Consider the following 144,179-nt stretch of genomic DNA (forward strand, 5'->3'; position numbering starts at 1 on the left):
TTTCGGGTGGATGTTTAATACAGCTGTCAGTAAGTTACAAGCAACTTTACAAATTACTAGTGATCCTAAATCAACATCAATGACATTTTTTTATGTAAATCATTTACCACAAAAAAAAAGGATCACTAGTCGTTTGTAACTTACAAACAGCTTTATGAAACACCAACCAGATGTATTTCTTTGATACATAAGTACTGTAGCTCTATACCTTGTTTATTGACTTTGTACACAGACTAGATCACTGTTCAAGTACAAGGATGGACACTGCAACACAGCATGCAAAGAATATAACTTCATTGTGGAGGACCACAATTGACATGTAAAATGAACTTGCAGTGTGTGTTCATGTTTTCATTACACACAACAAACTGAATTAATATAAACAGTGACTTTAGTCATGGAATATAATCATTTTGCTGTTTGAAGTTTCTCATTTTTTCCCAAAGTGATTAAAGTTTCTCCAGGTGTGGGGCTGAGCTATTTGTTTCAGATGTGCTGTGATAATATCCACTCCTAGTAATTTACAAAAAGAATAAATACATTTTGAAAAACTTGTGTGCAGTTCCTTTCCTGTCTTGTAGATTCCTTTTAAAATCTAGAATAATAATTTTAGTTAGATTGTAAAGGGACACTATTGACTTGCATGAGTACGTGCACAAAACTTCAGATACAAATACTGGTCATCTGCAAATACACTCTTGTGCCTTGAACAGAGGTTGTATACTATTGACAGAGTATTCACTGAAACTATCAAAACTGTTGATATTCTCTCTCAATCTTTGTGAAGATTTTGTTTTTTTAATGCATGAAACATGTTTCTCCTTATTTCCTGGTCTAGATGATATGGTGGTTGGTCACTTGGTCTACACCCACTTTGTGTTTGCTCTCATCCCACATGGTCGGCCCTATTTAATCTAACCATTGGTCCTATGGCTATTTAGCTCATTCACCATTTTACTTAATTTCCAGTTAGACTGTATAACCCATTTCTTCTAATATCCAATTGGTATAACACCATGTAGTCTGTAATGGTTAGATAAACTGTTGACAAAGTGCAAAAAAAATGATAAGCAGACGAATTGGAAAGTAGAACATCTGGGCATAAGACCAAATGACAACTAGTCTAAATGGGTATGTATAAAGACCAAGTATAGTGTTAGACCAAATGGGTTTAGACCATGTGGGATTAACCTTAAATAGAAGGAGACCAAGTGAATATAGACTGATTTAGCATGCTAGAATGGATTTTGGGAGACTTTTCAAAATGTTAGAATTCTATTGTGGTGGTTACGTTGATTTCAGTATAGGGATAATTTCAGTGTATTCATTGCTTTACAGGGTGAAAGAAAGACTTTGTGAAAGTTTCAGTAAAGACCGATCTTTTGGTCCAAGGGACTTGAATGAGGTAAGATCCACGTTCTTTTTACTTTTCACTTCATTTTAGATTCAATAGAACTCCTTGCACTACATTTTGATTCTTTAACAGTGCTTCACAGCTGTCACTTTGTTCATTTTCCACCCATTCATTGTCCTACACCATTGTTATATTCAACTGTATAATGATGCTTTCTGTTTGTCTTTATTTTTCAAATATTATCTGGAATGGAATACAATATTCTGATGGGGGCTACCCAGTTAAATGAAACATAAAATATATAGTAAATAAAAGACTGATTAGATTGGACAATATTTTTTTCACACTTTCTCAACCAGCTTGCTCCTACTGGAAGTAAGTCTTTACTAGACTCGTTGAGTTACATCAAGAATCCTGTACGTATGTGTGAGAAGGTTCATCGGGTCATCAAGAACCACACCAAGATGATCAAAGACACCATGGAAAACCCTGAAAACAAAGGTAAATAATATCAACCAAAGGAATGTGCATAGGGTTGTCTATCTAGAAACAATCCATTTTAGTTGCACAGGTACCTCTCCTTAGCCTTTAATGTCAGTCCAAGGATTCACCTGATATTTGCTCTACTGCCATCTGTGCCAGAATCTTATTTCAATTCAGGTTTTGAAGGAGTTTTATTTAGTGCATTGTTATTAAAAAGTAAGGATTTTTTTTCTTAAGGAAATTGTTGGAATAACGTGGATCTTATTATGATCCAAATTTATGAAGATGGGTTGTCTTTAGCACAGTAGGCTTAATGTAGCACCTGGTGGGTGTTTCATAAAGCTGCTTCTAAAGTTATGCGTGATTGGAACATGTTCTCAGATGGAAAGTGAGCTTCATAGTGATACACATTTACCTCAAGGAAGGGTCACCAGTCGTGTGCAAAAAAGTTTGTAACTTACACATAACATAATGGAACACGTACCTGGGTGTTGTCTGATTTTCTTTAAGGGAGATCTATTGTGATGCAGTGATTCACCGTGCTTTAAAGACTCTCATCGTTGTCCACTGTGATTACTCAAGTTTGGCTTGAATTATACAATTATTTTTAATGGCAGAATTGGTATTATATCATCACGAGAACTTGGAGCTGATGCTGAGACGGTGGGTGAAACTGGAGAAAGACTTCAAGCTTAAGACTGGCCGCTATGATATCACCAAGGTGCCTGACATCTATGATTGCATCAAGTATGATATGCAGCATAATTTCATCCTTAAAACATTTGGATTCACCCACATGGATGATCTCTACAACTCAGCAGAAATGTTGGCTGATTTTGTGATACCACAGGTAGGGAATTTCTCAGGATATTAGCAAGACTTATATGCATGTGTGTGGATATTTCAGCTAGGAAACCATTACTTGATTTGAGATTGCCAGGCGTTCTACAAGATGTTTGTAATGATAGGCTATTATGTAGGAGAAAGTCATTTTTGGGATGAGCAAAATCCTGTAACGTTGGGAGTCCGATTTGCCTAATGTGCGTGTCTGTCAATTCTGTTAATGAATGTCTTAGTTTCCTCCGTTTCTTATCCTGTACAGGAGTATGGCATAACAACCAGTGAGAAGCTTGAAATTGGGAAGGGTATCTGTACCCCTCTTCTGAAGAAGATCCGCTCGGACCTTCACCGCATCAATAGCAATGAAGAAACTACCTACCGTCTCAATCCTCTCTACTCTAAGGGTGTGATGTCACCTGATAGACAAGTCCGCACCAGACTATACTTCACCAGTGAGAGCCATATTCACTCCCTTCTATCCTGTCTCCGCTATGGTGGACTTTGTGATGTAAGTATGTAGAGGGTTCGTCCCAGTTGCTCAGTCCAGCATATTTCTTTTCATGTATAAGATTTGATCACATAAATCTATGAACAGATTTATTCCATCATTTTTGTCTCGCCTGCATAGCAGAGCGAGACTAGGCGCCGCTATTTCGACAGTGGCCGTCGTCAGCATGAAATCTTAACCAAGGTTAAGTTTTTAGACCGGAATTAAAGCCTAACTTTTGTCCTATGCAGGAATCTGACCCTAACTGGCAGAACTCTTGTGAGTACCTTGGTGGGATCCGAGAGCTCAACTACATGACCCAAATAGTGTTGATGCTGTATGAAGATCCTAGCAAGGATCCCTTTTCTGATGATCGGTTCCGGGTGGAGATTCACTTTAGTCCTGGAGCCAAAGACTGTGAGGATGATGAGAACCATCCAGGATGCTGCCCATTTAGATCCGTCCATAACTCGGTGAGTTGTTGAAATGGATGTTCTGGTATGAATACAGTCAACCTTGCCTAAGTCAAAGCAGAGGCTGCGAAACATCAGGCTCGGACAAAGAAAGTGGAGGTGCACATTTTGTCTGCCAAATAATAGGTGCCCCTCCACTTTCATTTTATGAGCCTGACGTTCCGCCACCTCTGAGTCAACATCTTTTGAAGCTCATCTTCTCTTTAGATTCTATTGTTTAACCTTTAGTAAGTCAAAGCTTTTTCTTCAGTGGTGTCTGCTGTTTCACAGCCAACAAGACAGTGGCTTGGAAACAGTCACTCTGTTTGATAAGCCTTAACCAAAAATAAAGAAAGATATTTCATATAAAAGAAGAAGTCCCAACCAATTTTACTTACGAAAGGTTGACTGTACTTTCCTAATGGAGAGTAATTGGAGAAAAGTCAATCACAAGACTTTGATTCATCAGTAATCCTATTTTTTTACTATTGCAATGATTATATATTTCATTGAAATAATTGTTCAGAGGTTTTACACTGCATTCCAAAACAGATGAAAACCTTGTTAAAGGGAAATCATTAGATTATTCACTATGCCTGTGGAGATTTTAGTATAGTCACTTTAGTATCTAATTTCCTTGGAATGATTGGTTATACCGACATTTAGCAGAGAATTTCTATTTTGTAACATAGTATGGGTGAGGTGGGGTAACATAGCGAGAGACATGCACTCTTCATGGCACGATGCGTTCGAAACCCTGATGAAGTATACAGTGCTTTCTTTTCCAAAAGTGGCTCATTCTGCTGCACGCGACAAGAATATACTTGTCCAAACTTCAAGTTTAGGTGGTCTTTCAGGACAATAGAAGACATGCTGTCCCTCGAAGCCTGTACATTGTGTGAAGTTATTCTAAACTTCTTTGCTATAAATTGTCAAAGTGAGGTCACAATGAAACCAAACAAGAAATCTATATTCTAGGCATATGTCAATTTGCTAGATCTGAGAACTTTATATTGTTATCAACATTTGCAATCATAAAAAAACTGTTCAGAGCCAGTCGTCTTTTGAGATAGATGCAATGATGTCAAACTTCCATACTGAAACATTAACCTTGCAATCTGAAGGTAAACCTACCCAGAGTAGATGACATTCTTTGATTGTATTATTACTAGGGAAACGCTTCACCCTATGAAAACAACTCTGATGAAGATGAACCTTCAAGCTGCATCGATTCATCAGAAGATGATTGCTTTGATCATAAATCAAAGAAAGGTGAAGGAAAGGACAAGGTCACACCTCTTATCAAGGTTGCAGGCAAAGATAAAAAGGTATATTATATGATGAGTCAGTTCTTCTTCATGCCATTGCCATCACAGCCTTTTCTCAACAATATATGGCCATTGTAAAAATAAGTGATGCTGTTAATTGTGTACATTGTTCATCAATATTTTGTATAACAGTTAGTGACCAGTGCTCCTCATTTAAAACAAAGGATTTTCGCAGTGAATGACTTTTACCGAGTTTATGTTTTTAAACTTAAAACTGAAGGCTTTTTGATCATAATAATGTGTGATTTTTAAATGATTCAGTCTTTTGAATTACATTATCTTTTTCCTCTCATTGTTGTTATTATTACAGATTGGTGGAGGGGCTTCTTTAGCGTCAGGAGTTACTGTTTTTGGAAAACCCTTCCTTCGACTCCCCCAAATGATGATCCCCAGTGATGCTAAAGCAGCCGATCAGAGCAAGCCAGTAGGAACCCCACCATCATCCTTTCTCTCTGCTGGTTTTGATGACTTGGTGGGAGGAATTGCTATGACAAGTAATACAGGTAAATTGTGCTTTTTAATCTTACCAGTGGAATGCCACTGCCATAGCAGGTAAAGAAGCTGAGTGGAATTCCTGCGGAGTTGTTTTGGTGCCTTAGCTTTTTGCATTTACTGAATTTCTTGTTTGATCACAAATGGGATGTTTGCAGGAGAGTTGCATGAATGTTGTTATGTTATACAAAGCACCTGAGACACAATGCGATCAAGTGGCTTGCTTGATTTCCTAACTCCCTCTCACTGGTATGTGATTACATATAGAGCGCACAGGTCCACCTTTCGGTGCTCATGGTGCTTCAAGAAAGTAAATACAATTCTATTTCCCATGTTGTTTCTCTATATTGGGTTTCACATTTGATGATAATTCAAATCCTTCCTATAACGACGGGGGGGGGGGGGGGGGGGGGATGCCGATGAATGGCCCGATTAGGGTTTCAATGCTGGTCTAGTGCACACAAATTGGATCATAAGTGATTTGCTTTAACATGACACCCTGTGTACAAAAAAATAGTTAATTGTAAATGATTTTCATCATCTCATATTACAGGGCCAAGGCCTTATTTCAGAAAAAAAATGTTGTTATGGATTTTTTACTGAAATACATGTAGTGCTATGTGCCATCAGTTGAGATTATATTCATTGCTTTGTTTTTAGATGATGATCATTTGAAAGTAACTATCCCTGATAGACCTAATCTTCCTAATGTAAGAAGCGCCCCTGAGCTCCATGATCCAAATTGGTATTTCAATGATGATATTCTTATGAGACGAGCTTCAACATACTCTGCTGCACATCAAGGTATGTACTTCTATTTTACTTTGGTATTTATTTATTCATGCATTTGTATGCTATACTTTTATCTTATAAAGGATAGTCCTGTTAGTATGCCTCTTAAATACCGCATGTGGTTGCTGGAGGCATTATGCAATCTGTCCATCCTGTTTTCATTCTCGTGACAACTAGAGAACCGTTTGACAGACCAACTTTAAAATTGCTTTAAGTATACATATAGGAGTGATAATGATCTGATTAGATTTTGGGGTCACAAGATCAAAGGACACATATGTCATGTACCAGAAAATATTTTGTTTTCACCTGAGAGTAGTTTGAGGGTTCATACTTCAAATTTGGCTAATAAATGTTAATTGGGTGATGATTAGATTTTGCAATCATGAGATCGAAGATGACAGAAATCATTATTAATTTTTAGAAGTAAGTACATTCTTGATCTTGCACTTGCCTAAGCATAAATTTCGACTATGTGCAATCAAGAATCCTCATTTTTGGAGTAATGAAATTTATATTTTACAGCATGATATGTATCAAGTACTCTGCAAGAAAACAAGACATTTGTATCTTTTCCCAAACTAGAAAATTGATTTGCTGGCAGGTGCAATACTTGCCTTACACAAATGATGTTATGTGAATTTGACATTGAACTTGCAGGTCTAGAGCATCATATACAAGTCACATCGATAAGACCCCTAGAGACTTTGCACAACTCGTTATCTCTCCGTCAAGTTGATGAATTCCTGGCACGAATCACTCGTGATGGTGCTGCCACTCCGGATTGCCATACACCTCGCAGCAGCATGAATCTCAACACCTACACACCGCAGCGTGTCAAACCACTCCATCTGTCCAATCGCGAATCTGACGGCTCCTCCTACTACAGTCGATCGGCCAGTAATAGTAACCCATCATCTAATGTCTCCAGTGCATTGCCATCCCCAACTGAGAATTCTGGAAAGAACTTCGATTTCTCACTCTTCCTTGAGAGCATCAAATCACAGCGTGTGTGTCGTGAATCAGAATCCGGACAGGAAGACTACTTCGCCAGCGATGAAGGACACCATGAAGAAAGCACCAAAGATGACATCCAACTAATGGCAATGCCCACCTTTGATGATGACCTCGTTACACCAATCTCATGCTGCTGTAAGTCACAAACTTACTCTAGCAGTGTGGCCTCCAGCGTCAAAGAGACAACTTCAAAGTGGAAAGGTTCAGAGATACCAATCACTCAGAAGTCTGAAGAGGACGAAGGTTCTTCTGTAGATCCTCAGGAGGAAACGTTGTGCAGTGGAGGTGATGGGAGTGGAGAAGTTGTCACAGAGGAAGAGGTATCAACACCATGTGCTAGTACATCTAGCAATGCTAGTCAGCCTGGTACAACAGCATTTGAGTTCCCTCCAGAGACATCCATAGATCACCAAAGTGATGACTTGCAATAGTGTCTTAAGCCATGTTTTGCTTCCATGAGAATGGGTAATTTTATTATATGTAAATAAAGGCTTGATCAACCATTCAGCAACAAAGCTCAGCAACATTTGGTGTACAAAATTAAATAAATCCAACTTACGAGGTGCGCAAAATGTGCAAAACGAGATTTATTCGAGTTGCCTGGATCCAGTTAAGTGCCAAATAATCCAAAGTTGCAAAGACATAATCAAGACGTCCCGACGAGTGCCAATTTTAGATTTCATGTGTGTTATTGAGTGTTTACATAAAAGTTGGCCAATTTGTCTTGCACCATCGTAACATTGAAAGTGTTCCTGAGCTTTGTTGTGCCATGCTTGAGCCAGTGTTGTAGTGCCTTGATGCTCGGCCTTGGCCTTAAGGCGCCTTAAGGCCTACTTTTTCAAAGCCTTGGCCTTGAACATTCAAGCCTTGGCCTTGAGAGGGCCTTGGCCTTGGCCTTGAGGATTTTGAGCCTTGAAATTTCAAGGCATTTTCAAGGCATTTTCAAGGCTTTTTCAAGGCATTTTTTTTTTGGTACTTTCATTTGTTTTTAAATAAGTAATTATAAATGTTACTATGATATTAGTAATTGTTCTGTATATTCAATGGCACTACTTCCAGTCAGCAGTAGTAAGTGTACTATAGCAGTGCCATAAATTGTGATTATCACCATCATCAAGAAGTATCATCATATTCATGTATGTGACAAAGAAAACAGTAATGATGAAAAAGAGCATTATTTACTAATGATGATAATGATAGTAATAATCATTATGATAAAGATTACAGTGATTTGATGACAGGAATAATTCTGACAGATCTGACAGCAAATTTCGACAACAATTTTCATAAAGAATAATAACAAGGACTTTCATTGTATTATTTCCTTTGGCCAAGAAGAATGTTTTAAGTATTAATGATATTCTGAAAAGATTTGGTAAACTTGAACACAATCTTCAATTTTGTCATATCCAAATGGGTTATGTCAATGGCATGATGAACCAAAAGTTTTGAGAGGCCAAGCATGGCATATATATATATAGAGCAAAATTTCTGCCAAAAAAAAGTTGAAAGCAATTGAAGTGAGCGAGCAAAATTTTTTACCCTCTTACTATAAGAAAAGCTAATTTTTGTGATAGATTGTGACAATATGTTAAGAAAATAATATCACATTTACTCCTTTAATCCATATTTTATTGTTCGAAATAGACACCAGATATGAAATACTCCTAAAATTTGTTTTGCTCAATTGATCGTGGGCCCGGCAGCCGCTGTGCAGCGCCAGATCGACGAGGCTCTATCTCTTTAATTATTGAACGCCAAACAGGGTAGCAGCAACTCCCATCTTTAAACGTCTTTTGGTCTGACGCGGCCGGGGTTTGAACCCCCGACCTCGCGGTTGTGAGACGGACGCTCTACCAACTGAGCCAACACACCGGTTACCTTTCCTTTTTTCCTTTTCTAAATTTATTCTTGGTGGTGGAACTTCTCTCTCTTTTTTGAGGGGGGAGAGGGGGTTCTCATATTTGTAAAGAGGTGAGAAAGGGGAATATAACTTTATTTTGTTAGTATTCTTTATTCCGGTTTTTGAGGTAAAATAAGTGTAGAAGATACAAGAAATGAAAATTGAATTTTAAAAAGGGGTTGTGAGCAGGAAAAAAACATGAAAACGGACACGAGTCCTAAAAGTGACTCATTTTCAGGTCAGCATTTGAAAATTTCAACTTGTGCTCTCTTGCCCCCCCCCCCCAAAAAAAAAAAAAAAAATCCTTGTAGGAAAAAATGCCCCTTTTCCAAAATCGGAAATACTCTTTTTTCCAAATAATAATAATAATAATAATAAAACATTGCTTATATAGCGCATATAACGACGATAAAATCATGTCTCTATGCGCTTTAGAAAGAAGAATAGAAAGAATGGAGAAGAAAGAAAAGCCTGTTCACAGAGGAGCAAATATATAATATCAATTAATAGGTACATGTATATCTTATTTTACAAAAAGGAATGTCTTCAAAAGGGACTTAAAGGATTCTACAGTATTAGCTTGTTTAACAATATCAGGTAATTTATTCCAAAGTTCAGCAGAGGACATTTTGAATGAACGAGCGCCGTAGAATTGAGTGTTAATTTTGGGAACTACAAGGAGAGATTTGTTGTTTGACCTTAATTTTCTTTGGGGTACATACAGTTCAATGAGTTCTTTAAGATAGAATGACGATTGACCTTGTAAGCATTGGTATGTTAGGAGTAATATCTTGTATTCAATACGGGATTTTACAGGAAGCCAGTGTAATTCTTGTAGTATGGGTGTTATGTGTTCGCTGCGCCTCGTTCTTGTTATGAGTCTCGCTGCCGAGTTTTGGATCCTTTGAAGTTTATGAATTTGATTATCAGGGAGGCGATACAAAATGCTATTACAAAAATCAATGCGTGATATTACAAGAGCGTGAACCAATTTCTTTGTGGCTTCTGTTGTTAAAAACTTGCGAATTTTCCCAATGTTATACAAGGCAAATGAACTAGTTTTACATACATTGTTTATTTGAGCTTTCATACTAAGTTTTCTATCCAGTTGTACACCAAGATTTCTTACAGTTTCTACACATTTAACATAGGTATTATCAAGTTTTATTCCTTCTATCTGTCTACTATTTCTAAATTTACTAGTGAGATGAAGCACTGCAGTTTTATTACAATTAAGTTTCAGTCCATTATCAGTTGACCAATTAATTACATCTCGGACACACCTCTCAAGTCTGGCAGTGGCATCTTGCTGCTCACTGTTTTTTAGGACTATGTACATTTGCGTATCATCAGCATACATCATGCAGCTTATCTTATGGTGGGTGATGACATCCTGAAGAGGAGCAGCATATAAATTAAAGGCCAAAGGTCCGACAACCGAGCCTTGAGGTACTCCATGACTGGTATAGCAGGTACGTGAATTTGATTCTCCAATCAAAACAGAATGAAATGTGCCCTTTTAAAATAAAATACCTTTTTTTTTAATAGTAAATTATAATACATTTTAGGTTCGAAAATCGCCAAATTTTGGATCGCGCTTGCATCATTTATTGTTTAGTACAGTATTAATCCTATTCATGGTTACAAAAATGTTTAGAATTTTCAGGTTAGAATTTCACAAATTTTGGGTTCGCGTTCTGCACTTGCATCAATTATTGTTAGGTACATGTAAGGTACTCAATATGTTCCTGTTTACAAAAAAATGTTTAGAATATCCAATTTTCAGGTTGGAATATCACAAATTTTTGAGCTCGCGCTCTGCGCTCACATTATTTGATCGGTGAGTTATGTATCATATTTATGAGTCACTAAACATGCTAAATGCAGTCCTTAACAGTTTACTTTGCGGACCTGTCAGTATATTAAAAATTTCAGCTCGCGCTTAATTATTAGTTAGATGCACATCTTTTTCATGATTACAAAAACAGCCCGGAATATTTGATTTTTATGTCTCAATGTCAAAAAGTTTTTGCTTATGATTCGCGCTGGCAACATCTCGCAAGGATGTCCTTTTAAAAGTGATTAGCCCTGTAATTGACCAAACATCAAGTTTTTCAACTTCAAAATTGAATTTTTTTAAACCAATAAATCCAAATATCTGTCTTATCAATGAGAAATCACTAAAAAGGCTTTGGTCAACTTAATTTCCACAAAATACACAACTACTTCACGTAGTTGATAATCTCATTTTGAAAACATCTGTTTGCACCAAATGCCAATTTTAAAATATAAGTACCCTTTTTGGTTTTGACCCCCCCCCCCAAACAAAATACGTTCTGCCGCCCCTGTCCCAGGGAGTGGAGAAAGACATACGTTGAGAACGGGCATGCCAGGATCAGATGACCGTGGTAATAATAATTATTGCAATGTAAATCACATAAAAAAATAATAAATTATAATAATAATTTAATAATAAAATAATAATTATATGTACAAAGGTAACTATATTATTATTTTAAATTAATGTCTAAATCTACCATGAAATTATTTTTATTTTTCATGTACAAATGTCAAAATTTTTGCTCGCTCAGTTCGCTCGCTCTCACCTATTAAAATTTGAAATGCCTTGGCCTTGAGGTTTTCAGGCCTTGGCCTTGGCCTTGGGTTTCCATGCCTTGGCCTCAGCCTTGGGTATTGAAGCCTTGGCCTTGGGTATTAAAGCCTTGGCCTTGGCCTTGGCCTTGGAGGTTTATGCCTTGACTACAACACTGGCTTGAGCGAGTCTTAAAACCACCTAACGTTAATCAGAGCTGCCAACTATTAGGAAAAAGGAGTAATTTTTAAGGATTTTCACACCTAATTACGCCATTACGCTTTTCAGCGCCAATAGCTTTGTACACAGATAATACATTGCACAGTTGCAAACTCATCCGAAGGCAGCAAATACTGCCATTGCATGCATGATTGCGTCGCTTTGTTTACATTGCTGCGCATGTGATGATTGTCTAGGCCATTGCCGGGCAGCGGCGAATGTTCGTACCGTAGATTGCGTGCATTTCCTATGGAAAATTATTGCATGAATCCATATCCATGCACGTGCGCACAAATAGGAAGTTATCTATCCATGTTCCCAATGCAACAAAAAAATCACCGTACCGGGATATGAGGATTGTTACAATAGGCGCTGATCAGTTTTTCTTTTAAAGAGAAATTCCAGTAGTTGCAGTAAACACTGATTTCATGAGAAAGTCTGTAAAACCAGGCCTAATTGTCAGTATATCATCGAGGATCTAGATCTGGTACAGTTACATAAACTGAACTTTGTGAAATCTTGAAATCTTCGCTGAAAAATGTTCAGACTGAACTTCCCCAACACAGATAAGCGCACGTGGGACAGTGTATAATTATTGCTTTGAGCGTTGGGCCCGACGCTCTACCCGAATCCTGTACTTATTTGCTGATTTCTCAGCAATTACACAATTTCTTCCAGAATCCTTTGGCACATGCGTTTTATTTATACAAACAGACACTTTGGTGGTCATTTCATTGGATTCTGTACGAACTCATTTTGATATCGTTACCAAAACTAGCATTTACCTTTAACCTTTCATGCATCATGGATTAGAATTTGTGTCACTTCTTTGGATTGTTCAAATGGATTATTTGATGTGATATACTGCAAAAGGATCAACTATTAGCGATTTAACTGTTCAAGGATCTCGTGCCTGCTTATCCAGTTCAGCGAACTCTCCAAACTTGCTACGCCGCTGTAACAGGCGGCATTTGAACATTGTCTCTGTTGGTCTACCAGTGGGAATGTTGTGTATTGTTACTTAAAAATTCTGCATCAGATATGATTTGATTGAACTGATTTTCGACATGGCCTCGGGTTCAAAGATGAAACAGATTTTCAGGCATCCATGTGATTAATGTCAGTCATGTTGAAGAATAGATAGACTTTTTGAGGTAAGAAATGATTTGAATACCTTGGCTTTTTTATGTAGAGGCCCACCCTTGCCTTAGACCTACACATTTAGTAGTTCTAAAAACTTCTTTTGAAATTAAATATCTGTTCATTTACCTCCCTTTGTGCACCATTTGTAAATTACATGTATTTGCAAATATGCCCCATTGTGTATCTGATCTATACCACTTCAAAGAAATTCATAATACTGCACGGCGTGTAAAAAATTACCATTTTATCTCAAAGAAGTTCATGATAGTGCACAGCGGATATGAAATTACTCTTTTTATCCCATAATTATGACTTTTTAGCTTCTGGATTACTCCTTTTTACTTTCCAAGGTTGGCAGCTCTGGTCAATTAAGATACTGTTAAGAGTGCAACTAATGCAAACTTCTTTTACAGTACACAAGCCTGGTATTCATATTATTTAAAGATCCTCTACCTCCCTATTTATCTTGTATAATTTCACATTTTGTTTTTCACCACCTATCTGGCTTAGTTATCTTGTTTTTTAATGTAACGCGATTGTGAAAGTATTCATTTTCAATACAAACTGAGATTCGAGCAAGTTGTGTCGTTCAGATAGAGAAGGGCAATGCCATAGAGTATATACATCAAACTTGTATGGGTAGTATTCTTGAGAAGCCATGGTTTAGTTAACCTTCTCTTATCTTGGAGCAAAAAGTTATAAACCCCTGCATTCTACAATTTCTGGGTTAATTATCAGAATACCACACTACATGTGGGACCTTCCCGGTGGGTGTTTCATAAAGCTGTCTTTAAAGGAGAATGAAACTCTTGGAGCAAGTTAACTTTTGTGAAAGCAGAAAAATCAAAGAATAAGATCAACAAAAGTTTGAGTAAAATAGGACTAGCAATAGAAGAGTAATGAGCATTTGAATGTCGAGATCACTAATGCTATGGAGATCCTTCCATTGGCAATGCGACCAAGATCTATGATGTCACAGATAAACAACTCTCCCCTTTTGGACACTGAAAATAAACCCCAAAACATCTCTTTTTGCTCATTCTAATCATATGACAAACGATTCATCAATGATATAATATTGTGAGACCTCTGTACTTGTCCTCTCATAAAGAGAACACCTCACCTTGTGATAGACCCTATAAAAGTGAGAATATAAATGAAATAAGTACTAAAGTAATGAGGGAGTTGTACGTGTGTGACATCACAGATCTTGGTCGCATTGCCAATGGGAGGATCTACATGGCATTAGTGATCTCAATATTCAAATGCTCATGACTTTCTTATTATTCATTCAATCTTCCTCAAACTTTCAACAATATGTTTCTTTGATTTTTCTCTTTGATATGGATTCAACTGGTTTCAAGGGTTTCATTCTCCTTTAAGTTACAAGCATCTTTACGAATGACTGGTAACCCTTCTTAGGAACAAAAAAAAACGCCAATAGAAATCCAGCGTGTATTACTTCATTCGGTAGTTGCTCATAACTTATGAAAAGCTTTCTGAAACACCAACCTGGAATTATTTTTCCATGATGTATAAAATGTTGTAATGCTCTCAAATGATAATGGTTTCAAAAGTGTGAAATTATTAGGGGTTGGACATTCAGAAAGTAAATTGCCCCGATGTTGAAGTTCAGCCCTCAGGGGCCCGCTTCTCAACACAGTCATAACTTCTTGACTGGAGTGAGCTACTTGTCTGCTAAACGTTTCATGAAGCCCGCTTTACCCAGATCAGGACAACCTGACTAAATATTTACGACATCTGAACCTGTCATAACCTTTTTCGTAATGATGTAGTGGCATCACATTGGTAGAATATTTACATGCAAACATGCCTTGAAAGAATCGCTAGAGGGTATTCATTTGTCTCGCAATCTACTATGGTCAACAAGGAAATTCGTGATCACTCTCGCAAAAAGTGTTCACTGGCTTTCTAGGAAATTCGTGATCACTCTCGCAAAAAGTGTTCACTAGCTTACAAGTTCACGAGCTTTCGAGTGCCGCTGCAACTCTTTATCAAGTGACGAAAATTATCTGATGACGTACTCTATTTATACTAATCTCCAGGACCGTACGCACGAACGCGAGAACAATAGGTGGGTATTGATCCGTTGCGTCGGTATGCGGCGCGGCCGGTAATCCGTATATGCAAATAAGCCGGGGGTATATGCAAATACGCCATGGGTCGGCGATATGCAAATTAGACAAAATTGGCGGGCTCGCTAGTTTCCCGTGGGCGGGGGCTGACTAGCTGAGCGGTCCCTCGTTCGGGGCCGGGAACGATCGGGTCGGCGTGCACTGCCAGGCAAGGGGGTATTGTGCTGTCTGATGGTTCGCATCCAGAAGTCGGGGATGTCGATCCCGCTGTCTCTGTTGAAGTTGTTAGGACAAAGACGTATACTAATAGCCTCCTTAATCCTGCGTGTATACCAATGTCTCTCTTTGGCAATGCAATGTACACCCTCCCAATCTGGGTGGTGTTGTTTCTCCCAAGCATGTTCTGCCACCGCGGATGTGTCGGTTCGCTGTAACCGAACATCGCGCTTGTGTTCAGAAATGCGTTCAACTATCGGTCGGGCTGTTTCTCCGATGTAAGACCCGTCACATCCCTGGCAAGGAATGTTGTATACTACGCCATCACGTCTGTGATCAGGGATCGGGTCTTTGGGGTGTACAAGCTGTTTGTGTAAGGTGGTGTCCGAGCGGAAAACCGTTCGGATACCGTGACCTTCTAATCGGCGTTTAAGTTGTTGTGAGAGGCCATCTATGTATGGCAAGACTGTGCAAGTCTTGAAAACCTTCTGATCCCTTGGTGGTAGCACTCGAAAGCTCGTGAACTTGTAAGCTAGTGAACACTTTTTGCGAGAGTGATCACGAATTTCCTAGAAAGCCAGTGAACACTTTTTGCGAGAGTGATCACGAATTTCCTTGTTGACCATAGTAGATTGCGAGACAAATGAATACCCTCTAGCGATTATTTCAATCCGCAATAATGAACCTATTTAGTATGCCTTGAAAGTTTGATATTTCCAATTGTAATGTTACATAATCAATCGCAAAAGGTGACATTGCATTGCAAGTAGTAAGTGGGCTAGATCATTCAATATTGTAATGCACGGAAAATATAAAATTTGTTATGGTAAAATGGCACAAAACATTATTTTGAAATTGTAAAATGAATCGATAAAGATTCTGCCATGTCAGGGGACTTGTATTCTTTTATCAACAATTTAATGAATTTTGTCTCTAGTTTTACGCATAGGATTTGTATTAACATGTTTCGATTATGAAGCTTTAAATATGTTACACTATTCTGAATGTGTTTTTATAGTCTACTTCCATGAATAAAAAAATGTGAGATCCCGGGGGTACCCACCTAATGTCCACACGAAAGTTTCGAAATTCATAATTTCATTTTCTCAGCAACTGAATGCCCATTTTTGTGGTTAAACTTATGTATGATGAATATTTTGCCTCTCCTATTATTTCTTTTTTCATATGGATCTCCTTATTCATCACTTTTCATGGTTTTGCATTTTGTGACTAAGGCTATGTCTCGTCTGCTCTTTCTGCCGATAGTATCCATATCAAGGGATTCTAGTTAGGAAGCCTTTCGTGGAACAGGTTTTGGTGCTAACTCCATGGTTGGATGATAAAGATATATTAATAATAAGCTATTATTTGTACAAATATATGCCTTCTGGTACTTCTGATTTCAGGTTATTCAAGAATTTTGAAGAATTCATCCTGGCTAAGTAATTGTTACCATGCAGGCACACGTTCACTTAATGCGTACAAAATCATGCGCATGGGTTTGATCAGGGGAATACAGATGTAATGAACTGCAAATCATTGTAAATAAGAAAATTATTCTTTTGGCAGAGAGGGGTGTGTAAATATTATGGTCCTCGTCATTCAGCTGATCCCTTATATGTTACGTATCAATGATGTATGCTTCTCTCAGGTAATAATATACAGATATTGCCTACCTAGAGTTTGTCGAGTTGAAATGACCAGGCAATATCTATTATATTACATAGACTATGTAGATTCACCATCAGTCTTCATTAATGAAAAACTTGAAATGCTTGCTGCAGCTCTGATTTGTCTACATCATTAAAATAGGAAAAATACAGCATCAATGTGTGTATCATGTAAAATGCGTGCTTACACAGCTTATAATGTTATCTTAGTGAATATAAAAATTAGATCTTTGCAGCTATGATCATATGGCGTATTGACTTTACATACTGATTCAAATCTACATAACCTATGTAATATATCAAAGTGAGTGATTAGAGCACTGTATTTTCACTCACCAAATCCTGACATTGAATTCAATTCTCTGCATTATTAATGTAGTTTAACCCTAAAAGGACAGGGGGCGGGGCATAAGAGTAAAATCAAATTCTCACACGACATCAAGTGAAAAATATGCAAATTTTGTTTCGTTTTGTATACTTTAAAATGAATGTGCGTGCCATATTTCAGCGGCACCCCCCCCCATACATCTCAAATAACCCAGTCCTTTTAAGGGTAAAACCAGATTTGTTTTATTCAATCACGTTTTCTGTAATTGTGTGTGAATTCTAATTATATATTTGCACAATGAAAGAAATAATTTTGTTTTGACCGAACAAAATATTGAACTTGCCGTTAAATGTTTTTAATGTAGATTGAAGATGTGCAAATAAAATAATTTACTTTTAAATATATCTTGTCTCAAGAGCACAAAATACTGTTTTAAAGACATATAGTTAGGAACATGCTTCCTAAGGAATTTATTAGATACATTCAATGGATCAAATTCACACTAAAGGTGTTTTTTTTTAAGGGATTGTCCGGGCTGCAAATATTTATATCTTAATTAGAGTAAAATTCACAGAGCAAGATGGTGAAAATTTCATCAAAATGAGTAAATCAAATAACGAAGTTATTCAATTTTAAAGTTCATCAATATTTTGTGAAAAGAGTTATATGCACATCGTCATGAATATTCATTAGGTGGGCTGATGATGTCACATCCCCACTTTTTTTCTTATGTTATTACATGAAATCATGATTGTTTCATACATGTGTAAATGATGTGTCTCCATTGTGATGAAATAAGTTGCGGCAATAAATAACTGATGCACTTAATAAGTTTTCAATCCAATTGTTTTAAGTTCTTGGTAGAAAAATGTTGAATAAACCTAATTTCATAAGTAAAATACAAAAGAACAAGTGGGGATATGACATGCCTAGAACTGTCACCAGAATAATGCACATCTTTAAAATTCAATAACTTTGTTATATATCAAATTTTCAGCATTTTGCTCTGTGAATTTTACTCTATTTATTGAGATATAAATATGTCTAGCCTGGACCATCCCTTTAATGCTGTTTCATATGGTTTGTAAACATTGTTCCCCCTTCCCTTCCAGGTAACATGGGTAAGTTTCAAGTACGGTGTTGGTGTTTTCATTTACGGTATTCTGTTTGATTCTTGCAGTAATTTTCGCCTTGGCATTCTATACGATGATATTTTACTGCATTTTTCCATGATTTCACATAAGTTGCATAATGCAATCAGTATCATACTTATGAGCCCAGCCTTTTTCATGTCCTCAACACCAGACTTGAAATAACCCATTGTATCCAAGCAAGGGAGGAAAGATGGAATACAATTTTTGTTGTTGACATTTATCATGATACATAGACTATTCAAGGTCATCCAGCTGGCAATAATCGTATCCCAAAATATCGGGGGGGGGGGGGGGGAGGGGAGATAGCACTGTCATTACAAGTTTGACACAATGCTCAATATATAAAGCAAATAAAAACACTATTCATGGGCGATGTACACGTAAAAAAAGGGCATTATTTGGGTGGAGGAAAACATGACAAATACTTGTTCAGGGTTCTCTGGGAGTGAAGGGTGATTGGGCCATATTAATGGTCCATGTTGTATGAGCATGGAGTCCACCTTTTAACAGTGCCCTCCCCCCATACAATAAATTGGGGTTGAATGTACGAAGAGGCTGATTCTTTCATGGAACTGCCATAATGTCCACATCAGACCTTTGAAGCATTTCATGAAAAGTTGAACTTGTCGGATATCTGACAGTATCTAATGCAGCATATCCAAGTCAATTCTTCTTACAGCAACTGCGAAAATGCCCATAGATAATTATCTGACATGGTATGTGAGTGTCTCATTTTCAATGGTAATCGTGACCAACAGAGATCGCATCTCCTTCCTGTCTTTCCTGCATGAGATTTTACCAGAGAGGGTGTCTCCTGGGGAGAAAAAGAAAACAAAAATGGTGGAACATTAAAAAATCCACATTGTAAATTGTATTGTATTGATGTAGTAACATGAATTGTGGGATAAGTGACCACACTGAATTCATCACCAAATGTGTGCTCATAGTGATATGGGGAAAATCTTGAAATTCAATCTTAAAGATATATGTGCAGGGGGGTGTTTCACAAAGATAGTCGCACTTAAATGCCGACGAGTACATGATCTTTATATTGATACGCATTAGTGCGCGTCCTCATGACATGATCTGACCAATGCAGTCAAGCCTTTCATAATACCGTACGCAACTCAGTATTTAAGTGCGACTTTAAGTCATACTTCTTTGTAAATCTTTGTGAAACACCCCCCAGATGTCTTTATCACATCTCGCTACTTTTTAAACAAACTTCAGTTCTGGTCATTAAGATTAGAGTACGAAGCGATGCTATAGGATATACATCCATAACCCAAATTTGGTGCAATGTGAAATACTGGTGGCATGACATTTGCTCCTGCAACATTTGTGCTCCAGGCTTTAATTTGTCCAAGATATTGGGTTAGGGGTAGGGGGATATAGTGTTAAATCCAGGGTTAAAGTTGGTGATTCCATTAGTGTATGAATTCAGCAGAAAAATCATGGAACCGAAATACTTCCGTAATTCAAATTTTGGTTGCCCAAGAAGTAGCAGAGGTATGAATACAGAAGTATGAATACTTACCAATTGCCCATATGAATACACATAGCCCAAATTCCAATCAATTATTTTTATGATGAAGTTAAAACAGGCGAAGACTAAAGTATAGAGAGATACAATCTAATTAAGTTTTACCTTTCTTCAAATGGAATGGCTTCCTCAGAGGAAAGATGGTCTGTTTCCAATGAGTCTTGGGAGCTGATGGACCTGTAGAGAACATCACCTACATGAAAGAAAAAATAAATTGTTAAAAGTAACCTCCCTTAATAGAGTAATGGTTACTGATAGAATCCCACAAAATAATGAACCTATTTCCAGGACACATATCAACAAAATTAAATATGTTTTTGGTCTCAAATTTGTTGCCAATAGAAAGAATGATTTTTCTCTTTGATTAAGTAAGTTGATCATGCACAGCAGATTAGAACTAATGAGAAATGATTTGCATTTGAATTTGCAGATTTAGTGGAACACAAAACAAACCTACAGGTAGTCACATCCTTTATCTCTAGTAGTTTTTCTGCATAACTTTATTTCTTGCTCATCAATAAGAGGACAAAGTGAACTATTTTAAATCATTTGACAATGCACTAGCATTCTCTGGGATGTACTGTATACATGTACAAAGTACCCACAACATGAGAGTGCATATATTTCATCCCTTCCCCTACTGTTATATTTGACAGAAAAGTTTAAACAAGTCTAATGCCACTGGCAGTCTAATCTGCATTAAAATAATTCAATATTCACTAGCACCAGTGTTGACCTTGAGAAATTAAAATATCAAAAATGTCCCCTTTTATTTGCCCTATAAATGTAAATATATATTTCAATAATCCAAGACTGACACCATTGCCTATCTCCGTGACCTTGGGTAATTTTGGTACTCTTTAATATTCCCCTTTTGTTGTATAATAAGGGAACTACCCCTGCACTAAAAATGCGGAAATCTTGGGCCTGAAGTTTAATATGAGTTATTTTATTATCTCTTCAATAACAAAATATAAATTTTCATCCAAGTTTTTGACATAAAATGACCATTGATCTTGAAACATGCATTGTTGACTGGGTAAAACAATAGAAGCTCAATGGCCAAAGAGATCAAAAGAAAGATTCCCGTAATAGCCAGGTCAAGTTTGCTATTCACTTGACAGACATGGCAACACCATCAAGAATGGATTGAATTTATTATCCTTGGTTACAGAACAATCACTAGAGCACTTGTTCAGGTGCAGACCTCAACAGTAAGCATGCAACAGCACGACTCAATGAGATGCACGCAGATGTAAAAGAATGCTGAGGTTTTCAAATCCATGAAAGATTGGTATCAATGGTTACTAGGAAGGGAAAGCTTTAATTGTCATCAAGAACTGGAATTTTTCCTGCATTCAATCTGAATATAATGAGTAAACTTGAAATTGCCTGACCTTTCATTGGTCGAGGTCCTGATGTTTATTCATTATTTCAGTCAGGGTGTTAGATTCTCCTAACTGTGACCAAAATCATTTATATTTGAGGACAGGTATATAAGGGAGGTTCACCTCGGTCTATGTTGTGAGCAGTCGAGCGAGCAAGGTCAGGATGCAGTGACACATGTAACAAATATACACCATATCATCACCTACATGAACCTTGTACTATACAACATGCCTAACCCTCAACCTTTTCACTGTTTCCTGGCCTTGTTATTATCTATTTATGCTGGCTTTTTTCGCCAGCATGGACCTGGTAATGCTAGTGGGGCTGCGTTTTCGACTCTATTTCAATTTATGTTAATTAGCTACCGGTAATAACAATTCTAGGCGAAATGGGGACAATAGAGTACCAAAGCAATGACGTCAGTTGCCAGGGTGTAATTGCAGCCTGGTTCTAAACAAATGAACCCGGGGCCGTTTTATAAAGCTGTTCACAAGTTAGGAGCAACTTTAAGAACGACTGGTGATCCTTTCTTACGCGCTAAACCATCGCCAATTTATTATACCATTTACCACAAGAAAAGATCATCAGTCCCTCTTAACTTACGAACAGCTTTATGAAACAACGCCCTGTTATGACTCTCAGAATGATGGTAACAACCAGGGACAAAATTAAACAATTTTTGCAAATACAAATGTGTATGAAAATCATGCAACTGCGATTCAGTTTAGAACCAGCCGGTTCATTGTCATGACATTGTGACATCACACTTCAGTACTCTATTCATGGAGCAGCATTGCCAAGTGAGACAAAGATTGAGTTTCATATGTATTGAAATGGACAATATTGTAAGCCCCGTTACCATCACTTCCAAAAAGCACAAGTGATGATTTGTACAATACCTGAATATAACAACTACTATCAACTTTATCAAAAAATGGTAACAGGACAGCTAACTGAATGTGACTTTGACCATTTTTCGGCCTAAAACAGATTTAAAAACGTTTTTATAGAAATAAAGGGATACACTGGGCTGAACATCATATGATATAAACAGACTTTGTTACAGAATTTAACAAAGTTATGTCTTTCCGAAGTCTTCCATTTCATTACAGTAAAACAGATATGTGCATTTTCTTCACATACATGGAATGAGCGAGGTGAGTCATATTCCCACTTATTCTTTTATATTTTTTTATATGAAATTATGTTTCTTCAAATTTCTTACTTCAGAATGTAAAAATAGGATTGACATCTGATAATCATTCCTGACACTTGTCCAATTTTCAAGAAAAAGGCCCTTCCACTTTCAAAGTTGAGGCATAAATTTAACAAACCTCAGTTAAAATTTGATATTAATGCTACTGCCACCCTGTTGGAAAAGCACCACTATGTCTCGCTTCTGGTACAACCGAGACAAAAATGTTAGTTCTTTATATTTTATTAATTTTAGTTTTATTCAATTTCTGAATACTTGAGTCATTCTATTAAAGAGACATTTCCTCTCACCTTACATTACTTGTTTTCATATAATATGGATTACACAGGAGCAGGAGTGGGGGTTGTAGTTAAAGTATGTATACATCACCACATAAGAGTAAATTCTTAAACATCAACATTTCAGAGACAAATTAAAGGAGAATGAAACTCTTAGAGCAAGTTAGCTTTTGTGAAAGCAGAAAAATCAAAGAATAAGATCAACAAAAGTTTGAGTAAAATAGGACTAGCAATAGAACAGTTATGAGCATTTGAATGTCGAGATCACTAATGCTATGGAGATCCTCCAATTGGCAATGCGACCAAGATCAATGATGTCACAGATGAACAACTCTCCCCTTTTGGACGCTGAAAATATACCCCAAAACATCTCTTTTTGCTCATTCTAATCATTTGACAAACGATTCATCAATTATATAATGTTGTGAAACCTCTGTACTTGTCCTCTCATAAAGAGAACACCTCACCTTGTGACAGACTCTATAAAAGTGAGAATATAAGTGAAATAAGTACTAAAGTAATGAGGGAGTTGTACGTGTGTGACATCACAGATCTTGGTCGCATTGCCAATAGGAGGATCTACATGGCATTAGTGATCTCAATATTCAAATGCTCATAACTTTCTTATTATACATTCAATCTTCCTCAAACTTTCAACAATATGTTTCTTTGATTTTTCTCTTTGATATGGATTCAGCTGGTTTCAAGGGTTTCATTCTCCTTTAACAGTGCTTACCGCCTTGTGACAATTCTTTTCAAAAATGACATCAAAGAATCCAACCAGACCCTGAATTTGAATAAACACACAAATAAAAATTATAAGAAATGCTGGGAATAAAATACAGAAATACATATCAAATTGACAAATGACATTGATGACAAAAATAACACATCCTGACTTATTTCAAGATATCACTCCCATTGATTCAAATCTAGCCATGGCATTACATATCTTTGATAAGAAAATTACCCACACTACGCTCAATTAAGTGAATTGTACCCAACAGGAAATAGCAGCTCAAGCTAAAACTAGAGAAACAATACTATTGTACCTTCAATTAAATCATTTTGCAAGAGGTACATTATTGTATATGAACGACAATTACTCTTATTATTATCATCACAACTGTCCTTGGCTTACTAGGTTTATCATGACCATATAGTTACCGTATACTTTATGCTACAAAGGCATAAACTGGATTTTTAAATAGAGGGTATGCAAAGAGCAAATTTGAAAATAAAGGGGGCGCAGATGACAATTTTCTGAGATTAAGGTATATTGGGCAATTTCCAAATTCATATGGAGCATGCCCCTGACTGGATTCACCACTGATCTATAACAGGGAACAATTTTCCTGGTATCGCATCGCAATTCGCTCCACACTTTTGAAAGACTGCTATGCATAAAGTCTTTTGTATAGCATATTTTTACATAGGACTGTACATTACTTAGTTGAGAGCTTTTCTCTTATGACCAAAAATGCTATTCAAATTAGTAAAGAAAAATTATTCCCTGTATAAAGCATAAATCATGTATTAACAGCATATAATGCCACTATAACTAAAGGAAAATTTCAAATTCATCTTGATCGTTATGCTACCTACTGTGCACAGGCCATCACAAAGTACTTCCATCTGAAAATCTGTAATGAAGTCCAAATCACGCACTTGAACTGTGGAAATGTCCAAACACTGAGAAAAATAAAACACAATTGAAAGAGTTAAAGCTGTACTTGTGATTGCATTTATATTCATTAAGACCATAGAATGTGATGACTGTAATAGCAATAATAAATAGCATGCACGGTTGATGAAAATAATATTATAAAAATTATGTATTGTAAACAGGTAATGTAAAATAAGTGCTTGCAGAGGGGACTTGCGGAAGTTGTACTGTAGTTTGTTGCACAGTAATTTCAGCGTTTCCTAAAACAGTAATGCATATTTCAATATTTTTGTAGAGTTTCAAGATCATTAGAATTCTGTCTTCTGAAGGTGAGGGCTAGAATCACTAAATAAGTAAACTGAAATATGCAAACTTTCCAATCAATGCCTGATGATAGATCATAAAAAAAAGGCATAAAACATTCATTAATTTCAACCGATTTTAGAGCACATTTCTAACAATGTGTATCAATCTTTTTTTTCATTTTAACGCAACAACATGATTCAGAGTGCCATAGATTGTGTTGACTCACTTTGATCATACAAGGTTTTGAAATGACTGTGTCTGGATCAATGTAATCCACTGAACTTTCCTCCAAGACACACGACTTCATGCATGACATCTTGAATCCATAGACATCATCCCAGAATGCAATGCGTGATGCATATCCTTTCTGATCACTCACTGCTACTAGACTCAGGGTGCTCAGATCTGGGTACACTGTTCAAACAAAGGAATTAAAAAACAAGTAATAATACGTAGTTGGAAAAGACTACCAATTCAGGAGAATTTATGGGGGGGGGGTGGAGAAGGGTGCACTGCCATTTTTGTACACAAAAGCATATAAAAAAAGTTGTCTTTCATATCTTGGTGATGTGTGCATGTACAGTGAAAAAGGTATGAAAATTGCCAATCATAGGAAAATATAGCATGCGTGATCGAAGGACAATTATGTGTGTAGGTCCATTTTGAAAGTCAATGTATGAGCATTAATGTAGTCCTTGTAATGTAAGTGCATCCATTCCATCCCATCCCCCCCCCCCCTAATTTTTATAAATGTCATCTGTTCTTTTCATATCAGGTTGAACAATACTGCCTATAAGGCGCACATGGAACTTTTCATCCAGATTTGCTTATACTTTAGATTGTAGCATTTTTTTAATAGCTATTTTGCCAAGTCAAGAACTTCACTTCCATTTATATACTTCAAAAATCTAACCCGGCAAAATCTTGACGATCATGAATCATGAAAATTGATTAAACCAATTTTAAAAATTGGAAGGCCTGTAGGTATTAAAGGGGGTATTAAAGGTGTTGAAAAGTTCATCAAAACCTAATAACAGATACGGAAATCATGGATATCTGAAGTTTAGCATATTTTGTGAAGGGAGTTATATGCACTGATGTCAGGCCACACTTTCCTTTTTCTTCTATTATTATATGAAATCATAATTATTCCATATTTACATACATGTGTGTGTGATAAATGTCCCTCATCGCTCTCCCCAGCGACACAGTATTCTCTGACTTCTCTACATTTAAGTTCTGGATATCATCATTGTAGATCTACCAATAAGTGCAGTAGCAATACAAGTATTTTGGAAAAAAGGAGGGGGGGGGGTGCAAAAATCCTATTTGAAATTTTTTTTTCAGGGTTCCCACAGAAATTTGAAAACAGAATTCCATGAAATTTTCCATGACTAAATTGCTGCTTTCCATGACTTCCTGTGACGTCCCGGGAGTTATGTAGAATTTGGGATGTCACAAAACTGGGGAAAATGGAAATCATGAACACCAATTATAATGGCAGAGTATGATCACAGAGTATGAGAGTTGCAAGACACAACAAACTGGAAAGCTGCCATAGCCAAGAGGTAAATGCAATTCCATGACTTTTCACAAATTTTCCAAATTTCCTGACTTTCCATGACCACAAATTTTTCCAGGATTTTCCATGATTGTGAGAACCCTGATTTTGCTACATCAATATGTATAGTAAATGGGTGATTCTCAAAACATGGATGATGGTTGGGGCGCGTGCCTCCTTTGTGCCCTGCCTAGCCCACTGTTAACTAATGTCCCATTGTCTTACCCATTCCTCCTTCTTTCAAGTACTTGGACCTAGCATAAAGGACTGTATCTAACATGGATTCAAAGAGAAGAAAATATCCCATCCATTCAGATATGATGACATCAACCTAAACACAAACAAGAGATGGTATGATTATTGCTTGATATGAAAAAACAATAATGATCAAACAGTTTAACCCCAATCACGTGATGGATAGTTTGTGATTAAAAAATCAAGTAGGTCATGGTTAATTCATTATTTTCAACACCATAAGGAACAGCACCCATTTTTATCACATTAGTCCAACAGGCTCTCATGACGAACAGATCATAATCTGCAAGGATGTAACCTTTTGCAAATTCTGTAAGATTCCATCTCCCCAGGATTTGTGAGTTTGTGGCTAATATTAATTCTTGTTCATGCAAGACGTACATGAAAAGAGCGTGAAAAGCTCTCCTTACTATTCAGAAATGAACATTTTCCCCTCATATGGTTGATGCATATGGATATGCTGATATTGCCAAACTAGATTTCTCCTGACCTAAAAGGAAACCTTTGGGATAGGGAATTATGTTTGGAAGAACTGTAACCTAAAATTCACCTATACACCACCCCAAAATACTCTTCTGTACAGAAGAAGAAATTCTTATTCATTCTACCTTTTCCACTGGAAGATCCACATCTTCTAACCTTCCTTTCTTGAGAGTTATTACTCCATCCAATCCATTCTGCCTGTAATTCAAACAAGACATTAAAAGATTTAGAAAACAATATGATGGATATTATCTTTATTTGTAGGGTTGTACACCTCTATATTTACATTATTTCCTGTCTGACAGGCCAGGAAAGAACAAATTTGCATGATTCATTAAAAGTTTACATGGGAATTATTTGTTCACATACATGTGTATTCTTGGGATTGGGTCTCATCTATCAAATTAAAGTAAAATTTTTGAAAGAATGTTACACTTGAGTGAGCACTGTCCATTTTTGTACAGCTCGCAGAAATCGGTTTGCGCAGAAATGCTCATTTTCACACTTTGTCAAGGAAAAATGGCGAAAACCACTGACCTTGAAGTATATTTCTCATATTTTTCTTTTGCATTTTCAGCCAATTAAAATAAAACAGATACATTTTAACATTTTGTAACAATTTTGCCCTTCAAATTAACATTTTAACCCTAACTTAGGTAAGCACAACCTTTACCTCTTTTGTGCCAGCTGGATCTGAGGAAATACTTGGATGCAATCAAAAGTTTATTTCAGACATCCCCAGAATTTTTTAATCTGGTTTACATTTCATTCAATACTTGTTTCTCCACACTTCTTCAAAGCATGACAATGATTAACAGAATCTTTATTGGTACTTCCTAATGCCTCAATATTTTTAAACAAAATTTTATGACTTTTTTCTTTGATCCTTCCCGCACATTTTGACACCAAATTTATGGCAATTGGACCTACCGTGCCGGTGTCAGATTACGTTTCCCGAACACATGTCACTTAAATTTTGCTATTTCTCTATATGACTGTATAACCCTATAGATGGACAAAATCAGGAGCTTTTCCAATTTATGTAAATACTGTTCTATCAAAGTATCATCTTTCTTTCAAATAGTGTAAATTATTACCACACACCCTCACACACCCATCCACATACACCCACAAATACGCATCTGAAAACGCTTGACGCAAAACAAATACATAAAAAATTTGAAAAACAATAAAATACATAAGAAACAATTACCACAACCTATCTTTTTCTTTCAGGAATTGATAAGGGAGTTATGAAAGACAATTGTACCGAAAATTGCTATTCCTGAGGCTTTATTTAGTGAGAAAGACCAAAATCGATGATTTTTCGCATAAATTACCTAATTAAAAAACAGACTTTCGTAAATTTAACTATACAACTTTGTAGATTACATAATTCTTTACCCTTGTGCAAAATTTTGAGGCAATCGGGCAACCCATGGCCGATATCTCGGGGGGGGGGGGGGATGCATCATGAATTGAATTATTGTTTTGTAAGCCACAGGCTTTTATTGTGATTCTGGAGCCACATTTTATTGTAACTGATTTCATGAAATTAATGAATTGAATTGAATAACGTGATCTAGAAATCACTTCAAAGCATATCTAGAAGAGGTCAGTTACATGTTTTACTGTTGGTACTGGAATAGCTTACTGACCTGACAATGTCCATAGCTTGGTAGACAATATCTGATTGATCAACAGCAATGACCTGTCTTGCACCAGCCTTGGCGGCAAACATAGATAAAATTCCTGTGCCACATCCAACATCTAATACTACCTGCAATCAAACAAGAAAACATTGGCAGTGAATAAACAACTGTGAATTACTTGGATTCATTTCTCCTTCATTTCTTTCAAAACAGCAAAACATATTCAGCTAAAGCTGTTTTTCAATAGGTCCATGCATTAAATTTACAAACATTGAAACATAATATCATATAGACTCATAACTTAGAAACATATTGAGAGTATACATTAAAAACATTATTTCATTATAGAAGCCTATTATATACTTAAAGTTTAAAAATAAAGTGAAACCAATAGATTCTTGAAAGATAAACAAATAACTTTCAGAGTGGAAATAATGCTACAATAACACCTATGACAAAGTTTTTCTGTCACATGGACTCTCGGAATCATGGACCGTCATTATCTTCAGTCATGATGTCTCATTGAGTGTCTATTAAGTCATCATTACCTTATCCTTGAAGATGTATGGATTATCATAGATGAAATCCATGTAAGCCTGTGTCCTGACTTTATCCTTGAGCATCTCTTCATGGATTCCATAGTGACCGTAAGAATCAAAGTAAGCCTCGTCCTCTTCTTCAGTCAATCGCTGCCCAACTGAAGCATTCTGCTTTTCTTTGCTATTACTGCTGGGTGAGTCTGCAGCCGATGCAATCAGGCCATGGGCGAATTCTCTATATTCAATCAAATCAATACAAAATGACGTTATGTATTTGAAAATGCTTTAGTATTCAATAAAACAAAAAGGAAAAAGCAAAAACTGGCCGTGTGGTACATTTCTCATACATTTCTTTTGCATTTTTAGTCAATTGAAATGAAATAGATACAGTTAAACATTTTGTAACAACTCTGCCACTGAAATTAACATTTTAACCCTAGGTAAGCACAACTTTTACTTTTTTTGTGCCAGCTGGATCTGAGGACATTACTGAATGTAAACAAAAGTTTATTTCTGACATCTCCCCAACATTTTTCATAAGTTTTTTATCATTTAAAATGGGTTTACATGTACATTCATATTTCATTCATATTTTTAAAAGTAAGTGGTGTTCACCCAAGCGGATAGATTTTTGGAAGTTATATCGCCATTTGCTTAAGGGGATCTGTACCAATGTTTAAATATGGAAAAAGCTTCAGGATATATAACAAATTTATAATTTTACAGGATTATTTCTAAGTGTAAACTTTTTTTGATAAGCACTGTATAACAGTTTGCTTTAAATACCTGATCTCAAGCTCACACTTTAAGACATTATTTAAAAATATATGCTGATGTTTGAAGCTTTGCAGGGTGGTATGAACAAACGCGGAAGTGGTTTAATTGGTTTTAACAGGATTAAATATGTTAGTATAAACCAAATGGAGTATCCTGCGTTAAAAACACAAAATTGGTAAGGATTGAGGGAAAATTGGGTAGGATGATGCAACAAATCACCTTGCTGAAGTCATATCCTGCATGGCACGCTCCAAAGCTTCCTCAGTCAGACCAAGTCTCTCTTCAAGGCAGCGGACTTTTCTCCTCAACTCTGCCAAGTCTTTTGCAGGTATGGTGACCATTTCACTGGATTTTGAGAGGTCACCTTGAGAAGTAGCTCCATTATCCAATCTGTTACTCTGGTCTTCAAGATAGGACTCAATATCTTTTAATAGTGTGATGAAGAAAAAGATACATTCAATAAGGATTTTACATGTTCAAGTGATGCTATTGGCTTATGGATAATTCCCTCAAACTAATTTGAAGTTAACCTGTTGTAAATGATTTGATTCTGCCTTTATCAAAACCAACTAAATGTCATGGTGAATTTCTTTTAATACGACGTAAACAGCTAAACAATGCCTTTTAGGCAACAGGTAGGCAAAGTCGCCTTGCTAAAACCAAACACATTTTCACTGGGCTGTTAAAATTTAAGGGCAACTAAAAAAAAAAGGCTGTACTATGTTAGAAATACTGCTCTGTTGGCAATCACACACTGTCTGAAAAACAGTCTCCTAATTCCTGGAGAAAACTGTATCTAGGCAAACAAAAGCTCCCACTTATGTCATAACTCTAAAGATCAAGCTTTCGCTAAGCTGCCATCCTCAATTTTTTTTTTGGTGATGCAAGAATTTAAAAGCCCAGCAACATGCAATATAGAACAACTCCAAATATGCCAAATATATCTTGAAAATTTATTCTTGTGTTTATTAAAGACAGCTGTCTACGGTATTATGTTCATATACTGTTTTGTTACAGGAAATTAAATAAAGCTAATCCAGTACTTTTCACTCATAAGGATATAATATTACATCTCATTAAAAGATTTGTGGAAGCTGTGATTGCATGACAATTCCAGTAGAACAACTGATGAAACAGAGACTGTCCAATATTTCGGTCTAGATAATTTGTAGACTGGGGGTTGGGGGTGTCATTACAATTGACATACCAAACTGGAGCATAGGATCTTCCATATCAACTGGTTTCATAAAGCCATCATCCTCCCAAGGTACTTCTGATCTATGAATGGATTCCATAATGTCTGGCCCTGATGCTTTCTGTAAAGACAAACACAGTATTGCAAAATTAACAAATGTGTTAAAACGGCAAAAACAAAGGTATCAGAATGTCTTAAAAACATTAAACTTCAATCCTACTCTGAGTGGTTTAATAATTTATTAAGAAAACAAATTTTAATTTTTGGAAATAATAATTATTTCCAAAATTAAAATTTGTTTTAGTACCTTATTCTTCTTACTCTCTTTGTTGAATAAATGGTCTACATGTACTTTTTAATTCTCTACACTGGCTTTTTTTAAACAAAACAAAAAATGATATTTTTACAGAATTTGTTGCTTGCTTTCCATTGCATTCATCAATCAGAACTAGTCCCAATAAAATTATTTTTTTTGTATTGATTAATATAGACCAATAACATCTCTATGCTCATTAACATCTGGTTACCTAGTTATTTCATGTTTCAAATTCTTAAAGAGGGGAAGATCCTTTGTTTGTGCATGTTCCACGTTTTTGAATAGCCTTCCTTAAGACACCAAGTTGGGTTTTTTTTTTTTACCTCAAACGAGTCTTTAAATATCTAAATTGTTAACATTCAATTCTGAATTTTTAATCATCATTATCATTACTATCATTTAATTTGAAGAAAAATTCTAGCATAATTATCTACAATTTTTTTAGTGAATACTAATGATTTTAATAACTGAATGATTTTGAATTTACAAAATACAGACATCCATTTAAAATGAAATACAAATGATACACAAAAAATGATATAAAAATAAATACTTACAGTAGATCTTATGTAATTTACGAGTTTGATGAAACCTATGCAATCAAGATCTGAAAATCAAGCAGAAAAAAAAGTTATGTATAATGCCAAAAAAAACCAATGAATGTATCTGATCGGAACAAGACATTTATAATTCCTCCAGTCCAAAAGATGAATCAAATACCCACTATGCATATTGTAGGCCACACCCCCCCCCCAATATAAAATACTGATGAGATAAGCATAATTGAAATAATTTTACTTCTAAATCAATAACAAATTTTAAAGGTTCGATGTTAAGAATATAAAAAAAAGGGAATAATACTGAGAAAAATATATATTGAAACTACAGTTTTAACATCTTTCTCTTGACTTTCATGAAAATGTGAACCATTTTTTTCACAATTTACCTGTATGAGTTGAAATCAGGACAAGATTGAAATTGTGGTTTTCTCTGCAGTGTGTCAACATAGAAGTAGGAGAGGAGAAAATCTCTTCAGAAAAGAAACATTTCACTGGAGCAGCTTTCAGGGCAAGGTCATCATCCTCCTCCTCATCATCCCACATATCATCCTCATCATCCTCATCTTCCATCTCATAGTTGTCTAGTTCTGGATTTGCATTATTTTTACATTCATCCATTCTTTGTCGTCTTGTGATTGTGAATATCTTCAGTCTGAAAATCATAAAGAAGTCATATCATTCAAAGGTCAACTTGATTAAGCAAATTTTCCCCTAAAGGATAATAATTACATGTACATGCCCTTATAATGGTCAAGGTTATGACTCATTATGTGCAGCCTCCTGAGGCCCACTTCTGGAAACCAAAAACAAGACAGTCAATAACTGTCTCTCATCTTCCTAATCCTGTTTCACAAGAGGCTTCCTAGCTAGATACTTATTACCCTTGGGAAATAATGATTAATGGCAGTGTTGGTTTGGCACAGCTAGATTCCTAATTTTGTTAACAAAATTTTGCTTTCTTTTCTAGACTCTTGATGTTATAATTACCATTTTAGAGTTGAAATTGGGACTTTCATGTGGTAGGTGATGATGTCTGTTTGCATTGTTTTTAAACAAGCAGATGATGAAGGAATACATGCATTGGAATTACTTGTAGTACTTATTTCTTTAACGAATAAAACATATACACTGTATACATGTATGTACTGACAGATAACAGCATAACACTATACACAAAAACATGAATACAGTCATACTGAAACTTTTCGACTTAAACTTATTAGAGTAAAATCAAATGAATGAACAGAAAGATCAATTGAACCTAAATTATTTCTGTTATTGAAAACATATGTAGAATAAATTGATATACATTTAATAAGGTGATTTTGTGCTACACAGAGAAAATTGAAAAAGATGAACAAATGAATATTATGTTATCATAAATGTGTGAAGTTATTTTAGGCCATTAAATTTTAGCTATTTTTTATCATTTGAAAATTAGGGGCAGCAACCCTGCCCGGGAGGGAAATTCATGTATGGTCAATAGCACAATCAGGGTGTGCAACTGTGTTTTTTTTTAATTAAAAACTTAAACTTTCAAAAGCATCAATTTTTTTTTTGCATAGTGATTACATACATGTATACTCTACGAGACAAGTCCATTTTCCGTGAACGAGCATTCATTTTCTATTCAAATTCAATTCACACAACAATCTCAGAAATTCAAAATTTTCATTCATATAATTTGACCAAATAAATATTAATTTTACACTAGAAAAAATATTTTTTAAGTTTTAAAGGAATAAAGGGATTGTTTTGCTTTGTGAGCAGCTGATTTAAAAAATTCTCAAAGATGAAGAATGTGTACGAGTGCTTGTATCTGCCTTAAAAAACCATGAAACAGACCACATTCAAATTCTCCACAATATATGAACAAGTGTTAAAATAACGCTTTTATAATTAGTATCGTTAGTGAAAAAAAATCAAATGAAGTGTTTGAGGGTATTTAACTCTGAGTCTATGGAATGTTCAAATCGCTCATAAAGCGTGGCCTTCTACATTTGGCAGTTTGGCCACGGAATTCGGAAATAATATTAATAATAGCGAGCTAGTGTAGTGCACGTAATCTCAGTTCAGTTCACTTCAAATTCAGGGGATTTCAGGGATAGAAAAAAAATGACCTCTGACGTCATTAAGAGAAGTTCTCCGGCTAGCTTTCATACTGGCCGTTTCACTGGCGAACTTCGCCGGAGAAACAGCTTCACCAGGGAAGTTCTTCTCCACCGGCCACCTCCAGCGCCGGCGAAGTTCTCCTGTGTTACCTTTCATTCTGCCTGGACTGTGACATTTGCCCTTCGCTGGCGAACTTCGCCGGCGAAATTCACCAGGGAAAAGCGCAGTAGTAGATCCCGGTATACTACTAATCTACACGCTCAGTCACTCAAGTCGGTGTAGTTTCAAATGTCAAAACACGTCAGTCATCTATTATTATCATGATTAACGTTAGAAATTCTAAAACTTACCCTTTCCAAACAAGCCGCGGATTGTTCCAACTAAAGAACCTGAACAGACCTAACACGTGTGTTCAGGTCTAGAGAACTTACTAACAAAGATGTGCTACCTCCCCTCTAAGCATGGAGGATAAGAGTGTAAGCTTGGAACACTCATGATGCAGATATTAATACCTCTCTACCCTTCAAAAAGAAATCTCTGATTATAGGGATTTAGTTAAAGGAAAATGATTTTTTTTTCAGTAGACTTAACTTGTCTTATCAAGTAAATCTAAATCCAATTTTTAGGCAAAGAATAATACTTATAAAATCATGTTGAAGTACTATATATTTGTCAATTAACGCTAAGCTTTTTCAAATATTACCTGAATATATAAGAGCAAATAGCTCTAATCGCCGACTCAAGCCAGCATCTCCTCATCCATCCTACTACTCAAGCTGTTTTTTCAACTCATCAATCTCTTCTGGTTTACAATCCTTTTCAGGACTACATTCAAGAAAGAATATACTCTACTCTCAAATCTCCACTTTTCTCGCCTATATCCATTTCCTTTTCTTCTTCTTTCCACTGTTTCTATAACACTCCACATGGTGTACCGTAAACCACATCAGCGAAATAAATATAAATAGATATAAATCTGAACATTATCCACTGATGTAGCTTTTCAGCACACAATAATTGAGGACAAACAGTTTCAATTCAATTGGAAATTTGTCCTGGCCGGGTTTCAAGTTTTTCATTTCTCAACTCAATTATACAACATATATATATAGGAAATGATTACACAGATAATTATGAAATGATAACCATACAAGTCAAAACAAATGAATATACATTGTAAGCAATATGACTTCACAAGAAAAATACATGTTTATGGCAAACACCATCATGTTAATCAATAATAAAGGCCCCTATACCGAATGAAGATAAAACTGAATGTAGTCGATATAGAACAATTTGCAAGGCTAAAGTTATATATCTTTTTTCAACTAAATAAAAGTTGAGGAAATGTAGGATGCACTAAAAAGCAGGGCTTGAATAGGCAGAAATAGGCCTTGAGTTGACTTTATAGCAGGACCCTGTAGTATTATGCATGTACACTAGCTGATGAGTATAGGCCTAATAGATCAATTATCTTAACTTGTTAATTGGATAAGCAAAGTTGTAAGGCGGGTTTAAAAAATGTATGATACAATTTTCTCTTTATATTGTAAAGGGCACACAAGGTCTAAATCTGTCACCTTCAGATATCTCAATCTTGATTTTGATCACAAAGGTGGATATTTAAGATAATTGCTCTTATATATACTAGTATCTACCTCTAATAATATCGTTCTGTATGACGGTATCCCGACGGTATATCTGAAAGTTACATATCTTTAGGAATATAGAGTCTTTACTAGGAACAGTCATTTTTCAAAATGGCAGCGCCCATGGTGATCATGACGAGACCTGCGAGATCTTTGACCTTGTTTGCATATGTTTGTCATACAAGATTCATCAGCTTAATTCCAAGCCAGAGGAAAATATGTGTTTCAGCAAGTAGATCAACTTCAGATAAATCTGAGAGGAAAACTGTGTCGGGAAATGCGACTACAAACATGAATGGTATGAATAGGGCAGCGGCTTCGCACCTGTCCTTGTCAACAGGCTCAGGACGGCGGCCTGGCTTGGGCTGGCCTGGCGGCGACGGCGGTCCCGTTGGAGGCTAGGCAGCGCAGCGCGAGTGCGGGAGCCTGTATCAGTCACAGTGTGTGCATATGGCCTGGATCTTCATGATCTTCTCATTCTGTGTCAAACACATTGATTGAGAGGGGTTTCCGCGATTTAACACTTTGCACGCTGAATTAATCGTGTGCCTTATTGCCTTTCATTAGCTTATCTAATTTCAAGGTTGGGGAGAATTATATTTACGTTAAATTATTTTAATTGTACAATTTTACAAATGTGCAAGATTGGAAACATTTCCAACATTTTGAAAGCATGATTCTGGCTAGACAGCTGGCAGCCGTCTGTTTCGAGGAGTTTTTTAACATTTTTTTATTTTTTAAATTTCTCCTCAGTCATACACAGATGGCTTGCTATCGTGCAGCCACCATTAGGGGACTTACAATGCAAAATCCCCCCGTCGGGGTTCTTCAATTTTTGTATTTAATGAATCAAACTTTTGAAAATTAACGCGACCGAAATGCAAATTAATATTCCCTCTTGGCATTAATTGCCAAAAAACTGGGAAAATCAAGTTAAAAGGAACAAAAACAGTGACTTACCTTGGCTGTCGCGCAGCTTCACTGCCCTGTTTTATCCGAACTTAATACACATAAATATATGGCCATTGTCTGAGTCCCCTGTACAGATCGCGCTAGAACTTCGGTCTCTGTATTTGGTGAGTGAAGCCAACGGAGTTCAGCTGAACAACCAACATAACAGAGACCAAAGCTTTTGGTCTAGATTCTGGCGTGCTGTGCTAGCCTTATATGCAGTTTCACATTGGCCGACTGTAAGAGAAAATTTCCAAAAACGGAGCGCAAATGATGACGTATGTATAGCATTAGCAATTGAGTCACTATCATTTCAAGGTCAATTTGCTCACTCACTGCTTTTCTAAATATTGCAATCAGGAACGGCTGTATTTAACCTTGATCTCGATGTCATTGACATGGTCCGCTGTCGAATTTGATTCAGACATAATATGAATTATAAAGTTATTTAAGTACTTTTAATTCAATTTACCTCAAATGATTAAGTCCATGAAGGAAATTTGTTTCAGAATTGATATAATAATTAAAATCATACATTACATGACAACATTTAAAAATACATAAGTGGAAACGCCAGTTAAACAAATGGTGTATCATTACAAAACATCAATAAGGTAAATTTCCTACACTTGTGCATTATTTCCTCCCCCGTGCTTGCCCTAACAACAAAGTGAAACAATGTGTCAGAGTGGAGATTTCCTTTTGGAGAGAAAAGGAGAAAGAGAGAGAGGAGAGGAAGAACAAGACAGTGGGAGGGGGCAAGAACCAACACAATCAAATTTCCTAATATTTATCTTACTGGTACCTAGGGTTTGATATTTTTTAGTTCATTGGTTAGAATTGAAAGAAACAAAATTATCCAAAGTCCAAAATATTATTTTCAGAGTTTTCAAAATTTATATGACCAAGAATTTACTCTTGGTATTATTCTAATATGATTTTAAAAATCTTTTATGAATTAATGACAGAAAATTTTGATCTCCAACTATTTTCAGATACATCCCAAAATTTGTCTGTTGCCTTCAAGGATACAATGCAGATGAGATCTACACAGGCTTCTAGGAGTCTGTTGGTAAGGTTAGCAAATGGTACAACTGTTGAAAGCCTTCTACAGTACTGTAATAGCCAAGGAAAGGTAGATCATTACTTCACTTATTTCCAAAAGGTAAGAAACTGATCTTTAGCATTTTTTTCTAAAGGTGGACAGGATTAAATGCATTCTTGAACAAATCAGTTTAAACTATGACTATTAACTTATAATTTGGAAGGAATTAAAAAAATGGCATTGCCAAAAGTAATATAAACTTTCTTCTCAATTTCAATTCAATTTTTAAGTGAAGTGTTATTTGTTAAGTCATTAACTTTTTTTCTTATACATATTCACTCTTAGTAGTTTACTTTAAACAAAGATGGTGTGAAGTACATGTAATTACTCTGAGAAATTGAGAGCATGTTCATGTTTTCTTGATTCCAGGCTCACTATGTAGTTGTAGAATTCAGCAAATTGGAGACTATAAAGCAAATCACTTCAAAGGCTCATTCTACAGAGGGCAAGGCAGGCAAGCAGATAGATGGAGCTCAGGTGGAATCCCGCTTTCTCAGTTTCTCAAGACCTCTGAAAAACAAAGATACCAATGTTTTGAAGCACAAATCTGATGTTGTCATCCTGAACAAAGATTTGAGTAACCTGCAGCTTCTACGATCATTGTCCAGTGCTCCTAATGTATGTACAGCACATCCCCTGAAAATGTCCCTCTGACATAGGGCTGAATCAATTCTACAATGTGGTACATGTAGTATTCTCAATTAAATGATCAGGAGTAGAAAGCTCATTTCATAATCTAATTTCTTTGAAAATTTTCTTTGGTCTCGCTCTAGCAGATTTGAATACACATTCTGTTAGGTATTACAGCACTTCTGTATTTCTGCGTTGTCATTAGCATGTTAACCCCCATTTTACCATACAGGATCTTAGCAGGGACATTTCCCTCATCTATCCAGGCTCATAAAATCTTAAACTTGGGCTTGTTCAAAATGATAAGAAACTGAAGTTGAAGGGATATGTTTGCATTTGATTGTACATGGATTTACCTTTATCCCCTTTGACCTTTGAATTGCATCAGGTGGATGCCCAGCTCGAGTTGATTTTGCAAGAGCAGAAACTGAGGGAATCTGAGATCAGACTACGATTTCTAGCCTGCTCCTTAATGGAGGAAGCATTCCAATGCATTCTTCCTGATGCCACCCTTCATCCCTTTGGTTCATCCATCAATGGCTTTGGCAGACGGAGTTGTGACGTTGATATGTACCTTGATAGAGGTACAGCTCATGGGGTCATTCCACTCAAACAGGTTAGAAATGTAGTGGTAATGGAGTAGATAAGCATTTAAGAAAGTAAACAAAAATTGTCATAAACTTTAACAATCTGAGACACGTGGGTTGGATGTCCAACCATGTCGTGTTTTCCTTCAATAAGAAATTTACCCACACTGCTCGAGCATCCAATTAAGGTTGCTAAGCAGGACCCGCTGGAACTGAAGTAGCTAGCCTGGGTATAATATGATGGTGGTACTAGTAGTAGCAGACTTGCCAACATTTGAAATGCAGAAAAGTGAACCAATTGTGGTGAGGGAGTGAAGTGACCAAGCCTGAGGGAGCGGAGCAACCGAGGGGAGGGGGGGTCTGCCCTCCCACTGTAGGGAGCTTTTGCATTTTTGGACTTAAAATTGTGCAAACTGGTGCATACTTAGAGAGAAAATTTAGCCTCAAGAATTACTGTATCTGGGTGTGTTATGATTTGCTCAACCAGTATACAGAAATGGATGTACATTTTAAAAAATATTTAAAAAACCATTATAATTATATAACTTCTGAAGGATTCCATGGCGAAGAAGAATAGTGTAGTAGGTTTCACGGTACACCATGTATCTTTCTTGGGCAAGTGTTGGTCCTGAAAAGGACCACCCAATCTCGACGTTTCGACAAGTGTGTTCTTGTCGTTCTCCTGAGGACGACAAGAACACACTTGTTGAAACGTTGAGATTGGGTGGTCCTTTTCAGGACCAACACTTGCCCAAGAAAGATACATGGTGTACCATGAAACCTTCTACACTAATATTAGCATTAATAATTGACAAACTAATATATGCACCCAAATCCATGCTCACACATGTGTTTAGTGCCATACACAGTTCCAACATAAATCATATACAACATTGTGTATGATCCAACAACTCACAACCAATAATGACTCCACTGGGGACACGTAACTCACCAGTTACTAATGTTCAGTGTCAATAATTAAGTCAGTCTGATTATTTGGAGGTTCATGTTGAAGCTCCATCATGAAGGGCCAGGTATGTAGAGGTCTTTGTAGCATGCAAGACATCATCACTGTATGTGTATGACATGCTAAGGCATTTCAGGTTCCTGTTCTTCATACTTAGTTTGTGTGTGAGAAGAGAAAATCACAGTTATTGTGCTCATGTCATGTTTGGTATTGATTTTATTTACCATTGAAAAGAAGGTAGTGTTAATCATGTTTTTATGACATTGAAGTTTGAAAAAGAGGTGATAGAATCCTGTTAGATATTTATGAAATATATGAAATATATATTTCAGCTGATGTTTGGTATAATTATAAACAAAATATTTGGTCTTGTGACAGTCAAAATTGAGGCAATATTTAATTTGGTACCAACACCATATATTAATTTCTTAAAGTTAAACCTGATGGGGGGGGTGCACATTTTAGTTAGAATGAAGTTCATGCATTCATAATAAAACAAACTTATGTTTCCAGGTGGATAATAAGGAAGAAAGGGCAAAGAGACCACATTAAAAAAAAATCATATTGTCTGTTGTAGGGAAGGAATAAATACAAGCTTGGCTATGACAGGCAGTCGGCAAATAGTGAACGGGTGGCCACCCAGTCAACACTCTTTACCCTGGCAGAGTTTCTAGAAAGACATGTTCCTCAATGCAGTTCTGTCAACAGAATACTCAATGCTAGGTGTCCATTGGTCAAATTCAGACATCAGGCAACAGGGCTGTCTTGTGACCTTACTGGCGATAACAGGTATTTCACATATTTGAACATTTTCAGTGGTCGTCATTATTTGCTTTGCGTATTACAACTTTCAGATATTGTATTCAAACTGAACTCTTGCTATTTTGACGTATCGTTAATGCTTTTTATGGATGTTTGAAAAGGCAGTATGGGTAGGTTGAAAGGATCTTGATACAGGATACCCAAATGTCTATGCTGGCTTTTACTTTGCTAGAAAATTTGATAGAATGATAAAGTGACATGACACTGAAATTAGTCTGACGGGGTTTCACTTTAGTTTGAAAATATTCTCAAATCTAATATTCTTGAGAGTGGTATCATAGAATCAGCTTTGATTGACCACATTAAGCACTGTATAAAATCCAGGGATGCCAGTCGTGTAGTCACTGGGCCTGAAAAAAAAACAGATCATGTCTAAAGTCCCATACGTGCTGTACATTTACAAAGCTTGAAAAGCTTGACTGTCAGGGTCTGACATCTGGCAATAGCCCAATATTGGCATATCTGAAGATCACTTAAATACAACTAACACATATGTTTGTTGCTTATTCAATAGGATTGCTATGAAAAGCTCGGAAATGCTATACATATTCGGCCACTTGGATCCTAGAGTGCGCCCTCTTGTGTTCATGGTGAGACATTGGGCACGGCTGAACGGCATCACCAACAATAATCCCGGATACTGGATCACCAACTTCCCCCTGACTCTTCTTGTAGTATTCTTCTTGCAGACCAGACCTCAGCCTGTGCTTCCACCTCTAAATGAGATTGCTATGTTTGGTGAGTGTTTACAAGCAGGAAAGCTATTCTGTTTAAAAAAAAGTATATTATGCAAAAATGTGCAATTTGCTCCTTAATTTTTCATTTTTTGTTTGGAAAATATTTGAAATACTTTGAAAAACGACTTTCTCGCTATGTATTGCCGACTACCCGGTATTTCAAAAAATTTTCTTTTCACCATTTAATGGGTCTTGTTGGTTTGCTTCATATCTTTTGTTTATTAATCATAAAATTTTAATGCAACACGGTCCTTCAGACATCTTCAGAATAAAGGTGATATGTAATATTTGTAACCAGGGCCCCTAACAAAAAGGTTAGCCATTAATCGCTTATTTGAAAGAATACTTTTGATTGGGACCTTGTCAATCCACTGAGCAAAATGTGCATGCAACAATGATCCTGATTGGGCCATGTTATTTAGCAATTGATCACTAACCTTTGTGTTATGGGGCCCAGAAGAGCATTTCATCCACATATGCTATTGTAAAGGTTAAAAAGAATATTGACATTTCTGCTATAGAGAGAAAAGAATGAATTTCTGAATTTCAGACATGCAATATATTAAAAAAAACCATGCAATATTAAAAAGATAATTGACGTTTTATTGTTGACTGACTGACATCATGTAAGACTATATTCTTTTTGTTGTCTTTTTATTAATTTTGAGGTTATTTCCTTTGTTGTTACAGAACCATTTTCTGAAGGTACGGAGGATGAAGAGAAGGATGTAGACCTTGTGTTTACTGATGAAGCTTGTATTACGGTATCTAGAAACAAGGAAACACCAAGTGAGTCTATACTGTGTTCATTTATGACTGATTAGTTCTTGTATTAATGTACTTTTGAATTATGATAATTACTTATTCTGTTTCCAGAGTTTCAAACTTGGGCAATAGACGTTATGCATTGATGCCATCATGCCACCATTTTCTAGAGGCTAAAGCTATTGCCTTGCATGCGCTGTTACTCTGCCGCTGGTGCATCTCTGACAACTACGTTTATGCATATCGCTATATCCTCTGAGGGAGGGCGCAATGAGATAAATGATGTCATATGCATAAGATCTATTGAAAAAAGATGAAAATGAAAATCCATATTTTATTGTTCGAAATAGACATGAAATTAAATACTCCGAAAATTTGCTTTGCCCAATTGATCGTGGGCCCGGCAGCCGCTGTGCAGCGCCAGATCAACGAGGCTCTATCCCTTTAATTGTTGAACGCCAAACAGGGTAGCAGCAACTCCCATCTTTTAACGTCTTTTTGGTCTGAAGCGTCCGGGGTTCGAACCTCCGACCTCCCGGTTGTGAGACGGACGCTCTACCAACTGAGCCGACACACCGGTCTTGGTTAATAGAGCTGAAAAAAACCCTAAAAAATTATCACAAAAAATGATTCATCATTGAACAATATGGTAGTCTTTTGTGAAATATGTGAAATTGTTATATGAACTTGTAATTAGAAATTAGATTTCTTCCCAGTTCCCAGTACACATTTATATTTTTAAAGTTTATATTTGATGTTTAAATACTTTTAGTTCATAAAAAGTGGTTTAGAATATTCCTTTACAGGTAATTTTTTTTTAAAGATCCACCAGTGATATTTGCAACTATTATTTTTTGTAGGTGATAATTTTCTAGTTTAGTTTGACATATTGATATTTGCAAGTCCCTGAGATCTGCTGATATCATATATGAATGACTTCAATAGTCTGATAACCCTCCAGTCTTATCTATTTCTATCCATAGCTGAGCTGTTGCAGGAGTTCTTCCACTTTTGTGCCACCTTTGAATTCAAGAAATATGCCCTGTCTGTTCACCGTGGCTGTACATATCCTATACCAAACGATGGCAAGATCTTCCCTATGTACATTGAGAACCCACTAGAGCCTGAACTGAACTCTAGCAAGAATGTCAGTGGTGATCTGGTAGACAGATTACGTAGGCTATCACAGGAAGCCGTAAGGACTATGGAAAGGCTTGATTTTTATGAAGCAGATGCCAGCCACGATGCTGTGCACTCATGGGGTTTGGGGGCGCTGTTGATGGGGTCCGTCCAGGGGAAAGGAAAGCAACGTTCAGTAGCAATGGAGAGGAAGCTCGGAGCCATGTTCCGGTCGCTGAATAGGAGAAAGTTTTCAACATCTTGTAAAAGGACTTCTGGATATTTATACAACTATAGGAACATTGTCCACAATGTTAGTCCTTCAGTCCCCTTTCACTTATCTACTTCATGTACAGATTATGATGTTGATTCTGTATCATGATAGAGTATTTCACAGCATATTTCATCATTGGACAAGAGCAGTCTGTGCCTTCTCCATGTTTGTCTGTTCAGAAAGATACAACTTGAAATCATGTTCTGCTGTATATGCAATCGACAACTGGTATTCTTCAAATCAATAAGCAATATGTTCACTCAAATAATTACATATTTACATATCCAAGCCTAGCCTGGCACAAGAAGAAGTTCCCGATCATAATGTATATGAATTGCTTGGTGCTGGGGTTGCTGCCTTTTTAAAATCGAATTTCTAATATTTGACAAAATATCACAAAACAACTCCAGTTGCATATTTTTGTAACATCTTGGCAAATCAATATAAATAGTACCTGTTCATTTTTGCCGTTCCTGAAAAAAAAAAGAAATTCTATGGATCAAATCACCAACGATCACTAATATAATCTATTGAATATTTTGAAGTTGACTACAGAAAAATGTGTGTGTGACCTTGAAATTGCTAAATTTATCAAGGCTGGAGAACACTAAACTTCTTAATAAGCCAGTTCACGGTTAGCTCATGATCAACTTTTCTCCAATGACCTTTGTGATTTTTCATTAGGATAAGCACTATCAATTTCAAATGTAGATGTTACGTAAGCTTTACCGGTAGAGTATTCAAATTCTAAGAACAAAAGGCATTGTATAGACCAGGTGACTAGAATAGTACATCAGGGATAAAGTTTGGAAATCTGTTTTATTGTCTGCCTTTGGCACATTTGACTATTGTTTAGGCTACTGTCAAATACCAGTGATTATGAAGGCTCTATTTATTACTCTTCAGCTTGGATGTGATAAATATTTTGAAAGGAATACATGAATAATCATCAAATGCCTATGTCAGTGAATTTGAAAGCCACCTTCATGGTTGTCTCCAATGACCTTTTTCTGCTCGTGCGCAGTTTACAACCGTGAACAGGCTTATTGGTTTAGTCGTACAAAGCATTTTAACACAGAACAGGATGTGTTAGAAAATAGTGCCCAATGTATTAGAACAGTTATTCCTTTCATTTTAATCTCTTTCTCAGTTTATACAATACTCACTTGGAATCAAAGTGATTAGGTAGACTTATACCCTTAAGAAACTTATGTAACATTTACCTCATTTTAAACTTGAAATCTCTCATTTTAACTTTCAGTAAAATAAGGAGTTTTGGTGGTAATGTTAATGTTGCACTGATATTTGCTAAAAGCTGGATTATCAACATTATACAGGGTACAGGACAGTCATTAATAAATGATTACAGATTTTCACTCCAAGATCCATGGCATATTGGTGTAAAAGATATTCATGTCCACGAATCATTTGACATGTACATAAGTTTGTGCACTTGCCTCCTACCCTCCAGTGTCCTGAAAGGGTCTTTTTAAGGACTGTGAACTCTCGTATTGCCAACATAGTATGAGATGCCACATAAGTATGGGTGTAAATCTATGTCAAACGATTCAAGTGGGGGGTGAAACAATAGATCACTCCACCCCCGAAACGATAGGTTCACCGCATGGATTTATGCCAGTGCACGTAAGGCAGGATTTTATAAAAATTTATCATCAACCAGAATAAAATCCCTGAAGCTTTCTGATATCACTCAAATTCATGAAACCATTATTCGAAGGTCCCCTTTTTAAAAATAAGTAAAGGTAAAATTCAAATTCTCATGAGGAATCAATGTAGGGAAAAGACCTCAACACTTGGGGGCCGTTTCAGAAAGCTGTTCGTAAGATAAGAGCGACTTTAAGAACGACTGGGGAACCTTTCTTACACGCTAAACCATCGCCAATGAATATACCATTTACCACAAGAAAGGATCGTCAGTCGTTCTTAAAGTCGCTCTTAACTTACGAACAGCATTTTGAAACACCCACCAGGATGGAATGTTACTCCAGTATAATTCACATTACTGAATCATTACCAAAATTTTTGATGTGCTTTAAAAATGAAGAATAAAGATATAAGATGTGATGAGAATAATGTCTGGTTATGATTAATACCAGTTATTGGAATTGCAAGTGCCATAGCCAATAAAATATTTAATATTTACACTTTACAACAGATGTACTCGTTTTGTTTATTTTGGTACATTCCTTTTTGCCAATCAGTTTGATCTTATTATAACTGCCCCCCAATAAAAAGAAAAGAAAACCAGTCATTCTATTGCAACTTGCATGACGTCTTAGTAATCCATTTCTTGAAAAAAATCCAGACCAATCTTTCTTAAGTAATATTGATCCTTCAACAGAAAACTTGACTTAATTTTTGGATGGAAGTGCTTGACCCAATTGACACCCAGTTTTCTAGCGGTCATTTTGAAACATAAGGTATAAAATTAATGTTTCCCTGGACTCCATGGTTCAAGTCTGAACTTTAAAAAAAAAAATGATTGAAGGTGGTTTGAACATAATGATTTACATATTCTGAACATGTAATACCGAAATGTCAGTTGTTTTATAAATTGGGCAAGTTTTTTAATTGCATTGACATTCCAAGCTTCTTGATGTCACCATTTTACATGGAATGGCTAACCACAAACAGCAGATTAAGTGAGAGATCCAGAATTTTGAAAATAAGAGGTGGTGCAAACAATTTTCTTAGATTTTAGCTAGTAGTTGGATATGTATGTTCAATGCAACCTAGATCCAGCTAGGTTCGATACAACACCATTTCAGGGGCTGTATTGTTTAGGTTCCAATAGTTTGGCCCATCAAAATCACTGGCCCGTATTCTGAAGCCAGGTTTAACTTAGACCAGTCTAACTCTGCTAATATTATGAGAAGCCAAAAATTCAAAAAATTCTGTTTATATTGTATATTTCTTATGTTTACTATTTTGTTTCCTTTTGCTTTCATAATGAAGAAAAACGTAGAAAAATACCTCAGTTATCATTCCCAGACAATTATGAAGAATTTGGGTGTCATATGAGTTAGTAAATTGAATGTGTACTGTTAGAGATTTGTGCTCCAATTGGCTATCCATAGTTAAACCACAACTTTACACCAGTTTAATTTTAAACCAGAGTTTAGAATACGGGCCATTGTGTCCAATCCAGTTGGATTCGCTCCTACAATGTGTGATTAAGTCGGCTACATGTGCACATCCAATTTACCCCTGCCTAGATCTGTCGCCGGAGAAATCTAAGCACGCGTGTCTCAAGACTAGAATAGCATTTGCATAAATCTCTTAATGAAAAGCACCCTCAACGGAGACTGCAGTAACAGCACAGAATTAAAGGTACAGTAGATTCATGACTGGTGTGTTATCTTGGAACTCTCAAAAAGGAAAATCTGTTAATCATATCACGTTTTCACATCCTTTGAATTTTGCTCATTTCGATACCCCATGTTATGTACACATTGCTGTAATTAATGCTGTCATATGTACAGGTCCCAATGATTCAACAAACAGAAATAAAATTCAAGTCAAAGTTTACCTTTTTCCTTCCATTTAATGGCAATAATAGCCACACAAAATACTGTCTGATAGAGTGCCTATAGATACATTGATACGATACAACATAGACTTGAACATGGATCGCTTCCATACACAATACACTTTCATTTGTACAATCATGAGCCTCAACTATGTACATTATCTTTCTATAATCATTTACGTGGTAGCGGGTTTCCTAACTAATACAAATGGACAGTTTTCTTGCCAAAAATGTGATTCAAACATATTTTCTACAAGACTGTTAAAGGTCAAGTCCATCCCAGAAAACTTTTGATTTGAATAAATAGAGAAAAATCAAAATTGCTGAACGCTGAAAATTTCATCAAAATCGGATGTAAAATAAGAAAGTTATGACATTTCAAAGTTTCGCTTATTTTTCACAAAACAGTGATATGCACAACTCAGTAGCATGCAAATGAGACAGTCGATGATGTCTCTCACTCACTTTTTCTTTTGTTTTTTATGGTTTGAATCATACAATATTTCATTTTTACAGATTTCACAATAAAGGACTAACTTGTCTAAACCATATAGTATTAAGCAATGCTAATTCCACATGTTCAGAAAGGAATTGTTGTTTCACTTGACAATAAGGAGAAAATGAGAATATTTCATATACTAAAATACAAAAGAAATAGTGAGTGGATGACATCATCAGTCTCCTCATTTGCATACCGACCAGGATGTGCATATAACTGTTTTGTGAAATTAAGCGAAACTTTAAAATGTCAACTTTCTTATTTTACATCCAATTTTGATGATATTTTCAGTCTTATGCTTGTTGGATTTTTCTCTTTTTATTCATGTAAGCTTTTTGTTGGGGTGGACTTTTCCTTAAACACTTCAAGGCATGACAAACAGAAGGCCTTAACTCAAGCAATGTGATTTTGACCAAACATGATGTTAACTAAATTTCTCGCAAGCAATGATGAAAAGTCATTTTGCTTTATAGGTAGTTAAGTCCAATTGATTTCAGTTTACGGTTTTTAGAATAGGCATTGCCGAATATTTTGGTACCAAAATGGCCAAAACGTGAGCCAAGTCCTTCTGTTTGCCAACCCTACATTTGTAGCTTATACGTTCTACTAATTTTGTATTGAAAAAGATATATTTGTATAAACTACAGTGCTACACAATTCATACGGTGTGTATTCCATTATTTGACTACAGAAAATATGGTGATTGCTTTGTACATAATCATAATATGATCTACAGATGTTGGTATGTACAAGTCTAGGTCTACTTACAAAAAATACGCAGAACTTGCTTCCTCCATCATTCAAACTACAATGTACATGACATATTTGAATACCCATTTCACTATTATGTATATTCCAAGAGAAAAGATAACTCACATGTATATGAAAATACTGTGATGGTTTGAATTTATTTTCCACTTGGTTATGAGTTGTCATTGAGCATGTTCATACATCTATGCAAATGAATAAATCTACAAGTTCTATTTTCCAGTTCAAATGATAAAAACCTTAATTTTTACGGAAATCTTGAGGTTGCCTTATATTCATGTCTTCTTGACTTGTGCTTTGGTGGCCAATATAGCACTATGTGAAAAGTGCCTTTCATAGAATATACAATGATGCACGTGTGTCATGGAACAAGTTTAATAGTTATGATGTAACTAGGTGTACATATATATTAGAACAAACAAATAAAACAAGATTTTTTAAATCTCTTCCCACTGAATTCCAATCATCAACCTCAATTTCATCGTTTCAAAGTACTGGTAATTGAAAATCAATGCTGTACACTAAACTTTTAGATTTCAGGTTAAACAAGATATCTCATCATATACTCCGGCAACATACCATCCACTTTTAATTTCTCAGAAAACCCCAAATTTTTGTTGAAGTGGGCATTTCATAAATGACTTTACATGTATGCACGACTGGTGACTTTTTCTTTCTCATTGGCGTTGATTCCGAGAGATTGGTCGACCAGTTTGCTGGACACCATATATTTATAATCACATTGTTACTCTTTCAAAGTGATTACAAACCTCCTTAAAACACTACCATCTTCCTGGGATCTTGCTTATAGTTCTACTGATTAATATTTTGCTTGGGATTCATCATTCAAATAACTTTCTTTAATTTTTCAATTTTTATGTGCAGCTCATGCTATCTTGTATGTCTTGGGGAAAAAGTGGTTAACTCATGAGCCTTTCATGAAACATCTCATTGATTTACATTATAATTTAGGTATAACACACATACAAATATAATGCATCATGATTATAATTTCTAATTTAATTTTTTATTCAAAGAAGTCGATATTTTGTGTACATGTAGAGCTCATTTCCAATTTAAGTTGAAAAATATTGCAATACAGGTAAAACAATGCAGATAATTTAAGTGCCAAATGTGCATTGTGTACAACAATCTCTTCACTCATGAAAATCTTGCAAGCAATAATAGCATTAATTATACATGAAGGCTATTTAAAATCATGTGAAATGATGTTATGATAAAGTTACAAAACATAGTAAAATGTGGAATATATTTCAAAAAGGTGTGAAGATCGATGCATATATTATGAAGAAGTTTAGTACGTATAAAAAATCACACATTTTGTGAATTAAAGACAAAGTAAACAAAAGGTCAATAAAAGCTACATGAACAAAAATTAGTACATTTCCACGATGAATTTCATTGAATCATATACAGTGTATATACATGTATTTATAAAAAAAATCTATGGGCATATTTACAATGATAGCAACTTATTGAATGAAATGATAACTTACTATAAGTACTACCAGAGCAGATTTATTTACCATTGATAATGGGCGTATGCAATAGAATACTTAGATATATCATTTTTAAACCCTAAATAGACTGGGCTATTTCGAAGACTGGGGGAAGGGGGTGGGGGGGGGGGGCTGAATCATGATCTCGGCCGTCAATCATGCGATCGCAGCGAAAATTAATGGCTAATTAATCATGCTAATTTATGTGTAAAATCAAAAGTTTGCTCTGATTATACTAAATAATGCCCCTTAAATTATAATTTTTGGTTCACAAACCCTTTATAGGAATCTGATCAAAATGTACATTCATTTTGTTGTTTTCTAAATTTCTCATGCATTTCTTTGTTTTTCTACTTATTATTTTTTTTTTCAATGGAAATTGTCATGAACTTAATTTTGACCATAAACAAGATGGTATTAATTTATTTTGATAAGTAAAAGGAAAAATAATGATACATGCATTTATGAATTTTGGCTGAAATCATTATTTGCATTGGATTTGTACACGAATTCACATTTTTTAGCCATTTTGTGTCTGCAAGCACTAACAAAATGTTGTGAAAATTTCGGAACCGTGTAACCAGGAGACACAATTTTCATCTCAAAAGTTGTGCAAGACTTGAATGTAAAAAGTCAGTGAGTGACGCAGTCAAAACATTTTGCGTGGCAGATTAATCACGAAAAATGTTGAGGGGGCTGAATCAACCCCCCCCCTCCCCCTCCCAGTCTTATTAGGTTAAAGGTTATGTTGAGTTGTGATAACTAAAATAAAGACAAAATTGATTTACATTACCTTATACTATCCAAGAGTCCTGAAAATGTACATGGAAAAGAAGATTTCACTAACTTTTCCACTGACTTTTTCGTAAAATAATTGAAATGATCAATTCAATTATTCAAATAACTTCTAAAACAATTTTTCCTTAACAAAATGTGTTTGAATTGAGTATCTAAAGGGGGTGTCATACATGGAGGTTTTTAGCAAGCTTATGCTGACATACTGTATGTACATATGGCCAGCCTTTTTGTCCATTAATTACATTTCTTGATATCAAAGGTTCCATTCTTATCAAGAATTGCATTTTGTTAACACAAAATATCAATAATTGATATTCTTGATAATTGATATGAAGGATCATTTTGTAATTTTGTATTGTTAACAAAAGGCAATTTTTCAAGAAATTGGATAAAGAAAGCTGCTGGCCATAGTCTACGTACATCAGCAATTCAGTATACATGTACACTGGCTTAAACATCTAGGGATGACAGCCCCTTAAAATCAATATATGCAGTCTTTCACAGTCCATTTCACACCCCCCTAATATTGAAATATTAACTTTTAAATTTGAATAGAAATTATTTTGTATGTTTTCCCTCACCATGTAACATGCAATGCATTTTTATGAGCTAGGAATCATGTCACATAATTCTAATGATTTTTTTTTCTAATTTAAAACAGTGTAAAAACTCAAGCATATATAGCACACCAACATGAAACTCATATCACCATGACAAAGAAATATACATGTATATATCATACAGTATAATAGCACAAAGAAATTCTAAGCTACATATTTGAAAACTGACGCAAATCCCAGATAGAGCAAGGCCCTAGGAATAACATATGCAATGCACATTTTATCCAATATAACCCATTTCCATCAATATACATTTAAACATTATCATAAAAATTGAGAAAAGACATATACTCTCAGATTTCAGTAAATATTACATATGCATACAGGTACATTATAAATTTGTCAAATAAATTGTTAAAAATTATATATTTCAATTATTAAAGTAGCATTTGCAAAAGCTTACTTACAAGAGTACTATATGCAAAGTGAAAGAATTATACTTATCACTGCAAAGCATCAATCAGCCAATATTCAAATTAAATGTTTTGAAAATATATTAACGAGTGAAAACAGACTTGTGGCTACTTTTATACTTATAAAAGCTTTTTTGTACAGCTGAATAACCATGCTCCAATCACTTAAACACATTCTAGTTCAAAGTTAGCTTGAAGCTTTGCACTGCCATTGACTAGTTTACCATTCAAAGGATAGGCATCACCATTAAGAGTTACGCCAGCATGTCCATTACTCAGGTCTGAACATACAGTAGAGTCATTGTCACTACCATTGGCCAAGGTCTGAGGAGCTACAGCCTTTGCATTGTTGTTCACATTGAGTTCTCCAGGATTCTGGTTGTTTACTCCATTGCAGTCAGTATGATCCTTGGGATCTTTCTTGTCCTTTCCTTTGTGGATGGACAGTTTCTCTGTGAGAAGTCGGAAAGGAGTTACCTTTCTCTTGCCATTGTCTCCTTTCGCTATGCACGATGTGGAGCCTGAAGCATTTCCATTTCTTCGATCAATCTCGTGTGAATGGTCACTACTGGACGAACTATCACAAGCCCATGAGTGGGGACGTTCTGCTCCTGGTTCTAGATTTTGTACATTTCCATGTTGTAGCTTTTCCACAACATTATGAGCTGGCTGCTGGTGCTTGTGGGTGTTGGCTGCCATTTTGACCTGATGGCAGGAAGGTGCCACACTATCCATCTTTGCAATGCCTGTCTGGACTTTGGTGGTAGGGCCAGCTTTGGGGATATAGACAGCCATCAGCTTTTTCTTTGATCCCCTGTGAGTAGACTGAAGAGGCAAGCTGTTAGGACGTATGTTTATATTAGGGGATACTCTACTCACACTAGCCCCTTCACTGCTGGCTCCAGAACTTTCTGATGCATCATATTTATTCTGATTGGGCTGCTTGGGACTGGTACTCCTTGCCTGCTGGCGATGCAGGTTAGTGTCTAATTTGGCCTTATTGACCGGCTGCTTCACAGCACGTGAGCGAGGATCAACTCCATTCATGTGATTCCAGGATGGCATACTTGAGGATTTGTTCTTCAGCTTTCCCATTCCATGAGATAGATTGTCTGTCATTTGATCCTTGCTCAGTCCTGCCCTCATTTCATTCACAACCAAAGGCCTACTAGGAGAGGTGGAAGGTTCACTAAAGCCATCACAGTACTTGGGTCCTGACTGTGAAGGACCATACTTGAGATCAGTGGTGTACCTCTCAATGCTGTCATCAGAATGATGCAAGTTCTTTGGATCGACTGGTGGAGCCGATGCAGTCAGATCAATAAGATTGAGGTCTGATTGTGAGGAAAGGCTGGTACTGATGGTATCTGGAGACAGGAGTCGTAAGCGCTCGTTCTTCTCCAAACCACTGCTCACTGATGACTGAAGGCCATGATGGTTCTTTGTATCACTTGCCGTACCAGACGTATCACTGGCTGCACCAAGCACAGGCTGACCGTTGCTTCTTACAGCAATCATTGTACCATCAGCCAGTCTAGCAATACCCGGATACTCTGTAGCAATGATATCCATTGGTCGGGCAGTGTAGTCTGTCATGGTGTGGGTAGGGATGGCATTCCCCTGGGTGGTGGGGTTGATAGTGGGGCTAACTGTATGGTGCTTGTCCCAAAGAACCATCAGTTCAATGATGCGCTCCTCAACACACAGTGCAGTAAGTCTAGCCTCTGCATCATGATCCCAGCAGTCTTCGATGGTCTCTTTCAGACTTCTTAGAGCCTGCAAAGATATAATGAACATTGCCAGAAAAATAATCAAACAGATTAACACATTTTTTCACATTGGGATTGCAGATGAGGATCTTGTCATCAACAGTAAATTTGATAAACTCCACAGAAGCTTGGATTTTTTAATTGTCAAGCAAGATTCCTACGTTTCATGCTGCTAAAGGCAGGAGTAACACGTTTTGCTAGATTATATGCTACATTTAATAAAACATACATGTATAAACAGCCAATTTTATTACTCCTTTACAACTTATTATTCTTTTCTGACAACGTAACACAAATGAATTCAATAGTTGAAATTGTATAGAAGTTGTTGTTCCCATTTCATATACATATCAACATCTCTCTTTTGTAACTTGTCTACTTATAAGAAACCAAATGAAATAATCCTTCTTTCTTACCTGGCTGTTCTGTTTCCATGCATCAGGGAATTGAGGTCTCTTCCTCTCCCTTGACACTAAGACCTGCATGTCTTCAAATGTTGGATGAAGCCCAACTTGTTCTTCAAAGGGCATCTGATAGTTACCTATTTCATCTGATGAAATCAAACAAATGAAAAAAAAAAGTTAAAATAAATCTGAAGTAGACAAGCTGATTTTTTGTTCATTTGTTTTCTCATTGAAATTACATTTCCAAACACTTTGCAAAACTGCTGGAATACACTACTTGAATTCAAAACATAAATTTGATCTTATTCCTAGCTCTATTCCTCCATGAAATTTCTTGTGTCTGGCAACAACAGATTTGGACTTTTATTACAATGTTGCATCTGTCCACAATCCTGAAATCACCACAAACCGATATAACCATGAATGCAAATATAAAATTTGTTGGCGTAAGAACTTGTAAACTTATAAATAGTGCTGTAGCCGAACTGCCGAACTGAACGGAAGTTTAGCCGAACTTGGTACTTCTGAACTGGCCTGAACCGAACACAAAGGCTCGGTTCGGTGGTTCAGTAAAAAAAAAAAATTAGGCACATTAATTTTACCAAGTAATATTGAGTATCACGTAATGGCAGGGACTCCATAGATTTAAGTATAAAATAAAAAACATTTTTATCGGTTAGTGATTGTGCATAATAAGAATTCCACACAAAATATTTTTCAAATCCACTATGAAAGCTCCTGTCTCGTCTTTGATTGAATTGTTATGAATTTCAGAACTTTTTATGAACATGAATGTATTTTTTTTTCTTTGTAAAAAAAGGGGACATTTGAAGCTAAACTCGGTATAAAAGTGTGGTTGAATTATGTATTGCCATAATCAATCGTGATTGTAATCAGTCCTAATTGTTTGTAAATAATAAAAGAAAGACAAGACAAAAATTCCTTCCTCATAACTGGCAAAGTATGAAAGCTTTGGTCTTGTCTTTGATTTAATTTTTATCAATTTCAGAAGTTTTTATAAACATTAATTATTTTTTTCTTCATAAAATGAGGGGACATTTTAAGCTAAACTCTGTAAAAAAAATAGTGTAGTCGAATTATGTATTGTCATTATCCATCATGATTGAAATCGTTCATAATTGTTTTGCATTTAACAAAAGAAAAAGACAAGACATAAATTCCTTCCTTGTGGCTGACAAAGTAATGGTAAAGTACATATATTTCACCTTCTGAAATGTCCATATAAATGTAAACAAAAATAAATAAGAGATGAAGGAATGAGGGTAGAAAAAACAGAAAAGATATAAAAATTCAACGCAAATCAACGAATGTTCCCTGATCGCGATCAGGAAACAGTTGATATGGAAAGTTTAAACAGGAAGTCCAAACAACCTGCTCTCAGCTGATATTATACTGGTGAAATTCATATTCCTAATTTAAAATGTCTTTCCATTGTCAATATTTTCTAAAAAGTGGTTCAATCTGGTCAATTGAAAATTAAATTATAAATCATCAATTCCGTCTTGATTCTGAAGATCAACGCCGAGTGATTTCACAACACTAAAATACACAGTACAGTCCCATGTACTCATTTTCGTGTTGGAAATGTGTTTAAAGTCACGTAGAGTTGATCTTTCAGGACAAAGAATGGACTGATATTTTATCTTTTTAGAGTAATTGATTGACCAGATTTGACCACTTTTCAGAAAATACAGACTTCTAAAACATTTCCTATTCTTTGGTATATGAATTTTACCAGTAAAATAACAGTTCAGTGGCTCTTGTTTGTCTACTGTTACATTCCCGATCAACACTTTCCGATCGGAGAAGCTGCGTTTGCAATGACAAATTATAATCGATCAAAATCATATCTACATGAAATAATCATGAAAAAAAAATATTCTGTTTTTTGAAATTCTGTTTCTATCCCCATTCTCTCGTTTTCAATATTTTTCTTTGGTATTTTGATTTAATTTAAAAATGAAATGAGAAATGACTCTTATTTTTTTGTTTAAAGAAAATAAATAAAAGAAAGTTACCGTATGCAACCATTTTTATAACCATTCTTTTTAGAAGCAAAATTTATTATAAATATATGACAGACCTTTCTTGCGACAAACTGGCAGAGGGTTGGCGATCCTTCATTTATATGTTTATAATTTAATTTGGCATACATTGCTGAACCCCGAACTGAACCAAAGTTTGGAGAAAAAAATTCCAAACCCTGCCGAACCGATCTGAACCCGAACTTGCCGCCTGACTTGCAGCACTACTTATAAATCATTGAAACTACTTGTATAAAGAGAAGGAAATACAGAGTAAATCATACATTTTTTTTTTTCATTTTGTACTACACTGTGAGCTTACTTACCCCTGGGATATAGATCTTTACATCTCATTGCAATTTCCCAGATGACAAGTCCGAGAGCGTACACATCCACCTGCTTGAGGGCGCACTCACAGTCTCTTAGATTGACGGCACCATCAAGAACCTCAGGAGACATGTAGCGTACTGTTCCCACCTGACATTCAAGGATTCATATCAAGTGATCATAAGTTATTTTCAATGCACAGCATTTTTCTTTTTTTTTTAAATAGTACATGTATGATAATTTTCTCTCATTCACTATAACGGAAGGGGGAAATATTGACCTGTTGAATTGTTTGGGTCTAAATTTGTCAATCAATTGCATCTGTTTCTTTTAGAAATTAATGCTCTTGATGGAATTATCATTGCCTATCAAGTGTTAAATAATAAGGTTTTATCGATTAGACAAAGCCTGCTGTTATTGATAACTGATAATTGAGGACACTTCCAACAAATGATATAAAATTATCTTTGAATTACAGTTGATTTCTTGAACATTATTGCAATAGTTTAACAAGTGAAGCACCTCGGGCAGTCTCACCTACATTATACAATTCCATATAGCAGCAGTGCTGACTTTGAAAACTACTATAAAATAATTATTAATAAAAACACCATTCATATAATAATGCAATACTACGTTCATTGACTCTAAACGACATTTGACCTTAATCATGTGACTTATCAGTGATACTTGATTACACCTATGTCCACAATTCATAAACTATATCCATAAATTTTGAAAGTTATGACAGCAATTTAATATTTACCTCCAACATGGCCAAAGTTCATTGACCTTAATGACCTTTGACCTTGGCATATGAACTGAAACTCGCACAAGATGTTCAATGATAGTTGATTACTCTTACGTTCAAGTTTTAAGAATGAGACCAATACAATTCAGAGTTATGATGGTAATTCAACAAATACTCCCAACTTGGCCAAAAATCGTTGACCCTAAATGACCTTTGACCTTGGTCATGTTACCTGAAGCTCGGGCAGGATTTTCAGTAATACTTGATTAACCTTACGTCCAAGTTTCATGAACTAGGTCCATAGAATTTCTAAGTTATGCTATCATTTCAAAAACTTAACCTTCGGTTAAGATTTGATGTTGACGCTGCCGCCGCCATCGGAAAAGCGGTGCCTATGGTCTCAATCTGCTATGCAGGCGAGACAAAAATAGTAAATACAATTTAAAAAAAAAATCTTTGAATCTTGCCTGAACAACATAATCTTACTTCAACTAATGAATTATGCTACTCCACTTATTACAAGGTATATGGAAGCTGAAAAAGAAAATAGGGTGTCGTATCAACAGCTGAAAATATTTTAGGAGGTACACAAAAAATGGATATTGGTTCACTTCAAATAAACATCTGTTCTTGAATCACTTCCTGTTACCCTACGGAATTCAGTGAATGAAGTTTATGGGGAACAAAGTAGGTAAGAAACTTACATCAGTGATGGTACTATTGTCACCATCAGCCTCTCCAACCACACTGGATCCACAGACCTTCATGGCAAAGCCAAAATCACCAATGATACAATTACCTTCAGCATTCACTAACACATTACGACTGTTGATGTCTCGATGAACAACAGCTGGTTTGAGGCCACCTAATGAAGTTTATAATAAAATAGAGAGTTGAGACCCGTTTATTCTTGACACGAATAAGATAAATTGTGTAAATTTACCATAGCCTTGCACAAGCAGAATAAAGTCAGATACATGAACAATTCCCTTTTATTTTGTTTTTTTTCTTTCTTTAGCCCATCAGGAATTTACAAAACAAAGATCAATTAAATTCAGTCACATTTTATTCCACATAATTCAAGGAAAACCTCACTATAAAGCCATAACTTTATTAAATTGCAAATCTGTGAAAGTTACTTGTGGTTTGGTTCATAAACAGCATTTTTATAGTGCATGAGAGCTTATATCATATTTGATTAAATATCAACGAACTAAAATAACTTATTAAACGCAATATAAACCTTGTCAAGGTCAAACATTATTCCAATGTACCTGGAGTGTCTATGACCTGATGCAGATGTGCTAATCCTGCAGCAGTGGTTTGAGCCAGCCTGCACATGGTGTGCCAGTCGTAGCTATTCTCCCTCAGGTATGACATGAGGGATCCCCTGGAGATCATCTCCACCACCAGGAGGTGCTCCACCCATCCATCCTCCCCCATGCGATCTCCAGATCCAACATACTGGAGAAGGTTGGAGTGCTCCATATGGGGAAGACCCATGATGTCAAGCTCATTCATGTAACACTGCTTGGAGGATCCTGTGAACACCTTCACAGCAATCTCCTTCTCACTCAGAGCAGCCCGATAAACATTGCAATATCTGGAGAAGAACAAAGTGTAAAAAATAACCAAAAGAAAATTTTTTAAACATAAAAATACATCTTGGGGTTTCTCATGCAAGTCAATGCATGTGGGTTTTGCATCCTTAGTTCTTCTTTCAAAGGAAAAAGGTATTAACTGTAAAGAATGTATAAATATTTAATTTGTAACATAGCACTTGAAAATTCAATGCCCCCCCCCCTTATGAAACAAGTACTGACTGATTCAAGTTATGTTCAAACCTATCTGCTATTTCACTTTAATGATTAACAAGAAGTATCATGTGACATGGTCACAGATATTGGAATATGATGGAAAATTTGCCAGAATCTAGTGATATCATAAGTAACGCTTATTTCATCTAACGTTGTAAATGATAGAGTTGAAGATTCTTGTCATTTGATTGATGTGTATTTGAGCTAACAGCTTCAAGCAAAGAATAGTTTGAACAGTGACTCAGATAAATATAGACTGTATAATGGATTCATGTGCTTACAATACTTGCAATTTGGACATACCTTCCTTGCCCAACAAGCTCCATCATCTTTAGCTGGTCAAGGTCAAAGGTTGGCTCTGGGGGAGGGGCTTCCAACATGGGCAACTGGCTCATTTGGGCCTTGGTGGAGCGCTGCAGCCTCATGCGGAAGATGAAGTACATGATTGCTATGGCAACCGAGACACAGAAGATGGGGATGACAGCAATGAGAATAGTTCTCTCCATGTCGTAATTCATTTTGTCTGATATCACTTCTGGAAGAACGATGAAGGAACATGAAAGAAAAAAAAGATGAGTCAAATAATAATGATAAATAATTAAAAAACAAATATCTTGCACTATATCCGAAGATGCAACATTCTTGAAGTAATTAATTCAGGGATATACCTTGATGGGTCAATGGCCTTTTGTTTATCCCCCCACATCCTCCTGACTTCATCTTTACCATTTCTTTTATAATGTTACATATAATTTATGTTGTATTTTGTATTAATTTGTAAATTTGATCTTTGATGTTTTTTAAAGAGATGTGAATAAAATTGATTTGAATTGATTCTCTCTAAAATCAATTCTACTTTCAGAAATGCCAATGTTATGGCTTAAAATTTCTAAATGAATTGCGCCATCCAGATTCATCTAATCCAAATAATAATAATAACGCAGTTCTTGTATAGCGCATATCACATTATGTCATAAGTCATAACGTCCCTATGCGCTTCCAAAGGACTTGGATATTATTACCCAAAGTCCAGACTATACATTTATCACTAATAATGGCAAAACACAATGATGGTGCAGGTAAAAAAAAAACACCTTTGTCTATGGTAACATGAGTGATTCATATTCTGCAGCACATATTGAGCTATTTGTTACTCAATGTTGAGATTTACACTTCAAAATGAATAGGGTCTGGGTGAGAGAGAGGGAGGGAAAGAGAGAATGGGCTCTCATGAAAGCATCCTGCCACCAAACTGGCACCAACATGCATCATTAATCACGGCAGACATTGTGTCTCCCAGAGCAATTGGCTTGGCAAGCAGAGATGTTATGAATAAGATAACATAAAATGGCAACCCATTTACATTCTGCACAATCTTAAAGGTAGATACATCATCACCCATTTAGAAATAATACTGGCCATTAATATGTAGGATCCTTCATTTTATTTAGAACATAATACAATACATTCTTCATTTTGGGAGGGCCAAATGTCTGTCTACATGATACTAATAATTGTTTGACCCCCATAAGATCATATATTGAAGTAACATACAATTTCTTCTACCAAAACTGTTTACTGAAAACAATAAGTTTACAACAGCTGCAAGCCAAATATTCATCATAAATGTAGCTGGTGTACCAACTGTTATGACCATCTCCCTTTCATTCCATTACTGACAACTTGTGTCTGATATATTAAGGGCAACAGTAAAATTTATAATGTGATTCACTTTTCATGAATATGACAGTGACATTTTTGTACACCTCAGCTTCCTACTTCTGCACAAAGCCCCAAAACTGCAAAAGCAGTCCTTTAACTACACAGATACATGTACATGTACATGTATATTGATATAAAAAAGTGAGTTGCTGATGTGACATGATGTAAAATATTTTTCCCATCTGAATATATACTGACCTAGGCAATAAGAAAAACATTAAATGGACACTCTCGAGTCGCTGACCCTACATGTATTTAAAATCTTAAAAGATTCAGAGACAATAAATCCTGCATGACTCACACCCAATTAGCTGAGTACCGTACCACTGCCGAGCATGCTACACTGCATCACTATACCGCTTTACATTCTGGATGAGAGGACAGATTATTGGGGGGGGGGGGGGACCCCATTCTCAGGAATCACTAAATCCCCTGAATTAATGGCAATCTTATCTTATATTAACCCTATTTTAACTGGGCTAATTCAGACCAGGATATAGTGGGGGAGGGGGGTCAATTTGATCCCCCCTTCAGATCTCAGCCGCTGATTGTGCAATCGCCACAAAAATGTGCACGGGCGTAGAGCCGGATGTAAACTACAAGACTGTATCGTAAAATTTTCAAAAGTCAATTGTATTTTTATTTATGCAAATAAGCGTATAAAATTTGCCATAAATTTGTTTTTGTATGTACATGTATGTCTTTGCTTTTAACTCACTTTATATAGCTAGTAGAAGTAGAATGCTAATTTTTTATGAGAGTATCAATTAAAAAAAAATCAAATATCTACAAAAACTGCCAAAATATAATGTCTTATGTATTTTATTGCTTTTTAAATTTGAATGTATTTCTTTTTTTTAACCTTTGTTTTTTGTTTTTACTGATGAACTTTGTCGGGGACCCAATAGCAATCATGCATAACATAAAACAAATCAATTTAAACCCACAAAAGTAAAAATAATCAGCACATTTATGATTTTGGGTTGAAAAACACAATTTGCATTGTGAATCACATTTTTGAGCAATTTTGGGGTTTGACATGCACTTACAAAATCATAATGTTGCGTTATTTCGGAACCACTTACCTGTAAAAAGTTAGCGTGCACCGCAGTAAACAAAATTTGCGTGATGGCATAGCCGTAGTGACAAAATTTGTCGAGGGGGTCAAATTGACATGACTCCACCCTCCCCCCCCCCCCCCCCCGTTAAATAAGGGTTACCGTAATGAAACACCCTCAGAGTTTGTGCAGTATAATAGTGTTTTTTAATCACATACAATCATAAAAAATAAATGTGAGAATTGAAATGTTCATATTATACATTACATATGAAACCTAATTTTCTGATGTCTTCACATTTATATTTTCTCTGGGAGAGGCATCTTCATAGAAAATATTATGGTTTAACATTGGAATAAATCATTATATTTGAGCAGGAGGAAATAATGCAACTATAAAGAACTAAATGGATTCTCATCTTTATTCATGCTTGGATTGCCATTAGAAAAGCCAGAAATGTATTACTGTACACACACAACTTCTAAAATTTTCAAATTATGACCTCTGTGACAGTTAACCTTTGACCCCCAAATCTATTCAGATGATGCTCAATCACATGCATGTACTGTATGAGCAAAATTTGAAGATGATCTCTCTAAATAATAACCATTCTTTATTATCACAAGAATGAGTATTTCAATGTACATATAATGACATTTCTGACTAGTTTTGACCTTTGTCTGACCTTATACCAAATGATCTAATCAAATAATAGAGTACCGAAGTGTGACTTCATCAATTTTCACTGTTCCCATTTCAGCGTTTTTGATACCATATTTTGGTAGCACATGATGAAAAACACCCACTACCAAAATTTGGTGAGAATCGGTCCATGGGGCCTTAGCTATGACATCATGTATACATAATTAGCCCCACTGAAGTCAATGTATTATTGGCCTGGTTCTGAAAGTTAGGAACCAGGCCAATAATACATTGACTTCAATGGGGCTAATTATGTATTCATGAGGTCATATCTCTGGCCCCATGGACCGATTCTCACCAAATTTTGGTAGTGTTTTTTTTACATCATGCGCTACCAAAATATGGTATCAAAAACGATGAAATGCAGAATTTTTTTTTGTGACATCATCAATTCGGTACTCTAAATTGGCACCAAAATATGCATATGCCAGTTTGAACTTAAATCCCCAAACTGTTGTTTAGTTATGAGGACAAGATTTTAAGGTATTTGATCATTTGACCACCAAATCTAATTAGATCATTATCCCTCTTATGGACCAAGATTGGAGATGAACCCTCAAACAATTCTTTAGTTATATCAAGAACGATAAACATTTGGGTAAACAGTGACCTCTACGACCTTTAACCTTGCATACTTGGGCCAAGTTTGAAGTTTATCCATCAAAAAGTTCTTTACTTATCACAAGAACAAAAAAAATCAAAAGGATGAACAACCCTAAAACTTAATCATAATGCCTCCGTCCCGCAACCACCTATTGTGGGTGGAGGCATGAATATCAATATATCTTCATTAAAATTCATTTCAAGCCAGCATAAAATTTCTAATTGGTTTGAAGTATTTTAGTCGGTTCCTTCACCAGACCGTGGAACTCTGATAATGGCTTTTTATGTACATAATTATAAATTGATAAGTACATTGTACATGTAACCTTGATGCAAATCAATCTAATGCAGAGAAATAGATTAAGTTGAACCAAGGACTTTGCACTTACTGTACTGAGTGACTGTTGGCTTTGTGGAGGGCAGAGGGACGTATGCATCAGACACGTTTCTATTGCAGTAGTCTCCGGCACAGCAGCAGATCCTGCTAGTCTGGTTTTTGGTACGGACCAGGTATTCACTCGGCTTGCTGTGGGCAGTGCAGTTCTCTTGGTTGCAATTCAGAGACCTGGCCTCATTCCCCCAACAACCTACATGTGAAGTAAAATAGAGATAAAATGGAAAAAGACATTGAACTAACAAATCTCAGAATGGCACTGATGTCAGTATGTCCTCCAGCAATGATCCAAAATCACCACACACAAATCAGGTGAGGTAACTCCCCCCCCCCCCCTCCTGCAGGGATTTATTCCTACATGTACATGTACATGTAAAAAGCGCCTTCTTTGCAGCTACATATACTACACCATGAACAATAATTGTGGACCAAAATATACATGTACACTGTACATTAGAGCCCAAGCATCATCATCATCATCATCGTCGTCGTCTTCGTTGTCATCGTCGTCGTCATCATCATCATCATTGTTATCATCACACCATTAATATTGTGATTGAAGATCAAACTCCCAAATCCTCATGCATGAATGGAATTGAACTCTCATAAAAGTAGAGAAATATTTTTCGATATATGTTTTTCTATTTTTTTTTGTTAAAAGAAAAAACTCAGACTACAGAGAGAGAAACTACAGGGTACAAGTACAGTCTGCTCAGCACAAACTTGGGATACACAAGGTGAAAAAGTGCTAATGGGCTGGGAGACCACTTCGTGAACTATATGTCATGTTACATTTTATTTTTGTTTGTTTGTCAGTGCATCATGGTGGAGTGATAATAATGAAGTATAATTCACTTCAAGCATACATGTTTAATGGAGTTGTAGACTGTATCAAACATTAACAAAATTAAAAAAAAAAACAATCAAATGATATGAATTAAAAATTTGATTTCTACATCTGTGTCAACAAAGAGAGAGTGAGGAAACCTTTAAATTGGCAGACTCTAGAAATATTTTTTTAATTAAAAATTGTTAGACTTGTTCACAATGTGATTGATAACTGTATAGTACAAGCCAAGAAGTCGGAAGACAGATATTTTCATATTGACCAGTTATAATATTCATGATTTGAAAAATGGCCCCACACAAGATGGAAAAACAAATCGGACACACCATCACCCTCAAGACTCATCTCATAAAGCACCAAGAAATTGGTAACGTCATACTGCCGATTCCTTATTGTAATATTAACTTCCATAGCAATGACATTTACTGAGCAATCTCTGTGCTCATTAGAATGCATGACAGAGATTTCTCATTTTACGCTATAAGAAACAAGGCAAAAGCAATTTTGTGTCTAGCCCACTTATGAAAATAACCAGAAATATCGTGATTTGCGAGGGCACGCAACAGAATTGCATCGAAACTTCATTGTGAAATGACTAGTAATAGAAATGACTGGGATGGAATAACACTTGTCATAAGAGTCTTGCACGTAAACTTTAATGTTGACCTGAAAATGACCTTTGAGCTTACCATGTGACTTCTGACGGCAGCCTAACATGCAGGTCGCCTAAGTACATCTACCATCCAAGTTTGGTTGAAAAGTGACTTACAGTTGAGGAGTTAAGTGTCATAAGAAAGTCTTGCATGTAAACTTTAACGTTGACCTGAAAATGACCTTTGACCTTACCATGTGACCTCCGACTGCAGCCTAACATGCAGGTCCCCCAAGTCCATCTACCATCCAAGTTTGGTTGAAAAGTGACTTACAGTTGCGGAGTTAGGTGTCATAAGAGAGTCTTGCATGTAAACTTTAACGTCGACCTGAAAATGACCTTTGAACTTGTCATGTGACCTACAACTGCAGCCTAACATGCAGGTCCCCCAAGTCCATCTACCATCCAAGTTTGGTTGAAAAGTGACTTACGGTTGCGGAGTTAGGTGTCATAAGAGAGTCTTGCATGTAAACTTTAACGTTGACCTGAAAATGACCTTTGACCTTACCATGTGACCTCTGACTGCAGCCTAACATGCAGGTCCCCCAAGTCCATCTACCATCCAAGTTTGGTTGAAAAGTGACTTACGGTTGCGGAGTTAGGTGTCATAAGAGAGTCTTGCATGTAAACTTTAACGTTGACCTGAAAATAACCTTTGACCTTACCATGTGACCTCTGACTGCAGCATAACATGCAGGTCCCCCAAGTCCACCTACCATCCAAGTTTGGTTGAAAAGTGACTTACGGTTGTGGAGTTATGTGTCATAAGGTTTGTGATGGACGGACGGACGGACGACATTTGGATCCCTAAGTCTCGCCTTTACCTCTGGTGGGCGAGACAAAAATTAATGACTTCATAATGAAGGGAAACAGTTATGCACCTGAGAAATATTGCTGCCTTGTAATCTGGTAAACTCACACAATGGAAAAAAAAAAGTAGGATCTTAATGAATGCAGAGCAAGTATGCAGCTAACCAGAATCCCCACCTCAACCCGGGGGGGGGGGGGGGCAGTCAAATGTATTGCTGTACACACATGTGGCCAAATTATTTCCAAACAACCCCTAAACGAGTTTTTCCTGTGTGCAAAATAACCCCCTAAGCAAGTTTTTCGCAGGCTTTATTTACACATTTTGGCCCCTAAACAAGTTGTCTACAGAATATGACCCCAGGGGAAAAAGCTTGGGGAAAAAAAAACATACCCTTAACACGTTTGGCTAGTCTTTAAAAAAAAAGCTTTGGAAAAAAAACATAGTACCATAAATACGTTTGACCATTGACCAGTCTTTCTAAACTACCCCTTTTTTTTGAAAATTTGTGTTTTTGATACCCTTAACGAGTGCACGCGCGGCCTGTGTCCAAAACTGAAAAAACACCCCTGTAAACGCGTTTTTTGGTTTGTGTACAGCATTATATTTGACTGCCCCCCCCCCTGGGACCTCAACACAAGTTTTGGGGTCTTTTTCATGAAAATTGTTATCAGTGATTTAAACTGGCTATTTGCTCTCAGCCAAGCAGGATCAAGGATTTGCAGTAGTTTCAATCTGTCAGTAAAATGAGTGAAAATACATGTATGTATTTTCATGAAACACCAGGTTTTTTTTAATGGTTTGCTGTAATACATGAAATGCATTAAAAGTAATTATAATATTTGTTATCTTTGCAGAAGAAAGCATGTTACATTATACTTTTAAAGCAACTTTGACTGATACAGGACAGTCTTCTCACTTTAAAAAATGATGTCAGCACTGGTATCAATAATGCAACTTTATGTGTAAATGTACCCTGTACACTGTACTACATGTGTATGTAGTATCATGGTTAGCAAGCTCTCACCCCCCCCCCCCCCCTATTTAAAAAAAATCACAGACTACATTAAAAAAAAAAAAAAAATCCTCTGATAGTGTAAAGATTTGCATAATACATGTACCTCATGGAGTAAAATTCATAATTCTATGATTTATGTAGAGCTGATTTTTCATTACACTTAATGCTGTATTTCAAGGGGAAAAGAAAGTTACTGAGTGACACCAACAGCTCACTCATTTGCATACCAATTGCAATGTTCACACACTGTACAAAAAGGAAAACTTCAAATATACCATAACTTCCATGTTCTATATATTCTATTTTGATGCATTTATTTTAATAGACTAATGCTTGCCTGTTTTTTTTTCTTTTAAATTCTTTAAAGTTGAATTAAGAAGACGATTCCAAATATTGAGATATTTACATTAATAGCAACCTTACAACCCCCCAAACACTAATAGGTGATTCGACCCCCCATTTTCTTTTTTCAAAATAGTGAATTTGAACGATTTATCCCTACCCATTTTCCCTGAGTTCGCTCCTGCAATGCCTACCGAGACGGGTGTTCTTTGAGTGTGACGTCACCGGGGGGTATTCGGTCCCGGTGTAGTAAACAAGGCAGTGCCGTTTTGTGTACTATGCACGTACTCCTTCATATGGAATAACTGCAGTTGAAGTTGTATCTGCGAGCCATAGAACTTGCAAAGAGGAAATGATTAAAATATTTGTGGCCGTACTATTATTCCAAATATGTGAATTCCCTCAGAATGATACCATAGACCCTAAAGGAATAATTTCAAGGTGAATAATATGAAATTTGATCGAGATCTTCTCACCAGTCGATAACGTAGCAGACGTGTTATTATGACATATTTATCCGCGTGTGACGCGGCTCTTGCAAAAAAACACAGTTGGTTGCGGAATTGCTTTGTGCCGACCGGCCGCCCGCTCCGGCGCAGCTAGCTGTCGAGCTACCGTACCGTTCTTGTTGTCTTCAACCATAGAGATGTATACTAATTACTATATATCTTTCTGTCTTCAACTCACTTCCGAATTGCGTTTGTATGTGTGACGGTGACCCCTAGCGTAATTAAATATAGAAAACAACTCAGAAGGCCGAGAAAGAATACTATACGTTTGGTTCAAGATTGTTCTGTGGAATGAGCTATGAGTGGAAATGATCCAGAGGATATAAAAGTGGAGTCAAAGACAAAAGAAAAGAAGAAAAAACGCCAGGGGATCGCTGCACGGCCATGAACTAAGACGACATACCAGACCATAACAGTACACTCAATGCCTGGGTGTTGTGTGTACTAGTATTATGCGTTCAGCGCGCGCTGAGCTAGCCGCCGGAATTACTTTCCAGCTACTCACTTGATTGAACATCGTGATAAAATAAATGAGAAATAGTGAAAATATCATTCAATAACTCACTGTTTGCTATCTTACATCATGATTGAAGAGTTCATGGTGGTTATTCATACTGTTTTTTATACAGGGAAAGTAAAGATTTGTACATATCAGTCCTATTTGTTTGATTTGAGTTGCTTTGAAAAAAAATTGTAAAATATCTTTCTCTCTCTGCATAGCATTTCTGTATGACATTCAGGCACCTCTTATACTAAATTCCCCCCGGTGACGTCACACTCCGAGTGACTTTTCTGTACACTCGTCTCTCGGGCTCTGACAGGTGGCTAATTTCATAGACTTTCAAAGCAAAATATCGAGAAGGCAGAGGATTATTGTGACATGCTATGTGTTTGAACAACTTATATATACTATATATTGTATGTAGAACCTATATTTATGGAAACTCACCCCCTTCTTAATTCAACTTTAATCATTCACATGTGTATCAATTTGATGTGAGGTGGACTTGGCCTTTGTTTGTACAAACTTGATTTGCAAAGATTTCAATTAAGATTTTAAACCCTCCGGAACCTGCATGTTCATGTAAATGCACTGCAGGTCATGTAGATAATATCATTCCACTACATTCATGTTTGCCACTGCACTTGAACAGACATCATGCTATGACTAATGGAAGAAACATATATGGCTATTAACTTGCACAAAGTTGGCTCTTCTTAAATATCAATTTTAACTGAAAAATATTCAACCCTATCATTGCAAGGTGTGGACTTTCAAAACTCATCCTCAGTAGCAGATCTACGGGGGGAGGGGGGGTCAACCCCCACCTCGGGCTCCCTAACAAATGATAGAAAAGGAGTGTGGGATGAAAATCCAACACCCCTTCCCTGTTAACAAGAGTTGCGCAAACAGAACACTGGCGGATCTACTGGGGGGAGGGGGAACATGTACATGTAGTATGCATTACGTCACAGCTCATCATTATTAGGTCAAACCAACTTGTCAAACCCCCTCTTAACAAAAAGCTAGATCCGCCATGGATCCTCTGAGGATTTTGTCATGATTTTCCTCCCCTAAATGATGCCTCTAATATATCATTTTCATGAGAGGGATGAATATTCTTAAATTCATCTGCTTTTGGCAATATTTACATTTATGCACCTTTTCACTGTAAATTTACATGTATGCACATACATCACCAGCCATAAAAACATTGGGTTTTTTTTACCTTTAATGTGCTTTTGTAAACATGCATGATGTCCACCTTGTAACGGCAGTGCACCCCACCCCCAGGAACAACACCGGCATGTAATACATGTTTGTCAAAAGAGCTTGCAGAACTATGCATTACATCTACAAATACATGCCACAGAAAAAATAATAACCCACAAGAGAAAGAAAATTAATTTGATTCATGCATCAATTCATGCACTAACGAGAGCTCTCAATATTTAATGAAGATTTGATGGGCACACCTTATTTGAATATAATACAGCAGTAAATCAATTTCCAAGTGATGTAGCCATATCAAAATGGCTCTAGTCTGGTAGTACAATTTCATAATAATTTTGCCCTCTGCCATTTCAAATAAAAAATCCTTTTTAATCCCACTCAGTATGCAATTTGCTAATAATTTTTTGCTGCTCAATATCAATATTTAGGACAGTGAACAACATGTGTACAGTATTACCGGTATGTAAAATTGCAACTTATAATAAACGAAATGATTTAATAGTAGTAGGCATTTCATGGCTGTCTATCTTTCTGTGGTTTTCTGTCTAGAAATATTCTATTCCGAGGTGTACAAGATAAAGAAAGAATGAGAGAGTTTGGATGAGTGTCTAAGTGCTGAGAACTATACTGTTTTTTGACATATGATACATTGAACATATGAAGGGAGAGATGAATTTAGAACAAGATTTATTGGCATTGATCATATATCAATCTTTGTTAACTGCTACATGCCTACATGTATATCTATGTCACTAAAATTCTTATTTTTCATTACAAAACTTCATATGACAAAAAATGCACATTTGCATGAAGCTGCATTTTTAAAGAAGCACAAGCCAGTTGATATAGATCTCAATATCAGTTCGAAATCAGCTTCAAACTCAGTTCATCGTCATCTTTGCATGATTATGGCAAATTAAAATGATTTTGAAAATGCTGTATCAGGGTTTTAAATCATGCAAAGCCACCAAATGCTATGGCAATGGATGCCTAATAAATGACTGGCCTCAATGTCCAACACATTAGCTTTGGAGATTTTTAGTGCCCATTTTTCATTTTCCCATTTGTTTCATATGTAGGGGAAGGCGGGGTAAGTTGTGACACTTTTTGCATTTTGCATGATAGAATTGATATGACTAATAATATTGTAGAAATAAGTACCTTGCCTTTAGATATGATTCTTGGGAAATCTTTTTCACCTATATACAACTTTCTACCCCCACACTGAAAGTCGTTGTGACCTTTGAAAAAAACGATGTAAAGTGGCACAACTTGCCCCATCTATGGGGTAAGTTGTGCCACCTTCGAGGGTAAGTTGAGCCATAAAAACTATGTACAAAATGTATGCGGGAAGAACCAGCATGTCAATTTTTTATTTAAAGTCTTTTCACTTGCTAATTCTCTAAAAATACCAACATTCTCTAATAGTAAAAGAACTGTCATGTGAATTTGCTCTTTTCTGCCTGCATATCGATGGCTTTTTAAGGTTTGATTGTGTTTTTGTTTACATTACCATAAGAATTACCATGGCTCAACTTGCCCCATGTTTGCTGGCTCAACTTACCCCAGTCCGAACTAAATGCGATAATTTCGCATCCACACATTTCTTATATATCCATCATGTAAAAGACTGTGACAAGAATGAAGATCCATACCTGGACTGACAATGTTGTTCTTATGCTTTATTATATGTAAAGAAGTGTGTGTGTAAAAAACACTTATCTATTTCACACCCTTTTTTACTTTTTTGGCTGAAATTTGTATTTTTCCCTCTAAAAATATACTTTTTGTTTCAAAGTTGAAAACAATGTGGTGGGGTTAATGGTTATGTAATGGGTCATCAATACATGACACCACCATAATGTCTGACTCATTCATTATTGGCCTGGGGGCGGTGGCTCAACTTGCCCCTATGCTCAACTTACCCCGCCTTCCCCTACAGGTAAATAGAATTGTGCCCTATAGAAGAGCGGTCTTGCCCTTAAAACATAAAAAGTTTAAACCTGCAATATATTTTTGCTTGAAGTCTCTGCACCATTGATATTTAAAGGGATGGTCCAGGCTGAAATTATTTATATCTAATAAATACAGTAAAATTCACAGAGCAAAATGCTGAAAATGTCATCAAAATCGAATAAATAAAAAAATTAAATTGAATTTTAAAGTTTATCAATATTTTGTGAAAACAGTTATATGCACATTGTCATTAATATTTATTAGGTAGGCTGATGTCACATCACCACTTTTTTGTGGCAATAAATAACTAATGAACTTTATATAGCTAAAGTCCACCACAGAAAAATTTTGATTTGAATAAATAAAGAAAAATCAAACTAGCATAACGCTGAAAATTTCATCAAAATCGGATGAAAAATAAGAAAGTTAAATAAAATGACATTTTTAAGTTCCACTTATTTTTCACAAAACAGTGATATGCACAACTCAGTTGCATGCAAATGAGACAGTCGATGATGTCCCTCACTCACTATTTCTTTTTTTTTTATTGTTTGAATTATACAATATTTCATTTTTTACAGATTCGACATTAAGGACCAACTTGACTGAGCCATATAGTATTAAACAATGTTAATTCCACTTGTTCAGGGCGGAATTAATCTTTGTTTCACTTGACAATGAGGAGAAAACTAGAATATTTCATATTTCAAAAAATAAAATACAAAAGAAATAATGAGTGGATGACGTCATAAGTCTCCTCATTTGCATACCGACCAGGATGTGCATAAAACTGTTTGTAAAATTAAGCAAAACTTTAAGATTATCATAACTTTCTTATTTTACATCCGATTGTGATGAAATTTTCAGTGTTATGTTTGTTGGATTTTTCTCTTTTTATTCAAATCAACTTTTTGTTGGGGTAGACTTGTCCTTTAACAATTGTCAATCCAATTTTTTTTAATTCTTGGTAGAAAAATTTTGAATAAACCTAATTTCATGTAATAAAATACAAACGAACAAGTGGGGAAATGACATCATCAGCCCACCTAATGAATATTCATAAAGACATGCCTAGAACTGTTTTGCCAGCGGAATAATGCAAATCTTTGAAATTTAATAACTTTTTCATTTGTTATCAGATTTTGATCAAATTTTCAGCATTTTGCTTTGTGAATTTTACTCTATATATTGAGATATACATATTTCTAGCCTGGACCATTTCTTTAAAGGTAAAGTCCACCCCAGAAAAATGTTGATTTGAATCTACAGAGAATTTTAGAGAAAAATTGAACAAGGAAAACGCTGATAATTTCATCAAAATCAGGATGGTAAAAATAAGATAATTATTACTATTTTATTATTTATGACATTATTCTTACATGTATTTTACATCCGAATTTGATGAAATTTTCAGTGTTATGCTTCTTGGATTTTTATCTTTTAGTTGGGGTGGACTTGTCCTTTACAAATTAATCCTGCCTAAACTTCAATTCAAGGATGGCAAAAAAGCCTTACGCAAATGTACATGAAGGCCGTAAGCTGGGTTCTCAACCAAAATATGGACAGGTACATGTACATGTCATGTATACAATTTTAAAACATACATGTACCTGAAAATTCACAGCCGTATTTGAGGTGTTCACCTCTGCACTGCATGTGCTGTATATGTGTGTCAAATAGGACATTTTAATGCATCACCATATTTTCCCCCCTTTTCCCCAATGAAGATCTGATAGACACAATTCATTACACAGGGAAAAATAAAATAAAACAAAAATGCCGATACTTACATGTAAAGTACAATGCTCATCAATATTTTCCAATGCAAATCATCTTTATCAAAGAGCAGTAAATTAATTCATGTACACGTACATGCAAAGTCAGTTTTTATAATGTTTATTTTTAAAATACAGTATGGATGCGCTATGAGTACTAGTTTAAAAAAAAACACACCATTCAAATCAGTGTCCTCGAATAGTGAACAAATTTAGCACTGCTATCATTGATTTACACCTGTCTCCATCAAGTTTAATCTTCCAATATCAACTACATGTATGGTTCCCATCCATCCTCGGCTCTGACTCACGTAGGAGCATTGATGACTGAGCATGCATCATCCGATCCATTTCTTTCCCCTCTCGGCAAAGCGCAAAGAATAACAGAAAATATATCCACTAGCAGATCTTCGGCAGGATTCAGGCATCGCTGTTCAGTGTTTGCCAATAATTTCATATATTGCTATCGCTCATCATTGCCATACCTCCTCACTCATCCTAACTTGATTAATTTCTCTTGGGCATTTGGAAGTCAGAAGTGATTCATCTGATTATGAGATGAGAATGAAAACTGAAAATTCTAGATGCAATTAGTTCAGAAATACGTACTTTGGTTTGAGTGGTTGCAAAACAATGAATTACAGAACTAACATTACAGTATAAATTTGAGTAGCATTTAAGTTGGGGCACTTTTAAAGATTGGAACGGTACTAAGTAGTTTAATAGAAGAACTGAATAAAAAACATATACATTGCTTTTGTGTGGCAATTATCTCATGCAGAAGCTCTCCAATATTTACTGATATTATACATCTGTAAATCAATTATTAAACATAAGCCATGATTGCAATTATTGACTGGAACCCCCCCCCCCTCCCGAAAAAAAGCAAAAAATAAAAAATAAATAAAGTGAGCAATAATAAGGATAATGACCAAAATTACAAATACATGTAACTTTTCTTTTTAATGTCCCACTTGTAATACCATCATTCATTATTTGAGTAGTTGAGTTTTGATTTCTTATTATGAAATTTTTAGAGCTCTCTCAAATGTTTCTTTACAACTCAAAGTTGGATAATTATTGTATTGAACTATAATCTTCTATACCAATTATTGGTCTTTTCTTATTAAAGTAATGTTCCAAAAGCATTGTTACATCTGTATGATCTGGAGCTGCAGGTTTTCTCTTGTCTAGATTTGTAACAAAAAAAGATGGAGTTGAAAGCCATAATTCATATCCCTGATTACTTTTGTAATAAAGTCTGCCTACGTACTGTTCACATAATCACTACCCTTCAGTAATATTAAGACTTAAAAGGATAGCAAATAAAACTAGTGTGTTATCCTTAATAGAGCTTGGTTGCTTCAATAAAAACATCTCGTTCAGAATTTAATAATGAATAACTTTGCCGAAGGATATGCACGTATCTACTAGACCTAAGAGGATCTGAAATGCCAACTTTATTATGTAGACCTACATGTACCCATGATAGAAAATATGCAATAGAAAATGCAATGGTTCTGTAAAGATGGCATACTAAAAATATAAGATCTGAAAGTGTAAAGGCCAACTTGGCCAAGTCATGTCAAACTTAAACAGGATTAGATTATTTTTTTCTATCTCAAGCAAACACAACACTGACTGACACCAACAATATTGGATATTGGCAAATACTTTGAAAGACAGCTTGTCTTTAACTTCCACTATTATATGGGTGACGGGGGGGCACTAAAATTATATTTTTGATGGGGGTGTGCCTCACAAGACCCTGATATGGGGTCTACGGAACTGACTACAAGGGTAAAATACGGGGTCTTGGGAACTAAATATATACCGGGCAGTGTGAAAAACAGGGTCTACCAAACGGGATCGCGGTACTGTAGGCACGATGCACGGTAGCGCTATGCATGTATACATGTATGTGGGCGCTAGCAGCTACTTAGGAGGGAGTTGTGAAGCCGTGCGTGCAGCCCTCTCGTGCGGTGCTCGCGCTGGGCAATTTTGGCAGGGCTAGGGAACCGAGATGTTTCGTAACGGGGGTCTTGCCAGCGGGGCGGCTTCTGAACGAAACTTTTGTCATTCAGAGTATCTAGAGAACTGAAAATTAGGTCTGAAAGAGGGGGTCATCAAAGCGGCACGTCCCCGTACCACCAATATATGTGAGTGTCCCCCCCCCCCCCCCCGGATGGGTGACATGCAAATACATCCATTATGGAGTTGATGGTGGCAAACAATCACTTTGGAAAATGAATTACTTCAATAATATTTCTTAATAAAATGAAATGTAAATACAGTCATGTGTGTATCGTCTTTCTATTTGCCAAGAGAAAGATTAACATCTTAATGAAGAATTGTACCAAAATTTGTTTAACTTTTTTTCTCACAGTATGACACTCCAAAATTTAGAGTCAACACAGCAGATTTCAAATTGATGTGGGTGCATTTCAGAAATACATGTCAGGACTGAACATAACAAGTACTTGTATGTATGTACACAAATGCATTCTTGTTAAATTATGCAACATTCTGATGCCTTGAGGCAACTGAAACCCCAGTATCAAATAAAATAAATCATCATATTGCATTGGATGACCCATCCATTCTAGGTTAAGCAAACTTGGATATTCTGGCATTTTTCAACAGGCAGAGTAATTTCCAAATACACTACATGTACATTATTTGGGAATTTTTTTATATCTATTTTAAAAATTCAAGAACTTGCATACAGTACAGAATATCAATTAAACTGTATCAGAATTAGTATATTGAGAGGTGCTTCATTGGAAAAGAACAAAGAAAAAAAATTAACCTAAAATGTGTGAAAATACTTAACATTCATACTGTTTTGGAAGATAAATGATCTGATTTAATGTTTTTGTCAATTCAACTGATCTAAGTTTATTACTTTCAAACCAAACGAAAAGAAAAAAATCTGGCAAATTTCAGAAATGGCACCTTTAATTCATACCAATATCATGAAAAGAAGATAACCTCTTGAAAGAAGATTGCTTTCCAGAGTGCCATTGGCTGGAGAGATATTAGATGCACTGCACACAAATGGAAGTCAGCTTTATGGCTTGGGGTAAATGCAATATTCCATATTACAGACACTGAAATTGTCTAATAAATATCACATACATGTAGGGCCTACATGTGTGTGGTTACAACTTGCTGAACATTGCTATTACAAACCTCATAAGGAAAAAAGTTTGTGCTATTTATTTGGTGTATACTGTACTATACTATTATGCTTTTCACACTGCACTTTTTGTCCTTAACCCCGGGAAATTGTTGGGGCTAAGGGGGGGGGGGGGTCTTAGCCCCACCAATTTCCTGGGGTTAAGCTTAGCCCACTTTGTTTTAACACTACGTTTTAGCAAAGTGGGCTAGCACGGTAAATAGTACGGTACTATCTGGCCCTGCAAAAAGGCAGGGTTAGCCGGCTTATGGTGGTGCTAGCACCACAATTGCGGTGCTAAGAGATGCAGTGTGAAACGAAACAGGGCTAAGCAAAAGTGGGGCTAAGCATTAGCCAATCACAGAAGTCGAAATTGCACGTTAATCGCACTCTGTATGGTAAAATCATCAATATTTATGAGCTGTGTGATTGCCCGGGGTTAAGGCGTTAACCCCGGCTAAGCAAAAAGTACGGGGTTAAGAAAGACAGTGTGAATTGAAAAAAAGATAGTATGGGGTTAAGGATAGTCCGGGGTTAAGGATAGTATGTGGTTAAGGAAATGCAGTGTGAAAAGCATATGTACTCCAAACTACAGGGCTTGCATTTCATGGGCCTCTTGAACCTACAATTGAGAAACATTGGTGAATAATACATGGCATGGGGGCCAAAATGAATTGCCTCATTTGTATTCATAGAACTCCTCTACTCAGCTGGATTAGGTTGAAAGGTCAAGATAGTGCGAATCTGGTTTATCCAGCATCTGGTTTATACTGAGACACTTGAGTATATTATGTACAATATATTTACAATGAAGGGCCTACATGTATGTACCAGATAGCAGCAATTTTAACAAAATGTTAGTAAAAATAACTGATCAAAATATTCTGTCAGCCATAGATCATGGGTAATAAATAACAGACATGATCTTGAATATGCATCACCAAGAGTGTCGCTAAGGCGAGCACATAATACGCCCGCCAAGCATGGAAAATAGAGTTGTTGGTCAAGCAAGAATAGTGGAAGGTGGCGACTTCACCTTTGACCTTCTGACCTCAAAATCAATAGAATTGCTGGGATCTATGCTGGTATCATACACACCAAATAATATGAGCCTAGGTTAAGTTCAACTAAAGTTATCACGTTAACAAGGACTTCAGAAGGGTAAGATGAAAACATGTCACTTTGATCTTGACCTTTTGACCTCAAATGGCTCAAAATCAATAGGCTTCCTGAGATCCATGCTAGTATCATTCACATCAAATTATATTAAAGTTAAACTGAAGTTATCGCCTTTACAAGGAAAAGTTAACGGACTGACGGACACCGAGCGTGATACCATAATACGTCCCGTAGGATGGGCATATATACATGTAAAAAGGACTATTTCTTAAAAGAGAATTTCTCAATGAAGATTTGATTTTTATAAACAAATATATTGCCTATAGTAGCAAAAAGGCAGGGAGATCAAAATTAGGATTCAAGTGTTACATAAGCATATCTCAGTTTAAATAAATGAAATAGCTAATTATATAGAGCAAGACGTGGATGATGAACAATAATTTAGATTCAGTGAATCAAAGTATCAAACTGTATACAAATTAGTCAAATAATGTTCGATGTCTGTAAAGTGTTATGCAGCATATTCATGTTTTTTTTTCATTTCCTGATTACTGTAACTTGCAGATTGATTATCAACTTATAAAATTATCAGCACTTCTAACTTCTGAGCTTGAAAGTTTCCTTTCTCCAGTGATCCAATGCTAATTGATTTGGTCAATATCAATGCTAGTGCTTATGCCCTCTGGTGGCCATTAATATACAAATAATGAATATGCACGAGGTGAAGGAAAGATGCTCTATTCGATGAGGCATAGCCAAGTTTAATAGCGTGTTTCTTTCTTTCACCGAATGTGAAATGTCGAACCATTCGCTTATAGTGTTATACACTGCCTCGGAAAATAGTGAAAATATGAACAATAATATTTCCTATGTTTATCTATGAAAATGAGAAAAAATTATTTCATTTTCATTTCATTTCATTTATTTTTCCATTTCCAACAATCATTTACAATAAGTTTTGTTACATAAATCTTGATATAATCAATAAAACAAAGAAACTTCTTATATGTAATAATTAAGATAATAGGTTGGAAACGGAGGAGGCTGCTAAAAAAGTGAAGCTTGTAGATTGCAGCCTCCTATTACATATTTGTATGAACAATGTAAACAAAACACAAATACAACATGTAGAAGTTGAGCTTAAATCTATAATAGTTTAAAAGAAAAAAAGAAAAAAAGAAAAAAAGAAAGAAATAGAAAATGAGAGAAAAAACGAGATCAATGGTCTCCAGATTCTTGCCCCGGCACTCACAGCGAATATTACGGATCAACAGGAAAACGAAAAATATCATATTTCACACTTACATGTAGTAGTGCTAAGTATATATGAAAAATATAATGTATGAGTGATGAATAGTTAAACAAACTAACGAGTATCTTGGAGAAACTTTTTGAACTTAAATTTAAAAGAATTTAGACTTGGGGAATCTTTGATAGTATTATTAAAAGTGAAAGCAAAATATCTCAAGCGTGCATATGATCTGCAGCAGCAGTGAGCAGTTGGCCCTACGCATATTGTACCTGCATTTATAAAGCGCAATATTAAAATTGAATCGTATCATGTCAAGGCCATGCAATGGTATAATTTGGGCGGTACGTTTGCAACGATGCAAATTTTTTACATTGAAAAGTCTTCCATTTGCTTGTGTACAACAAGTTACATGTAAGTAGGCAATGTACAACAGTGCATGATGAATAGACTTTGTAATCATATGATCTTTCACGATTAAACTGCATTCTTTTTCTCTACACTGTAATTATTGCTATGATTTCAAACAGAATTTCGAAAACAAATAAAATGGAGGCTTACACTGTAGATTATTTTTTTTACAGGTAATCCTCACATTGTTGAGAGAATTTTTAGTGCATTAACATAATCAAGATTTCATGCAAAATCTGGACAGTTCTTTTTAGAATATTTGTTCATACTTAACATGCTGACTCACCCACATTTGGAAACTCACCCACACTTAAAACTGTAATTAACTGTTGATGATCATAAGATATGTTTTTATACTTGATAACCCGATATTGAGATTCCAAGAATGATACTAAAATTCCAATGATATTGATAATGTATTTCTGTGAATGAAACAATGCACAACAGCACAAGCTGAAACTAATCTTTCTTTTTCATGGAACATTTCTTTCAATGTTTTATAAATTCAATGGTTTTCTCTATACTTTTTTTTGGGGGGGCACCAAATTTCAAAGTTGGGTATCAAAAAATAGAATATGATAAACTAGTGTGGAGCCTAAGTTACTAAAAAAATATTTTTGTCTGGAGTAAAGATGTTCCACAGTTATGATTGTGTGCATCATGATCAGGGCATATTTTACGCTATGTGCATTGATATCACAATGGAGGAACAGGTGATTTATTATCAGCCAACTGATTAATCAGCTAATTAGCTGAAAATAATCCACTGACAAATGTTTTTTACCCCTAAAGCCGCCAGGGGGGGTCCCCCTTCTACATTTTTCGAGAGCGAAATTTTTCGACTGTGTCACTCGCTGACTTTTTACTTTGAAGTCTGGCACATCTTTGAAACCAAATTTATGATGCACGGGTACATGTATGCAGTTGAAAAATTATGCAACATTACGTAGTGCATGTTGGACCCAAATTGCTCCAAAACTTGATTTTGTGTACAAAGTCAATATAAATTGAGTTTTCTCATCTTATAAATTCATAATTAAAGATATGAGTATTTTACTGACATCAGTTTACAGTAATTGATTTTAGTATAATCATGCTTAAAAAAGGTTCTGCTATGAATTTGGCGAAAAAATAAAAAAAACAAAAGGTTGAAAAACAAAGAAATACATAAGAAATTCATAAAACAATAATACCTGACAAATTCATTTTCAAACCACATTTTTTTTCATTTATATTTGTTAGCAATGGTATAAAGAATATTAACACCAAAAATTTGCATTCTAGGATTTTTGTGAATTAGAGCAAAAAGTATGATTAATGCATGAATTAGCCTAATTCATTCATATAAAAAAATCTTATTATTTCAGAAAAATTAACCATTCAGCCTTGTAGATCACATCCCACACTATTATCATGCCAATTTTCATGGCGTTTGCGCAATTGGCGGGCGAGATTTCAAGGGGGGAGGGTTGAATCACCCCCCCCCCCCCCGGTCATAGAACACCCCAAAAAGCCCATCCTGGTTAGGGTTCAAATTCAATTCCACCCTAAAAATTTAGTACTTTACTCTGAAGTGCTGCAAAGTATGACGAATATGACCTCAAGTTCGAATGAATGATAGATCTAGAGTGGTTTGGAATTTTTCTTCACATAGATACAGGGCCTTTTGCACATTTTTGGTATTACATATTACACACTTGCTCCAACACAAGGCAAAAGCAATTTTGTGTCTCGCTCACTTATGAAACTAACCAGAAATATCGTGATTTGTGAGGGCACGCAACATAATTGTATCGAAACTTCATTGTGAAATGACTGGGATGGAATAACACTTGTCATAAGAGTCTTGCATGTAAACTTTAACGTAAACCTCAAAATGACCTTCGACCTTACCATGTGACCTCTGACTGCAGCATAACATGCAGGTCCCCCAAGTCCATCTACCATCCAAGTTTGGTTGAAAAGTGACTTACGGATGCGGAGTTAGGTGTCATAAGAGTCTTGAATATACACTTGAACGTTGACCTGAAAATGACCTTTGACATTACCATGTGACCTCCAACTGCAGCATAACATGCAGGTCCCCCAAGTCCATCTATCATCCAAGTTTGGTTGAAAAGTGACTTACAATTGCAGAGTTAGGTGTCATAAGAGAGTCTTGCATGTAAACTTTAACTTTGACCTGAAAATGACTTATGACCTTACCATGTGACCTCCGACTACAGCCTAACATGCAGGTCCCCGAAGTCCATCTACCATCCATGTTTGGTTGAAAAGTGACTTACATTTGCGGAGTTAGGTGTCATAAGAAAGTCTTGCATGTAAACTTTAACGTTGACCTGAAAATGACCTTTGACCTTACCATGTGACCTCTGACTGCAGCCTAACATGCAGGTCCCCCAAGTCCATCTACCATTCAAGTTTGGTTGAAAAGTGACTTACAGTTGCGGAATTAGGTGTCATAAGAGAGTCTTGCAAGTAAACTTTAACGTTGACCTGAAAATGACCTTTGACCTTACCATGTGACCTCCGACTGCAGCATAACATGCAGGTTCCCCAAGTCCATCTACCATCCAAGTTTGTTTGAAAAGTGACTTACGGTTGTGGAGTTGTGTCATAAGGTTTGTGACGGACGGACGATGGACGACAGACAACATTTGGATCCCTAAGTCTCGCCTTCACCTCTGGTGGGCGAGACAAAGAGTGCTATTAAAATAGTAAGAACACAAGCACATGAACCCATATTTTTTAATGTTTACACTGCTTTAATAAGTACACCTTCATCTTTAAGATTGCAAATTTTGGTGAAAATGACATGGATTTTAAATAAAGTACAGCATAAAGTTTACAAATTTCAACTTTTTGAGATTATATTGAAGATGCTGCTAGCCTTTAAAGGAGAAACGAATAGCAATATGAATTAATTCTCCATTATCAACTGTCAAATGTGATGAAATTTACATGGAATTTAACTTAGTAATAGAAGTTTAACCTCAATGTTATTGTAGTGATCTTGTGGGGTCTCAAGATGCAATATTCTTGAGAACTTCTGATTGGGTAAACTTCAAAGCTCAATAGCCCCCAAAATAGTAAAATCAAACATGAACCCATTATTTTTGCAGGGACTCGGTTTTAAAGGACAAGTCCACCCCAACAAAAATTTGATTTGAATATAAAGAGAACAATCCAACAAGCAAAACACTGAAAATTTGACTGAACCATAAAATATTAAGGCAATGGTAATTCCAGTGTTCAGGGAGGAATGAAACTTTTGTTTCAAGGACAATGAGGAGAAAATGGGAATAAATCATATTTAATATAATGAAATACAAAAGAAATAGTGAGTGAGTGATGTCATCAGTCCCCTCATTTGCATATTGACCAGGATGTGCATAGAACTGTTTTGTGAAATTAAGCAAAACTTTAAAATGTCATAACTTTCTTATTTTACATTCGATTTTGATGAAATTTTCAGTGTTATGCTCGTTGGATTTTTCTCTTTTTATTCAAATCAACTTTTCGTTGGGGGTAGACTTGTCCTTTAAACCTGAATGTAGAATGAGTGTCAGTCAATAATCAAACTGTTAGAGCCAACCTTGAAAACCTCATTCTCAGTCAAGGTCTTATAAATAACACACGATTACATTTAAGCAATAACACAAATTTAAAATGAGATAAATATTGCATGTACATGTATATTCAGGGCATCTGATTTTTTTGTTTCCTTTGGTTGTGGGCTGTAACTTAGTGTCATGTACATTCCTCCATCCATTTTGTAATCAGACAAGAAAGCTTCTTTTGTATGTCAAAGAAGAGCTTTTTGCAGTGCTCCCCAACCACTCCTCTTTAAAGTTTAAGGAGAGCTTTTTACACTCCCCTCATAATCATAAAACTGAGTCCCTGTTTTTGCATATTTGAAATATTCAGGTGTTTTAAAGTAAAATTTGGGAAAAATGACATGGATTTGTGGAACATCCATAAACTAAAAAATGAGATTTAATCCACCCTAAAGGTTCTGGGTCACTAGTTTGGATTTCAAATTTATCTATTTTACTTGTATGTAAAATCAATAAATGCCTACCTTGTTTCTGAATGAGGATTTCATTCTCATAGTTGGGATGTGTGTACCAGAATGAGAAGCATCTATCATTCTCTTCTGGACAGAAGATAGTAACATTATCTGGCTGAATAATTCCCATCACCTCATCTTGACTGGGGTTCATCGGGTCATTCTGATTCTGTGATGGGTAGTAGGCACAGTAGATAGCATCCCCAGGGTAGATGAAAAGAGCTGCAAGTTTAAATACCACAGAAAAGATGGATTCTCAAGAGCACGCAAATGTATGCCTCTGCAGCTCTGCCATTGCAAGACCAAAAATATATTGAACTCACAACTTCAAAAATTCCACACTGCTAAGCAAAACAAAACAGAAAATTAAATTGTACAACTTTTACAGGACTCAAATATTGGGATTTAAAAAATCTCGATTCATAACAAATTTATCATATTCCTCTCTACTGATCATTTGATTTTAGTGTTGTTATTTAAACAAGAATTTTAAAGGAGAACTACATGTGTATGTATACATGTATGTATGTGCACACCATCCCTTTTAAAATTGGCAATGTGAAAATTACTTCATAAAAATGAATTAGAGTTAAGTCAAACTAACCGGTCAGCCTGTGCCTAACTGATACTTAACCAGTGCAATCCCTTGCAGCCTTTGACAATCAACCAGCTAAGGAACTGAATTTCCTTTAAAAATTCTATGATACAGTATTATCAACCTATTGGGGGTTTTAGAAATAAGACTAACACGTTGGACATTTTTATTGGCCCACAACATTACGATATCATCACAACCACGCATTTGTTTATGATATTCCATTCCTTGCTTCTGACTAGTGTACTTCTGACCACGAGATGGTGGAACAAAACAAGGGTAGGGACAGTGATTTTCCGTTTCAAAAAATTGCCTTTTCCGTTTCAGAAAATCTCAAATTCCGTTTCAGCATGTCAGAAAACGGAAATTCCGTTTCCCCCATAGACTTTGTACACACGGAAAATTGACAATTCCGTTTACACAACACTCGCACTGGTCAAAATTTGTATCTGCTACTGTATCAACAACACAATAGAATCAGTTCTAATCTGATCTATGCGGGTGCATAAAATATTTTTCCAACCCCATTTAGCATGCATACATCCTCACCTTTCACATTATAAGCATTATTTCACGGTGAAATGATATTTCATCGATAATTTTGGGGGTTTTTGGACATCGTTATCATCAGTCAACGGCTTTTGCCAATCCGCCATCTTGGATTTTAAGACCACGATATCGTGCTGTTACATCTTCAAACGTAGAGGGCAGCAACACACGACCGTGCAGTGAACGATATGTGTGTGCATGTGAAGCCCAACCCGGCGCCGGCAGGGTACGGGTACGGTGCGGGGTACAATCAAGTGTGCTGATGTCGAGTGCAGTCACGATGTGTGAATTGTCATGAAAGTAGCGAAGTGAGATCGTGTTTTCTGGGGTTTTGTGGCCATTTAATATTCTCATTTTGTTGTGATTTTGTAGTAATTTCTGTTGCTATTCTGTTTATTTTTAGGGAAAATACGTTTTCCGTGATTTTCCGTTTGAAATGACACTTTCCGTTTCAAAACACCCTTTCCGTGAATTCCGTCCGTTTTCCGCGATCGCGGAAAATCACTGTCCCTACAAGGGGTCCAAAGAAGTAATTATGATTTACAAACACAAACAGAATAATAGACACGACCGTGCCTGGTACCCATTATGAAATAACATGCTGTAGGTCGATAAATGCAAGCAAGACAAGAGTGTCGCTAAGGCGAGCACATAATACGCCCGCCTGTAACGCCGGAAATGGAGTTATTGGTCAAGCAAGAAAAGTGGAAGGTGGTGACTTCACCTTTGACCTTCTGACCTCAAAATCAAAAGAATTGCTGGAATCTAGATGCTAGTATCATACACTCGGCAAAAAAAGTTCTTGGACACTTAGAAAACTTAAAATATTTCATATAGATATTTGATTAAAGGCAAATTATTGTATGTCAACATGACCAGACAATATTCCTCTTCCAGTATGACATGACATTTTCATGTTAACAGTCATGCATGGGCGCTTAAATGCTTTAAACAATAGCAATGTCAGTAAAAGGAAATTGCAAGAAATGGATCAGTCAGTGCATGGCTGGTTACAGGCATTAAACAATAGCAATGTCAGTAAAAGAAAACTGCAATAAAACGATCAGTCATTCTTTCAGTTGTGAAAGTTTATGTGGCATAAATATCCATTAAATGATAAAAGCAAACTTAAAGTCAAATACCACTCTAAAGGAGGAGAGAAAGTTATCCACCTTGGATGCAACACTATTCCACTGTAATTTTAACTCAAAGTTAGTCGATGAAAAAAATGTCAAATTTCAGTATCTTGGCATAAGCAAAAGAAAATTCAATATCTCGTTTGTCCGCCCTGGCTCTGAATGGGTGCAGCACATCGACGTCGCATGCTTGTCACAAGTCGGCTCTGGGGTGATGTTGTCCCATTCTTCCAGGAGATAATGCCGGACATCTTGAAGAGTGTCTCCTGGTTGAATTCTTTGATTGACCGATTTTCCTAGCTGATCCCACAAGTGTTCAATCGGGTTCATGTCTGGTGAACAAGCGGGCCATGGATCCAAGCGCTGAACATTGTGGTCATCCACAAATCTTTGGACAATGTTCGCTATCCATTACCTTTTGAATGGTCCATTTCTTGCAATTTTCTTTTACTGACATTTCTATTGTTTAAAGCATTTAATACTGTCATACTGGAAGAGGAATATTGTCTGGTCATGTTGACATACAATAATTTGCCTTTAATCAAATATCTATATGAAATATTTTAAGTTTTCTAAGTGTCCAAGAACTTTTTTTGCCAAGTGTACATACCAAATTATATGAGCCTAGGTTAAGTTAAACTATAAAAGTTATCGCGTTTACAACGACTTCAGAAGGTTAAGATGAAAACATGTCAGTGTGACCTTGACCTTTTGACCTAAAAATCAATAGCCTTCCTGGGATCCATGCTAGTATCATACACACCAAATTAAATGAGCCTAGGTTACGTTAAACTGAAGTTATCGTGTTTACAGGGACTGAAGAAGGGTTAGATGAAAACATGTCAGTGTGACCTTGACCTTTGACCTTCTGACCTCAAAATCAATAGGCTTCCTGGGATCCATGCTAGTATCATACACACCAAATTATAAAGACTAGGTTAAGTTACACGTACATGTGTAAACTGAAGTTATCACGTTTACAAGGACTGCAGAAGGGTATTAAGATGAAAACATGTCAATGTGACCTTGACCTTTGACCTCAAAATCAATAGGCTTCCTGGGATCCATGCTACACTGTAGTATCATAGAAACCAAATTATATGAGCCTAGGTTAAATTAAACTAAAGTTATCACGTTTACAAGGACTTCAGAAGGGTAAGATGAAAACATGTCAGTGTGACCTTGACCTTTGACCTTTTGACCTCAAAATCAAAAGGCTTCCTGGGATCCATGTTAGTATCATACACACCAAATTAAATGAGCCTAGGTTAAGTAAATAAACTGAAGTTATCGTGTTTACAAGGACTGCAGAAGGGTGAGATGAAAATATGTCACTGTGACCTTGACCTATTGACCTCTTGACCTCAAAATCAATAGGCTTCCTGGATTCATGTTAGTATCATACACATCAAATTATATGAGCCTAGGTTAAGTTAAACTGAAGTTACCATGTTTACAAGGAAAAAATAATGGACGGACAGACAGACTGACGGACACCGAGCGTGATACCATAATATGTCATGTCTACATGTAGGACGGGCGTATAAAAACTGAAAGATCCTGATCGATAATGACTGGTTGAGTGAGGGTTTAAAATTAATCTTCATGTGGAAGTTTTTATAGGCCTAGAAAGGCAATTTAGTTTCTTTACTTGCAATTTTTCAGACTTAGGTGACACTGAATCTCTATCTACAAATATTTCACCAAAACATCAGTCTCCATAAAGAAAATCACTGATGTGCACAAAAAAGGGTATGTCTCTCAAGAGCCTAATAATCAGTATTCAATTTTATTAAACATGGCAAAGCTGGATACAGATTTGTCAGGCTCTACTGCAGAGACAAGTTCAGGGCCTCATTTTATAAAAGTTACCGTTATGGACCTAACTTTGCGATGCAATGGAAAATTGCATGGAATCCTTGATTTTTTTATTGGCTGTTGATTGTTGATGGATGGCTAAGTTACCATTCAAACTGCTGTGTTAACATTGCTAATCTGCCAATCAGAATCAAGAATTTCATGGATTGGATAGCAAAGTAGCTTTTATGCAACAGGGCCCAGGTCTGCTTTAGATTATTCAAGAGAAAAAAAGGAGGAAAAATGCACTGCTCTCATCTCCAATTGCATGTACAGTAACTTTTTTAAAAAATGTAGGCCTATACATTAAACACATAGATTTCAATAAAATATTCTAAAAGAATGCTTACCAAATGCAATACTGCAGAGGAATATGAATGTCTTCATGTCGAAGTCTGTTGTACAAGCAATTGCAACTGCTACTTTTAAAACGATGAAACTGATCCCATTTTCTTTGCCAATGTCAAAATTGTAAAGCTACATGTCTATCCATTTGGATTTTCTTTTTCTTTCCCTGCATACAAGAAAACAAATCAAAATAACATGAAATGAGAGGAGAATCTTTTAAAATATCATGCTTGAAATTACATCATACATTCATACTAGTTACTGCGTTACTAAAAGCATGCATTTAAACATCAGAAAATTATTTCAATATGCCTCAAACTTTGCAACATCTTTCCAAAGGGAATCTCAATAGAAATTTTATGAAAAAGGGCCATAACACCATTCCAAAGTCCTTATTTTCTTTGAAACAACAAAATATGGCAAAAATAGCTGATCAGTGATGTTGTAAATTTACCAAATTTTCTCACAGAAAACACATATAATTTGATACCATTTTTACATGTAAGTGACCAAAATATTTCACATGCGAAGAGGGGTATAATCAGAAGCTGATATCATTTTCAAAAAATCTCAGCATAAATTTAACATGTGAGTGATAACGCCTGTCTACAATGCATTTGGTGTGTCTTGTGGCGATTGACTGTGCTGGCTTGTGAATAAGTTTGCCATATTGATTGGATTTGTTGAATGGAGCTGGAGTGAGGTAGTGAGGAACCAATACTACCATGTCGAATTCTAGGCATGGTACCTGTAGAGGCGTACGGCCAAGTTTCCCATGTGGGTGTTCATCTTCAATATAAGAGACTTTTGCACAGAATTTGGGTAGGTCTATCCAATTTCAGAGACAGTCTCCAGTTTGCAAGACCAATTTAATTTGTTTACATTTGCTGCAAAAGGATAAGCTTAAATAAGATACTTAATGGCTTAGACAGACTTGCCACAGATTACTTTTTCAAAAGGTCCCATTATAATACAACCCGTGGTCACTCTTTGAAACTTTTTTAGCACACATCGGAAACTTAATGTTAGAGGTAGTTACTTCAGCATACGTATTATTACTTCATGGAATGCCTTGCCGGAATCACTTATATCTGCACGTAATCTTGTCGCTTTCAAAACTGGCTTGGATAAACTCTTGCAAAGCAAACAGTTCTAATTCTATGTACCATGACGACATCCAAATACACACGCATCATGTATCAGTTTGCAATTTGTTAACCATTATGACTTCGTCGACGACCGGGAGATCTACAGGATTACCTCACTCCCGTATACCAGATGATGATGAAAAGTGACCTAAAATTATTTAAGTAAGTAACATGCTGTACCATATATTTCTTTAGATCACTAGTGTAGTGAGTCTTTTCACAAAATTCTGGGGTAATATCATATGTTGTTGTTGCTCTTTCTTACTGTTCTTATAACGTTGGCGAAGAATAAAAAGAAACAAGATGGCAACGTAAACATTGCGGCAAGTTTCCCTATCTTTTCATATTTTTCTTGTTTCTTTAAGTTTAAGACTTTAATGAATTCTTGTTTAACAATGAAATCAACATTGTACATTGTAGACATGTCGGAAATGTCGGCTAGATCTTAGAACTTTAGAAGTAGAAATCTCGGGGGCAAAAGTTTCAGTTTTTTTCACGGTACACGCGCACGCACATGATGAACTGATGAATGGGACACAATCCGTGGCTCAGCTCCGTGGAAAAGCAAGCATACGTTAGTATTTATTTTTACTCTCTAGGAGCCTCCTGCCGGCCCTGGCTAGTCAAGATCTAACGTTAGGCTAGAATCAATTACCGCGACAGTCATCCATCATGTCCATTCCATGTCGAGAGTCAAGACCATGGCAATTGGCAGACATGTTTTCGTTGTGCAATTGAATTGTGACTTGAGTGGGCCGCCTGGGCTGGGGTATTCTGCAGTTGTTTTGATCCATTTATCATCATCATTATCATCATCATCAAAATATTATTTTACCTTTGCAACACCAAAACAGGCTTGCATATATTATAAAATTGCTACAATGTACGAGGGCGAAACCGAGGCTCGGCGCTTGCGCTGGCTCGCCTTGCTGCCTGGCCGGCGGGCCTGGCACATCCAGGATTCCAGGTTCGCTCGGCGAATAAAAATTCACGGAGTGAACCATTTCTTTCGGGTTCAGCCTCAAGTTCAGGTAGCCTTCGGCTGCCTTCAGTGTTCATAGATGCAGACAATAATTGTATTGAATTTAAATCAATCGAGATCAACAAAAAATTATTCAAGGTGTAATTCAATTATTGAAATACAGAGTTGGTTCTTTACCTTGCGGAAGGTTCAAGATAAGCAGTCTGCGATGGTGACTGGTATTGACGAAGAAGCCGCCATTGACATTGTCACGCATAGATCATTTAGTTGATGAGCTCGGTCTTTGGGTTGCCAATCAGTAATCGAGAAGATGAAATTTAAATAATATCAGTATGAATATTAATTTTTATATTAATTGGTTATAAAATAATATTTTACAGCTTAAATTATTTCATTATGGTAATATATATATTTTTTAATAGGGTATACAGCTTTAATATACCTACTTATTCAATCATCCTGTAATAAAATATTTTTTGTCGCCAGACTGGCTACCTTGTCGCATCTCGTTACAAATATACGAGTACGCGTCACTAAATAGTTCGTAAATGTCCTCACCATAGAACTCTATCATCTCTTTTAGATCCGAAATTAAGGAAAAGAGCATCTTTTTCAATTATTTAAATGGGGATTTACAGATACAAATTATAAACATTACCCCAAATTATCTACATGACCCAGCCCTAAGTCGATATCGGCCAGCGCATTGATATAACAGAAGTAAGCCCCTGATGTAGTCTGCTACAGTCAATGCAATGTCGGTTGGGCATGGTCGAATATGATCCATCGAGGCCATAATGGTCAGAATCTCCCACATAAAATGTTGAAAAATATTGACCCAGCTAGGGACGGATCCAATATTCTTCTTGTTTTGTTTTTTTACATTTACCCCCCCCCCTCCCTCTATATATATATATATATATATATATATATATATATATATATATATATATATATATATATATATATATATATATATATATATATACTAGAAACAAACACATTGAAGAAGGGTCGGAATGCCGGGTCGAATGTCTGAGTTTTGGAGTTGTTTGACTCTCGAATCGACATCCTTGATCAAGTCGGCCTATGCATGTCCACCCCAACAACATAGTTGAAAAGAGGAAAATCAAATAAGCATGGCCAGTGGTGGAGAAGAAGAAGAAGAACTTAGATCGAAGTAGAAGAAGTAAAAGAAGAAGTAGCAGTAGAAGAGGAAGAAGAATAAGACGATCGAAGAAGATCGAAGAAAAAGAAGAAGATCGAAGAAGAAGTTAGGTTGGTTCCGGAGTTTATTGGTTTGAGCATCATGAAGGTGCACATCCTTGGGAGGTAGAATTAAAGTGGTATGGGGTGCACATCTTGGTGAGGTGGCATAAAGTTCGGAAAATCAGCTTTTGAAAGCAGAAGAAGGGGTAGAAATTTCGTTTTGCTTGTCAGTGTCAGAACTCGATCTCGGCCTCGATCAGTGGGAGGGTGCACCCGGTGCACCCCCCCCCCCCCCCCAGCCTACCCTTGTCTACTAATTGATGCTTATACAGTATAATGTCTTTTTCAAATTTATAGAATAAAATAGATCAGTTTATGCGCACTTCGCATTTCCCTAATTTTAGATATGCATCCTGGACCCCCAAACAAATCCGTATCGAGTGTACATGAATCAACAAAATTTATCTCAAATTACATATAATAATGTTCATGAATTCAAATGGTGCCTGATTGTCCAGCGGCGTAACAGTGGTCGGTGGCCAGGGGGGGCAAGAGCCAAAAATTTCCCGGTCATATCATGGTGTGAACAGGCGTAATGGTGTAATGAGGCGACTATTTTGAGAAGGCCAGATATTGCGTATCTTTCAAAAAAAAGTTGCGAGCGAGCGAAGTACTTCAAGACTCTGATATGGGATTCACCAATACCACAGCTTCAGGTAGCTTTCCATGCTTTATCCATATTCTATATGGAAATAGTGTGCCAGTTTTGACTTTATCATGTCAGTTGTAACCGATTTCTCCACGAATTCAGTTAATTGCCGTTTTTTTTTTAAATATTGTTTTAAAATCAATTTTACCAGTATAAGTACGTCAAATCTAGAATAATGGAAAATATAATAATAATAATAATAATAACAGTATATTTACCCAGGGTAGCCACTTCAGTTCCGAGAACTGTTCTCCCAGCGGGCCCTGCTATTATTAGTACCCGGCTAAGCTAGGCTACCGATTCTGGTGCAAACAGCTTTTTGAGGAATTATTTCCTGCCAGTATCCATTTACCTCACCTGGGTTGAGTGCAGCACAGTGTGGATAAATTTCTTGCTGAAGGAAAACACGCCACGGCTAGCATTCGAACCCACGACCCTCTGTTTGAAAGGCGAGAGTCAGAACCACTAGACCACGACGCGCCCACATTATAAACTTCAGCCTATCATCTTTACATGGATATGCACAATGGTTGAAAAAGAAAACATCACAACTTTGGCTCAAATATTTCAATGCACTGACAACAAGGTTAGAAGGGTTATCTGCTAGGCCCCTTCCCAAAAGGTAGAGCCCCATTTTTTTTCAGAAAAAAATCAGAAGCATCTTTACATCTGCCCAGAGAGCAGATGGCAGGTTCGAATCCCACTTGTTCCAATTTTTTCAGACTTATGAATTTCATTACAGATCAAGCATAGCGATCTTACACAAATAGGAGTAATGCTGAAAATTTGTGAACAAATCATCTTTACATCGCCATTTCTCATATTTCATACTAGACAAACAAATGGGGGACGCAGGAAAGCTGCTCAGACAGTTGCTTTGATTGTCCATTTATAGTGGGATTCAACAAAGGAGAACACACCAAATTGTCAAGAAATCAATGAATTTATGGATATACATTCATATCTAGAATTTTTTTGAACACACATAGTTATAGGTTGATTTTGCTGGCTTTCCATACTTGCGATTGATCCGATCAATCGCACTCTTTGTAAGACGGGCCTCTGTTCAAACATGTGGCACACGGTTTGGGGGAAAAAAGTGACATGATTTTAAAGTAAAAATAAATGTTTTATTTGAAAGATGTTTACACTTTATTCACTCATCACCATAAAAAAAACAAAATCTAAAAAAAAAAGCATTATCTGAAAGAATTAAGAAAAAGATAGTATGGGATGGATTTTTGTTAATGTTACTGTTATTTTACAGAAAACACAAATAAAATACATATTTATGATTATATATGATTATGAACAAAATAACTATACTACTACTTTACTATCTTTGGCACATGGATCGTTATGAAAATCTTGATGAAATAAAAGAAATATTACTATCAATATTTCATACCAAACACATCAACATGAAAATGGAATTCAAAATGATTTTAAAAAAAGAACAGGTGCAAATGTATCTTTACTCCCATATACATTTATTATACCATGGTATGTTTGATGTTGCAGTTTAGCACAAGGTGTGCACACATGGAAATACAATGAATATTTATGATTTACTTGTGCACAGTTTGTGATAAAACATTAAGTTACAATTCATTATACAGTTGATTGCATTTTTTTTCATGTTATACTTGGCCAAAATCTGTTTGCAAAGAGTACCTACTATTGGGTAGGCAAAATTTGTATTAGTGGCGCAACAGAACATATGCATCACATAATTTATTACGATGGTGTTATAGAATAGAGTAAAACTTGTCTATACATGTCGTGACAACCCAAAGGAAACACAAAATGTTGCCTTTATAGAAAGGTGGCTGCTATAGACAGGTTCCTATACACACAATCTGCATCCATCGGAATCAGTTTTAGTGGTCACTATAGGCAGGTGGCTGCTATAGACAGGTTCTTATACACACAATCTACCTCCATGGGAATCAGTTTCAGTGGTCACTAGGTAGCTGCAACCTGTCACTTAGGACTGCCCAAAGAAAATAGATGAGTGGCCACTGAAGACAGGTGGCCTTTATAAAGAGGTTCTAAAATTATAAAATGATAAAAACCATAAAAAATGAAAAAATATAGAATTTGGATAAAGGCTCATGCAGAGAAAGCTCTTTGCAAGTGATATATCAAAATTAAACATTTAGATATGAACATCTCATGAATTTTGGAGGGATTTTTTTTTACCCAACAATAGTTTAGTCTTATTATTTTTGGTAGAAAAATATGACATCAGGGAGTACTTCCACCTTTATTAGAAATACAAGTAACATTTACACAAAGTCAAAGAGTGAAAAGTAAATGTATGTTAAATATCATGTTGTTGATAAATGTCCATGAATCATGAAGAAATGAGAGTGTAATGTGACTGTTTTTATAACACATTTATATCGGTGAACTTTTCAATTGCATTCATCAAACATGCAGATTCGAGTCATCGGAACGTGGCATTTTTAAGACTGGAACATGAAGAAAGCAAACAATGCAGAGGAAGAAAATTGTCCCTTTTTGTGAACCCTGCTGACATACTCTCTCAGATACTCCCAGATAAGCTATCAAACTGTAGGATATGATTTTATTTACTGAATATAATGTCAAAAAATAGACCACAAAAAAGGAATCTCAAGAGAGAAGAGTGATATATATGATAAAGTCAAAACTGGCACACTATTTCCATATAGAATATGGATAAAGCATGGAAAGCTACCTGAAGCTGTGGTATTGGTGAATCCCATATCAGAGTCTTAAAGTACTTCTTGAAGGGCTGCTGTCAGCTGTATGTTGGTTCTGAGATGTCTTGTCCTAACTGCACTAATACAGTTGCTCTGTAGATCCATAATGTGCCTTTAACATATTTAACACAACGAAAGAAAACAAGGCCAATTAGTTAACAAATTTTCAGAGTTAAAGTTTATTTAAAAAAAAACACTACTAAAGAAAAAAAAAAACAATTAAAACTATAATAATTTTTTTTTTCTTCAAAAATATTTCTTTTCATTTTCTTTTTAGAAATATTGAATGATTTTGTGTAGAAAGTTGGCGAACCTCATGTAATCTAGCTCGACCAGATGGTAGAAAAAAAAAAGAAATACCCCCCGCCCCCAAAAATATATTATTTTTTAATAAATTTCTAATATTGTGACAATCTGTTTTCTAGTTATAATTTCGATATCATATCCTACAGTTTTCATTTGCTTTTCTTTCCTCCTTTTTTTTGTTCTTGTTTGTAAAACTCTTTGGGGCCATGGCCCAACCCTTCCATACGCAGTGGTGTGCGGTTGAGGTCCGGGGCGGAGCCCCCGGAAATTCTTGATATCAAAGCCATTTAAACCTCGCAGATTGCCGCTATTTTAATCAAATCGCGGGCAATAAACATGTACATAATATAGCTTTTACACAACACATTTATTCAACCCAGTTGCGTAATGAACAAATATTTTGAGGGGGCAAAACATAGCAATTTGGGAAAAATTTGTAAAAAGTCGCCAGCGTGCAAAGCGAGCTTGAAAAAAAATTGCCTAATGGAATTAAATTCTAATTATGTGATAGATTTTCCCTTTATATTCAGCAAATAGCACATTTCATTGTTTCCATTGAACGGGGCCATTATAGAGCCTTTGAAGGTTATGAATGAAAAGCCCCTACTGCGTGGTCCTCGGTAGCTTATTTGCATAAAATTTAGCAAGCTTATAGCACAATGTTGTATGCAGTCCATCTTTCTTCCCGCTTATCGGCAGCCCGGTTGTGTTATTAATATTTTTCTTGTCCGTTTTCTTTGTTTTCCAATTTAGCTTTTGACTAATTCCATTCTTCCTTCGTTTCCCGCTATTGTTTGCCAATTTGTTATCTTTTAATTTATTTCCCACCGTGTTATTGCATTACATAGGCCTTTTTCGGAATGATTTGTTTTTTCTCAAATGTTCTTCTTTCGTACATTTTCCCGCTTTCCTTCCTTTTCCATTAAAAAAAAAAAAAATTCTTCGTTTTCTTTTTCGCTTTTCCCTTTACTTTTCCTCCTTTCCTTTTCCTGTCCAGCTTTCAGGCCATAATGCAGATTTCGCGCTCTCACATTAGCCTTATTAGATCAATAAATAAGATATTAATTTAATAATCAAATTGTCCCTTTTTTCAGAATGGAATATCGACAAGTTTCATCTCGCGCTTAGGAAGAGAAATAAGAAGATATAGTCATCATTTTCATATGATGACATAATGTTCTCGGAATGTCCTGGTCCTATGTCAAAACTCAAAGTAATATAATAATGAAACACATAAGCTCTTTTGTTAAATGTGATCCATATCCATCCCCGGCCGCCCCCCCCCCCCCCCCCCCCCCACTCCGGGGTCGGAAGGACCGCATGCGTGTTCCCAAAATGTCTGGTAAAGGGGTACTTTTTTATGGACAAGTCCGGCCCGCGAATTGTAAAAAAGGGGGATGTATTTGTATTTTCACCCGGAGATTTCTTTAAAAAGGGGGTGTTTTTTATCTCTCTCTTTGGACTCCTGAGAAATTTTAAAAGGAAGTTATAAAATATTTTGAATAACATAGAAAAATTGATCAAATACCTGAAATTCCTGCTAATTTTGAAAGCTCATTCGAATGAGCCTGAATAATCCTGAATTCAGGATTATTTCATTTTGAAAAGTACGGACCTTTTGTTGGAATGAGAGCTCGCCTGAAATTGAGCAGTGTTCCGGATTTAGGGGGGTCTCCAAGGCAGAAAAAGCCCGCGAAAAGCCCTCGAAGGGGGATTCAGAAATTTTGGCAGACCTTCGATAGGGGGGTGCTTTCAAAGGGAGGGAACGAGCATGGGCGTACCCTAAATAACACTGAGTGGGGGGGGGGGGACCGGGTATCCACCTCACAATTTTTCTACAAAGTGCTTGAAATACAGAGCTTAAATTGACCCTTTTCAGATCGGAATATCAAATATTTTACGCTTGCGCTTCGCGCTCATTTTATCGATTTTCATGATGAAAAAAAAAGGTATTTAGAATGCCCACCCAGATTCTAGGTCTAAATCTAAAACACGCGCGCGCATGTTTATTCAGATATGCAGTTTGTTCTCTGTTTAAATCATTATTCAGTTTCATTTCACAATATCAAACATTTTCTGCTCGCGCTTATATATTGAATGTATTTAGGAAGATTTCCAATTACTCACCCTTTTCATGATTTACAAAACATGAATAGAGTGTCCCATTTTTAGGTGTAAATCTCGAATTTTTCCGCTCGCATCGATTGTTTAGTTACATACTTATCCTTTTCACGATTACAAAAAGTGCTTAGAATTTCCATTCTTCGGGTAGAAATGTCACATTTTTTAGCTCGCACTTCGCGTTCGCATTATTTGATTATTGAAATATGTAACGTCTTCAGGGCTAACTGCAAGCAGCCGTTAACAGATCATTTTTTTTATTAGATCAAAACGTATCTTAAAAATTTCTGCTCGCGCTTTGCGCTCGCAATATTAATGTAGGAAGATTCCCAATTACTCATTCTATTCATTATTTACAAAACATGAATAGATTGTCCCGTTTTTAGGTCTAAATCTCGATTTTTTTCCGCTCGCGCTTCGCGCTCGCATCAATAAATTTTTTAGTTATATACCTATCCTGTTCACGATTACAAAAATTGATAAAAAATGTACATTCTTTATGTAGAAATGTGAAAAATTTTCAGCTCGCGGTTCGCGCTCGCATTATTTGATTGAAATATGTAATGTCTTCATGAAAAGCAATAGCAGCGCTAGTCCTTAACAGGTACCTTTCCGATAATGAGTTCAAAACGTATATAACAATTTTCTGCTCGCACTCTGCGGTCGCATTATTAATGTAAGGAAGATCCCCACTTACTCATCCTTTTCATGATTTACAAAACTTGAATAGAGTGTCTCGTTTAGTAGGTCTAAATCTCGAAATTTCGCGCTCGCACCAATTGTTTAGTTATATACCTATTCTGTTTGAGTTACAAAAAGTGCTTAGAATTTCCATTCCTTAGGTAAAAATGTCAAGAAATTTCAGCTCGCGCTTTGCGCTCGCATTATTTGATCTTTAAAATATGTAACGTCTTCATGGCTAAGTGCAAGCAGTCTTAACATGTACCTTTTCCATCAGTCCATTTCTGCTCGCGCTTTACGTTCGTAGTAGTTATTCATTTGCATACACATCTTTTTCAGGATAACAAACATTGCCCAGAATGTTCAACAATTTAGTAAAAAAATACACAAGATTTCCCCCAAAAAATCGAGTAGATACCAGTTTTAGGTATTTCTTTAATGCACCCTCAAAGTCACGAACATTTTTTAACAGCTTAACTTGATTAGGAAGAGAATTCCAATATTGGATGCCACTGAAATAAAATGTGTTCCCTATGACATTTATGTTTTGGTATAACAAAGTTAAAATTACAATTTCTAGTATCGTACCTTATAATGGATATTTAAGACACGGGTAAAATTATTGGCTATATGCCATGGTCTAATGTATCCAAAATTCCAAATAGAATATTTCATGCACGTGGTGCCATATACTGTAGACTGGAGTAATCATGCTTTTCAAGTTCATTACATCCGACGAATGTTCTTGTTCTTACACTTTGGAATTCCGAAGATTCGTTATTCCGAAGGTTCGTTATTCTGAAGGTTCGTAATTCCGAAACACGTTAATTGCCTATATCTCGATGTTCGTTAATCCGAAAACGAAAAAGGGTTCTTTAATCCGAACATTTGTGGCGTTATTCCGAAGGTTCGTCAGTCCGAAAACGAAATAAGGTTCGTTATTTCGAAGGTTCGTTAGTCCGAAAACGATATAAGGTTCGTTATTCCGAAGGTTCGATAATCCGAAAATTAAATAATCAGTGGCGAAGCCGGGAAAACCGGGGAGAAACACCGTTGCTGTGTTCAATTGTTATGAGGATGGGGAGGCACAAAGAGAGTTCTAATTATGGTAAGATGTATATTAAGGCTTTATTTTTCGCGAGAAAGTGTAACGAGCGAGCGGTCGGTTTGGACAAAAAATTCAAAGCTGATGTTGTAAAACCCGTTTTTTTTTGGGTCAATTACAATCAAAAGGGCATCCTTGGGAGGTGTTGCGAACGTAAATCGCAAGCTCAAACTTTTGGACATTTCAATAAGAAATGAAAATAAAACATTCTGAGCAGTTTTTGTAATCATTAAAAAGATGTGCATCTATCTAAAGAATTAACACGAGCGCGAAGTGTGAGCTGAAATATACTACCAGCAAAATAAGCTGTTAAGGACTGCGTGTAGGGACTCATGAATATGATACATCGAATAATGCGAGTGCGAAGCGCGAGTTAAAAAGATATTCCAGCCTGAAAACTGGACATTCTAATCCTTTTTTTTTGTAACCAGAAACGTTGAGTACCTTACTAAACAATAACTACAAGAAAATTGGGATTTTCTAAGGTAAAAAGGGGTATTTTCATTTTAAAAACGGCACATTTCATTTTGGAAAAAAAAGGGAATTTCCAATTTTGGAAAAATAGTATTTCTTTCCTACGGGGATTTTTTGTGGGCGCAAGTGCCCCCTTTCCCCTGCCCTCCCACCCCCACACTTTCACCTCCCTTGTGGGAAGGGGCTGATCTATTGTTACCAGGGGCGTTTACGCACGCAGAATTCTCTCAAAGGTATGATCATAATTTATATGCTGATGCTGATTCATGTTTTCTCTCATTGCTAGACCTGCAAATATATATATTTTTTATTCATTTTATTTATCCGGTTTAAACATAAATAAAGGTACGTGATACAAAGGTACAACGACCAAACTGAACATGTTTACATGCAATAGTACAACTTTAAAAAACAGACTACTGAATATCAAACAAATATAATATAAATGCATTCAACGAGAAAACTACTATTAACCTATTAGCAAAAACCAGTATAAGAGCAGAATTATTATCATATAAGTTATTTGTCAAAGTTCGAAATGTCTACTAAAAGATCCATTCTTGATTAATTTTTTACTACTTATAAACCTTAAAAGAAAAAGAAATCGCTCTGCGCAGGGGGGGGGGGGACCAGAATAGGGGTGATAAAGACCCATTTTTTGGCCAGGGCGGGGCAAAAAAAACCATCCGCAGCCATCGTAGCCAGCTTTTCGGAATGAGGGGGGGGTAATAATATTACATTAAATTTATATATATATGCATATATACAGATGTGGATCGAGCTTTCGCCAATAAGGGGGGGGGGGGGAGATTTCATTCCCATTTTCCCCGATCGGCTGCTCAAAACTGATTTATTTTTCTTTGAATGGGGTAGTCCGAATAGTGACTTCTTAGCTTTTTATCCTTATAAACAAGATAAACAAGATAATTGTATCTCATAATCCCTGATTGAATAATGCAAACGCGAGAAGCCGAGCTAAATTTTATAGAAATTTCGTCCTAAAAATTGAACATTCTTATATAGCAATGTTTGTGATTATGAACAAGACGCGTATGGAACTAACTAATCACTTCGAGCGCGAAGTGCGAGCTGAAATTTTTGATAAACTTACTGTCATAAAGAGGGATTTTAAGTAGTTTGTTAGAAGTCATATAGGCTTATACTTACTAATGAAAATGCGAGCACGCAGCGCCAGCTGATAAGTTTTGACGATCAGACCTGAAAAGGAATATTTTGAGAACTTCATGGAACACATGAATAGATAAGTACTTCAAACGAACCTTAATTATTTCATTTTCGGATTAACGAACCTTATTTCGTTTTCGGACTAACGAACCTTCTGATCAACGAGCCTCATTTCGTTTTCGGACTAACGAACCTCATTTCGTTTTCGGACTAACAAACCTTCGGAATTACGATCCTCATTTCGTTTTCGGACTAACGAACCTCATTTTGCTTTCGGACTAACGAACCTTAATTCGGAATTACGAACGTTTAATCGTTTTCGGACCAACGAACCTTCGGAATTACGAACCTTATTTCGTTTTCGGACTAACGATCCTTCGAAATTTACGAACCTTCGGAACGCGAACCTTCGGAATAACGAACCTTCGGAATAGTCTAACCTTCGGAATAGCGAAGCGTCGGAATTACGAATGTATGCGGTTCTGGTTCCTAAATCATTTATGAATCTTACTATCTTAAGCTGAATTACTTTTTATTTTGTTCTTATATCCATCACACCCAGACCAACGTACCAAGCAGCATTAGCATGTAAATAGACCTATTCATAAATAAGGGCGAACCTGCCCCCCCCCCCCCCCGGCCGTCACAAAAGAGACGAACTTGCCCATGCCAGCATCAGAGCATGGGCGGCCATTTTCTTTGCCTTCAGTTAATATTTATTGTTCGATCTACGCAAAATGTACAACCTAAAATGTTGAAGTATTCAACGGCATATTACAGTATAGGCAAATATCACACATTTTTAATACAAAAACTTACTATAATAACTACATTCATAAGAATATGTCTATACAAAAAAAATCAAGAAATCTGAAATATTTTATTTCAATCATCAATAATGGCCTCGAAACAGATAAGACGCCATATACGTTTATGAGATTGCGAGCACAAGTCATGACCTCTCGCCAAGGTACGTGTTACCGTCTGTGGTTGTTACCTCAGGGTAGGTTGTCATTGCAACATCAATAAAACTTATATCAAATCACAGCAAAGGGGAAAAACGTGGTGGGTGGACCCGCCCCGCTATCCCCTCCCGAAATAGATAATGCGAGCGAGCATTAAGGACGCGAGCTCATAATTATGTAGGCCCTATACATGAAGATATATTACATTGACTTGAAACTATATCAAAGAGAGATAAGAAGTTAAGTTTGCAGCGGGCTCATGAGGACAAGCATATCTCCAGTGGCGGCGATCCTGGGGGGGGGGGGCAGCTAGTGCCTCCCCCACTTTTTGATGCACTGAATAAGTGCCCTTTTTACGCAAGAAAATTGCCTCCTCAGCAAGAACTGTGCCCCTTTCATCGGAAGAGGACCCTATTCAGGTGTTGCCAAGTGCCCTTTCTCGTATATAAGTGCCTTTAATCCCCCCCCCCAAAAAAAAAATGCCCCCGGTCACAGGCGGTGGTTCTGTGCCCTTTTTACCTGAGAAGGACCCGTTTTATGGACGTTTTAATATTAGTATAAGTGCCATCTCATTTTTTTGTATCAGTGCCAAATTTTACCAAAACATTCCGCCTCATGAACGTGTTCTGTGCCCTCCTGTGCCCCTTTCACCTTATAGAAGGACCCACTATGTGTGAGCAAGTGCCCCTTGCTTTCTTGTAAATACCATTTCTCGAATCAGTGCCCCTTTTTACCCAAGAAAGGTGCCCCCATGACATGTTCTTTGCCCCTTTCACATGAGAAGGACCCAATTTTTCCGTTGTTAAGTGCTCTTTTGCCATCTGTCCTTTCTCGTATCAGTGTCCTTTTTTACCCAAGAAAAGTGCCCCAGCTCACGAACGTGTTCTGCCCTTTCACCTGAGAATTAAGGACCTGTTATGTGTTCCGAGTGCCCCTTTGCCTTATATAATTATGTGCCTGTTCTTCATATCACATAGGTTGTCCTGAAACACCACTCTTTTCATGCCCGATGAGCGCCCTTTTCTGCTTCCTTTGCAAGTGCATAATGAATGAAAAACACTTGTAATCCTACGTGCCTTAAGTTTCAGTGGGGTACTATAGATAAATATTTTTTTCTTTGTTTTAAGATTATGATGGTATGCAGCGGGGGAGGGGGGGGGGGGGCCGGTGCCCCCACTGAAATTTTGAAAATTCACATTACAGATTTTCACAAAAAGTATGCATAGAATCCATTAATTTCACTTAACAAAATGCAAAAGCACGTAATGAAAAGCTCGGTCGCCTCGCTCCTTCGATTTTTTCCAAAATGTTTACTTGTGCTGCCCCCAGCAAAAAAAAATCTACGCTTACGGCCATCATGTTTAAGATGTTGCCCTTTTTGAAAGAAAAGGTTCCCTTTTTCCTGTGCCCCCCCCCCCCCCTCCACTTCAACGTCGCTCCGGCGCCGGCCCTGCATATTGCACCAATCAAAATGGATGACCTGACAAACAGTGTAACAACGTAAATGGTAAAAGCGAGCTGAAATTTTTAATAAACTGACCCGGCCTAATCTTTTAAGCAGCTGTTTAACATTTTAAAGAGAATATGGAAATTGATGCAAGAGCGAAGCACGAACTGAACATTTTTGACGATAATATATATTTTTTAATTCACGAACAGGATAGGCTATATATGTATCTCACTAAAAATGCGAGCGCGTCATGATTGCCGGGCAGAAAAAAAAGCATAATGCCTTGAAAACGGGATGTTATAAGCCCCATTTTTTTTTTAATATACCGGTAGGGCAGATCATCCCACCCGGGCAAGACTAATATGCGAGCACGAATTTTCATTTTCATCCACAATGGCCTCAAAGTTTTTCTATTTTCCAATAATTTCCCTTCCCTTAATTCAGTGATTTTTCTTCCTCCTGTTTGATCTTCTTCTTCTTTATTTTTTTTTGCCGTCTCAGCGCCTCCCCCCCCCCCCCCTCGTTTTGCTATATGCACGTGCCGGTATACCGTACGTACCGTACGCTGCCCAATCGTCGCTCAGTTTACGTATTTTCCTATATGTTTCATTCAATTAGCTATGATACCCTTACTTCTTTATGTCAACTGAAAGAGAAAATACTGGAAAATTGTTTCATAGGATAATAATTATATATCTTCAAAGCACCGCTGTGTAATTCTCCGTTTTCGGCACCCCTTGCGCCTGTCCCATTCGCCGCTCACCACTGCCCTAACTCCGCTCACTTAGCGCGCGCATTCATACATGTAGTTTATAAGGCCTGATACTGTCTAACTCTTTTTTCTACCCTTTTTTCTTGCACTTCTGAGTGAGAAAGTGTGTAATTTTGTTGTGATTAAATGTATTGTTTACAAGTTTTATAGTACTATACACTGTATAAAATGTTTCTTTCGCCAAGTGCAATTATTTTTAGGGCCTCAAACTTTTTGTTACTGATCTACGCCTATATATCATTTTTTGTTATCCTCCAAACATATATTCCGTATTTTTTATAAAATACATATTTTCAAAAAACCTTTCCCGACAAAATTTTAACTGATTTCAATTATCTAATAATATGAATATGATTCTAATCCATTCATGAATTTTATGAGTATATTATTATTTATTTATTTATTTCGGAAATGAAAAGTATATGAAATTGGAACAATTAATGTAATACAACATTAACAGAGTATAGATTGAGCACCCACTGGGTCAAATAAATTACTGTTGTCAATAAAGACCATGACCCTAACCAGTGCTATAATAAGGGTGCTTAAATAAAATCGGAAGTGGATAAAAGAGTCAGCATGAACAAAAATGTTTAAAGAACAATATATATAATATAATAACATGCTTGATATAGTTAAGTTAACTTAATTAACTTAAAATATCAATATTGATGAATCTACATTCTTATAAATAAAACGATATAAAGCTCTTTTAGCACATTCGCCATTCAAAGTAATCATTTTCGCCACTCATCCAACTTGAGTGCCCCCCCCCTTGTTGTCCCTTCCGCTCATCGCCCCCTGATGCCATCGACCATTGATTTCCATTATTATTATTTTTTTTTTTTGAAATAATTATTTGCATCCTCCTCCAAGTTCTAATTCAAATTTGTTGCTTTTACACTGTCTTGACTCATTATTTATCAAGTATGTATTCGTGTATCCCACTTTTTTGTTTACTCTACTTTTTCTTGTCGTATTGATATTTTATGGGACTCTCACTGCATATTCGTATGTCTGTATTATCGATCATATTGAATATGTATTGTTACTTTGATTATATTTTGAAAAAATTGTTGAACGGAAATAAAATCTAAATCAAAATCTAAATCTATTCTTTGGAGCCTTCAACCAACAAGCTTTGCTTTTACTTTTAGCTCCCTCATATCCACATCTCTCATTTTCTTTCTTTGTCATAATTTTAGAACCAATTACAAGAATACATTCTAGTACTTTTTTCTATTGTTATATTATGTATACATTTCATATTTTAACGATGTTTATTTATGCTTATCTATGAAAACTTGTATTGTATAATATTATTGTTTGTATTGAATTCTTGATTTTTTGAAAATGTGAAATGTTGATGTGCATAAACCTTGAGCCCTGAACTCCGATAATATTTTTTGGGGATTCCCTTATATTGACTTTCATTAAAAAAAAGCTAATCTTGAAAAAAAAACAATAAATATTTAATCACCTCGCTGGTTTAAGTTCATATTCGAACTCCCATCAATAATATAGGAGAGGGGAAAAGGCACTCAAGAAAATTCTATTTGTTCAAAATAAATTGGTCAATTTAAATCCTGTTCCGTTTTCAAACAAAACACAATAAAAAAAGGAAATCTCCAGAAACATGACAAAGTTTCATCTATTCAAATCAATCAGGAAACTACTGACCGAGTTCAAAAGGCCTATATAGGCCCATTAGTGGGAGATTTTTTCTTATTTATTCATTTAAATTCTTTATTTTATTTAGATTTTTAGATATGAATCAGATAGGCATGCAGATAATGCGTATGGGCCTAACATAAAATAAATGTATCATTAGGCTCATAAGTTATCACATATAGGCCTAATTACACATCTATTTGAGGTGACGTGTATAAAATCCTTGTTTTATTCCAATTAAATTATCCATAAATTTCATACTCTGAGTAAATGATATTGGTTATCATCAAAATATGAATACGCCACATAAAAAAACCAGTATTACGATCGATAATTGCCTAGAAGACATGCCAGGGGCCGCGGAACCGGGGGAGGGGCTTCACCCCAGAACAAAAAAAAACTATCCCTATATCTCCAAGTTGTTTGTACGTCGGTATTTAGTGATAAACATCGAAGTCTCATTTTTTAGCATTGATGACCCTACGATTCGTTCTAGAGCAAGATAATTTTTGTAAAACTTTTTCCCACACACTTTGGGCTGGGACAATGATTACAATTAAATCTCGAAATATTTCTGGTGAACAGTGACAAACTCTTTTGATCATCTTTCAACATTTCTGTAAACGTCAGCTTATCTGCCTGCTCCATGATAAATCGTGACCGAGGGGGTTTTATTTGCCGTCACCCTCAGCTAAAGGGAGAGAGAGGGGGAGATAGAGAAGCAATCATAGGAGAAGTGAGAGAGGAAAATGTAAAAGAGTAATAAAGAAGAAAAATGGCCGCGTCGCAAAAAAGACAACGGAAGAGGTATCAATCAAGGCCGGAATATAGGAAAATAATGAAATGAAAAAAAAAAATTAAGAGGAAGGAAGAAGACAAGACGAAAATGAGAGTTGGGGGACCGACAAATACCTGTACCCTTCATTTAGAACAAAATAACTATTCAGCCTGCGCTTCGCGCCCGCATTGCCCGTTTGTTTCATTATTCATGTCTTGTTTTCAAGTCATTCTCGGTTTGTAAGATAAAACATCATTAGAAAAGTGCTTAAAATGTCTCGTTTTTTTCTCTGAATCAGGGGCAGAAATCTCTCCCAAAAAGTAGGGGGGGGGGCAAGGGGCTGGAAAATTTGACAAGCAAAAAAAATTTGTTCATGAATTCATATGACACTCGATCTCTTTTCGATCTCTTATTTTATTATTCATGCATTACAGTTATAATCTGCTCTAGCTAACATAATGAGCATAATAATATAGGCTGATCAATCGAGCTGATTTCTCTTAGAAAGTTGTACAAGCAAATATTACCACTATTCTTATTGAAGCGATGTTTCTTATGAGGTAGGCCTATACTGAATTATGACCTGAAATAAATTCAGACATTCCTACATTGTTTACTCTTAATTTTCATCTCATATTAAATTCACGAGTTGAATTAGTAGAGTAATCAGGCGTTACCATGGCAACATACCATTACCATGCATTCAAATGAACTTATATCCATGCAGAACACTCTGTTGTTTTCGATATTTAATTCAAATGAATTGGTCAAACCTATATAGATTTTGGCATTTTCATTGTCATTTTCCACCATTCATCTTTTCCCACCATAATGTTGATTTATGATGGCAATTCAATAAATGCCCCCAACGTCATTGGCCAAAGTTAATTTACCTTAAATTACCTTTGACCGTGGCATGACCTGAAACTCACTATAGGATTTTCACTGACTCCCTTATTTCTAAGTTTCATGATAGCTATAAAAACCTGTAGGCCTATTTCAAACTTATGATTACATTTCACAAACTTATCCTGTTTTAAGATTTCAATGTTTACGACGCCGCCCGCGCGGCGCCGTCGGAAAAAGCGGCGCCCTGTCTCTGCAGGCAATCAAGACAAAGTGTATTTTTCTGCGGGAAAGATAAGCCGTTACCATGGCAATGGATCTTTTGCAAATACTTTGATGACTTGATAGGACTATATCTAGAAATTGAATTTGGAAGGCTTAAGAATGATAGATTGGACCATTTAAATTGACAGGGTAATGTGCCATATAATATATATAGGCTCGATATGTTATTTTTTTAAAACATATTAATCAGTTGCCATGGCAACGGCGGAAGGAGGCATTTATGAAACTGGCAACAAGCGGATTCATGTTCAGCACCATCAAAATAGAGGAAATGACACAAAAAATCAGATTCTAAAGAAAAGTCTACTTGAAAAATTATGACAATTCCGTTTAGGCCCTATACTCTTACAATGATTATCATACACAATCAGGGTGAGCGGAGTTAGGGCAGGCTGCTATCTCAAGGTATGCCCTCGCTAATTCATTCACACAACAAATATTCATTCTAGAAAAATTTGTCATGACGACATATCAGGACCTCCCGCACCTACGACTCTCACATTTTCATTCATCATATAAAAATATAACATTTTTCACTGTTTTTAGGAGTTTTAAAAGTGATTGAAAAAAAACGTAATTTGGTGCAGTTGCGGTACAGTTGATCGAAGTTCAAACAGTTATCGGGTTACTTTACATTTAAAGCAGTATATCACGATGATTTATTAAGGGATTGATTTTATTTTTCCACACTTGGTTTTTTAATGTAATGGTCTCCTCTTGGCTGCTTAATTATGCGAGTATACTAAACAATAAGGAATTTGGGACGAATTTAAAATGATAATCATAATAAGCAGCGTGCGCATCGCGCTTGTGAGGGTGAGCGAGAATTGGGCAGCGTACGGTACGTACGAACGCGCCGCACACAGGAACGTTACTTGCGTAACTTACGCCGATATTCTTGGATATTACTGTTTGGACTACAATATCCGTATTTTCCCAGTGATTATTTCTGTATTTAACATAGATTAGAAGAAGACTGTGGCGGCGGTGTAGGGGTTGGGTTCAGTGTTTCTGTGACTTTAAAAATACAACTGCTGATCCCAGTAATACGAGGTACATGTAACTGTAAGTAACATACCGTATGTGGATTTACCTGGAGAGAGAGCTCTTGTGCAATTCGAATAGACGTTATCACAGAATTGTGATGACTGTATTAGACATGCGTGCGTAAGAATTACATCCGCCGGTAATAGTAATGGCCTTCCGTGCGACTCTTCTGCAAGCAAACATTACTAAATTATTAATTTACTTACACTCATGACTGTATCGGATTTCTGTTATCTGTGACTGTGGAGTCCTAATTACCTAGCTTAGCCTAGAGGATTCCATGAAGATATTTTTGAATGATTTTGATGTTGTCAATGTCATTTCATCCCCCATCCGATCCTACTTAGTTAGACTTAGACTCTAGAGTTAGACCACTCACACACAAGCATGCGAGGTTAGTTGTACTACTTAGACTTAGTAAAAAGTTACTATAGGCCTACTAGTTGTAGGATGGGGGGTCGGGTGTCCGGACACTTTATATTTTTGAAGCCTTCTTTTTTGTCTTTGGATTACACTAATGTTGTAAATCGGATCAAAAATCAGATCGAAAATCGGATCGGCAGTTAAGCTTCTAAAATCGAAATCGAATCGAAAATCGAATCGGCGATGTTTAAAAACAAAGGAATACATCAACATTTTGTTCGCGGTCGCGCGCATCTTCCTGACAAAGTCACAAAGACGAATGTTTAGGAATGGAAGTAGTCGACATGCGCGATCGTTTGGAACATGCTTTTAAAGGGTTTTGAGGTTTAACTGCTTAACAATAAAATGAGTGATTTTTATTAGAAAGATAAACGAATGACGCATCTTCCGAGCAGTCGCAAAGGAAAATAATTCTCGTAGATCACAGGTCAATGAACGATCGGCGGGACATCTTTTATAAGTATTTTTATGTGAAGCTGAGCTCAGCTAAGTTCGCTCATTATAATATGTGATTACAGCCACGCCCAATAACCATTCCAAAGTACACCCATTTTGTTATAATAGCTTACTTGGTACATCATTTCTCCGAATCAGTTCTGGGAAAAGTTAAGTCACGCCTCAGTATCGATCTTTTTGTATACCCACCCACTCAACAATATCAGTGAATTACGCAATGCGCGCAAGCATTCACACAATACAAGATAGTTTTATGGCATAGCCGAGAACTGGAACCGCCCAGACTCAACGGGCTAGCGCAAAATTCTTTACACTACCTTTTGGCATGTGCACGTGGTGGGTTTGATTGACACTGCTAACAGTGCTATTCTTTGAGTTGGCTCACTGGCTGGATTAATGACAATATATCACTGCAAGTATGGCTTACATGATACATACAACACGCAACACATCCATACACACTGCTCTCAAACTCCCTTGCTATCATTCGTACCTAGGCCGTGTGTGCACTTATGGGCGGGATTTAAGCAGGGCATTGACTAGCATATACAACACATCCATGCACCCAGCATTCATATACATTTCTCAAACTCCCTTGCTATTCGTCCATTGTGTGAACTCATGGGCGGGATTATGACAAAAATTAGCGCAAGCACTAGCATACGTAATACACACAATACATTCCTGCACCCACGCGGTCACACATAGCTCTCAAACTCCCTTGTCATTCGTCCATTGTATTCACTCATGGGCGGGATTTATCAGCGTAAGCACTAGCATACATAATGCGTACAACACATTCATGCAGTCACACACAGCTCTCAAACTCCCTTGCTATTGGTCCATTGTATTCACTTATGGGCGGGATTTATCAGCATAAGCACTAGCATACATAATGCATACAACACATTCATGCATGCACCCATGCAGTCACATACAGCTCTCAAACTCCATTGCTATTGGCCATTGTGTGCACTCATGGGCGGGATAAATGACAAACACAGTACAAGTACATGTTCATTGTTTGTATTATACAATACATTCATTCCAAGTTCCACTCCCACCATACCAGTCAGCGCAGCTACCGGTAGGTCATCATAAGTAGGTCAACCTTTTATGAGTCATTTCTGACATTCCAGGAATCTCGATTGTTCGAACTATTCGATTGTTAAAAAGCTCTAAATAGCTAGCACCTCTGCAAGAACAATCTTGAAATATGTTCTGACCGCACTGTAACTAGATCTACAGGTATGCCGATTTTTTATATCCGATTTTTTCCTTCAAGGGGCATGATCGAAGATCGGCAAGTGATCGCCGATTGTTGTGAAATCGAATGGAATCGGTTGCCGATTGCAAAATCGGTTACAAGCTTAGATTACACTAAAAATATGAATTCAATAGTTGTAGGACCTAATCATCTTCTATTTTGTTCTCTATAATATTTCCTAACATTTTGTACTAAACATTTATGAAACTTCGCTTGTAAATTTTTCCAAATGACTTTCTAAAGCTGATCGTCCGGACACACAACAACTGGGTATACTACTAACCTCGCACAACGCATGTCATTTCATAATGAATTTTGACGTTTTCATTCATCACACGAATGTGAGAGAATGACACACGCCAAAATCTTCACAATAGGCCCTATACTAAATTTATTCATCTAAATCTGTTCATTGAATTAATTTTTAAAATATGCTCCAAAATATTCATAAAAAGGGATTTTAAACGCTTACCTTCAAATCTCAGCCAAGATACTCCGTCCGATCCTTAATACTGCGGTGGAAATTACACAAACAACAATCGAAATGCGAATTTTTCTTATCGAACAGTCTAGATTCAAGTCGCCGGCGCATAATAGGAAATTGTACCAAAAAAATCAACAGGCATCTCACGTATAATCGCTGATGGCGCTACATCATAAAATAACGCTGAACAGCGAAAAAAATGCGGAGCGCCTAGAACGCAACCAGCAGTACAGCTGATCTGACGTAAACGACGTAAACAAGCAAGTTTATTAAATAATATCGCGCGCCCTCTCTGTGCGTATAGAGAAAACCAGCGAATTGGCCGCATGCCTGCTTCGACATCAAGTAAAATCATCGATATAAAGTACCAGAAAGACAGAGAGGAATTGAAATTGGCTTCATATCGTTTGGTAAGTTTCATATCCAAAGCTTACTTCATGTAAAATGTAGATAAATTTCTAATTTTTACAAAAGAATAAAAAAATTATTGCAAGTGCCGTGCCAGCGGTTATCCTGTGCATGGCGGCGGTAATGTACCCATGGGTGGACTTAGACTTAGTTAGAGCCTAGCTAGGCTACAAAGCTATGTTCGTGCAGGCTCCACGGCCACTCTACTTCTCTACTGCTACACTACGCTCCAACTACCCGAACCTCGAGACCAAAAACTCGCTCTGATACTCCAAGTGACAAAGGTGGGATTTTATGGGGGAAAATCACTCACACAAGCATGCGAGGACGAGGTAAGACCGTTAGTTGTACTAACCTCGCACTACGCATGTCATTTCATAATGAATTTTGACGTTTTCATTCATCACACGAATGTGAGAGAATGAAACACGCCAAAATCTTCACAATATATTAAATTTATTCATCTAAATATGATCATCTAATTTAATTTTAAAAATGTGCTCGAACGTATTTATAAAAAGGGATTTTAAACGCTTACCTCCAAATCTCAGCCAAGATACTCCGTCCGATCTTAATACTGCGGTGGAAATTACGCAAACAACAATCGAAAATGCGAATTTTTCCTATCGAACAGTCTAGATTCAAGTCGTCAGCGCATAATAGGAAATTGTACCAAAAAATCAACAGGTTACATCTCACGTATAATCGCTGATGGCGCTACGTCATAAAATAACGCTGAACAGCGAATAAAAATGCGGAGCGCCTAGAAGGCAACCAGCAGTACAGCTGATCTGACGTAAACGATGTAAACAAGCAAGTTTATTAAATAATATCGCGCGCCCTCTCTGTGCGTATAGAGAAAACCAGCGAATTAGCTCCATGCCTGCTTCGACATCAAGAAAAATCATCGATATAAAGTACCAGAAAGACAGAGGAAATGAAATTGGTTTTTATATCGTTTGGTAAGTTTCATTTCCAAAGCTTACTTGATTTAAACTATAGATCTATTTCTAATTTTAACAAAATAGGCAGAAACTTATTGCTAGTGCCGTGCCAGTGGTTATCCTGTGCACGGCGGCGGTAATGTACCCAAGGGTGGGGGAATATATAAAATTCATGCAACATCACGATCTTTAAAAATTGAACTAATATTATACAAAGTTTCACTTCTTTCCATGCTTCGTATAATCAGTCTCAAAATTGGTGATTTAGAGCCAACATGGAGTTCCTCACACGTATAAATAATTCGCTGCCGATTTCATTTTTCCATTTCTTCTTGCCAATAACTACAGTACTTGCATAACTAGATCTAAACAGATTATTCTAGAATATGAATTTATTCCTAAACCGGACTTTAACCTTGACTTGTATTTCAAATAGTGTATTTTAAATTTTTTAGTGTACCTGTATACCTGAGGCTGAGTTGGAATTATTTCCTCATGTTGACATGTTTTCATCATCTTTTGTTTTGTTCTGTGTATATACGTTGTATCTACGTGTGTGTAAATCAGTGAAAGAAGAATTTCCTTTATGAAAATAAAGTTGCTTGATTGATTGCTTGATTTTTACACTGTCACTGTCAGGTTCCATAACAACTGTTCATCATAATTCATATCTGCCTTGTCTTGTCTTGTAAATACTGCACTTGAACGCCTCAAAGAGGCTATGCAGGGCTCGAAATTGGTGGCGGTCCGGGGGCCATTGACCGCCTAAAGCTCCGTCGGGCACCCTAAAAGTCGGGTAATAGTGCCCGGGCTGACCACCAGAAAAAATAAATGTAGAAAACCGAAAATGAGCAGGTCTAAAACGAATCGTAGGGACTGATTTTCCGTTTAAAAAAATTGCCTTTTCCGTTTCAGAAAATCGTAAACTCCATTTCAGCATGTCTGAAAACGGAAATTCTGTTTCCCCATTGACTTTGTGTACACGGAAAATTGCCAATTCCGTTTACCATTCAGTAGCAATATATCATTCTCGCTGGTCAAAATTTGTATCTGCCACTGTACCAACAACGCAGTAGTATCCGCTCTAATCGGATCTACATGTATGGGGGTACACAAAATATTTTGAAAAACACATTTGACATAAATACATCCTTACCTTTCACATTATTAGCATTATTTTTTTATTAAATTAATTTTTATTGATAACTTTGGGGGTTTTTGGACATCGTTACGACCAGTCAACGACTTTGGCCTATCCGCCATTTTGATTTCAAGACCGGAATATCGTGCTGTTACATCTTGAAACGTAGAGGGCAGCATGCAACACACGACCCTATTGTTTGCATGTGAATGTTTTCGACACGGCCGACTCGGCCCATTGAACTTGAATAAAGTTAAGTCCTTTCATTATAGTATCAAATTCAACATGTGATGATCTTGTTGTGTGTAATTTGGTGATTGAGGACACATTTTGTGATGTTGGGGAATGGACAATGACATGATCACTTTTTTATGTTTTGCCTCATCCAAGCCACTTGTGGTTTTGTTCCCACTCTTTCTGTAATGTATACTTCTGGGGCCCATTTCATAAAAAGTTGCTATAAATTCTTTTGCAGCCAGAGGCTGAATTGTGGAATCTTTTACAAATCAAAAATATAAACATTACATAAACATCATAAATAATTACATAATTACACAATGCAAAATTCAAATATATGATATCCAAAAATTAACTATGAGTACAGGATATCATGCATTAAAAGAAAACAAATGAAGCACAGAGACTCAGAGTTTACCTTAGAGTGACAGAGAGAAAGGGACAGGGACAGAGAGAGACAGTTACACAGAGCTAAGGGAGAGAGAGAAACAGGAGAGAGAAAAAGAGAGAAAGACAAAAGGATCATGAGTAATTTTTTTTAATCTCCTTTGAAACAAAGGCTTGAGTTTGTCTTTTTTAAATCCACAGAAAGGTTCCACCAGTAATGTAGTGTTTCGCAGCAAACTTACACATACAGAGTTGATAACACTTTACAATTTGTCATGATACAATATTTTCAATATGCATGTGATGACCACCTAAACTGCCATTTGACCACCTAAAGTTCAGTCCAGGGTGCCCGGCTGACTTCCAAAAATTAATGTTAATCGAGAGGCCTGCTATAGACGTGCAGGCCATTCATGCAATTGCTGCTGCTATATATACACAACAAAAAAAGTAAGTCCCCCCTTAAACCACCCATGGGTTCAATTCATCTCGCGTGCGAAGGATTCATATGCACCTGGTGCACGCGAATCTTTCGCACCCTTTTTGCTCAAATAACTATGACATAACATTATAGCTAAGATTTCTAATTGTGCTATTTACCTAACACTTACCTAACCATATGGATCGTTTGTTGAATTCTCTTTGCTGTTTTTTTTAATAAAAAAAAAGCATTTTTGCTTGATCTTCACGTAGATGCCTCCTGATCAGCATGGATATCAATTTTTGCCTAAAGAGGGCGCGCGATATAATTCATATGCCGGTTTGTACCGTTTGTCTGCATCTTGTACTGCTACATGTAGCTGCATTCTAGGCGCTCAGCATTATTTTCTTGCTCGTTCAATCCACTTTCATCATCATCTGTCAAAAGATGGCGTACTTTACCTACAGTATAAGTATATACATGAAATGCAATTGATTTTTTTTCTACAATTTCCTATGCGCCAACGACTTAAATCGAGACTGTTTGATAGGAAAAATCGCATTTCAATTGTTGTTTGCGTGATTTCCACCGCAGTACTTGGACGGACAGACGGAGTATCTTGGCCGAAATTTGGAGGTAAGCATAAAAAAAAAATCATTTTTACAAATTCGAATAAATTTATAAAATTAAGCTACATGTAGGAGATTGTTGTAAATTACGTATAGGAAATATGTTGAACTTTTTGGCGTGTTTCATTCCCTGACATTCGTGTGATGAATGAAAACGTCAAAATGCACTATGAAATCACATGCGTTGTGCGAGGTTAGTATACTAACCTCGCATGTTGTGTGAGTGCCCTTAAACAAACATCCATAATTTCCGAACCAAATCGAGTTTTTGATATATTTTTACATTACCGTGTAGGTAATTTTATAAGCTACCCTCTGGGTAAATGTTATGGACGTATTTTATGTCATGCTTCAGTGAGCACCACCAGAAGGCAAAATTGTCACTTTTCAAAAGTCACAAGCCAAATATCATGATTTTGATTCCACTTTATTGGAACGAATTCCACATTCTCATCATGGAAAATAATCAGAAGGCTTGTAAAAGGTACTTTCTAAAAGACGATACAAGTTTTTTTGCTAAATTTCACGATTGAATAAACACAAGTTGAAATTTACTATAATTTGATTTTTTTTAACATTTCTATCGATAAAAATGATCGAATGTGATGACAGTTATTTTTGGGAAGAGTATCTTCAACAATATTCATCTTTTCACGGATCAATGAACATTTAATGAAATAATACGAATTTTAAATATAGGCAAGTATTGTTTCATTTTGGTAACTGAAATGATATTTTCTCAACTTTTTTCGTTATGTTCATGACCAATAAACATGCTTCAATGATTCAAATGCGTTTAATTAAACATTCACGCTTGAATGAACATGTGGAATGTGATTACAAATGTAGCTCTTTTGTACGTTATTGGAAAAAATGCAATTGCTAACTATGGATTTCTGTCACAAACCTTGCATAGTTCATTTGATTTTATTTTTGTAAAAATCCCGATGTCTAATGCTTCAGTGAGCATACAATATTCGAAAATTATGCAAATGAGAGAAAAGTTTAAGGCCTTGGTCCCACTCTGTGCCTTATCGAATGATTATTTTGGTGTGCGCGCCTTTTGGATAGTACTAATCTGAAGCCATGTGCGAAGTTTCGTGAAAAAATTGATGGCAGAAGTAACAAAAACTGTCCATGAAACAATCCCTCATTTCATTTTTGTTAAAATTTTGACTTCCTCTCTCATAGACATTGTGTACACTAAGTATGGGTGCATATGTTTAAGGATAGATGACCACTTATTCATTATGGTGAAACTTTTTTTCAAGGCTGTCTTTAGCAATGTCATTTGGCAGTTATGTTTATCAACCTACGTGCAGAATTTTGTGCAAAAATGAAATTGATATGTTTATTTATGGATGAGTGAGCATGCATCAAAGTGGGAAAAGGGGCATTTTCAATGTCACAGACTAATTTTGAGGGATAATATAGTGAATAATGGGGACAAATTCGGTTTCAAATGTGACTTAATTGCTGTTGTTTTTATCATCCATCAGATTTCACGGTTGAGCGAGCACATTCAAAAACTTGGGAATGAATACTCTTTATACTGCCTAAATGTATTTTTTTCCTAACAATTTCTCAGGATCAGTTGAATTTATAGACAAATCAGTGGTGGATCCAGAATTTTAAAATGGGGAGGGGCAGAGTAATTGGGAGAGCCACCAATATTTTCAAATTTTAACATGTTTTAAAAGTTGTAGGGGAACTGCCATAAACCCCTAGATGATGATACGTCACAAAACATTGTGCTCACTCAACCATAAACATACGATATCAAAATTTTGTGTGAGGTGGCTAAATGATGGATAGTAAAACAGCTCTAACATAAAATTCACCTAAAAACAACCTTTGCCCAACTTTGTATTTACACAATCTGAATAACGACTATTGTGACTTTCAAAAATGGTCATTTTTAATTCAATCTTTGATTATTCATGCATAACTCAATTGATTAATCTCATTTTTCCCCAGGAGTTTCTTAATGAGTGTAAAAAACCACCTACGAAATATATTTCAAAAATATGCCGTTCAAAAGTTACGCCAATTTGATTTAGGGGGGACTTACTTTTTTTGTTGTGTATATACTTCTTTTACTTAGCATGTTTTTGCTCTGCTGTTTCTTAAATGCAGCTAGAATGCCTAGATCGGATGCATTTTTAGTAGTGGGAGAAAGTGAATTCCACTCTACAATCATGACAATTGTACGAGGGTAGAGGGAATATTTGTAGCAATCCTTATTTGCTCTGATTATATTAAAGTTTAAGTCATGAGACTGTCTGGTTATTCTGGTTGTTGGCCTGGAGGATTCTACTTGGTTCTTAAGTAAAATGATGTCTTTTGATTATTTTTTCTAAATTAAAAATAGAGATTGAAAAATAAAAATTTTCATGAAGTTTTAGCTGCATGTATTTTCCACCTAGCCAGGAGGCTCCTGGAGATTAATGCCATATCACTGATGTGCTTAATCTCCACGGAGCCAGTAACGGGATGCTATTGCACTACACACACGGTATTAAGAGTTCCTTATTTAAGGTAAGATTCATGATATTTATCGGCCGATGCAAGTATTTCTTTAACTAAGTTAGCACTGCTCATGATATTGTCGCCCTCTATACGCGTCTTGTAGCTAGGCTACAATAACAAAGACGGCAAGATGGCGACAATAACAGACTGTGAGTAAACGCTTCTCTACTTTTAATATTTTCATGTATTTAAGTGAAATTGTACTTAAAACCCCCACAATTTTTGGCCAATAGGGTCAAACTAATATTGTAGCCCATTTACATAAGTATGGGCTCAAAACCCTAAATAAAATGTGCGATTTTCATTAAGTTATTGTGGGAACTCTTACTGTGCATGTAGTGCAATGGCATCCCGTCCCTGGCTCCGTGGAGATTAAGCACGTCAGTGATATGACATTAATCTCCAGGAGCCTGGCTATTTTCACCAAGATAGGGCCTGCACAAAATGTGCCCAAAATTCAGGGTTTTTTTTAATGCTCAGGAGAACAAGAAATGATCCCCACGATGAAAAAAAGATAGCAACTGTATGGAAATATTAAAGTATTTTTCGTTACAATAGTGGCATTTTAATGATTTTTTTATTTGTATTGTATACTGCATAGATCTAGACATTGTGCCCGAGGGCCTTACATGTACCTTGTCCTGCTTGGCTTGGAATGCAGCCATGATCAGTGGAGGTATCCAGGCAGAATGACTAGCCTAGATTCTTAATTTATGGCAGTCGTCTGTTGTTTTGAGGAGTTTTTAAACATATTTTTTATTTGTTTATTTCTCCTTGTACACAGACGGCTCTTGATCGTGCAGCCGCCGTAAGGGGGTTAACAATACAAAGTAACAACCCCCCCCCCCCAACGGGGCTCTTCAATTTTTGTCTTTATTTCATAAAAATACATAAAAAGACCTAGACCAAAATAAAGATTGATATTCCGTTTTGGCCTTAATTGCACCAAAACAGAAAAAAATAAACTTAAAAGGAAAAACAACAACAATGGCTTACTTCTGCTGTCGCGTAACTCCCACTTCCCTGGGTTATCTGAACTTAAAGGGGAATCCAACCAAAATAAAAACTTGTTTTTATTAGGAAAAGAAAATCAGACAAGTTGATAGGTTGAAAGTTTGAACAATATTGGACAAACAACAAGAAAGTTATGAATTTTTAAAAGTTGTAAATATTGGTAATCACTCTACCCATGGAGACTTCAAATTGGCCGCATATGGGATGTCATAGTGATGTAAGGCAAGGACTACTCTTCCATGTACTCCAATACATATTATGGCTAAAATTTCATTTTTCCCAAAAGTTTTATTTCAAATTATATTTTTCTTTCATGAGGACATAAAACAATATACTACCTGGGTTATATTTAGATTACTGCCCCAGGGGAATTTGTACTTAGGAGAAAACCACAAATTCCTGATAATAAAGTACATGGCCTGTGGGAAAGTTGTCCTTGCCCTTGTCATAATTTACTTACCCAGTTGCCAATTTGAAATCTACATAGTATTAGTGATCATATATTAAAGCAGCTATAACTTTTTTATTGCTTGTCCGATTTTCTTTCAAACTTTCACTATTCTATTTAATTTATTTTTCTCCTTCCCAACACAACATTTTATGGCCAAGGGTGGATTCCCCTTTAATACATAAACATATGGCCATTGAGTCCCTGTACAGACCAAGTTAGAACTTCGGTCTCAGTAATTGGCGAGTGGAGCCAATGGAGTTTAGCGGAACAACCAATAAAACAGAGACCAAAGCTTTTGGTCTAGGCTAAACCTAGACTGATAAATCCGCTGTTTCAGAGGATTTTTTCAAAATTTTCTGATTTTTTTTGTCCTACACAGACTGACAACGGCTATGAGGCTTGTAATGGTGGAGCAAACAACCGCCGCTTAACTATGGAGAAACGATGCGCTTTTGCACCCTCCTCGATTACTCCTTTTTTTTTAGCGGGGAAAAGGAAGAAATAATTAAGATAAATTCACATCATATACAATCAGCTTACTACCTTTATGAAAAATATGCGGAAAAATAGTGAATTTTTATGACAAAAAGATAGGGATTAGCCTGGTTCTTCATTGATTGCTGTCAGCTACACCTGAGCGTACTGATGCACCAACAGATTGGCTGGCACGTTAGTACCCTTGTTTCTAGCTGTGCTGCTGGCGATCGAGCGATCAAAGAAGAACCTGAATGATCCTGATCTGTTTGTCATGAAAATTCGCTCTTATTTGTAAGAACCGACGGACCGATTGGACTAATTTTTTTTGTGCTTGGCCCATGGGGAATTTTATGTTTACCAAATTTTGACAAATTCTGAGAGGGTCAGGTGCAAAATTGCATATTCATTGAGTGAATTGCCATGGAATGACCTGAACGTTCTTGGTACAGGGGTAGATACAACTTTTGACCAACGCGAGTATTGTGACATCGCTAATCAGTGCATGAAAAATGCGTATTGATTATGTTCTTTTGTCGATAGTTATCGATATCGGTAAGATATTTTTAGCGATATATCGACAGAGAATTTTCTTACTGATAACAGCACTAGTATAATGTCAATCTTATAGACTTTAAAAATACATTTTATGCCAATAGTCTAAATAGATGATGTAAGTTATTGAATCATTGGTATTTTATTTATGCTTTTGGGCTCATTTTCTCAACTTGAGAAAAAAATTGTATCAGTTTTCAATCAAGATGAATTAATAAGGCAAGTGAACTTGTGCCTTACTCAGGCCTGGCCGGCCTTACTCATATTGCCCTGAAAATCCATGTTAAAGATGATACCATCGTTTTTTTTTTCATGTTGAGAAATAGAGCCCCAAAGCAAAAATTGTTGTGTTACTCATACAAGTTCAGTCATTGTAATCATTTACTTTATTCCTTTTTATTGTTCAAACAGCAAGGTCAAGGTCATTGACAGGTGACAGGGCAGTTCAAAGAGCTATAGGAATCTGTGGAGGCCAATTTGATGTGTAACGTTTTAATTCCCTCTGGCAATTGTTACATGAATACAGGATGTTTTCTATAAGCGGAGTGAATGCCCAGGTAACTAGTGACACCAAAACAAGTTCCATGTGCAATTTTTACACTGAGTTACCACCATTGCAAATTAGAAACATTAAATATCTTGAAGTCATGGTGATAGACCTGTATGAATATAATGGGATCCCATACTAATACTATACATATCTGAAGTTTATCTTAGTTCAAACAAAGAAGTTTTTTTATATTCCACGAAGCGGAATTTTTTTCAAGCCGTATTTGGCAAGTAATAAATATGTTTAAACTCATTTTGAAAAATTAGAAGATTCTTAGGCTGGTTCGATATTGATGATGCAATGGTGCCACCTTGTCTAAGCACCCATTCATTTTACACACCCATGTGGATTTTTAATTGAAGAAGACTGCATTTTTAGGCATTTGCCTAAAATCTCTATAATTGGACTCTTAACAATTTATATGATTTTACTTTTTTAAAGATAAATATTCCTTTCTATTTGGAAAATTTAGATTTGTTCAGGGTCACCACCAAAAAGATGATTGTTGATTAGCCTTGCCTTTGAAATGCGGGTACAGGTTTTTTTTTAGGGGGGGGGGCAACCCAAATGATTCAACTTCATTGCTCTACATACCCAGGCTTTAAAAAAAAATCACTTAATGCTTTTTATGCCTCTACCCATTGTACATGGTTGTTGGAGTCATTAAGTTTTCAGGGTTTCTATTCGGCCTGACTTTCGTTCTCGCGATGACATTTAACAGATCAACTCTTAACTTGGTTCAAGTATGTATACAAGAGTGTTTATCAGATTAATCTTTGAGGTATTAAAGGTCAAAGGTCCCAGTAGTCATTCTATACCCCTAAATACATCATCCATCAGATGGCTGCTAGGGCTGAGACTGAAATATTTTGTGTACTATTCTTGAACAATTTTGTTTGTTTATGTTCTTGAGTACAGCAGCTGATCTTACCCCTTCCCCATCTGGTAGCAGCATTTCATTCTTTGAAGGGTGTAGCAGAGACAGCAGCTGTAAGGAGGAAACAAACAATCTCAGCACCTCCCCTGAAGGATACCACCAAAGCAGAGGACACACAATTTGCAGAGAGCCTATCAAATGTAAGTGCAGATTTGTTTTCTTCAGGTTTCCAAATACTGGTCATGTACAGATAGTAGCTATGGAAAAATTGACCTTTTATTCTCAACACAGAGAAAACAGGAAGAATTGCCTCATAATTTTTGGCTACTAACTTTAGCCTTCCACAGCGATGTGACCCAATTTGACCTTAGTGACGTAGTGATTGATAAGTGGGTTATAGACACTCAGAAGCTTGTTTCGCCCTCCGTCCCTGTTGAGACAGACAGTAGCTGTTCAAGTTAATTTGCAAGTGAAGAGTTTTAGTTTTGCATTGAGAAAACACTTAGTAAATAGTTCCTGCTATTTGTCATGTATCTACATGTAAGCTATGATACTGATTACATGGTTGGCGTGGAGCAAGTTTGGAGACAATTTCTAGTGTATCAATTTCCACATAAATTGATGTGTCTGTCAAATATATTTTAATCTGATATCTATTTGACATTGGTTTTTATTCCTTTTTAGGTTACATTAAATTTTGCAGATGTTGGAGTGAGTTCCTTACCCAAGGACTGGCTGAACTCAATATTACCCTCTATCACCGAAGGTTGCAATCTTTCAGACAGACTTCACACTCTATCCTACACTTCTGCAGAATCATTTTTTGAGAACAAACATGGTATGGTTTTACCCTTTGATTATTTCTACTTCTTAGGAAAAAATTTGAAATGAAAGTTTAGATAAATTATGTTTATCCCATGTATGTGAGTACTGAATAGGTATGTTAAGGTCATCAACTGGACATCTGGGCGTTTCTTTTTCCTTCAATTTGAATGTATGTGGAAAATCCCTTGATGTTGTGGTTCGCAGAGACTGAATTTGAAATAGAGTGATTTCCCCTATATAATTATAATTTATAATCAATACAATATCAATGGCTAGCATCAGTCTGACAACGAAGATCTTGGAACCTGCAAGACTTGAATCTACCATCTTCTACTTACCAGGCAGCGCCTCTTCCACCAGGGTAGTACTGGTCCTTTGAACAGTCATCATGAACTAGAAGCTCAGCCTCTGGTTGTGTTTTGACTTGTAATATCTTTGTACAGAATGTTATTGTGAGGATAGCTAGCAGGAATGGCAGCAGTTATTTATTCTCAACTTCCTTTTATTAGTCTACAAAAATATACATGTATGTATAAAGTGGCATTCATTTGTTAATTTTCATTTCCTCCAGGTTTCCCTTCTTCACATCTAGCAATTCCAACCCTAAGGGAGTTCACATCATCTGCTGGTGGCTTCAGATTTTTTCAGAGTTTCCTTGGTTCAAATGGTTCTTCATCACTTCCACTGTGTAAGTCAGTTATGAGTGTGCTTACTTTGAAGAAAGCTGTATACATGCAACTGAGTAGAATTAGTTGCAGTTAATATATCCCCCAGGATCAGAGGGTACATGTAGTTAGTATGAGAGAGAGTTTGGTGTGGGGTTCTTATAGCTGATTGATTATTTGATTAACTAATTAATTGGTTAACTAATCAGGTAATAACGTTATGTGAATATATATATATACCCGGTATATATATATATATACACCCTTCAAAAAAGTTTGGAAATCTGAGTTTGGCCATTGATTTCTCCCAACTCCCAACTTTACACAATGCATATTTGATATCATTAAAAAGGTCATTTAATTCTCTTTAAAATGATACCATGTTTGTTATGATCATGCCATCACGAAAAGAGCAGGATTCAAAAGTGTTGGATGAAGTCTGAATTGAAAAGCTGCAAAACGAGCAGAAAAATTCATGAAGGGTCAATAAAGGACATGATTCTTTTGTCTGTGTCGATAGAGATGAAAGTCCATTCAAATCAAGCCCCTGCTCCTTCAATTTTGATTTTTTTTTTGTCGTGGTTTATGTATTGATGATTCTGTGAGATTATGGTTTGAGTCATGGTTTGTAATACCAATGCATGATTGTTTATGTGTTTGCTTGTGCATTGGTGTGTTTGATTCCATGTTAATGTTGATGTTTAAGTGCATGAAAAGAAAAGGAACCGCTGATAAACTCACTCATCACTTAGGAAAAAAGAACAGTGACGTCATTTTGCAACTTTTAAATTTTGACCTTGCCCCACATTTCAAGGCACTGCATCTCCATGTGAACCATAATAATATCATGTAGGGTATCATTTTAAAGAGAATTAAATGATCTATTCATTGGTATCAATCACACATTAATAATAATCACTAAAACCAACGAGGAATTATCGATCAAAGTCAGTTTTCCAGACTTTTTTTGAGGAGTTTATTTGTTTAGTTATTTTTTCTTTTCTATTTATAATTACTACATGTTTTTAATTTTTTCATTGTGGGGTGGGGCTGGATAGGAAGGGGTAGTTCCAAACTAGACAGGAGGGAAGGTGTCCCTAACTGATCACATTTGGTGAGTAATTAACAAGATTAAGGGAGGAACATCATTAAGACTTTTCTAAATTGAACAGGAGCCCAAAGGGTACACTAATACTCATGGACTCAAGAGGCCAGTACCCCAATACATAGTGCATAGTAAGTGGAGTTAACTTATATATTGATTGCTACATGTTGATTTTTCTACCATTTAGTGTTTGATCAAAGAAGAGGGTTTAAAACAAAGAGAGCAGCTTCAGCTACAGAACTAACCACAAGGAAGTCCAAAGAAGATGATGTTGGGCTGTCAGGTATACTGAGGGTGAGTAATGCTTTACACACCTCATCTGGTTCTTTAATCTAAAAACTCAAATAGGTTTGATATTTTTCGGTATTGTTTTAAATTCTCTTTATGAAGCATAAAAGTACAAATATAAACAGCCCTAAAAATCCTGATGAAACAAGTGTATTTCTTGCCACTGAGATTAAGGATGTTCACCAAGATGTTTATTGATAGGTGACTGAATCAGTATTCTTATCCAAATCTTCAAAATTAACAAATCACTATACATACAAAATGACAAAATATAGACATTGGCGGATGACAAAACCAAAAAATGATGTAGATACAGATTAAAAGTGATTTCTTTGAAAAGTTAATTTTAATTGGCTTTGCTCTTTGTTTCATTACTTCTTTAAATTGTTCTATTGAATGCCTATTATCGGGACCTACTGTCACAGAATCAATTTTCAAATTGATATAAATCCCTTTTTTAAAGACAATTTTGAGACACTGTCTCGATGTTGTATTGATACTTGTATTCAAAACAAAATTATATCTTTCTCTTTGCAGAAATTTACGTCATCGAAGGACACTAAAAAGAAAAAGTTCAGGGAGAAGCTTGGTGATGCTCTATCTAGTCATGATGATCAAGTAGCAGACAAGGACTCCTTCAAGACAGGTTACCTGGAAGGCTACATGATGGGTAAAGATGAAACCAAGAAGTCAGACCGGTTCAAGGGATGGACAACCGTTCTCATCTTTGGTGTGCTGGCGTATCTCTATGTCAAAATGGTTTCAGTGTTTGGTGAGTTCAGGCTGTAGTTTAATTCTTTGTATGTCTTTATTTGTAGATCATGGAAATTACTTTAAACCATATACCGTGTTTACATGTAATCGGCTTTTGGTTCAGAACCGAAAGCCGATGCAGAATCGGCTTTTGGTTTATCTTGCACCGCGTTTACACGCTGTTACAGCTCGCAGTGCAGAATCTCGCGTGTCAAAAACCTGCTCGCGTGTCAAAAACCTGAAATGATACGCACACCAACAATATACGTCATAATAAAGACAACGCTGGATCCGTGCGCTTACAATTACGTCACAATGGTAAAGTAAATAAAATGCGCACCAATTGCCGATGCAGAATCAGCTTTCTGTTTACACGTAGTAAAAAAGCCGATTCTGCATCGGCTCGCGGTTCTGAACCTACTACTTTGGTGGTGCAAAATTGGTGATTCTGAACCGAGAGCCGATGCAAGTTAATCGCGTTTACACGCTATGAAAAAGCCAATGCTGCATCAGCTCGCGGTTCTCTCGCGGTTCAGAAAAGCAAGCCGATCACATGTAAACACGGTAATAAATCTTACCATCGCATATGGACATCGATCTGCAAGAGCCCGCCACTGATGAGGCTCCTGGCTGCTGATTAGCTCCTTGTTCCATGTGGAATCTTGTTTTGTGAGTCCTGTTTTCCCTCCATGTTGAAGGATGTCTCCCTCCCTTCAATTTCTCCTCTTTTGTTTGTTTTCTGGTGAGGGCCATCTTGATGCTGCTGTTTTGTGGCATTGTCAAGATAAGGCCCAGTCATGCCAGCTTTTGTTGTGTAAACATATGACTGAATAACTTTTTGTTTATTTTCTCTTTTCTCATGGACAGTGATGTATTTTACATGTTGCTTGTCAATGTGTTTTCCTGCATTATTCCCAGTATTTTTAATGATTTGTGAATGTTCATTCTAAAAAGGCAATTTGCCTCAATCACTTTGTTCACTAATTTTTACATGCACAAACTTGATATTACTTGAATCATAAAGGATTTTCCAGATAGACAAATTTTAATATAATGAAACTTAGCAATAGGAAGTGCATAATTATAGGGGAAATATGTCCTTGATTACAGTTTTATTGCACTTACTGAAATACACATAATTGCCAGTATGCAGATGAAAATTTTTGGATGTATGTACTTTGTATATGTTTATTTTTACATAACTCCAATAGACATATTTTCAATTTTGTAGTCATTATATATCACTGATAAAATATGAAAGTATTTTCTATTCGCTTTCACTAATTTTCAAATAATGAAATGTGAATGATAGTAATTCCAATTTGTTCCTCCTCAACATACAGCCCGGGTGTCTATCATTGGTAACTCAAGTGTGGATAGCATGAATGTTGCAGATGTAACTTTTGATGATGTCAGAGGGGTAAGTTTCAATAGAATTTAAAGAGAAATACAAAGAAAAAGTAAAGCTTTTGTTAGAAAGGCCCCTGTAATCAAACTGGCGCAAATTTTCAGTAAAGAGGTCTTAACCCTTATAAGACTGGGGGCTGTTTCAGCCCCTTGACATATTTCTTATATTATTTTTGACTGCATCGTTTGCTGACTTTTTACTTTGAAGTCTTGTGCAACTTTTGAGAGTGAAATTATGCACCGTTTCGTAAGTGTATGCAGACCCAAAATTGCTCAAAAAAGTGAATTTGTGTACAAATCCAAAGCAAATAATGTTTTTAGCCAAAATTCATAAATGTATCACTATTTTTCCTTTTTACTGATTAAAATTGATTAATTTCATCTTGTTTATGGTCAAATAAAGACCCCCAACAATATCCATTGAAAAAACAATAAAAAACAAAAAGTTGAAAATCATAGAAATACATAAGAAATTTAGAAAACAATAAAATACATAAGAAAATAAATGTGATGTTTTTTCTCTTTAATCCTCATAAGAGGGACTTTATTTGTTCATATGATATTTATACAAAAGTCACATACAAAAATATACATAGATAAAATAACGAAACAGGAACTAAAGGACTGAAAGAACCTTTGAGACCTGTTTTAAATCAAGTCTCTTCTGATTATATTTTCTTCTTAAATAACTTCGAATTTCTACCTTTAGATCTTTCATAAATTAAAAAGCATGAGTCATATGCTTGTCGTTTCCAAAACATTTTCTAATAAAATTCCTATAGATTACAAATTGTGAAAAATTCAAAATAAGGTTAACCACATTCATTTCTGTTTTTCTATTTCATGACCTATCAGGATAATTTTTTTGTTCAAAACAATCTTTACATCGAACAAAGTATTCATGTTTAGAAACACTTTTCAAAAATACTGTTACCACTTGACAGGTAAAGAGAATATGAATACTGGTTTCTAGAACTTTACAAATATTGCATAAAGTATCATTTTTAATTTTCCATTTGCAAAGAAAATGTGCTGTTGATGTTTTTTTTTTAGTACATTTGATCAGATTCCTATAGAGTCTGTGAACTCCAAATTAGCTTTTTAGGGGCATTATTTAGTTAATTAGAGCAAACTTTTGTTATTACGCGTAAATTAGTATAATTAATTAGCAATGAGATTTTTCACAGAATTTAATCTTATTGTTGTGCAGATTATGCCTTTGGTAGTGCGCGTGCCCATTTTTGTTGTGATCGCGCGATCAACGGCCGAGATCATAAGGGGGGGGGGGGCTGAATCAGCCCACCCTCGTCTTCTTAGGCATTAAAATCGGACTAGGAATAACAAAGTTATGGCATTTTAAAGATTTGCATTATTCCGGGGAAGCAGTACTAGGCATGTCTTCATGAATATTCAATGAGCAACTTGATGATGTCATATCCCCACTTGTTCTTTTGTATTTTATGATATGAAATTAGGTTTATTCAAATTTTTTTCTACCAAGAATTTAAAAAGTGGATTGACAACTAATCTAGTGCAGTAGATGTTCATTGCTGCAACTTATTTCATTATAAAGGAGACACATTATTCACACATGTATAAAAACAAATGAAACAATTATGATTACATGTAATAACATAAGAAAATGCAAAGTGGGGTTGTGACATCATCAGCCCACCTAATGAATATTCATGATTAAGTGCAAAAAACTATTTTCACAAAATATTGGTAAACTTTGAAATTCAATAACTTCTTTATTTGTTATCCGATTCTGATAAAATTTTCAGCATTTTGCTCTGTGAATTTTACTCTATTTATTGAGGTATAAATATCTTCAGCTTGGAGTACCCCTTAAAGCAAAAAAGCTGAAAATCTTTACACTGTTGAAAAGGTCAACCATTTTAATTTGGGGAGATCTCACATTTTGTGTTATGTTGAGAATCAGTAAATTTTGTATAGTTCATTTACCAAAAGATAAGTATGATGTATATAGTTACTATAGGCTCAGTTTGGGTACAATCATCTTGCAACCAGATGACAATCATTAAATTATGATACTGAATTGATATGTAATTATAATTTTGATGGGAATTTATCTCCCATTGAAAAAAAATAAAGCTGTTAAGTATTATCCTATAGCTTGATTATTCGTTGACATGACATTTGCTCCATATTTTGTCTAAGATGTTGGGTTAGGGTTGCAATAGGGTTTTATGTTAGGTTTAGGGTGGGGTATAGTGTTAAACCCAGGGATGAAGTTGGTTATTCGATTAGTGTGTGAAATTTAGAGCAGAGCAATTGTCGCCAGAGCCAATGTCATAGAACCGATTATTCACATAGTTTCTTAAGCAGTCTTTGAAAGCTAGGATATGACTCACTTTGGTTGAAGGACTGCATTTAAACCACATGCTCAACTTCCCACATCTTTGAAATGAAGTTGTTTTTTATGTTGTGCAATTGAATTGATATCCCATGAATATGAACTACCACACAACATATCTAGTATTTTAATTTACTATGTTAGGTATTATGTGAAATGTATTTCAAGGGCTAGAAGGGCTATTGTATAGATCCATATGTGTTTTTCTCATTCCCCCTCTAATTTAATCCATATCTCCAAGGCGGAGGAAGCCAAGAATGAACTTCAGGACATTGTGAACTATCTCAAAGATCCATCAAAGTACACAGCTCTGGGTGGGAAGCTACCTAAAGGTTAGTATTTATGTAGTCAGTATCAGACTGAGTGCTATAAGAGACCGATTTGCAATTGATTGCAAGTTTTAGTTCATCAATTACTAGAATACACTCTGCTTGAGTGTGCAGACCAGCAATTAGCTGATAGTAAATTGTATAAATCGATGATGGATTTTGCGACATAATATCAACTTTCAATTAATTTGCGAGTCTCATTGCAAGGCCTTGTTACAGACAATGTTTAACAGGCCCTGGTATATCAGCATGAATGGTAAGATTGTAGATTACTTGTGGTTTGAATAAACTCCTTCAATTATAATGAGCATGTGCATTGTAGTCTGTCCCCATGAACATTCACTTATCTTGATGAGCAACCCCAAGCTCACTCATGCTCACATTTCCCCCCCCCCCCCTCTGATATTCTTTATACAGTATGATATAAAATGAAAAAATATTTTGAAATGATTTTGCTTTCATTTCATTCAGGTGTGTTGCTTCAAGGCTCACCTGGTACTGGTAAGACTCTTCTAGCTAGGGCGGTGGCAGGAGAGGCTAATGTGCCATTCTTCTATGCATCAGGATCTGACTTTGATAACATGTTTGTTGGCTCAGGGGCAAAGAGGGTCAGAGATATCTTCAGTGAGTCTATCTTGATTGGTGTATTTTCTTGCAGTTTAACTCTTGAATAGTATTGATATTATATTGGCAAGCTGAGAATGGGATACCAGAATATTCCACAAGTTAGGGAATATTGTTTGAATCATAGATTAGTGCAATATTAGCCATAACAAGTGCAATTTTTTCTGGTACCCAATGAAGAAAAGCCATCCAATATATCTATTATCTTTAATAATCATGTGTCATTTCAAGAGAAATGTGTTCTTCTTTCTGTCTATAATTAAGTAAGTAGTTTCTGATGTTGAATATAAAGCAAATAATTATCTGTTGATTTTAGTGGACTGGACAAACTATTCTTCCTCAGCGATATAAATGTAGGTGCTGTCTTTCCTTAGCTTCCTTTGGAAAGATAGCTACCCCTTGTAGATCAACATTGTCCCAGAAATGAGTCTCATCAGATGGTCTCTCACCAATGGTTATTATTTGCTTCTCCTTGTAATTAGTGATATAAACAAAATATTGACTGTATTATGCTCTCAATGATTTTACTTTGCTTTTCAGCATCTGAGAAAGGCACAATGAATATTACATGTCTTTAAAGGTGTTTTAGACATGGTAAGATATGATTTATAGTATAAATGAATTAAAATGTTAAATATTTGCAATAGCAGCTTAAACATGTTCTTTATTCATTATTGGGACAATTATCATCATAACAAAGATTGTTTATGCAAAGTGATGATATCTGATAAACTTCACACTATTTTTTTTTAGCTGAAGCAAAGAACAGTAGCCCATGTCTGATATTCATTGATGAGTTGGACTCTGTTGGTGGGAAGCGTGTAGACTCACCATTACACCCTTACGCCAGGCAGACTATCAATCAGCTACTCTCAGAGATGGATGGCTTCAAACAGAATGAAGGAATAGTTGTATTAGCAGCCACAAACTTTCCAGAGTCTCTCGATCCGTAAGTTTTTACTCATCCCCAAAATTTTCATTAATCTATCAATATATGAATATTGTTTTATTGGTCTTGGAAGTAAAGTTAATGTTTGAACATTTTTGTTGTTGATCAACTTCTAAAAATTATCCAATGTATCGAGAGAATACACTGTATCTGAATAAAACGAATCTCCTGTTATGTTTTTTTAAATCATTGTGGAACTAGGATTCACTTTAACAGTTGAATGCTATTTTGAAGTAGTATGTTGTATATTTATTACTTTTGCTTTTGTTCCTCAATGTTTCTTATACTGGTGGTTTTTCAGACACCTTGATTATATTAATATCCTCTCACTAACATTGATATTACATTGTACGTTTTTAATTCATTCAGTGCTCTTACTAGACCAGGGAGGTTTGACATGAAAGTAGTTGTGCCAAGACCTGATGTCAAAGGTCGCCAAGACATCCTTGACCTTTATTTAGGAAAGGTCAAAGTATCCTCCAGTAAGTGCTTGTCGATAAAATTTATGAATATCTATTTTTATAGGAGCAATTTAATGATATTGTATTTTTAAGTTGAATATGAATTGTTAACAGTATTATACTTTTACTACTTATTATTTGTTTTTGCAAAGTAAATGAGGGAAAATGCTATATATTTGTATTTCAAATGTGAAAAGTCAATATTAATGACTTCCGCTTTACTGAAGACGTTAATTTATTCATGAAATGACTAGATGCTATCTTAAAAGTGTACGGTTCAACCATGAGAACAATCAGTGAAAGGGCAACTCTCATGAATTCAATTACCCAACCCATTTTGTGATGAAATTCCATATCATGTGCTCAAGCAGTCATTGTTATCTTTAACTCTTTGCCTGCCACTTTTATTTAAGGTTGCAACTTTAAGAGGGTTTTTGCATGGGCTATGCTACTTCAACTCACAATAGATTTTGATTGGCTTATTGTAAAGAAAAGCTTTGTGTGTACACTGAACAATGCAATACACACATTACTATTGTGTATGTGTGTAATTACAATAGACTTAATACACTCTGAGGGTTTTGCAAATGAAATGTGACTTGAGTCAAAGTTGGCAGCCCCTTGTATGTTACTCTGGTCTAACAAATCGGGCAAAGAGTTTATAATGTGTATATAAGCCCTAAATTAAAACACGACCTCAAACCTAGTTTTCATGCTAATCCTTATTATCAAATCTTTCTTATATAACCCTAACAAAACTCACAATCTTTACCCTAATGCTTTATTTTTTCAGAAAAATCGATAAAGGAACAATAATCAAAGATGTATAATGTAATGCGTTATCTTACAATCTATAAAAACATGAAACATATTGCCTGAAATCATGACATTTTGATTAATTTTGACTGCATTGCCCTTATCTAGTTGATGAAATTGTGTCAATTAATCATGTTGATGAATTATAATCTCATATTTAAATTGTAGCATGTGCAGATAGAAATGTGTGGGTACCCCATTTCGCTCTTCGTATCAAAGTCTTCCGTGATATTTTGCAAGATTTACAAATTTGTCTCCGATCATGAAATTCTCATCCCTAACCTGGGCTCTGTAACACAAACCATAACGATTGATCGTACACTTGATTTTTACGATTGATTGTACATTGTAGTTAATGCAATCAATCAAGAAAATTTGTTGTACGATCATTGCTAAACTTTGTGTTACAGGCTCCAGATGTCATTTACTGATTTAAAGCATAGCAGTGGTGCTTATCAGCTAATGAACAACTTGTCTATTATGACATCCTACATAAAAAAATTCCCAATGATTGTAAAACATTACCACTCCATGTTTTTATATTATTTTGTTACAGAAGTTGATGTTGAAACTCTTGCCAGGGGAACAGTAGGTTTCACAGGTAACTGTCCATAGCTGTTCTATATTTTCAAGTCTTTCATGTAAAATAATTTTTTTTTTCAATAGTCCAGATAAGAGTAGCAGTATGAAGTTCCAACATTATTGATATGGGAACAGCATTTCCAAGTATGCTTTTCAGCAAATAAAGACCCCTCCAAAGGAAAAAGTGAAATACACCACTTGTAAGCCTATAAGCTTTATAATAGAAAATATAAGTTTTATTTGTTATGGCTATTGCTTTCCAAACTCTGAAATTACTTGGATTTAAAAATAGGCTTTATTGTGTTTCTCATTGACTTGAATTATCTAACATGCTGCGTAAGGAGGGTTATGTACATAATGCGTTTCTACATTAAAAAATGCTTATTTCTTTGTTTTTCGGATAGAACAATTGATATTTACATGGAAACCAATTTTTGTACTTAATAGATTGTTGAAACCTACATTCTGGAAATATTTCTCCATGTTTTATTTGTAAGACTGCTTAATATTTTGCGCACCTTTTCCATCTGTATTTGCATTCAGTTTGCGTTTGACAGGTTTGACTCACATAGCAGTCCTAGCCAAATAAGCTTTTTATAAGTGACATTTGTTCAAATATGATTTTATTTTACAAAGGAAACAGTTTGATATTACAAAAATTGTTAAAGAATATATTGAGCTGGCTGAATTCATCTCAAATAACTATTCAATACCTGTTTGAGATGTGTTTCTAAGATTTGCAGGGAAGGTCTCCTTGCTTTATGTGTATGTGTATTGTTTTCTTTTAGAAAGTGAAAATATGAAATTGTGATATGTTATTGTAGGGGCTGATCTTCAGAATCTAGTAAATCAAGCTGCCTTGGAAGCTGCTAGGAGAGGGAAAGAATCAGTTGACATGAAAGATCTTGAGTTCTCCAAAGATAAAATCATCATGGGTATGTCTCTTTATATGATTTGTGAAGACTGAATCAATAATGATAATGATAATAACAATAATAGTAATAATTATGATAAAGATAATGATAAAAATAATGATAATAATAACAAGGAGTTCAGAGATCACATCCTGGGCAACCTTGATCTATTTTTTTTTCTCACAAGATTGCCATTTTAGGGATGCACTCACTTTTTTCAAAGTATCAACAATAACCTCATGTAAGTAATTAGGTGATTTACATCAGTCAAGGAAAACTTAGGTTTCCCTTATTGGAGCACCTTAAGGGTTATAAGCCGGGCAGGCTTGTCTTTTTTATAAGTCTTTAAATTGAAGGAGAACAGGACAATAAGGTCAAGCATGTGTCTCTGAAAGGACCAGTTTAATCAGTATTTGTTTTTCATTCCTATTTCATATAAATCATCGCATATTGGACCATGTCCATATCATTATCAATCCTAAGAGTATTTTCAAACTTAATATTCCTCTTTAATAAGTGATTATAATTTATGGATGTTTCTCTCTTGAGGGTCCTTTAAACAAGACATTCCTTTCCTCTTTTAGTAATTAAAAAAACTTCAATTTTTTTTAATATGATTCTTTCAATCTGGTGAAGGTTTACATGATTAATTGTTGCTATGTCTAGCAAGCCTCTGTCATGCTCTAGTGCATTCAAGAACATCTTTTAATTTGAAGAGTTTGCAAATCATTTGAATATATTAGTAAATGGGTCTATTTGGAACAAAAAAAAACAACCTCCTTTTAATGAACTTTCTCCAAGGCATCGAGAAGATACACCTAAAGATTAAGAATCTATAAATATCAGCATAATTATCCCTGTGATAAACAACTTTGAGTGTTTTCATTCTGAATAAGCATGTCACAAGGCAAATGAAAAAAATAATTTGATAAAGTGGTGAGGTAAAATGTCCACCTTGATATATTCCCGTACCTGTGAAGGCCACTATAAATATTACACTAATACATGATAAATAAGAATCTCATCTTGGGTAAAAGAAAATAAGGCCACTAAATTAAGGGAACGTCCAGGGTGTTACCTAGGTTACAAATACAAAGATTTTCACACAATCATTGTGCCTCATGAAATTTACAAAAAATAATTCTTCAACTACAAGTATCCCATTTGTATTGGACGTTACGATCAATATTCTCAAAAGATGTTTAATCGTATCATGGTGCAAAGCTATTGACCAAGCAGATTTCTTGTATTATCGAGCTTCAATCAGAATGATGAGGCGCCCTTTGCTAATTGGACTTTTCTTAGTGTACCCCATGAAAAATAGGTAGTTATGTACGAAAATGTGCATAGTCTAAAGTTTGGTACCATGGTACAATTGAAACCTCTTTCGAGGATACGGGCCATTATGTCTAGAATTTGTCATTTTTGAACGAGGCTGTATGCAATGCAAAGATATGTCTGGAAAGTATTATTTATGACGTATTCAGTTTTTTTTTTAATATATATTACTGTATATAGGAATGTCTTGCAGACAATGTGCATCATAGTAACATTGCTCTTTCTGAATTTTATATATATAATAGGTCCTGAAAGAAAGAGTGCCCGGATTGATCCTCGAAACCGTAAGATCACTGCATACCATGAAGGAGGCCATGCCTTAGTAGCTCTCTTAACCAAAGATGCCAAACCTATTAACAAAGCAACTATCATGCCCAGGGGACCAACACTTGGCCATGTAAGGAATCATAAAGGACTTATTTTTGACAGCATACCAACATAGAGCTCCACATTATTTTTTCTTAAAGACACGTGCAAACCCTCGGAGGCCCCCTCCCTCAATGATTCGCACAATATTTTCACCGTGCGACACTTTTTATGAGCATGCTTGACTAAAAATTACTCAAAATTATGATTTTGTGTACAAAGTCATTGCAAATTGTGTTTTCAACCAAAAATCATAAAGGTATAATTATTTTTAGTTTTAGTGGTCTAAATGGATTTGTTTTATGCTGTTTGTGATCTCAAAAGAGTCCCAGACAAAGTTCATCAAAAAAACAGAAAAACAAAAGGTCCAAAAAACATAGAATTACATAAGAAATAAAAGAAACAATATAATACATAATGAATTGATCTGATATCGCAATTTTTTTCACGTAAATTTGTTAGGAACACCACAAAGAGTTAATATACCAAAAATTTGAACATTTGGAGCTTTATTTGGGGAGTTTTTGCATACTAATTATGCATACATTTTCATAATTACTTTATAGTGATATGCGTGAAATAAATTACGATATAATTTTGTAATAATAATTATAATAATATAGGCAGGCCTCTACAAATTTTTTTTTCATCACTTGCCCTGTTGGGCAAGTGATAGAAAAATCTGCTTGCCCAATTTGTTTTATTATTTTTTTATGACGGTGCTATTATTTTTGAAGGTCATATAAAATAAAAACAATTGAGAATCATTTACAGTAAAGTAGTAAATTTTCAGCAAAGTAGGTCTTAGTCATTACGTTTATTTTGAAGAAAAAAACTTTCGCTATACTAGTAGATCTAAATGGGCGTTTAAGGTAAAAAAAAAACCTTCACCAAAAGTTGCTAAAATTTCATACTTTGCATCTTTAATCCATGAATGGTCATCTGTTTGCCACATTTCCTTGGAATTGTTTTGATTTAGTTGGAAACTATTAAGAAAATGAAGAATATTCAGCTCTTTCTTGACTCTGGAAAAGATCGTTTTATGATGTAAAAAAAAAAGCCTTCACCATAAGTGGAGTGGCTAAAATTTCACATTTCGCAACTTTAAATCCATGAAATGGCCATTTATTTTCCATATTTCCTTGAAATTGTTTTGATTTAGTTGGAAACTATCAAGAAAATTAAGAATATTCACCTCTCTTCTTTCATCATCGTTTTATGATGTTACACTCGGTCAATATTTTTTTATTGTGGTCCCACATGTAGACTTTCATGGTGTTGCAACATTAACTGAAAACGATCTTTGATCGTTTGATAGTTTATGATCGTTTTACACTTGGTCAACACCATGAAAGTCTACATGTGGGACAACAATAATAAAAAACGTTTACCGAGTGTAACATCATCAAAATCAGAGTCAAGAAAGAGCTGAATATTCTTCATTTTTCAGTTGTTTCCAACTAAATCAAAACAATCTCAAGGTAATATGGAAAATAGATGGCCATTTCATGTATTTAAGATTAAAGATTAAAAACGTGAAATTTTAGCCACTTTTGCCTTTTTTTTGGTTTTTTTTAATGGGGGTTGCATCTGCAAATTGCGCAAGATAGTAGCGCATGCGCACATAGAACTTAAGATGAGATGGCACGGTTCTTCGAACGAGGTACATGTACCTGGCGATAAATTATCTGTATTTGGCGCTGATTTTACATCAGTTTCCACTGTTTTTTGACTGGTTTGACAATATATGAGAGATAGTTGTGATTATCACTGACATTTTATTATTTTATTTTCAAAACAACCACTTGCCTGATCGGGCAATTGACTTTGAGAAATGCTTGCCCGTCATTTTCACTTGCCCTGGGCAAGCTGGTTTGTCGCGCCCTGATATAGGTATATTTACGCAGGGGAAGCCACTTCAGTTCTGAAAACTGTTCTCTCAGCGGGCCCTGCTATTATTATTACCACGTCTTTAGCTGGGCTGCCTAGGCGCTCAAGCATTCAAGGAATTTCTTCCTACTGGGTCGGAAGATTATGTAGATTATGTGCAGGCATATATTGCATTTTTTTTTCATGTTAATTTGTTAAGAACATTATAAAGAGTTTATATACAAAAAATTAGAATATTTGGGGCTTTATTTGGGGAGTTAGAGGAAAAAGTATGATTTTGTATACTAATTATGATTAAATTAGCATAATCACTTTATAGTGATCTGCGTAAAATAAATTACAATACAATTTTGTAGATTATGTCCCAGACAACCTACTTGCCAATTATCGACGTCAGAGATAGCCCCCCCTCCCCCCCCCCCCCGGTCATATGATCTCCCGAAATACCCCGTCCTAGATAGGGTGAATCTTCAACCCTAAACATGTTTTGAAAGAAATCTTATTTTCGATGCTAAATCAGATTGTAAATTACATCTTTCAATATTTCAGCACAGTTATTTGCCATTCTTTTATGTCAAACATGAAAGTAAGATCATCAAGCTCTAGGTTACTGTTAATCTGTTTTTCCTGCAGGTATCCCTTTTACCTGATAATGACCAGTGGAGTGAAACTAAATCCCAGCTACTTGCCCAGATGGATGTGTGCATGGGAGGTCGAGTGGCCGAGGAGCTTATCTTTGGGCCTGATCACATCACAACAGGAGCATCCAGTGACTTTGAACAAGCTACCAGGATTGCTAACCTCATGGTCACCAAGTTTGGCATGAGTGAGAAGGTGAGTGATGGATTTGTGAAGGAGTGGCATATAGAGAGAAGGTGGATGGGAAGGAGGAGAAAGAAGAGAATGGGAAACAAGAAGAACAAGAATGGCAAAAACAAAGAGATGAAGGAATGAGATTATGAAACAGAAGAAGAATGAGAAATAGTTGGTGAAAGGGTAAGAGAAGAACAGCAAGAATTAGACCATTAAGTTCTAAAAAAATATTTATTTGTATGCTACATTTCCCGTTGGTTGAAATTAACAGGTCTGGCAAAAAATAAATGATAGAAATACTCTCTTTTATGATTTACCAAGTTCATTAAATTGCATTGTGTCTGTACTGTGTAGGAAGCGCCGTGGTGTAGCGGTTCTGACTCTCACCTTATAATCAGAAGGTCATGTGTTCAAATCCCACCATGGCCTAGCGCCCTTCGGCAAGGCGTCAATCCACACTTTGCCACTCTCACCCAGGTGCTAATTGGGTACCGGTAGGAAACAACCGTTATTGTGGTTGGTTTAGCAAGTGTGCGCCTAACAGGCTGCTTGAAATGCTATGAATCCAGTGACCGGGTAATAATAATTGTAAAGCTCTTTGAACAGTCGTAGATTGATAAAGCGCTATATAAATGCCAATTATTAGGAATTGAGGAATTTCAATTCATCTATACAAAGTATACAAATAGAAATGAAATATTTTGTATCTTTCAGCATTTCATGCAAGACATACAGTATAGTAAGTATATTGATTGTAAAATCTATTATGTATGCTAACTAACACATCTGTAGCATGAAATAATATGCAGGTGTTCTATATTTTATACAGGTAGGAGTAATGACATTTCAGGATAAAGACCCCCTGGTTTATGGAGACAGCAATAAGCTCAGCCCAGAAACTCAACTTCTCATTGAGAATGAAATCAGAACATTGCTAAAGGTAAGATAAAGAGAGGGATAGATATTTTTATTATGCATTATACATAAAATGGATTTGGGGAATGGAAATGAGATATTATATAGTAAATTGGGTCGTGGATGGCATAAACAAGCCTTCATTTTGCAGTGTGGGGTTCAGATTAGGTTCATGTTGTATGCACTACTGTACATGAACAACTTTACATTGCTCAGATATATAGGGATTGCTAAGTATTATACATTGAAGCTTATTCAGAGATTTTGGTTTGGAAAGTTTTAAAGTACACTTTATTTCATTCTTCATTTGCATTATAGGTTTTTTTCTCAAAGAATAGTGATTAAATTCCTTATTGTATGCATTATATCAATATGTCATTAATGGAGAATGAAACCCTTGAAACCAGCTGAATCCATATCAAAGAGAAAAATCAAGGAAACATATTGTTGAAAGTTTGAGGAAGATTGAATGAATAATAAGACAGTTATGAGCATTTGAATATTGAGATCACTAATGCCATGTAGATCCTCCTATTGGCAATGCGACCAAGATCTGTGATGTCACACACGTACAACTCCCTCATTACTTTAGTACTTATTTCACTTATATTCTCACTTTTCTAGAGTCTATCACAAGGTGAGGTATTCTCTTTATGAGAGGACAAGTGCAGAGGTTTTACAACATAATATCATTGATGAATCGTTTGTCATATGATTAGAATGAGCAAAAAGAGATGTTTTGGGGTATATTTTCAGTGTCCAAAAGGGGAGAGTTGTTCATCTGTGACATCATAGATCTTGGTCGCATTGCCAATAGGAGGATCTCCATAGCATTAGTGATCTCAACATTCAAATGCTCATAACTCTTCTATTGCTAGTCCTATTTTACTCAAACTTTTGTTGATCTTATTCTTTGATTTTTCTGCTTTCACAAAAGCTAACTTGCTCCAAGATTTTCATTCTCCTTTAAATTACTCAGCTTTATAGGGGTAACTATGTATCGTTTATTGAAACTTATTTACAAATTTGGTTTGGAAAGTTGAAAAACAGTTTTTGTTTTATCGCAAGCATGATTAACCTATATAATCACATTAAAAACAATCACTGAATTTCAACAAATTACATTGTACATTTACTTGTGGGCTTTTCACTACCTTTCACCATCACTCCAGTTCAATAGGGAAGAGCTCGTAAAAGGGGGATTTGAATCTTCAAAGATTGGGCTATTTTGACACATAAATCTAATAATTGAATAGTTTATCGTTCCAGAAGTATTGAAATTTATTTGTCATAACATTTAATTCACAATGCTAATTTATGCATGAAATTAAATATTTGGCCCTAAATCTTTTGGCCCCAAAACTACTAATATTAGCTAATGACACTTTTTTTTTACAATTCTTATTTGATGTTCATATTACAAAGGGCAGTGTAAAACAGAATTATTGTATTTCAATGTTTTTGAAAATTTGATAGTTGTTTTTAAAATAAGTGTAAAAATGATGATTATGAATTTTGGCTTGAAACAGAACAAGCATTATGTTTGTACAAGATAAAATATTTTGAAGAAAATTGGGGTCTGACATTACACTTACAAAATGTTTTGTAACATCAGAAATACATACCAGAGCGTTGCCAATATGGTCTCAAAGGTTGCACAAGACTTGAAAGATAAAAGGTCATGAAATGTTGTGGCACGGAGGGGGCCAGATTCAAGCTTCTTAGGGTTCATTTCTGACAAATTTTCTTTTCTATTTGAATGCAGGATTCCTATGAAAGAGCCAAGGCAATCTTAAAATCTCATAGCAAGGAACATAATCTCTTGGCTGAGGCTCTCCTACAGTATGAGACACTGAATGCTGCTGAGATTACCAAGGTAGTTAAAGGTCAAAGATTGGAGAACAGATGAGATTACCTGAATCATGAACATGAAAGTAATCACCGTCGAAATCAGGGAAAAGACAAGTTGGAAATATCTATTTTAGAAAGGAATGTAAACATGTGTAGCACATTAATGAGCCGGTAAATTTTTCTTTTAATTAAAAATATACTGCTTATGTCTATTTAAAACCTGAATCCGTGGTTTGGTGACTATACTCTCAAATCCATGTACTGTATGTGGACTGTGCCATGAGTAATGTTTGCCAACCATTTATACATGTATGAAGGATCCACATGAAATGATTCGCCTCTGTCTTGTTTATATCAAAACATTTAAATTTATTAAATCATGGCTAGAAGTATATTAATTTAATCTAGTAAAGATAAAGAAATATGGAGATCAGATGTGCAAAAGGGTTGATTAAGATGTGCAAAAGGGTTGATTATTTTATTGCATTATCCACACTAATATCCAAAAATATATCACCAATACAATTCTCATAATTTTCAGGACAGATTTGAGAAAATTCTCTGTGATTTTTTAAATCCTGGAATCCTCCATAATTTTAATATTGAGATAATGTCCTGTTTAGATGACCAAATTCGGTGATATGAAGTGAGCAGTATTACCGATGTGACAAACTTTCTGTCGATTTATCTGCCTGCACATCATCATATAGGTCTATATCACAGTCTGCCTGTTTGTGCTTGTTACACGGTTCCATGAAATTTGCTCCTGTGACAATTGCTCCGATGGAAAATATGTTTGTTAAGCCAAACATAAAACCTAATGTCCACCACTGAATAAACCCTGATCCTGATTTTTACATTATTCTGATTCAAGAAATCTTATTACGATCCTAACTCTAACCCTATGGCCTCTGAGATATTAAGACCAGAACAAATGTCGCAGGAGCATATGTCGTAGGAGCATATGTCGTGTCACCGATGACACAACATTATACTTCCTGATAGTTGCTCCTGTCTGAATATGTTGGAAAAAAGCATACTGTCAAGGTGATGGATCCAATAGGCTCTTAGTTCAGAATTATGTCAGGATAAGGGCTATCTTTGAGATGAGGATTAATATCAAGCTCTCTGTGCAGGTTTTCAATAGTAGCCATTGTTCATTTTATTTATTTCACTTTCAACAAATGCAAATGAAATACATGCAGTTGATTAAATCAAGTCAATATGATGAATAAGATTGTGCAATTGTTTCAATCGAGATTTAAATATCTAGTATATATACAAGTAATACAAGTACACAATCAATAACAAGAAACACGAGATCAATTAAAGATCAGTTATATTTCTTTAAGAGGCGCACTAATTAGAGAGCTTGTACTTTGTTGGCTCCTGAATGGTACATGAACTATTTGTGTTAATTTTATTATTATTGTTGATTATAAAAATGAATGAATAATCTAAGAATCACAGGTATTTCTTTTAAATATTTTTCACAGTATTGAGTTAAGAGAACAGCTGTGTTTTAACTACTATGTAAATTTTCTAGACAGCATATGACATGAAATGCATCCGTTTGGCTTCTTCATTTTTCTTTTGGCCTCTACCAAATCGCTTGATCCCTATAGTATAACCAGAAAAAAGTATTTTTAATGCAGGTTATCGAAATGTGAGATCAAGGCCAAATATTTGAATATACATGTAAGGGATATGACAGGGTTAATCTATAATATATACTTAACACAGGTTTGATTCAAACTCTTGTAAGTTGTGGTTTAACTGGGCTGCCAATTGTGGCACAATCTACATCAGGGGCCAGTTTCATAAAGAGTTACAACTGTTGTAACTTTGCCATTTTGGCAACTACCATGGTAACCTTGATTTTGATTGGCTGCTGAGCCCTCTTGCTATGGTTGCTGCCATAATGGCAAATTTACAGGGGTTGTAACTCTTTATGAAACGGGCACCAGTAGTGGTTCAATTTGTCAGCAGATCTGGTGCTCAATTCATTCATAACTGTCTGGGAATATTAACTTACATGGAATATAGCTTCTTTCACCATTGAATTTTGAAATATTTGAATTCACATAATTTTAGCACCTAAAATAACTTGTCCAAGTTTACCCTAATACTCCGGGGGGGGGGGGGGGGCATTACGACCCCCCCCTGTTGAATTTATGTTGGTACTTTCTAACGCCTCAATATTTAAAAACAAAATTTCATGATTTTTTTTTCTAATCCTTCCGGCACATTTTGATACCAAATTTATGGCGATCGGACCTACCTTGCGGTTGTCTGATTACGTTTACCGAACACACGTCACTGAAATTTCGCTTTTTCTCTATATGACTGTGTATAACCCTATGGACGAAATCAGCCTTTCCAATTTATGTAAATACTTTTCTAGTAAGTATCATCTTTGTTTCAAATAGTGTAAATAATTACCACACACACAAACACACACACCCACATATACGCATCTGAAAATGCTTGACGATAAACAAAGAAATGCATAAGAAAATTGAAAAACAATAAAATACATTAGAAATAATTACCACAACCTATCTTCTTTCGGGAATTGATGAGGGAGTTATGAAAGACATTTGGACCAAAAATTGCTATTCCTGAGGCTTCATTTAATGAGAAATACCAAAATCTATGATTTCTTGCATAGATTAGCATAATTTTTTTTTTTCACCCTATCTAGGCCTCGGAGGCCCCCCTCAACTATTTGCGCGATATTTTTGCCGCACGAAATTTTTTGACCGCGCCGCTCGCTGACTTTTTACTTTCCAAGTCTTGCGCAACTTTTGAGACCAGTTTCGCATCACCCGGGAACGCGGTTCCGAAATTACGCAACATTATGTAAGTGCATGTCAGACCAAAAATTGCTCAAAAACGTGATTTCGTGTACAAATTCAATGCAAATTGTGTTTTCAACCAAAAATCATAAATGTATGATTATTTTTAGTTTTGCTGGTCCAAATGTATTTATGTTATGCTGTTTATGATCTCAGAAGCGTCCCCAACAAATTTCATTGAAAAAACAATGAAAATCAAATAGTCCAAAAAACAAGGAAATACATAAGAAATTGCAAAAAAACAATATAATACATAAGAAATTGATCTGATATCGCAATCTTTTTCATGAACACTTGCTGAGAACACCACAAAGAGTTTCCAAACCAAAAATTAGAACATTTGGAGCTTTATTTAGGGAGTTAAAGGGAAAAGTATGATTTCGCATACTAA

At 35.9% G+C, this 144,179-nt stretch overlaps 5 protein-coding genes across 8 annotated transcripts in view; 3 read left to right on the plus strand and 2 right to left on the minus strand.

Moving 5' to 3' along the window:
* The window catches only part of LOC135153546 (inositol hexakisphosphate and diphosphoinositol-pentakisphosphate kinase 2-like), a 14,343-nt gene extending 2,004 nt beyond the window's left edge, over positions 1 to 12,339 (plus strand). The window contains exons 3-12 of one of the 2 annotated variants that reach the window (XR_010292969.1): positions 1,339 to 1,405; positions 1,714 to 1,855; positions 2,455 to 2,687; positions 2,940 to 3,185; positions 3,416 to 3,637; positions 4,789 to 4,944; positions 5,255 to 5,447; positions 6,097 to 6,240; positions 6,889 to 8,026; positions 11,927 to 12,339. Coding sequence is in view for 1 of the 2 variants with exons in the window: in XM_064096597.1 (XP_063952667.1) it covers positions 1,339 to 1,405; positions 1,714 to 1,855; positions 2,455 to 2,687; positions 2,940 to 3,185; positions 3,416 to 3,637; positions 4,789 to 4,944; positions 5,255 to 5,447; positions 6,097 to 6,240; positions 6,889 to 7,676 (2,191 nt within the window). In the remaining variant the exon portion in view is untranslated. Of the gene's footprint in view, positions 1 to 1,338; positions 1,406 to 1,713; positions 1,856 to 2,454; positions 2,688 to 2,939; positions 3,186 to 3,415; positions 3,638 to 4,788; positions 4,945 to 5,254; positions 5,448 to 6,096; positions 6,241 to 6,888; positions 8,032 to 11,926 lie in introns of those variants that run through there. The other variant, XM_064096597.1, reaches the window with a different exon arrangement.
* A 5,218-nt stretch (positions 12,340 to 17,557) lies between these two features.
* LOC129257670 (protein arginine N-methyltransferase 3-like) lies at positions 17,558 to 34,919 on the minus strand. The gene is made up of 14 exons (XM_054896043.2): positions 34,766 to 34,919; positions 32,690 to 32,955; positions 32,301 to 32,350; positions 31,440 to 31,548; positions 30,452 to 30,656; positions 29,465 to 29,690; positions 28,923 to 29,044; positions 27,390 to 27,462; positions 26,752 to 26,857; positions 25,192 to 25,379; positions 24,599 to 24,685; positions 23,730 to 23,780; positions 20,216 to 20,303; positions 17,558 to 19,381 (listed from the first exon to the last, which is right to left on the minus strand). Exons 2-14 carry the CDS (start codon positions 32,919 to 32,921, stop codon positions 19,272 to 19,274), a joined length of 1,647 nt encoding a protein of 548 aa, XP_054752018.2. The 5' UTR covers positions 32,922 to 32,955; positions 34,766 to 34,919; the 3' UTR covers positions 17,558 to 19,271.
* A 1,040-nt stretch (positions 34,920 to 35,959) lies between these two features.
* Positions 35,960 to 46,194, plus strand: LOC129257667 (poly(A) RNA polymerase, mitochondrial-like). The gene is made up of 8 exons (XM_054896038.2): positions 35,960 to 36,362; positions 38,011 to 38,180; positions 38,490 to 38,738; positions 39,139 to 39,366; positions 40,882 to 41,093; positions 41,641 to 41,864; positions 42,554 to 42,652; positions 43,612 to 46,194. The coding sequence occupies exons 1-8, from the start codon at positions 36,176 to 36,178 to the stop codon at positions 44,127 to 44,129; spliced, it is 1,887 nt and encodes a 628-aa protein (XP_054752013.2). The 5' UTR covers positions 35,960 to 36,175; the 3' UTR covers positions 44,130 to 46,194.
* A 3,649-nt stretch (positions 46,195 to 49,843) lies between these two features.
* LOC129255805 (bone morphogenetic protein receptor type-2-like) lies at positions 49,844 to 65,345 on the minus strand. Its single transcript, XM_064095920.1, has 8 exons — positions 65,318 to 65,345; positions 63,777 to 63,974; positions 59,606 to 59,837; positions 58,760 to 59,088; positions 58,190 to 58,350; positions 56,734 to 56,884; positions 54,375 to 54,508; positions 49,844 to 53,965 (listed from the first exon to the last, which is right to left on the minus strand). The coding sequence occupies exons 1-8, from the start codon at positions 65,343 to 65,345 to the stop codon at positions 52,355 to 52,357; spliced, it is 2,844 nt and encodes a 947-aa protein (XP_063951990.1). The 3' UTR covers positions 49,844 to 52,354.
* A 42,858-nt stretch (positions 65,346 to 108,203) lies between these two features.
* On the plus strand, positions 108,204 to 143,009 carry LOC129257665 (ATP-dependent zinc metalloprotease YME1L1-like). 3 transcript variants are annotated; one of them, XM_064096598.1, is made up of 18 exons: positions 108,204 to 108,427; positions 120,647 to 120,792; positions 121,704 to 121,862; positions 122,347 to 122,500; positions 123,059 to 123,175; positions 124,445 to 124,551; positions 125,083 to 125,317; positions 126,642 to 126,718; positions 129,324 to 129,414; positions 129,883 to 130,035; positions 130,789 to 130,984; positions 131,354 to 131,466; positions 132,818 to 132,862; positions 133,668 to 133,778; positions 135,341 to 135,492; positions 137,985 to 138,185; positions 138,994 to 139,104; positions 140,845 to 143,009. In XM_064096598.1, exons 2-18 carry the CDS (start codon positions 120,763 to 120,765, stop codon positions 140,986 to 140,988), a joined length of 2,196 nt encoding a protein of 731 aa, XP_063952668.1. In that variant the 5' UTR covers positions 108,204 to 108,427; positions 120,647 to 120,762; the 3' UTR covers positions 140,989 to 143,009. The 3 variants fall into 3 exon arrangements, with proteins under 3 accessions (XP_063952668.1, XP_063952670.1, XP_063952669.1); XM_064096600.1 differs by having other exon boundaries at positions 108,204 to 108,421; XM_064096599.1 differs by having other exon boundaries at positions 108,207 to 108,433.
* The last annotated feature ends 1,170 nt before the right edge of the window (positions 143,010 to 144,179 follow it).

The sequence above is a fragment of the Lytechinus pictus genome, chromosome 3 (genome assembly GCF_037042905.1).
Source record: "Lytechinus pictus isolate F3 Inbred chromosome 3, Lp3.0, whole genome shotgun sequence".
NCBI lineage: Eukaryota > Metazoa > Echinodermata > Echinoidea > Temnopleuroida > Toxopneustidae > Lytechinus > Lytechinus pictus.

Excerpts from the sequence above, each read along its gene's own strand:
- LOC129257667 (XM_054896038.2), top strand. The coding sequence starts at position 36,176 with ATGGCAGCGCCCATGGTGATCATGACGAGACCTGCGAGATCTTTGACC. Across the intron at positions 41,094-41,640 it reads GACCTTACTGGCGATAACAG|GATTGCTATGAAAAGCTCGG; the intron begins GTATTTCACATA and ends CTTATTCAATAG. Across the intron at positions 42,653-43,611 it reads TAGAAACAAGGAAACACCAA|CTGAGCTGTTGCAGGAGTTC; the intron begins GTGAGTCTATAC and ends TTCTATCCATAG.
- LOC129255805 (XM_064095920.1), bottom strand. The coding sequence starts at position 65,345 with ATGTTAGGCTGCCGTCAGAAGTCACATG. Across the intron at positions 59,838-63,776 it reads GCCAACAGTCACTCAGTACA|AAGTGATATCAGACAAAATG; the intron begins GTAAGTGCAAAG and ends TCGTTCTTCCAG. Across the intron at positions 59,089-59,605 it reads GAGCTTGTTGGGCAAGGAAG|ATATTGCAATGTTTATCGGG; the intron begins GTATGTCCAAAT and ends GTTCTTCTCCAG.
- LOC129257670 (XM_054896043.2), bottom strand. The coding sequence starts at position 32,921 with ATGGATGAATGTAAAAATAATGCAAATCCAGAACTAGACAACTATGAG. Across the intron at positions 32,351-32,689 it reads CCTGATTTCAACTCATACAG|ATCTTGATTGCATAGGTTTC; the intron begins GTAAATTGTGAA and ends CTTGATTTTCAG. Across the intron at positions 30,657-31,439 it reads AGATCCTATGCTCCAGTTTG|ATATTGAGTCCTATCTTGAA; the intron begins GTATGTCAATTG and ends CACTATTAAAAG.
- LOC129257665 (XM_064096598.1), top strand. The coding sequence starts at position 120,763 with ATGTTTTCTATAAGCGGAGTGAATGCCCAG. Across the intron at positions 124,552-125,082 it reads GGCTGTCAGGTATACTGAGG|AAATTTACGTCATCGAAGGA; the intron begins GTGAGTAATGCT and ends TTCTCTTTGCAG. Across the intron at positions 138,186-138,993 it reads AGTTTGGCATGAGTGAGAAG|GTAGGAGTAATGACATTTCA; the intron begins GTGAGTGATGGA and ends TATTTTATACAG.